Genomic DNA, 144,179 nt, shown 5'->3' on the forward strand with positions numbered 1-144,179 from the left:
GCAAGTTCTTCAGCTGATCAGTCTTTGGTACCCCTTATGTACAGGTTGCTGGTCTTTTAATTGTCTTGATCTTTCTAGGCTTTTGGGGATATGTTTGGGTTGCAGCAAAACAGCTATAAGGTGTCAAACACATGGCATTCCAATAATATGCAGACACTGCCAAAATACAAATGATGAACAGCAAATAGGGCCACTGGAATGCAGCTTTAGGGATATTAGCAATTTAATTTGTTTGCCAAAGTGACATATTATTTGTTAGAAATATTATTTATTTTAAAATTCCAGCCAAATCAAAGCAATAATAAACTTTTCTAGAGAAAGCACAGATAATGACACCTAAGATTAAGACTGCCCTTAAATTTCATTCCAGTTTTTAATTTTCCTAGAACTTGGCCAAACTGAGTAGGATTATCTGCCTCAGGCTGAATTTTTAGGCTGTTTTTAGAAAATTTCTGAGTATTAAGTAAAAAATTTATTGTTTTGATCACTTTGAAGTGCTGACACCTATTTCATTTGGAAGCTTTCAAGCAGAAGTTTGAAATGCATTGAATAAAGGGAAGAGAGAGAGAGAGGAGGTTCCCTTTTGTTGTTTCCCTGAAATGTTATTCCACTGAAGTTGGGGGTTTTTTTGGCTCCATAAAGTGTCTATTGTATATGCTATTTTGACTGCACTTTTTCCAGCCTTCTGACCAACCTATGCATGTACCAGCACCAGTGTCCACACACTGAACATTCACCACCCTGAGAGAGCAGCATTCAGTCAGGACTTTCTCTATAATTGTTTATCCTAGTTGCTGGTGCTATGGGGATGGACCTGGCTGCAGAAACAGGGAGTGAAAGGAAAAATATTCCCTATCCTGTCATTCATGCTCTTACTAACACTGCCCATGCATTTTTGGGTTATTCAAAATACTTCTTATGAACTAGGGAGCAAAACTAACCTGGCTTAGTTTGCCAGCAGCCCCTCATGGTCCTCTAACCCTCACCTACAGATATTTGACAAGACCCTTTCCAAATTGGATGTACGTCTAAACGTGCACTTCCGAAAAGAGCAAACTACCTAAATTAGGACCATCCATCCATGGGTTTACTTGGCAATATGTTTCAACAGTCCATTTCATTTCATGTGGTAGGAAGCTTCTGGAACTCAGACAAAAGAATCCTGAGCTATCTGAAAGGGGCCCAGTTTGGATATGGAGTTATTTTAAAACACTCACGTCATCTTGCAAAAACTTATGAACTTTGCATGGCAGCAGCCACACGTGTTCATATAGTTCAGGCTTCTGGAGTAACATTTGAAATGAACTTGCCTTTTAAGGTTGAGGAAGATGGACCATACGAGCTGAGGCTATTATTCCTAGCTTCAGCCACATTTTAGTCAGGCAAGCGCAAAATTTCTGATCAGGAAATGCTGGGACTGTATTTTCAGGCTTGCCTAAATCAAAACCTGTTCAACTCATTTTGCTTCAGCTTTCCAGACTTTCTCACTGAGACAGAGCATGCAGAACTGAAACCCCAAGGGAACTTTCTCTCAAGTTCTGAGCAATGTAGGAGACAAGCGTGAATGAAAGCCCCATGTCACAGTTAATAAGAAGAAATGTTACAATATACACAATATGGTGTAACACAAATGCAGAGTATAGCAGAGGGGCAAACACACCTCTGCTTAATGGCAATATTCTTTCAGGGGGAAGGTATGGTGGTGTGATTTGTCACCTTCCTTTCACAGACAGGAAAATCATCAGACGGTGGCAAAGAAGAAGTGGGGTCAGGACTTCACTTCTCTGTCCCCAACCATACAGTAAAAGGAGCTAGGACAGCAGATGTAGGGGAGAAGTAAGAAGAAGAGGAAAAAATATCTGCAACAGTCCTACATCACGCTTTTATCAAGCTGCAGGAGGTAAAGGGGAATGCCTAGGTCTTAACCCATCCTGGGGTGTCTGTGGCACCTCTGTATCCTCACTCCCTATGCTGGTCTTTGTGAATTGCACAAGAAAGGCCCATGTATTTATGCCGAAAAAGTTCACATAGAATATGCTCCATTTAGAAATTATTCTAGCCAAAAATACCAGCTGCAGTCCCCTGCAAATATAGAGGCATTCCAGAGGTGAATCTCCTCTTGTTTTGGATTATTTACTATTAGTGTGTCAGTGGTGAGAGCCTGGTCCAGGCTTCTCTTCTGACTGCACAACAGGGAACAAGGGAGCAAGAGGAGTTCTTGCCCCAGGAGCTCAGAGACCATGAATAAGATACAAGCAGGTAGCAAGAGATACTCCAGGAGTGACTGGCAGCTGTTCTAGAGCACCAGCCAGCCCTGAAGGATTTCGGTAGATTTTAGGGTCAGTTGTCATTAGAGCCGTGCATACTCTGCAAAGGCAGTCTGAATGCCTGTTTTTTTTTTTTTTTTTTTGGGGGGGGGGGTTGGTGACGTAAGGGCAGGACATTGAGCCACTGTAGACTCATGGCATGGCTGCATTTTGAGTCCTCCCCACCCACACGCACGTGCATGCACACGCACACACGCTGTCTTGGGTATCCTTTCCCCAACATACCCTGTTAGGAAATCTACTCTGTAGGCCTGCTGGTAGCAATAGCAAAATATCATTCACCAAAGACAGGGGAAGAGGGGGCACAGGCCTCAGGTGAAATCACAAGAGACGATGCCAGCAAGCATGGCAGCGCTGGCAACATGCGGGCTGTTGTGTGTACCATGCCTAAACTACGAAGGCATGATTAACAGCCTCACTCAAAGGACTGACAGCTTCTTTAACTCTTAGCATGCATAGTGCTGGATTACAATGAATACTTGCTGAAATGGGTCATGAGCCACGTGAAGTACAGGATCCCGCCCCTTAGGAGTGAAATGCCCCTCCATCTTGACCGTATATGCTGCTACAGATCTTTTTATTGTTTCTCTCTGATTGGTATTCACAGAGCGAATGAGAGGGGAGTGGTGGGGGCTGGCAGCAGCAGGACCTGGCAGCAGCGAGAGCTCTTTAGAAATCTGAAAGCTAACATCTCCTAAGGCACTTCCCTGGGACAGTATGCTGGATAAAATAACCTACTAGACCTACTAGTATTTCATAGGCCACTGCATTAAATGAGTAACCACCCTTTCTATCTATTATTATGATCAAGTACCACTTTTTGATATATTTTTATCTACATGTTCTAAAGTGCCTTTTAATATAAGACTGACATGGACTAACAGCTTGGTAAATTATCAGAGTAAGCAGACAACAATTGAGAAAATTACCTGTGCCTATTAATTAATATTAATATGCTATTATGGTCATTATATATCACAAGAGAAGAAGAGGTCAAATATGCTGTAGCTTCATTTCACAAAGTCAGTGTTTTAGCTGATGATATTACTGATTAAATTTGAATTCATACTTTTCAAAACATTTGTGCTTTTTTACTTTGTGCTTGATAGCAAATCTCTAAAAATATATTTGGTGATGCATCCTGGTACCAACTGTGCATGGTCTGCAGTAATTTGTTATCCTAGAGAGCAGCTGTCAAGTTAGACAACCTAACTCAGCGTGGCGGGACTTTTAGGAATGATAATGTCATTTCATTAACATGTGACTTAGTGCTTTATTTTTTAAAGGGCACTGCTGACCACACCCAAATACACACACAGGATTATGGATGCTGCATTATCCCCATAGAAATATGTCTGTCATATTTCTGCTAGCAATGACATTTTGTGTCATTCATGGGTGCTGGTACATGGCTCTGTGTAACTGGCACACAGAGTTCCTAATTTTTCTTGATAGTTTCCCCTGTTGCATATAATCACGGGAAGTTTAGGAGTGGCCTTCTTTCCTCCTTTTTCTTTTTTTCTTCTGTAACCAGAATATTGCTATCTCTGATGCCTTAACATTTCTATGTTGTAAGGGAAGACTGGCAGGCACTGGCCTTTACTGGCAGGCACTGGCTATTCTTCCATTATTAGGCATCATTTCTAGGAAAATTTAGTACCAGCCTTGATGGGGAATTTCAGATGATAAAATATGGTAGTCATAAATTATCTCATTAATGTAACAATAGCAGAGACACTGGAAAAGATGATGCAATACATTCTCTTAAGCACTCGTTTCTGTGGCACTAATCTAGTCAGAGAAAATGTCTATAGCTTTTCCTTATAGGTTATGCTTACTTGGGAGAAGTGGTGCCACAGTGGAAAAAGCTGCCATCGTAGAATGCTATTGTAGCATCTTCTTTGCTGGAGCTGGGGATTGGAGAAAGTCCTGGGCTGGAATGGACCTTCAGAAAACCTCTACTTCATTCTCCAGCAATGCAAAAAGGTAAATAACAACTGTCTCCAGGGGACATTTGTCCAGCTCAGTCCTAAAATCTTCCGGCAAAGATCCCCTAGGCTCTGTGGGGCTAACCTCAAAAACCACAGGGATTTTGCATTACACTGAGATGCCAAGGAAACCCACTGCTGGATGGCTCAAAGATAAAAGCCACATAAGGAGAGCAGACCTGAGAGAACATCATAATATACTTGTAGAAAACTCTTTCCATCATACATGGATTATTTTTTTTTCTTAGGCTACAGTAAGTTATAAAGAGCTGACCACTCTCTTAACAAGCAATCAAGGATGTTCAAGGCCTACTGCAAGATGCTCCCGCTTGCTGAACATGCTGCTGCATATTTTTACCTAAAATGATTATGCAAGACTAAAAAAAGAAGTAAAAAAAGGAGGTCTGATGTGACATTACTATTAAAATGGGGAAGGGGAGCAACATGTTCTTCTCCTTGCCTGAGATCACTTCAATTTGTTCACAGGTGTTTTTAAAATCCCATAGCAGCTCAGTCAGGATGAGTGAGATTTTTAGCTGTTTCTGCTGAGATGTACTTTAAAAAGAGAAAGGATGTTTCATGGGATACTTTGGCAGTTCTAAAAAAATTGTATGCACCTCATTGCCAGATTGATGAAGTCTTAGTACCATTAGCAATAGCCATCTCTGAATATCCTCTAAAGGTGCAACTGTTATTACCATTGAAAACTCAGCAAACCTGCTGTAGCAGCATAAAAATTAAACTGATGAGCTGCAACTTAAGTATTTAACAATAAGATATCAAGCACACTATTTAAATATGCTACAAATTAACAATTCATAGCTGTAACGAAAGGAGGCTGCAACAGCAAGAATTAGTAATATTAGTGACAAGCATGCAGTGTGAACGTTGCGGGGGGGGTTGAGAATCAATAATAGGTGGCAGAAGAACTGAAGCAACAAAGATAATTGCTGAAGGGACAAGAGATTTTAGCAGCTCTGAAGCTGACAGGTAGAAAAGCACTGAATATCTGATCCAAAACTATTGAAGCTGATGATACTGTAGTGGCAGCAGCCAGTTTTTGTGTTACAGCCTAATGGTTAAAGTGCTTGTCCAGAAAGAAGATGACTCTTCTCAGCCCAATGCAGCTTTTTTCCTCCTTGTAGTCAGCTACGTAAAAGTTACAGGAAAAAAAGAGAGGAGAAAAAGAGTGTCCAGAAAGTAGAGTTCAGAAACTCACTTTTTGCATAACAACTTAGTGACTAATACATCTCACCAGGAAGTAACAGCCTGGTTCATTTCCCTCCTCGGAGCCACTCAAACACCTTGCTTCTGCCCACCTCGTTTCCCAGCAGCTAGAGCTCTCTTTGGAAGTGAGCAGGCCTAGTCCTCCATCTCTGCTCCTCAGGGCACCCTTGCACTTTACATTATCTCCTCACTGAGAAATAATCCTGAGCAGCTAGGTGAAAAACCGTGCCAGAGAAGCCTGCTGGAGACCAAGCAGTGATCGAGCAGTTTGCTGCCTATCCATCCACTAGCAGGAGGAAAGGCCTTTCGAACATTATTTGCAACAGGAATCTTAATGTGGGAGGAAAAGGAGAATGGCTCAGTATGTAACATAAAAGATGCTTGTAAGCTCTATCCCAAAATGGGAAGCTACAGTCCTGACAGTCCCGAAACCCTAGGAATTACTGAGCTCCACTGAGGTCAATGGCTCTTGATGTTCTCTCCAGGATCCCAAAGGCTCCATTCAAAGATTTAGGTATTTGCTTCCAGCTTGAATGCAGTCCAATACCTCCTTTCTAAATGGGCATTTGCCTGAGCCAGAAAAACAAACAGGAGCAAGAAAAGTGTTTGCCTGTTCAGAAACTTGATCTGATACCTGTTCGTTGGTGATATTATTTTTCATTGCCTTCAGGTAATATTTCCTGTTTTTATCCAGGCAAACCACCATGAGTGAAATCAGAGTCAAGTTGTTCAAGTTTAGCCAGCAAGATATTTTTTGCCATGGTGTTTATTTGTCTATCTCCTAACACCCCAAAACTGATATATACATATGTTTATCATGTTGCTATTATTGCTTCAGCTGACAGGCAGGGGATAAATAGAACTTCTTCACTCTCTCCACACCACGACCAAATAAAAATGGTCCAAGCATATGTGTTTGATGGCTCTGAAGCTCCTTTGTCTGTTTCAGAAAAGCTACAATACTAAACTGAAATGCTAAAAAGTTTGTTACAATATATTTGCAATAAAACTGAGTGAATTACTGCAATACTTGCAGAAAAATACTGTGCCAAGAGTGGCTCATAAACATCACTTTTAAAATGCAAAATATTGATCATGAATCTGTCCTATAAGAATCTAACACTTTTTTTCTTTTTTACTCAGTAAAGCCTTTAAAATATAAGTCTATATCAAAATTATTTGCATATAGGTAATAAATAGTATTAGACTATGAATATCATTAGGTTCCAAGGCAGGCGCAAGGGACAGCTCTTTATCTAGCACAAAGATCCTCTCTGTGTAATGATGAACACAATTCTTGTGTTTTTCTTCAACATCAGTGTATTCACTATAGAAACAAATTGATCTTTACAGACGATACTGCGGACAGTTTATACTGTTGTTTGTGATGGGTTTTGCAGAATTTGCACAGAAATAAAAAAGCCTGTTAACACCCATAAGTACAATTGCCCAAGAGAGAAAAAGGATAGAGAAGAGGAAGACACCATTCAAAATGACGACCATTTCTGTAAAAATTGTTCATTCTCTGTTGTCCATAACAACCGTCAGTCAGTATGAAAGTGAATCGTATTCTTTATTACAAATTTTTTCCTTCATTTTGTGCCCACGTTGGCTTGTTGTGATAAATTGGTGGACTTCTGGCACTTACCTTTCCCCTCTGGGAACTAAAAAAAAAAAAAAAAAAAGATTAATTTAAAAACAAGTTTTAAAAAATTACATCAATATTATAGCGAATAAAAAGAACAGGGAAAATTACATTTCAGTCCCTGCTAGTTTAGATAGTGTGTCCCTAATCTGAAATTGCAGATGGGGAGTTTTCGTGAACTTGTGTCATGCCTGACTTTTTGCTTGACCTTTTGTACCAAGAGGCAGGTGTGTGGGAATATTCAGATCCCTGTGAACATGTTATACTAATGAATACAACCTAGCAAGGGAAAGGGGGGGGGGTGTTATAAGCCCTAAGAAGCTGTTTAGCATTTCCATGCCTCCCATCCGGAGGGTGGGCAATGCTTTTCAGAAAGTGGTTAGCCTGGTACAATGTAGCCTATTGTGATTTTCAATTTACAGTGGAAGTGATTGACTGATGTTGCTAGTTAATGCAGTGAATATGTTTCTATATATGTTTCACCTATGCAGTTTAGGCTGTAATAGAATTGCATCCACTTACAGTGTTAACTGTTAGGCAGAGTATACAGGGCCTGTACGGAAATGTGAATTGGAAACTAAAGTGAGAGAGGCAGAGATAATTTCAGCTGTCACTATCAATATTTACATTTTTATGCATATTTCTCCTATTTTAAATACTAGCTTGGAGCTACATAGGGATAGAACAGGAGCACATTTTGACTCAGATTTCGCTTCCTCAAATACCACATAGATGAACAAACTGATGGACACACAGAGTCCAACCAATGTTGCTCACATCCTGATGTGCATAGAAGGCACATGCTGTCTGCTCTGTAACAAACTTCTGTAATTTGCCCAAAGAGATGTGTGCTATTGTTACTAGATAAAGATATTACCAATATACAAATGACTTCTCCTTCCCTACTTTGCAACTCTCCAGCTCATTTTTGAGAGCGCTCATTGCAGCCTCCCTGTGGGACTGACCTGCTGATGGAGCACAAAGCTGAGCTGGAAATCTTTTGCCAGATGCCAACAAGCAGCCAGGATTTGGACTGATATGTGGCTTGGTAGAAGAATTATATTTGATTTATACTTGCAGAAAAAGATTGTGACATTACCAACATCAAATGCGTGCAGACACATTCACCTGCAAACAGACCCAACTGCTCAGCTAAATGTTCCTGCCTCTGTAGATGAGGTGGGGGTGCAGAGGCAGACCGAGTGGCTGCAATGCACTTCCGGGCTGAAGATCTGCAAGCAAGAGCATCTCCTCTGTTCTTATCACCTTTAATTATCTTTTTTAACCTCAGACACAGAGGAAGACAATATGTGTTTCACAGGCATCCTTAGTTTCTCCTGCAGAGCTGCACTTGCTGTGTTTCTTTTCAGCACACTAAATGATTTTACACATCCTAAAATATGTAGGGAATAGCTCCCTCCCCTGCAAAATAGAAGGCATTGCTGAAAACTACAAAAGACCAATCTGATATCCCTCCCTTAAGTACTAAAGGAAAAATCAGCCTGTTTAATTGAACTGCATTAGTAAATTGCACTTGTTGTTTCCTTTGTACAGTATTTCCTATATTTAGAGCATGTAATTTGTGAATTATAGTCAGACATCTAGGTTTTAACTTCATTTACAGATATAACAAGAGCCTTTAAGAAAACATAATAGAAACAGCTCATTAAGGAAATTCTTCTCCAAGAATAAGCAAATTTTGTATCACATAGACTTCCCTTCTCTGGTTGAAATGTTTATATTTTCTTCCAATGAAAAGAGGATAAAAGAAGTGTCTGTTTCATAATCAGCATGTAAACAGGAGGCATATTAGTGTAAGAATATAAATGCTACAAGAACTGCACATCCTGGGTCAATGCATCTATCACAATAACTTATCTCAAAAAGTATTTCATGACCAATGCTTCAAGAACAGTATAAGAGTAGCATATACAGAGAGGAATCTTACCTGAAAGATCAGGGCTTGATGTTGTAATTTTTGATGAATTCTAACACCTAATGTGTTTGCAAGAAAACATGAAGTAGTTTAACAACAGATTATAGACCCTCTATAAAACGTATGGCCTGTGTTACTTTCTAAGAAGTAAATTAATTAATTAACAGGATTAGCAAAAGCAAGAAAAAGTGTTTTACAGAATATTTTCTGATTGCACCTGCTTAACTGCTGTTTGGAAAAATCCATGCTAATTGGGAACTTTGGGTGCAAAAGCAAGACAAATAATAAATAACAGTAACACAAGCACTGATCAAGATTCTCCTCTCCTACTAGTCCTAAGATTAGAATCATGAGATTATGAGAAACACTATACTGTGTTTCAAATAAATTCAAATAGTATGTAAAATAATATACTTCTTCATTCTTATCCAACAGATTTATAAAGGTATTTTAATCCTCCTCAAAATGTCCCAAGCAGACTCAAACGAGACAACTGAGAGAATTTTCTTTTCAGAGGCTTGACCTACAGGTCTGGCAGTTCTTTTTCTATCTGTCCCTTATATCATATCTCCAAATCCGTTTTTTTTTTTTTTTTTTTAATACTGCTGACCTTGGTCTGCTGCTGATTTTAATAAATATAGCATTAAGAACCCATTTCTTTTCCTGCACGCATTGATTACATTGTAAGTAGCCCACAGCTTAATTCAGATCCTCAGTATGCAGTCTGGGGTTGCCAAGAAAGAGTTTGTAAGGTACTAGCCAAACTATTTACCTAAAACTGTTCTGGTCCAGTTGTAGTCTCAGTCCAGGCTTAGTCCCTCATATCAGATACTTTTCCAGAATTAAGAAATTACATGAGAGGACTACAATCCTGAACACACTTCACTGAAGTCTAGGGAATTTTTGCCATTAACTTCAAATGACACCAGAAAAGACAGGCCAGGAAAGCGAGGTGGTGGAGTTGCTCTTTATGTGAGAGAGCAACTGGAATGTATGGAGCTGTGCCTAGGGGTGGCTGAAGAGCGAGTCGAGAGCTTATGGGTAAGGATCAAAGGGCAGGCTAACATGGGTGACCCTGTTGTGGGTGTTTACTACAGGCCACCTGATCAGGAAGAGGAAGTCGATGAGGCCTTCTACAGACAGCTGGAAGTAGCCTCACGTTCCCAGGCCCTGGTTCTCATGGGGGACTTCAACCACCCTGGTATCTGCTGGAAAGACAACACAGCTAGGTACAAACAGTCCTGGAGATTCCTGCAGAGCATTGGTGACAACTTCTTGACACAGGTGGTGGAGGAGCCAACAAGGAGAGGTGTGCTGCTGGACCTCGTACTAACAAACAAAGAAGGACTGGTGGAAGATGTGAAGGTCGGGGGCTGCCTTGGCTGCAGTGACCATGAGATGGTGGAGTTCAGTATCCTGCGAGGAGGCAGCAGGGCACCAAGTAGGATCGCAACCCTGGACTTCAGGAGAGCAAACTTTGGCCTCTTCAGGGACCTACTTGGAGGAATCCCATGGGTGAGGGCCCTAGAAGGAAGGAGTGTTCAAGAGAGTTGGTTAATATTCAAACATCACTTCCTCCAGGCTCAAGAGCGGTGCATCCCTATGAGTAGGAAGTCAAGCAAAGGAGGCAGGAGACCTGCATGGATGAGCAAGGAGCTCCTGGCAAAACTCAACCAGAAGAAGGAAGTCTACAGAAAGTGGAAAGGGGGACAGGCCACTTGGGAGGAATATAGGAACGTTGTCCGAGTATGCAGGGATGCGACGAGGAAGGCTAAGGCCTGCTTGGAATTAAATCTGGCGAGAGATGTCAAGGACAGCAAGAAGGGCTTCTTCAAATACATCAGCAGTAAGAGGAAGACTAGGGAAAATGTGGGCCCTTTGCTGAACGGGGTGGGTGCCCTGGTGACGAAGGATGCAGAGAAGGCAGAGTTACTGAATGCCGCCTTTGCTTCAGTCCCTACTGTTCAGGCCAGCCCTCAGGAACCCCAGACCCTGGAGGCAAGAGAGAAAGTCTGGAGAAAGGAAGACTTTCCCTTGGTGGAGGAGGAGTGGGTTAGAGATCATTTAAGCAAACTTGACACCCACAAATCCATGGGCCCTGATGGGATGCACCCACGAGTGCTGAGGGAGCTGGCAGATGTTATTGCTAAGCCACTCTCCATCATCTTTGAAAGGTCATGGAGGACAGGAGAGGTGTCTGAAGACTGGAAGAAAGCCAGTGTCACCCCAGTCTTCAAAAAGGGCAAGAAGGAGGACCCAGGGAACTACAGGCCAGTCAGCCTCACCTCCATCCCTGGAAAGGTGATGGAGCAGCTCATCCTGGAGGCCATCTCCAAGCATGTGGAGGACAAGAAGGTGATCAGGAGTAGTCAGCATGGCTTCACCAAGGGGAAATCATGCCTAACCAATCTGATAGCCTTCTATGCTGGAATGACTGGCTGGGTAGATGAGGGGAGAGCAGTGGATGTTGTCTACCTAGACTTCAGCAGGGCTTTCGACACTGTCTCCCATAGCATCCTCGTAGACAAGCTCAGGAAGTGTGGGTTAGATGAGTGGACAGTGAGGTGGATTGAGAATTGGCTGAATGGCAGAGCTCAGAGAGTTGTGATCAGTGGCACAGAGTCTAGTTGGAGGCCTGTAGCTAGCGGTGTCCCCCAGGGGTCAGTCCTGGGTCCAGTCTTGTTCAACTTCTTCATCAATGACCTGGATGAAGGAACAGAGTGCACCCTCAGCAAGTTTGCTGACGATACCAAACTGGGAGGAGTGGCTGATACACCAGAGGGCTGTGCTGCCATTCAGAGAGACCTGGACAGGCTGGAGAGGTGGGTGGAGAGGAACCTCATGAAGTTCAACAAAGGGAAGTGCAGGGTGCTGCACCTGGGGAGGAATAACCCCAGGCACCAGGACAGGTTGGGGGTTGACCTGCTGGAAAGCAGCTCTGTGGAGAAGGACCTGGGAGTGCTGGTGGACACCAAGTTAAGCATGAGGCAGCAATGTGCCCTTGTGGCCAAGAAGGCCAATGGTATCCTGGGGTACATCAGGAAGAGTGTTGCCAGCAGGTCGAGGGAGGTGATTCTCCCCCTCTCCTCAGCCCTGGTAAGGCCACATCTGGAGTGGTGCATCCAGTTCTGGGCTCCCCAGTACAAGAGGGATGTGGCACTACTGGAGCAAGTCCAGCGAAGGGCTACAAAGATGATTAGGGGACTGGAGCATCTCTCTTATGAGGAAAGGCTGAGAGAGCTGGGCCTGTTTAGCCTGGAGAAGAGAAGGCTGAGAGGAGATCTTATCAACGTGTACAAGTATCTGAAGGGAGGGTGTCAAGAGGATGGGACCAGACTCTTTTCAGTGGTGCCGAGCGACAGGACGCGAGGCAACGGGCACAAACTGAAACACAGGAAGTTCCATCTGAACATGAGGAAAAACTTTTTCACTGTGAGGGTGACAGAGCACTGGAACAAGTTGCCCAGAGAGATGGTGGAGTCTCCTTCTCTGGAGATGTTCAAAACCTGCCTGGACACAATCCTGTGCAATGTGCTCTAGGTGACCCTGCTTGAGCAGGGTGGTTGGACTAGATGATTTCCAGAGGTCCCTTCCAACCTCAGCGATTCTGTGATTCTGTGATTAAGATCCTAAACATGCACAGCCCTGGTGTAAATGGACAGGTCCAGCGCCCCCACAGCTGTGGGGCCTGGAAGCCTGCTCGGCCCAGGATCAGAGCGGTTCCAGTCTGGAACCTGGTGGAAGGAGTGAGATATTTGGAATCAAAACTGTATATTAACTTTGGTTAGAAATTAGTATGATACTGTAAGTTTGGCTGGTCCTATATATTTTGCAGATCCACAGCTGTAGAACAGATTATAAATCTCACTACGCAGCACCTGCTGAAGGGTCCATTTTTTTTTATTCCACTACCATGTTTCTATTGATACAGAAAATGTGATTGTAAAGAAGCATCGCTTTACCCTTAAAAATCTAAATGCTAGCTCTCAAAACATCCTCCTCAGAGCTCCATAAATGGAAACTGAATCTGCTTTATTGAAAACAGTTAATAAATGCCAATTTCAGATCCTTGTGGTTAGTTTCCAGCAAGAAACTTCACAGTGTTTACACACATTATTCTCAACATATGCTTAATGCAAATAATGAGCAATTCACTGCTACTAAAAAACTGACATATGCTATTTTATTAAGCAGCTATTAGATCTGTCTGTCAAATGTCAATGTCAGTCATTTTCCAGCATCTGATCTGCAAAATACCAAGGAATACTTATGGCAAAAGCATACTGATAAGCTTCTTGTTCTTGGCCATGACATATGGTGCATGAGAGCAATAAACAGAAAATCTTCACTCTCATAATTGGTAAAACATTTGCATATATGAGGAAGTTAGCAGAAGGAGACTCATTTTTTTTGAAAAACAGTAACAGGATGGTGATGAACTAACACATTTTATCTCAGTTGCCATTTCCTTGAGAACTGGGCAGTAGACGGGACTCGAGACATAAAGCTTTAGGTCTCCATCTATCTCCACTGACACATAACATTCTTTTACTTTTCCTTGCTTTCTGAAGAATCTTCCCAGATGACAAAGATGCAATAGGAATTAAGATCCGAACACGGTCATCACCAGGTTACTATTGCAATAAAAGAAATAAACTTGGCAGAATCAATAACATGCAACTGTTGATACACTTTTCTATCTTTCCTGTTTTCCTCTTTTCTGTTTTCATCCAGCAAATATTTTAAAACACACAATTACTTTTCAGCATCATTGATACTGTGGATTACACATCATATTTTTGGCACCTAAAATGTCAACCACAATAAAGTCATCGTCCTAGTGAGACTGATTATGCTGACTCCATTTCTTTCAGATGACAGACTGTCCCGTAGCTGAGGATACTATGTAACCTCTCTATCTTTCTGTGCTGCATGATATCTGATCTTTCAAAGATACCACTTTAGCAAAAACAAAATAATGAGAACAGTCATTGATACAAACCCATTCTATACTACAAAAACAAGCTTTGCTAAGAAGATTGAATAGGTGGATGGCCATTTGCTTTATTAACTGATGAATAAATACACTATTGGCTTGTAAAAAATAAGACAGTGGCATCTCATTAGGAACATTAATATCTTTTTTTCATTGTAAGGCCTAATGGTAAAGTATAATGGAATCTGCTGGAGATATTGTAAGCAATGTGAGCTAAAGGAATGGTTTGTACAGTCATCACAACTTTACAAGGAGAATTGTAAACACAAAAACTTTTTCAGTTTTACTCCATATGTAATTACAAGAGAATTTCAAGTTAATTGGCTGTAAAAATCTGATAAGATATAGCTCTGTCTCTTTTGTCTGCCAAAAGCTGAGGAAGAGTGTAAGAAACAGCACTGATGAACACTCTCCTCTGATGTGCCTTGTGCTGATAGAGTTAGTGGTTTAGGGACTTCCTGTGCTAGAGATTTCATACTTTAACTAGTCAAGAATAGCTTTTTTCATCCATAATGTATGCACTGTGTAATTCCCCTCCCCTTTCCAGCTAGAAAGGATGTATGACTAGAGGCTGTTTCAATTCCAAAGAACAAAATATTAAGAGTTTCCTAAAACCATAGTGAGATACATCTGGTGCCTCCTGCAGTGTGGTGGTATGGTTGCAGTGAGATAACACTTCCCAGCCTTGGCTAGGGAGCAGTCTTCATTGCTTGTGGCCATCAGAAATGAAAAAGTTAAAAGTGAAAGGAACAGGGCAAGAATGATGTCACCTCTGGTGCATTACCTGAAAAATCATTCCCTGAGACACCACAAAGAATGAGGATTCCATATTGGGAATAAAAGAACTGGTGGGTTTGTATTATTGCAGCATTCAGCCAACAGGTCTTTGTCTTCTATTTGCTTTGTGCATGGCAACATCCAGAAAGTCTCTAAATGGTTAAAGGAAAAGTGAAATGTCTTATAGATCTGCACAGTCTTTACACTAGAAAACATTATGTGCAACATTAAGCTTAAATTGATTTTCAGGGTTTGAGCACTAACCTGGACAGTGGGCCTAATTAGTATCTGTAATTACTCAAATAAAAGTATTGAATACCTGGGTTTTAAAAGTTCCCACCTTGGTTTAGAATTACCTTTTATTATGGAAAATCTTCTTCACATTTAAAAGGTGATCTTGTTGGAGAACTTACACATCCAACAAAACTTTCTTTTGTTATTTAAACAGTAATAGTTTTATCTGAGTACTCAGCTCAGAAACAAATGATCAAAACAGAAGTTGAACCAAGAGAGAAACCTGGCTGCTGATAAACACATCTAATGGGAACCATAAATCTTTATTTATAAAGAGCTTAAATTTGTCAAAGTCCTTTGTTAATAAACTCGGATATCTTTTCCACCACCTTTGCACAAAGCAGGCAGAAAACTGGCCTGAGAGGTACTTGTGGATCATTAGGAAGTGCAAATCTGTTATAGCCTAAATCACACCACCTTTCTCCATCCATTGTAAAGAAGATATTTTGGGAAAAGAAAACTGCTAAAATGAGGCCTTTGAGGGCTGTGCATGTCCACTTTCTGTTCACTCAAGAAAACAGTCTCACAGTAGCTGTCATCTATTCAATGAACATGAGGTCATTTTAGCCCTCAACCAGTCAAATCAAAGAAGTCATCTGTCTCACCATTTCTTGGACTCTTTATCTGTGCTGAGTGTTGTTTGGCCACTACTTATATTTAGAAAAAATGTGCATGGTCATTAAATGTTCACTTCCTTTCAGAGTGAGGAAACAAAATAGTTTTATAACTAAATACATATGATAGACTTCTCACGAGATCCTTCAGCCTCTGAGCACCTTCAGCTCCTATTGACAGCATGTGAAGCACATGAGTGAAAGCATCTGGCAAATGTATGTAAGGAAGAGTATTCAGGGGGTGTGTTTTCAAAATAAGCAATCACAGAGCTTGGCTAAGCTGGTAAAAACAGGTATTTTGCACATGTTCCTTATGTCCTTATGTTTCCTTATTGTGGTGGCATTTACTTTGTGAATGTGAGTCTTATTTAGGGTTGTTGTTTTTTGTTTTTTGTTTTTTGTTTTTTTCTCTCCACAAAGCATTCTGGAATTGTAATGGTAGAACTGTGTGTAATTTCAGCCTCTGTGCTTTGACTGATATTCCTCTAATTTGCAATCACTTAATTAAGGCCTGACATCGCTCAGCTATTCTTTACACTTATAGTGGTTGGCCATCTGGACTTCACTAATAAATAAGCACTTCAATGGCTAAGCCTCTTAATAAACTTTCTGCGAGAGAAGAGGGAAATTAAGACAATTCTTTCATTATGAAAATATGCTGTGCCATCTAATTGTTCAAAAGCAGATGTCACTCAAATTCAATTAAACTGTTTAATGACCTGCATGCTTATTATTAACTTGACTAAAGGTCTGACATGATTAAAATAAATACAAATGGTTGGTAAGAATTTCACTGCTCACATATCTACTTTTTGTTCTTTCCCCAAAATATTCACTTCAATCTGTGTTTTTTTGCAAGACATCACAGATACGCACTTTCTGGTCTGAAATGAGAATTTAAGCAAAATTTGTACAAACATATTTTTCTTATCTTCACTTCTTAATGAGTAGTTATGGCCTCACAGAGAATGTGTCAAAGGATTCAGTTGTTAGGCAATCACTAATGTTGTTGGTTAGAAAGAGAGCAAAGTTCTCCCAGCAGAATCTTTAAGTAATTTATCTTTTTTTTCTTTAGTGACAGATTGGAAGAGATATTAAGGCTGTTTTCCCTCTCTCAACAGTTTCTTACACTGTGCCTTGTTTTAGAATATATGAATGAATTCTACTTCATCTATAAATTCCTCCTGCTTTATTGAGAAAAAAGAGGTGCAGTATGCACTGATTATTGAAATATTATTCAGCACTTCAATTTTTATAATGTGCTTCCTTCTTTCTCATTCACCTCCAACTCCTAGCATTTTTAATTAGATAAATATTACATGGTATTTATTACTTACAAAAAATTCAGAATGAATTAGCTCCATTATAAGCTCAAATCAGGGTTGCAGATTTCATGGCCATATATGCACTGTGAGGTGGCTCACCTCGTCTTTCCCAATAGAAATATAATATTGCATTGATTCGATGTAGGCCATCCTGGCTATGCAGTGCTATAACCTTAAAGAAATTCTATAAATGCAATGCCTTCCACAGCAATGTGCACATGGTAACTATTGCCTTTCTGCATAACTTATCTCACAGTATTCACTTTCCAAGTCCTTTTCTTGACCTTGCCATAGGCAGTAAGGTCAATTACAGCTGGTCAAAGCAAACATCTGTAGGAACGGTCTAGGCATAGCTGGTCCTGCCTGGGGGTAGGAGAAGGACTAGATGGCCTTTTAAAAACTGATTTTCTGCTGGATTCTAAGCAAATATCTTTTCATTTTATGCAAATAAAGTATTTTAAAATTGCTGAAAATTCCCAAATGGTGATTTAAAAGCAAAAAGAAACACTGAAATAACCCCTAAAGCAGATGCCATGGACAGAGGGCTCCCTACTAAGGAATGGGAAGCTAGTCCTTAAGACATGCATCTCAGGTCAAGGCTCTCTCGATTTCCAGACTCCATGATGGGAAGCAGATAACCTGCGAGCCCTGGAGTCCCAGAGCTGTCCACATGGTGATGCAGCCCTAGAGCGATAGACCCTGAAAGTCATGGCTCTTCAGCATCTGGTCCTGCCAGCTAGCTGGCAAGCCTCCAGCTGCACATTGTCTGCATTCCAGCAGAAGGGTTTGAACATGATGTGTTTCTGCAAAATATTTATGTTTAGACTAAATCGGCATTTTCCTTTTTACTAAGTAATTCTTAGCCTGCTCTTGCCATATCACAGCCTACATTTGTGCTGGGTCAGCCCATAGCAACACTTGTTCTCTCCATTTCTCTATCTCCGGGACAGTGTGGGGCTACCTGGAAAGCACTTCTCCACCTTCACTTTCCTAAATGTATCCATGTGTTTTGGAAAATGGCCACAGGTGTTCTTTGAGAAGAGGCTTTGCCACTTGGGTTTTGAGGTCAATACAATTGTTTTTGGAAATGGTCGTAAATAGTTTTGAGTAGAACTCACCTTGTTTGCTCTTTCCCATGTTCAGAGGTCATCCACCTCTGTTAGGAAGTAAGTATATTTATTTCCTGTTAACATACAAAAAAAAAAAAAAAAAAACTTGTATTTTTGCCAACTTTCCAGTTTGGTCTGGTTTAAAATTTGTGACATGTGGAAAATATTTTAATTTACCCTGGAGGAAAATACAGATATTTTAATTCAGAAACATGTGAAACAGCAGAGCCAAACCTGACTCACTGGACAACCAAGTATCAGAGATTTACAAGAAACCTTCCTGAACAACTAGAAAATGGAATAAAATCAAGGGCCACAATTGCAGGACTCCATCATGGCATATAACATTTTCCTTCACCTTCTTACCTCTGTGGCTACCATCAGTGGTTGAAATTCAAAGGAAAAGTGAAGTATAAGGACATGTTTTTATCCTCTTCAAATACTGTTCTCTTTTCTTCAGTCTCCTCTGTTTTCGCTATTTTGTACAATTCATACTTCGGTAAACTTTTCTGAGGTTTGGCTAATACAATCCTACTGGATTATTCTGATGCACAGATGCTTTTTTTAAAAAATTGCTTTTCATTCATCCCGCCTTGTTATTTTCTCCTTATATGGAGTCAAATGCTAACATCTTGGTGAAATCTCAACTTTGCATACTTCAGAGTTCAGTATAATGATGGTCTTTTCCTAGGCCACATCTTATAAAAGATGATGCTCTCTGTACTAAGTACTGTAACTCCGTGCAGAAGAGGAGTTGGTCTTTCACTTAGGTGTTTCATAGGAAGAGGTAAACTTCTCCTGCCAGTGCTCAGAGCTGACTGAAAACCAGGTGAGGTTAGTTTAATTCTGAACTTTGTCCAGTAAGGGTGGAATATTTCACTGTACCAACACATTCATGTGGCTTTTCACCAGCTCTGACTATAGGCTATGAAGTAATGTAAAACACAGGGGGGGGGGTTCAGTCTCAAGAGAAGGTGTGGCATTATCTGAGAATATTCTTTTGAAGACCACCTTGAAATTAACAGACACAATTCTGTACCACAGCTGGGTACAAATACAAAGCTGGAAGTGGATTTGCTGCAAATGAAATAATAGCAGCTTGTGTGGAGAGAGGGCTGCTTTCCCTTGACAGTTAATTTAGTGTCTTTTAGCGTGAACTGAAAATTCACAGTTAAACTCTCTTTTTATCAGGTTTCAATGGGGAAAGTCTCAAAATTCAGAAAAAAGCTAACAAACAGGACATTAAGTAAGAGCTGCCAGCTTCTTACAGCCTCTGGAAGCAAAAAGTAATACCATAGGTTTCACTGATGAATTATTTCAAAACATATTAAAGATTAAACCTCTTTCTCTGCTTATTTTTAGGACAAACCTACACAAATAAATCAAAGTGCCTAAGGAAAAAAAAATCACATTTTCTATTCAGCCCTGAAGGAAAGTGCATAGATCTTCTAGGTGCTATTTTGCCCTTCACTGTGCAGCAAAGGAGAAAAGAGGAAAGGTCAGGAAGAAAGGGGATTTAATTTGGAGAACCTGGAAATCGGAGGATAAGGGTTCCAAAGAGTTTCAGCAATCTCAGCATCTTGGGGTGGGGAGAACACCTGCAGCTCGCCAATGAGAACTAGGATTATATGTGACCTCCTGCACTTTTAGTGGTTAAGAAATTACCCAAGAATTGGGAAACTGAGTTTCAATTCTCTTCTCAACAAAGGCCCATCAAAGCCACAGGATGCATATAGTTTCAGAGACAGTCTCCCTGATTTTCATCAAAGCTAGATCATGGAGATGGGAAGAAAAAGGCAAGAAAGAGCCTGCTATTTTAGCTTGGTTGATAATACACTAGCTTCAAGGAGACCATGAGGGTCCTAATCTCTGCTCTCAGGACTGTTTCTGCTTTTTATGTAGTGGCCATTCAACATACATGCATGCATTGCACTAAACTCTTTATTGAAATTAGCTGTAAAATATTGGTGTTCCTGTCCGCAGGTCAACATCTGAATACAAATATTTTCTCTCAGATTCAGCATCTAGATGTTAAGAGTCTCTAGCATGGCTTTGCTTTTGGCCTGTAAGAGGACTCTCTTTTTGTACTGAATGAATCTCCTCTTCATTGGTAATGATTTTCAGAAGTCTGGTCTTAAGGTATATTGAATATACCTTAAGATGCTGCATATATTAATTCAGTAATTTCAGCATAATTGCTTGTGGACATCTGTCAACACCAGCAGAAACACGTCAGCTGGTTATGATGCCATGAAAGGGCAGCCCAGGATTGATGTAAAAGGCTTCCTGTAGTTTAAATCATTCTTTGATTTTGAAAAGCAGCTGTGTAAAAAATGTAATCTTGAAGCTGGGTATGCACTGGGAGAGGAACCTAAGAGCACAGACCACTTTGTAAGTAGCTTCCAAAGCCATTCCAGGGCATGGAGTTGCTGTGCAATAGCAAAGATAATGCAAGTAGAATATCTTCCTGTCTGTTATCCTCCAAAAGTTACATTTTTATTTCAAAAAAAAAAAAAGTAGAAGAAGAAGTAAATAAGAAAAAAGTTCTAAACTCTGTAGCTGGGAAACAAAACAAAAGCAAACTGAATATAAACCAGAACAGGAATGACCCCTTCAGCCTCCAGGGTGATAACCTGAAACAACAACCCTGTGACATGTATGCTACTCCCAATCATCTTGGCAATGACAATGTAATGAAAACAATTTATGGTCATACTCTTTATGACTTTACTGTTGATCAAATCACACTAAGAGAGGAAATCATGTTGAAAAGGTCTGCATAATCCATTACAAATGGCAAATCTTTCTGGCAGTAAGAGGAAGCAAACTGGAGCTTATTCAAGGAGCTGTGGAGAGACAACCATTACTATTTTTGTTTCCTATAATGACCCCAGCTGGGGACAGTTTCAGAGTTGTCTTAATGACTTAAGACCTAAGATAGTGCTGTTGCCAAAATGGATGGTTGCTCTGTGCTGCTACAGGGTTTCTACACCTTTTCCCTCCTCTCCACCCTTTCCCCAGGGATTAGTTTTCAGCTACATCGGTGAGCTGATCAGGCAGATTATATGGCCCTATGGACCCTACTACTCCTAGAACAAAGGAGGGATTGGGAACTCATGACCAGGGATGAATGCAGAACTGATCTTCTGGGTGGCAGCATAGACTTAGTTGGGCTTAAGCAATTTATGAATTTGCATCTTCAGAAAAAATTGTATCTGTGCAAAGCCTGCTAATGCACAAGAGCTTCATGTTACAGACATAGTTGTCAATCATTTTCAGAATCCTCTAATATCAGTAGTGATGTCTGAGAACAAAGAAGCAAGCTGGATTCACAGAATCCAGAGGAGGTTTGGAGGACCAACCATAAAAAACTAAGTATCAACAAAGCACTATCAGCATGGGATCCTTGAACCCCAGACAGGAAAGTTACTGTTGCACTTCCACAGAATCAGTTCTCAGATTAGAACAGTATTTGTGAATACAGTTAGATAAACTGGACTCAGAGGCTGCTCCACAGAGCTTGGTATCAAGCCAAGTTCCTTTTGCATTCAGGTGCATCAATTCAATCAATTTTCATTGTTACAGATGAGCAATTTTAAACGAATTTTCTGCAGCAGCACTAGACCTATTAAATATATACACACAAACTCCTTTTTCTCAAAAAGGTAAAATGCAATTGATACCTTATCTGTTAAAGGGACAGATCTATTAGAGGAATGCTTTTCCATGTACTTAACCAATGCATAATAAATCAGAGGATTTGAGATATAATAATTACTTTTCTATGTTGGGAAGAATTGAGCTATAGCCTTTTGTTAATTTAATAAGAATTTAGAAATTCTTTTGCATGTACTGGTGTAATAGCCATACTTTCTTTCCTATGATGGTTTTGGTAACTGTGCCACTCTAAGAAGTTTAACATCATTATCATTAAAGCTTTTCTCTGTGTTCATAGGAAATTTTGCTATTAAGGCCAAATATCCAATTAGCAATCAGCTGAAACACTCTGAATTCAACAGTAAATCTTTGCTATCAAGTGCAATAGTGCAATATCAAGTTTAAGGCTTCCATTTATTATCTAGAGGGAGCCCTGGTGAATCACATGAGTTGTGCAACCTCTCTATAGTACAACTCCTTTGAAATCATCATAATTATAGAAGGGATGAATATGGCCTACTGAGTTTAAGGAAGGAACAAGAGGATTCACCTCTGTATTTCCAAAGGAAAATTTTCCAAAGATAAAATGCTAAAGATAAGTGATAAAGATGTGATCACTCATCAGCATTCAAAAATGGGTAAGTAAGTATAGCTAAACCCATCTCAAATTCTAGGTCTTTTACTTGCTTGAAAGTTGACTCCAGCACTGGATACATTGGACAAACTTTCAAAACTTGATTCCTGTCTGACCTGCATATGCACAAAACACGATCAGGAAGTTCTAAAGATTCAGTTCTCAGCTACTTTTCATACCCACATAGCATTATGCACAATACCAAGACCAGTAAATAATCCCAGAACACAAGAGCTCAAGGATCAGCCTCAACTTCTAAGGGAACCAGAAGACTTTGCAGATAGTGAGGTTATGCCATGTCTCTAGTTAGAGAATAGGCTAAGATTTCAGATAAATGTATCCATATTATCATGTGGATGTAAAAGGTGATTACAAATAGCACTTACTTCACTATTCACAATGATCTAAAACAGTGTATTAAAGTTCTTGAAAACAGTAATCTTTTGCCTCAGTTAGCCACAATGCTGACAGTGGCTTGAGTGTTTGCAGAAAGTATTCTTCCAGCAATCTGGATACTGTTTTTTTTCTTATAGACAGTAAGTAGAAATGTACAGTTAATTGAATCCATATATTGCATTAACATTGAAGACTCTCAAGTATATGTACATACCTGTGTTTTTTAAAAAGACCATCAGACTTGTCAGCAATTTATTTTTAGAAGTTGAAATGCTGAGGGTAAATAGATTATTAACTCTAGCATATTATCCATCATCTGAACAGACTTAGCCCACAATAAGACATAAGACTTGGTACAAACTGCTGTGGTACCTGCTCACATACATGATCAAGTACATGTGACATTTGGACATAAAAAATAAGAGTTTGATTCTTCAAGATAGGCACACTAACTCTGACTTGAAAAAGCTAGAATATACTTAACAGTTTTCTTGAACTGGGACCAAAGACTGACTTTGTAAATCTGAAGAAAGTTACATTTTGATGTACTTACACATGGAGTTATAAATCAACGCCTGTTTTTTACTATGTACTTTTTATAGAAACTATAGGACATAGTATATAAATAGTATAGGATATAGTATATAAATATATACCACAGTCTTAAAACAATCTCTACTGATCTATTGCAATTCAGAAATGTTTTTGAAATTAACAGGGATGCATGTATAGTGTATTTTTTAAATGTTTAATGTATTTCATAGGTACAGCTTCCTTCCACTTATTTCTTTTAAATGTATTAAGTGATGAACATTAATCAGACTTATTTTTCTCCAAATACATCAGTTCTCCTGACAATATTTTTTGACACAGAAGACCTAATTTCATGCTTTGTGCATGATGTTCTCTTGCTTTGAGTCTCTTTCTTTAGAAAAAGAAATAATCCACTAGCGTTTCGGAGCTCTGAATGAAAGCTTCTTGCAAAGTCATGGGGCAAGGCCCTTGCCAGCTTCTCAGCAGGCAAGCTGAACAGCTCTCTAAAACGTGTTTTTGAGAACCTACATACTTTCTCAAGTGGGAAATGAGCGATATTTGAAATCTTGACAACAAACCCGTAGCAAAGCTAAGAAAGGAAACTAAATCTCTCATGCTCAGTGGAACTGAAATGGAATGAAGCCCTATCAGGGAAAGAGGTCGTGATGAGCAGGCCCTTAGCTGCTATGCAAGTTTGCTAATTAGACTGTTATCTTGACATTTTTTCTTTCACATCCCCCCATTCACCTGTTTCATTTGTGTTGCATCTGATCATAAACATGCACAAGGTACGACAAGGGCAATCTCCATATCACTGTGTGTGAGGGGCACAACACAACGGATTCCCAGCTCTGACTGTGGACCCTGCTTCAACTGCCTTACAAACAATGTGCATTAGTCAGATGTTTTCTGTCCATGCAAATACTTCAAATCCACTTCCAATAAGACAACATGACTGTTCAGGCTGAGTTCTTGCTCTTTTAAGTAAATTACAATGAAATATGGTTGTTGCTGTGTTTGTCTAAAGGCAATTTTTCTGAGTAGTATCTTCTCTTTCAACTTGTGTCGTAATTTATTTTTTCATTCTTCTTCTGAGTGTGTTTAAATCTCACTTGATCTTCTCATCTAAGTTTGAAATGCAACCACTGTGAATTATAATGCTCCTCTATCACTATGTTGACACTGGTAAAAAAGTCAAATAAAAATCTTACTTTCCAAAGGGGGTTATAGCTAACATACTTTTCATTCAGACCTGCTATTGTTTATTTCAGATATTAATAATATCTTCAGATACTGGTGTTATAATCATACTTACTGGGATTGCACTTACAGTTGTCTCTAGCTATAGAGCCAACTTACAGTCTGCATCCTCAATTTTTGTATAGTTGAAGGAGGAGTTCCCTTTGAAAACATTTTGATACAACCAGAACAATAGGGATAAACAAGAAAAGCTTAAACATCCTCCAGATATACACCAAAGAGATTTCCATTACAGAAAAAAAGGAACAGTCAAGGACACATACTCACATGAAAAGCAGTTATTACACAATATCTACAAATTATAATAGAATCCATGATAAAACAGCGATGCAGATCAAAAGAAAGCTGTGGAGAATTTTCCAACTTCTTCTTTTACACATTTATAAATGAAACAATATTTTCTCCCATTGAGTACATACCCCTTTAGTGCTGCTGTAAGTTTTCAGTAGTATTAGAAGAAGAAATGTGATAATCATTTACTCAATTATTTGAAACCCTTTTCTTCCACTTGCATGTTGCTTACTATTACATGAGTTAATGGATAATAGTGCTACCGCATAAAGTACAGCTGGTTAGAAGTGGCAACAGATTGCCTAATTTCTAAGGGGTTGATTTAGCCTTACAAGCACCGTACAAGACAGATGGGTTACTAGTACAATTAGGCCTTAAGTGTTAAGTCCTTCTCTTGACTAGGGTGTCCAAGGCCTTTATTGACAGCTACCATTTGAGTTGTGCACATCTATCACAGGGAAAAATGTAGCCTTAAGTTCTTAATAATGTGTATTTTCAGATACCTGGAAACAGAAGGGTACTGCACATTTTGGCCCCACAGTATTTCTGCTCCACATTAATTCTGCTCTTAATTTGGGAAATCAAGCCATTTATGGATCATAACCAAATAAATTTGTCTTTACCAAAACCTCACTTCTCATGAAAAGCCTGGCTCTGCTCCATGAGTGAACAGACTACAATTTTTGAATTAACAACTTTTTTACATTATTTATTATACTGCCAATTGTCGTGCTGGTCTTTAACTCAGATCAGAACATCTCAGCCACTGATGGCAAAATTTTGGTATCTTATCACCCTGGGAGCCTGAATTCTACCTGTATTAAACCCTTTTTACACTGTCAGAGATACAGGAGAGAACATATGGCTGAAAAGGAAAACCATGCCCATCAGTCTTGAACACCCTCAGTCAGCTGCTTCCCTATGGACAAATAAATTAGTTTCACTGTGTGTTTACGAGCTCATATGCTCATATGCTTACAGAGTTTTGCCAAGCCAAGGAATAGGCTCTCCGCTCCATTTCCACTGTGGCATCAATGCAGATGTACAAGTTTGGGGATTTGTACAGACACAGATTTAAGCACTCTGTAAGCCAAGGTGAATAAACTTCTTTGTTCCTAGTTTGGTTAAAAAAGCCTTGTGTCTTCAGAGTAGGGAGACGTGACCATCAGGAAATTCACTATGATAAAACCTCACTGTCTAAAATCAAGAAAACTTCATCTTTCATTTTCACCCATCTCTCCAGTCTCCATTGCACAATAGTACCTGCCAGACTGCTATACCAAATTTTCAGGTTGCTTTACAATTGCTGCCAGTACTGTGCTTCTATGCCTTATGCACATCCAAATCCACCACTTCAATCACAAGAAGCTTGAGAAGCTTTGATGCTTTTTTTTTTTTTTTAAGATAAAAAATGATAACTACAGTATCACGTGAGGACAGTGGGGAAGCACATAGTCCTTCAGCCAGAACATGACTGTGGGAGATGGGAAGCACTGATACATTCCCGGCTTTGAGAGAAATTTAAGAGGTATGACTATGTCATGATCTTTATGGGCTTAAGTTTCAGTAGCCTTCAGAGAGAATATTATATATACCTCCCCCCCGCCCCAGGCTGCAATGAAATACTGTGGGATTCTGGGTGGGCCTACTGAAAATATAACTATTATCATTGATCCCATCTGTTATAGCACCTAGTTCCCCACAGTCTTTTAATAAAACTGAACTTAATGACATTCAAACAGTGCCAGGTGGCAATTGTCTTCCTTTACTTCCTACACAAAAATCAGAAATGTAATTTTTTAACCAAGGAAATTGGTTAAAAGTAATTTTTTAGCCAAAGGGAAATGTTTTTTATAACCCCGAAGGCAAGCACAAATTGAAAAGGAGGAATTAAGGGGCTACAGTACCATACGACATTACGCACGCTCTCCCATGCATATTTTGCAACTGTATAGACACTGCTGTTTAAACTGGGACGTGATGCTGCTGCTATTTTGAACTTGCCTGTGTTCTCCTTTTGATCAAGATTTAACTATTGCATTTTTTTTTTTTTTTTAATATTCAACCTTCCTGAATGAATTTCAGGAAAAACAGAGGAGTACTGGTATGTTCTGAGAAAAGCGATGGGAAGACTGCTTGAAGGAGCTGTTAATGAACACTAGTAACATTTCTTATCACCTGAAATGTTCAGGATAGCTACCTAGATCTCAAAGCAATGATAGTCTCCAAGCAATAGAGTTTCTCTGCTTACATTGGTGGTTAGACTTCAATTCCTATAAAACTAGTTGACAGCCTTGCTGAATAATCTAAGGAAGGAAGGTCCAAGGGTTGTTTGGACTGGACTGGGAAGCTAAATATACTGACTGCCGGAAGGAATGCCTAAAGAATGAAACACTTAGAAACACAAGTCAATCTTTGAGTAGCAAAACAGCATTTGGAGTTTGCAATATGACACCTCTTGTGGGCTTTCTGCTCTACTTGAGCAAGCAGTTTCATTACACTTTTTGTCAAAATAACCTTTCATTTATTGGTTTGTTTTAAGTTTCAGGCCAGATTGTCTACCAAAGCTGAATTACCAAATTTTCGAAAGCAGAATATATTGCTTGCATATTTACCTGTGCTTTAGCTTTCCTTGTATCAGTTTTAACTGGAATCGACTTCCAGTTCTGATTTGGTTTGCTGCATGTGCTTTACTGCACGTGCTTTTGACATGAGTATTCAGTACAGTTTTATGTTCTCCTGACACATATTAGCCAATGACCTCAATATTTAAAATGAGGCTATGAGTACCTTTGCTATCACCACTGAGAAATGAGTTTAAACCATAAGAACTCAGTGACCCATCACATCAGATCAGCCACTTTTTTACCCAGATTGACAAGTAGGCCAAAGACATTCATGTTTTTCCAGGTCTGACAGAGAAGCTAAAGGAGCTTTGAAAACTATTGCTATTTTTACAGGCTTGCTGTGAAAAGGTACACTTATAAGGTATCACTGTGCAATACAGTTCTTGACAGAAAAAATGACCTACTGTGAACAGGCCTTGGTACTTGGTGAAGTGCAAGAATATATCTAATTAATGAAGGATATTGTAATTTTGCCAAGATTTTTTCTCACATTCAGTATTTAAAGGAAAAACAAATTGACCTCTCTCAGGTCAGATGGAAATAAATAAATACCAGGAACTGGGTCCAGAGGAATTGTACTAGTTTGCAAACATAACTGTGAACTAATACTCTAGCAAATCCCTTAGGTTCAGACTGGAATAATAATCAAAAAATTAATAAGCATCAAATCATTATATAGATCATGGCAAGCAACAGATTTGCACCAAGATTTCCAAGTTATAATAGCCAATTTTGGCAAGTGCACTGTTAGATATTTAAGGGGCCTTTCTCCTCCCTAACTTTTCCCTTGACGGTTTTATGTGTAACTTCTGACATTTCCTATCCCTTCCAACAAAGCTTTTCAAGAGTTTTTGCTCCTTTTTCTTGCAACAAGGACCTAAGGAGCAGCACACCGCTACTAAATGCATTAGCTGACTTGTAGGGCAAAAGCATTCTTCCCCTTTCTTGATACTACTAAAGCTGGTTGATTTACCCTCTGTTGCCCACCTCAACAAAAAAAAAGCAAATAGCAGAAGAGTAATTTAAAGTTTTCACCTCCCCATAAGATGTAGCTTTTTGAGCAGTGTGACCTTATGCACACCACCATATGTACTAGCGTACCCAGGCACAATGAGAAACTGAAGGGCAGTGTATCAAGACTCTCTTTGAGGTCTCTTTATTTTGAGGGTTTATGTCAAACTCAATCACTGAAACTACTCCATTTTTAATGGGATTTTCCATCTTTAGCATAGCAAATGGTGACAGTATTCTTCAAGATAGAGTAAAAGATTAATGTATAGTTATGCAGGAATAATAGCATTAAATAGTGCTGTCTGGTGCAAGCCCCTTATCCCTCCCCCAATTAAAAAACAGCAAAACCCCTCTAGTAATACACATCCTGCTTGTGACTGATCACATTTGTCATTTGAAACATTGCTTCAGGGGGTCTTTGAGTCACTTAAAGGGTCATTTGTAGACAGAGAAAGAAAGATATAAACTGTAGCTATCCGTTCTATCAGCAGATTTCATTGTTCAGTTTTGCTGCTCTTCTAGCCACAAAACTCAAGCAGCATTTCTAAACTGCCATCATTCAGAGAATTCCTTTCAGTGAAGTAACACCTCCATAATTCAGTTACCTGTTAGTTGAGAAATTAGTTAAATGTGGACTGAACTGCAAAGATGTAGCTTCTACTTCACAAAACTGTATTTTAATCAGCAGCAGTCCACCCACTGTACACACTCAGGAGGAGGTACGGAACAAATTTATGCTCATAACTTTGAATGAAATAGAACAGTTATGAGACCAAAAATTCATTTTTCCCCCAGAGAGTACACATTTCCACTTTAAGCATATTTTGCCTAGTTTACTTGCAAATATTCAAATAAAAAAAAAGTATCTAAATGGAGATGTATTCCTAGAATTTCAATTTGCTGAGTTTATGCAGATAAATGATGAATATCTGAAAAGCATTAACTAGAGCTGTTTCAGAAAGCAAGAAGGAACAATTCAGTATAGCACCCTCTGAAACTGTGTTCTTTCCTTCTCTTATCCATCTTTTGCTGAGTTTCCTTGTTTCCAATTCTTTATACTCATTGTTCATTACACTTCAAATAATGCTTATTTGAAATTTCTTCTTTCTGCAGAAAATATTCTGCAATGCCTCCATTCCATTCTGACCATCTGAAAAACTTAAACATATGCATATGTTTAAATCTTTTATTACTCTATTGCAATGTTTGGCCTTACTCCTTGTTGCACTCTCCCACTTTATGCCAGTTTTAACGTACTAATGCAGTGGCTCTGGCTAAAAAGTGACCTTGCACGAATAAATTCATCATGACCTGTTGTTCTGAGGAGCTGAACATTCACCTCTGATAAACAATAAACTCTTCTTCTTCTGTTGCAAACATCAGTTTATTAGCCTGGGCTCTACTGTCTTTTCTTCAATCCCACTTCCTGCTGCTCAGTAGCCAAAGCAGCAGCATTAAGCAAAGCATTTCAGACTCTGCTCTGTAAATCTCTGGTTCCCACAACAGTAAAAGCTGATGAAAAGGTGCAATCATCCACTGAACAGCAGACCACCTACAAGGAGTGCCTCTTTGGTTCTGCAGTATAGGTTATTTATGTATCCTCTCTCTTTCCACCTGGAATTCAAGAGAGTGTTAGGCATCCAAGAGCTTAAATTCAAGCGACTTCTAAAAGACTTCTAATCTTAAGGGTTTAAACCACTTTAAAACAAGGACTTCAGGAAGCCAATCATACGGACATTTCTGAAAATATGATTCTACATTAATTTTGTTCTCTTTGTTCTCTTGTCTGTTTCTGAACTCTTTAAAAAAAAAAAAAAAGAGAGAAAGTGTTACCATGTCTGTGCACTCTCCCTGTGTAACTGACTATCTTTTTTCTGTGATGGTTTCATGTTTCCTTGCTGTTCATTTATATTTTTATTATTTTCCCAAATAACTCCTCTTTACAAGGAGGCATTCTTTGCCCTTGCCTACGGTGATGCTGCTGTGGGCTTCTCATTCCATGTGTATTTGCCATTTACTCCACATATCTAGTAAGAAACAGATTTTTTTGATGCAGTTGCCCTGCAGGCTGTGATATGTGAGGATGCAGGAAGCAGATGAGGCAAAAGGAAGACATGCCTGGACTTTTTCACTGGTCTGAGTGCACAGAACTCCTTGGAGTTCCATGTATTAAAATCTTATGCCTTGCATTTGCATCCATGTGGACGAATTTTTAATATCTCAAAATTTGGAAGACAGATGATCTTTAATATTGTTAAATACCTCATTTTTCATTATGAATTAAAACCATTTCTATGAATTATATTTGAAAAGAGTTAAGCATGTATGTTTCAATACAACAAACTATTTAAATATCCATTTGAAATATCTTGTTGGATGAAAGCTATTTGTGAAAAGAAAACTCATTATTTGGAAAAAAGTCTTTATTAAACATTTACAATATTCAACAGCAGAAAACTCAAGCGATGTATATGCAATTATAAAATGTCTTCAGAGTGTTATGGCAGGAATCTCAGACATGAGACATGGTGAAACCAATTACATTTACATTGAAGTTCAAAATATATACTTTTATCCATTACTGTATTTCTCAAAGATTTATTTAGAAAAAGGTTTACTATCAATGTCTCTTATCGCAGTTAAAAAAAAAAATCCTTCCAAAGATTCAATACACTATACAAGCAAAAAAAAAAAAAAAAAAAAAAAGAATTGCCTTCCATGTGAACCCTAACTTCTGAAATCATTTGGATGCCTCCAGTGTCTAAAGTTTTAGAATAACCAATCAGTAAGTTATTGTCATTATTCACTGTTTTTCTCTTATGCAGCTACTGAGATTCAGGCAAGCTTTCATAAGCCAATACTGCTCTTTCATAAACTGCTTGTTCCATTTCCCTGCTTTGGAAAGGTAATATCCACTAACCACATTTAATATTGGCTCTCCCCATAAACTGATCAATAAACAACGTAATCTCCAGGTTTATGAGATTTACAACTAGTGCAAATTTTTAGAGATTCAAAAAATTATCTGCAGATATTTAAATGAAATTTTAAACAAGAAATTGTATAATCTACTTTACAACCCTGAAAAATTAAAAATGTCATCTACTATCAAAATAATAATCTACTTACAAGTATTTACATCTTGCTTCTGAACTCCCTTAAAAAACAGCTGTTGTAAATATTAAGTGTTTTTGCTCTGATAGGAGGCATTTGACTTGACAGGAATTTTCTACATTAATTATCATTACAGAAACATGTCTTGAATTTGTGTAAAATACTTCTGAATGCAAAATGAAACCACAGAGTATTACTTTCTACTCTGGTAGTATTTTAAGCCATGGTATTACTATATTAGTTTGCTATCTCCAAATTTAGTAATGTAATCTGATTATGCAAGACAAAACACAGATCTGGGCAGTATAATCTGACAGTAAATTTAGAAAAGTGTATGAGTCTTTGAAAATAGACCCAGTTAATAAGTATGCTAACAATCTTTGGTCCCTTTTAGGGACACTTTAACATTTCTAAAAATGGACAACATCCCTCTCATGTTACTGTTCTCAGCCAGCTTATGTTTACACAAACTAGTGTGAGAGAACAGAAGTTTACTGACGAGCTCCTTCTCCCCATTTCTGCTGAAATCATTTATTTTAACACAGAAATGAACAAAGCAAAAGTATTCCGACTACAGAGTCAGTGTAGAGTAATCTCATCACCAGTTTAGAGTAACCTGGATAACAGCTGGATACTAAACTACTTCCATCAGCCTGAGCCAAGCAGCTTCCAATGAAAAGCTGACCACCTCCACTTGCACTCAGCTCACAAGCCTGCATGTCAGGCAAGTAGTAAACACACTGAAGCGTAATTTCTATTCATTTTAACATACAAAAACTTGAATTATGAAGAACGGAACACTTCATTTTTTTTAATGCAGTCTCTATGATCCAACTGAAATTGGACCAGTACTGTATGACTTATTAGCAAGACATCACTATACAACATCTTCAGCAACTGTAGTGTCAAAAATTTGGTAATAAACTTGATGTTTCATTCCATCTGTGATGTTATAGGACTTGATGAAGCATTCCAGCCATGGCAAGTCATCTATAAACCAAAACCAAGTTATTTTTTAATATTCATTTCTAACTTTTATAGGAGAGAAGCAGAACATGAGCAGGATCTTAGCTAGGTAATCTAAACATACACAACAGTTAACTGGAAGAAAAATGAATTACTCATTTTGAAATTAAAATTCAGAACTAGCATTCCAATTTGTATTTTAAAGGTTCCTGCACCATTTGAAATTGTGTTCAGTGACAATTAACTTCCCAAACAACCCCCAAACTTGGTAGCAGTAGTTGTTTTACAATACAGCATATATAAAGACTTTCTAATAATAAAACTAGTCTCAGTGACATGCTCATGTATTATATATATATTGTGTAAATCCCACAAATCTGCTTGTTCAGGTAAATTCTGTGTTAATTCAATCCTGAGTGTGTTCCCCTAATACTATCTTCAAAAAGATACAGAAAATATTCACCTCAAAGAGTAAAGCTTTTCAATGGCTTTCTGTGTTTCTAAAAGTGTGTGCCCAACACTGAGCTATGAATGGCTAAAATCATTAAAGGGGTTGCAGTGGATCTCATAGTATCCTGTCAATTATCAAATGGAGAAAGTTTGCTCTAATTATTAAACAAAAAAAGTTCTCAGATGTTTCCCCCAGAATCTACAGCTTGGAACGGGAAGTGAAGAAGTATTCTTTGCAGACATACAAATACCAATATTAAAATAAATGGATCCTGCATACACTCATGGAACTGAGCTGACTACAGGAAACCCCACAATCACTCTGTTATAGTGGCTGCTGGGCTTTTGATCTTCAGAGGTGTTAGTGATTTCAGAACATCAAAACCTTTCTTCTTCTTCTTCTTTTTTTTTTTTTAAAGAATCTCCTGACTGATTGTCAAATACGCTCTCCATACAACTTTATCATATTCATACATTCTTCTTTTTCTGCTTCATCCCGTAATGGAACTATCATGCTGTATTTGTGACAGCACATTTATTTCCAGTGTAGTAAAATGTCACAAACAGGGAGACAGAAGTTCAGTGCAAGAACATGGATTCCTCTCACATATTTCCTTATAAGAAGTCCTCTCTGAACACTTTTAACACAGGGACTACGGATGGACAGGTAAGACTGTCCAACCTATTGTGTTCTTTGTTCTGTATAAAGAATGCTTACAAGGCTACAGAAGTGACACTCTGACCTTTCTCATGGAAGTTCTTTGATTTAAGTTGCCTTCACTATTGTTCACTCATTGCAATATTGATAGGAGTCCTACTGTAGCTCATAGCTGCCCACTGATAGATTTGTTTATTTATTTATTTTACCATAAGGCTCAGCAGACCTAAACAATGGTGCCAAAAAGGTATCTCTAAGCAGTATATATGAGAACTCACACTACAGAACTACTAATGATGAACTACCAGTAGTTTTACGACAACAGACTAAGTAAAATATTGGTGCTGGTGTCCCCTTATTGGAGATTTCCTGACATTTCCAATGAAAAAACCTCAGATTTAAATGCTGCTATTCTATCTCTGCTCACTTTTGTCAGAAGGATTATTAATATTGTCTTGGAAGTATGGACTGACAACTGTGTATTTATCGTGTGAAAATTTTATATTAGCTACACTTGCACTACCCCAGGTTCAGTTGTAGTACTTCTGGGAAACTGCATTCTGATAAGCCTCAGAGCACTTAGACGTGGATTAAAATAAAAGGCAAAATAAAAGGCAAAACAAAAGGTAACAATGAAAGAATGGTCCTGTTGGCTTTTCCACCCTTATACCTCTCAGAATCACACCAAAAAAAAAAAAAAAAAAAAAAAGTGTGGGGGGGAATAATTTAGATGACTTCTTTCCAAGTCCAAAGAAGTGCAAGGTCCTGATTAAGCCAAATCCATTTAGAATCAACTGTAAACAAGCAAGGCAGAAAATGAGCTACAATGAAGAACCAAGTCAAATTCCAGCCTTCAGTGAATTCTCCCTGAGCTCCAACTGACTTCAGTGAAAGCTATATGTTGGGAGAATGTAAGGGAGAGGAAGAACTGATAAACAAAGAAAGATCTATTATCTATTTTATGGGCCACTTTTTTAAGGTAGGGTAAAGAAAGATTCTGGTGTGGGTGGGTCACTGACAGCCATGTGCTTTGAGAGAGTACGCTCCTGAAGTCAGAGCTGTGGCAGAGACGTATAGATAACCCTGGAGGTGTGTGGTGTGTGTAGAGCTACTTTCTGCCATAGTAGAAATACTGCAGGAAAACCTTTGCGATTGGATTTGAATGGAAACTTTTTGCCCACTTTCCATGGATATTTCCTGTAGCAAGGGATGCTCTACATCAGCATGTGCATTCAACAGCAGAAACTCAGCCAAAGCATGTGGCATAAGCTGAATTCCCTTTCAGTTTTCACTAATGTGCTGTGACATTCAGTACAGAGGTGTTCTGGTTAACTTCCACATGAATACAAATGACATGTTAATGCCTGCCTAGACATGAATGTATTCACACATCACTGCACGCTATATCAGAATTTACTGAACCATTACTTTTCTTTCTCAAAAGGGACTTTTACAATTACAGAAATGTATGAACACTAATTAATCAGAACTCCCCTCATAGACTGATGCATTTCTTAGTTCTGAGTTTTACCCATGCATAAGTTGAATCCTAAGACTATGCATATGTAATAGCAGATTGAAGGACCCATTTCCTTCCCATCCCTCTTTAAAATAATGATAAGCTAACCTAGTTTTCTTCCTGGAGGACAGAGTGTATTCATGGTCATCTGCATCTTTTGCTGAAGAAAATTATTAGTTAAGATTTCAGAGGCAGGAATTTGGAAAAACTTTTCCTGGAAGAGAACAGAAAAATCTGAGTGTTGGAGGAAGGGTAAGAAATCATTAGCCAGAACCCTGAATGCATATGCTCTTATCATTTAAGGAACCTAAAATTATCCAGATATTTAACACAACAGAATAAATATAAGATTTTTAAAACTATTCAGATACAGAAATAAAACCTGTCTGAATAAATTAAGAGTCTGTATTTCAGTATCCCTGAGTATTCAGGGACTATAGCTAACCAGAAAGCATAGTATGCTACTAAAACACCTACACACATAGGTCTGTATATATAACTGGCAGATATTCCTCATAAACCTCCATAACCAGACAATGTTATGGTGGAAGAGAATTAGTCAGTCCTCCTCAGCAGTCCCTTACTGGAGCGAGCAGAACACTTGAGGAACAAAGTCATTCAATAACAAGGGGGCATTGGAACCTGTCTTCATGCAAGTGCACTCCCTTAGTTTTTCATTTTTTTGATAGTTTTAGAAACTACAGAGAAAAGCTTATACTGTGAGATACATTTCTGAATGGAAGAGTAAATTAAAGGATAGAATAATGAAATGTTATATACACATTTATGTGTATTTTAAACCTATATACAGTAACATGACTGACAAAACTCCAATTTTCTCCAAGTTTGTTAGCTAATTTTGAGTCTCTCAAGTCTAATTGTTTTATTTCCCAAACTGAGCTCAGTCTCTCAATATTACTACATTAAACAGCTAAATTATAGTTTTTGATGGCATTTTCTGCTAATTTTTCTTCTTACTTCTCAAATTCTTCTTCACCCATTTCTAACTATATAACTTTTCAACTTTTCCCTTCAATGACTACATAAAGAAACAAAAGAAAAGAACAGAGTTTTCTTATAAAAGTGTGACTGGAAGCTAGAGTGAAGTTGCACTTCAAAGCACCCCAGTTCCTTCTCAAGCGGTGCTAAAGGACCTGAGCTTAGGCTTGGAAAGTATTGGCTTGTCTTTGAAGTACCACCAGCAGGAATGCTGGCAACTGGCACTTCAATAGAAGTTGCTTTTTCTTTTTCCTGCAGCTCAGCTGTAGCACTGAGTAGTACCTGATAAGAATCTGGGCTACTTTGAAGTATAGATTTCTGGAATTCTGAATCAAGAGATGGCTTAACATCTTTTCCCCCACCACCCTTTTGCGGTTTAGTTTCTCTAAATAAAAGGAAAAGCTACAGCAGAAGAACAAGATGACTAGCTGAAGCAGGGATCATAGTCTTGGACTTCCTTTGCTGCTTATACATTGTAGTTTAAGAAAAAAACACTTATATGTTTTCCATTATTATTGTTACTTAAAGTGTTAAAACTAAAACCAGGAAAAACAGTGCCTTGTTTTCCCAAAGTCGTTTAGTATAACGGTGAAAATATGCATTAAATAGTGTTGGTGCAGGGAAAAAAATTCCACAAAATTGTTACTCTGTCCCATTTTGGAGAAAGTTTTAACTCTGAAGTGTCACTACACTGATTAATTTCCCCTTGGGAAGATGTACTACTCCAAACATATGTTCCGAGATTCTGATATTCCCACCTGTAAATTGCTGGAACAAGAAAACACAACAAATGCACTTATATAATGACAAAGTTGCAACATAATACTAATTTATTTTAGATTATAATTCTCTTTACCACTCTTCTCACCTTGATTGTTTTTTTCTTTTCAAGATGGTCAATACACCAGCTCAAAAGTTAGGCTAATAACTGAAATGTGTGTGTGCATGGTGTGTGTGTAAATAACCCAGCAAAGGACATACCATATTTCTGCATACAAAAATACATTTGAAAGAGCAAAAGAATGAAGCAAAGGAGCAAAGGAGAAAGGAGAAAAGTTATCTTTCTCACTGACATGAACATTTGATATTTTGTATATTTGAAGATACACACACACACATATATATAAATAAGAGTACTTTACATTAACATTACCCTTTATAATCATTTAATCACCCTCAGCTTCCAATGAGATATGACATCATTCATCTTTGTAGTCAGGAAACTAAGAAATTGAGCCAGAGATCAACCTACACGTATAAGGTCAGAAAGAGTAAATCTGTAACCACACACTAAAATCTGTAATGGAATTAGGAAAGAGTGCAAACTCTTTAAGGCTGATGCTAGATGAATATAACTCATCTTTTGCCCTAGACTGGATATGTAGGAAGCAATGATCACCTCCCGTCAGTCAGAAATCCTCTACCCTCAGCATTACAAAATATCTTACAGAAATCATCTTTGTGCATAGATTGCTAATCTAATAAGAAAGTTTTTAAATTAGTGTAAAAGGAAAGAAATAACAACAAATTACGAAGTAGAAACAAATAGTAGTTATCAGTAGTTTACTGATAAACTGGGAGAATGTCCGAAGAGGATTATGCAGCAGATTGCAGACTGTCCTAGGTCTTGGTGCTTTTCAGGATCTTCATTAGTGACGTGTCTGAACGAATAGTGAATAGGCCCACTATGTCTACAGACAAAACAAAGCTTGGGGAACTTCAAGTATACTGGAGAAAAGAATTAGAATTAATGATTTTGACAAACTGGAGAGGTGTTATGACAAAAAAAGAATGTTTTCCACTGGACACATGTATAAGATGCTGCATTTAAGCAAGCCTAATCAACTGCTCAATAAAGAATGAGGAAAAATTTCTTAAAGCCAAGGTTCTGAGAGATGAAGGGGTTGTAACAACTATGCAACAGTAAGCAAAAAAATAAATCAGCACCATACTGAGTTACAAACATGGAAGCATTATCTGGCAATGCCTCAAGCAAGGGTACTGGTTTAGCCCTTCAAGGAAGATGAGGACCATCTTGGGAGAACCCAGAACAACAGTGAGGATGATCAGAGTTTATAAAACACTGTTCATAAAAGAAGATGGAAAGAATTGTGGGTTGTTTAGTCTTAAGTAGAGAAGATTACTAAACAATGTGCAGTGACAGGCAAATCATCTGTTCTTCAGTGTCTCAGACAGTAGGAATGATCTTAAGTTGTTTCAGGAAAGACTGAGGATAGGTTAATTATAAGGGCTGCAAAGTAATGCAATAAACTACCTTTTGAATCAAAGACAAAATATCTGTATAATCCTGCTTAGGATCAGGGTTCTACCCCAATGATCCTATGAAACAAAAAGCATGAATTACTGAATGGATACCTAAAACTAGAAACTATGAGTTAAGAGAGAAGTCATGAGATTTTGAACTAATCCAGAAGTATCCAGTTTCCGAATAAATTCTGAAACACTCCCATCATTCACACAGCATTCAGGCTGCATAATTTAACATAGCTAACAAAAGAGAAATTCAGCCATGGAAAAGCAAAAAAGCCTATAGAAACATGGAATGATCTACAAGTTTCAGTTTTGTCTTTATATTTTGATATGTTATACTCTTGTATTTTATTGAAAAATTCATAAAAATGACATTCTCTACATCTTCACCAATAGATAGCAGTAATAACATTATAACCATTATATCTGCCCCTATAAAAACACTGCAAAGAACACAGAATGAATACTTCTGTAGATATGTTTGCTATTTTAAAAACAAACAAAATCTCAAACCCATATAATCCATATAGTCTCCCTTTATCCAGTTTACTTACATAATCAAAAAGGTATGCATTTAGTGCTCCTGTTCCATCAACTAGTGTAAACTTCATAATAAAAACATACTGGAGTGGCACAATACCTAAAACTGAAAAAAAAAAAAAAATCTGCTTCATATAAGTGAATATGCACAACAAACCATAACTGACTATATCCCTCCTGTAATGGTAACTTACTTTAAACTTTGTAATTAAAAGTATAAATTAATAGACCAAAACTAGAGGATCTAAACATCAAAATGTGGTTCATATTTTGAGTGCACATTGCAATTTGCTCACAAAGACTTTTTTTTTTTTTTTTAAACAGATGAGACTATGAAAACACAGAAAGATTTTTTTTTAAGGGCCTATTTTCATCCTTGTAAAAGAAATACTAATGTTTGCTTAAATCCTACCCTTTTGATAGGAATCTTCTATTCCTGGTATCTTAGCCATAGAAGGTTAAAGGAGACTTGCCCTTAACGCAGTGGTAATAACATAGTATTCCATCTGAAATGTATATTCCGAAGAAAACAGTTTGTTTCATATGATGTAGTAAAATCTACCAGGCAAAGCCTTATCCAGAAAAGGGAGGAGATTTTTGCCGGCTCTGAAAATAATCCAGCATAAATACCTGACTATATTCATTCTGTCACTGGTAGCAATAACTGTCATCCAGCAAACAAAGTTCTTAAAGATACAAAGTTACTGCAACTCCACATCAATCTTTTCTAGGTACATTTATTTGAATTTGCTTGTCATTCTATTCAGCTATTCTGATATACTTGCAGACTATCATTTAGTCTGAAAATATCACTCAAAAGAATAAAATACGTAAGCTAATTTTAATGTCGGAAACCATTGATTAATTTTTTGTTTTGAGGATTAAATGCCAAATGTAGGTACTGCAACACTGTCAGTTATATATTCTGCTACATTTATTAATATAATTGTGTCAGTTTATAAAAGAAAAAAATATTCAAGCAATCCAATGGTTCTCCTAAAGTCATTACCAAACTTAGATACTGCTAGATATTCCAACATGTTATATTAGAACATGAACTGATAAACATGATGGCATTCAGTAATTTTTTCCTTAATATGTAAACTAGTACCAAAGTTTCGAGCTCCATTTTCCCTCCATCAATTGAACATGCTCACTAAATAAAGCAACACAAGGAATGCACAAAGCAAAACTTTGGTATAAGCCCTTTTATTTGAACATCACTTCTTTCAGATTCTTTACAATATGCTTTGTATTGATAAGGCTTACAGAAGATAAAAGTCTAACTAGTACTCATGGTTAAATAAGATTCTCTTTACTTCAAGTTTTAAAAACTGCATCTTCAAAAAGAAAGGCATGGCTCTTGCTTATGGTGCTGCATTCATGTGCACAGTTTAGAAACGACATCTGTATTGATGCAACAAAAGATTCATTACATCTGTGCTATGGTGCTTGTTACTAGTGACACCTACTGAAAAAGAAATTTTTCTACACACAAAATACTTTAAATCATATTATAATTATTTCAAAAGTAATTACGTAATTTTAACCTGCAAAAGGTGAATATATTTTACAGCTTCATACTCAATTATAACCTCAACTTAAAAGCATTCAGTACCAAATTGCAGCCCAGAAATGAAACTATTTTGTAATATACACTTAAGAATCAAGGCACAAAAATATTTTGGGACACAGTCCTGTCAGCTAACCTTGTGCTATTTCAGTCGGTTCCCAGGATGGTCGTTGTTCTGCTGCAAGGGAACTTAGACTCTTGATAGTCTTTGGAGTTGAACACTGCTTGCACCTAGCATTTAAAACAAGATACTGAGACTACTCAAACACTTAAGTGCTTATACTAGTAGTATTCTGCATAGAAAAAAATCATTCAGGTTTCCTTACTCAATGGGAGTAAAAAAAAAGTATCTATACTGCTGTTTAAAAGAACTATTTTTAAGCACACAGAAGTCTTAGACCACAAAAATCCTAATGCTGCTTATGAATCATCACTAAAGAAATAAATCATTTTGGTCTGGAAAAGACTACCTCACAGAATAGAAAGGAAGACAACTGTACATCAGTACATGGCTAAACACATGTATGTCGACACTTTATTTAACAATACACACAACATATCACTTTGTAATAGTGGCAACATATGAAGTTGTAGTATGCACTAAAACACAGCAGCATTAGTAGAGAAATTTGGCTTTATCTACATCCAAACATATTTTAAGCACTAGTTATTAAAACTACCTTTTCTTTTTATCACTGGAGTATTTATGTATGACTATAAACTTTATACAATGTAAGATAGTAAGTAAATGCCTCAAGCAGATAAAAATATCAGAAGAGCTGTTTTCAAAGTTGCTTTCATTTGCCTCAGGAAACAAAATTACAACACCACCATTTTTTCCAAAGTAAGCTTCTGTGCCAGTATATCACAGTTAGAATTTTAAATAGACATTTATTGTCTTTTAGAATTACAAGCAAAGCAGGTCATATAAAAATCAGTAGCCCTAATTGTACTCTCAAGTGATATAAAACCAAAAACAAACATACAAAGCTTGGCTTTAGATTCTGTTGTTTTTTTTTTTAAATTTATTTATACATAAATATAAAACTTCAAGGCAAATCATCATGTCATTTAAGTACCTATTTAGACTATCTGATAGAATACACCAAAGTAATAATAACAAGTTTTAAATAGATCACTAACAAATCCACATTAGAGATTCAAGCTCATTCTTAGAGCAAAAATAACTTTGATTTTAGTTCTACTATACAAAATCTTTTTTTAAACTTTGCTAAATATATGGAACTGGTAAAAAAGTATGCAGAACAAGGTTCTGAAGTCCCAATATACTTTTCAGGTTCCTTCCTAAATTTCCCGTCCTATAAAGAGCTATTCTATTCATGGAATATCATATGGAGCACTGGCTTTTACAATACAGCCATTTAAACAGGGAACCATCTCTGAAGATGAATTGTGAGTAGTTGGGGAAATACATGCGTTATGAAAGTGCAAGGGGAAATACATTGTCCTGGTGAAGATCCACTCCTAGTAGGAATCCCCATATATTGCCTTTATTTCAAAAAGCTGTAGGCAGCCATATCTGGAAAGGTCAAGACAATATATGACAAACAGAAATACTTATCTGTAATTCATTTTCTCAGGAGCTTATGGAAGGCTTTAGGGTTCAAGTAAGATATGCAATATAGTGCTGCACAGAAAAAAATTTTACTGCCTACAGGACTGGAAGCAGTGCAATAAAGTGCTGTGCTTGAACTAATTAGAACTGTGGAGAGGGAGGAATCCATAGCTTGCCTGAAGTAGTTTGGTAACTGCATGCTGCTGTGCCGTACTGGGAAAACATACTGCTGCCAGCTCTCAATGAGCAGGAATTTCTAATATGGTGCATGCACAGGTAGGTCTGGCATCTGTGCTGTGCCGTGCAATCATATTCCACAGCTCTGGAAATTCGGACTTCAGGTTCCCTCCCCCCCTTACCTTAGTGTTTTTTGGTTTTTTTTTTTGTTTTGTTTTTACAGTGACTGGCATCCACAAATAGGTTAGGCATTTTGCAGTGTTGTGGATCTCAATAAATAAATAAAAAGAAAAGATCGTCTTTCTTTCAAAATCTCATCTTTCTTTCAAAACCCAAGTTTTTCTCACCTCTAGGAACGAGGGAGAGAATGACATTTGGATTGATACCCTGAAACCATTTTGTGGGCCTCTATTTAAACATTAACCTGTGTCCAAGACTGGTTTACACTTTACAAGGATGAAATGTTTCAGTTTTAGTCTAAAGAATAAGACCATCTGTACAGAAAATGGAATATCTGGACTAAAAGCAAGAGATTTAGGCTTTTTGTAACCTAAAAAAACCTCATAACCACATTCTGTCATTACAGTATAATGCCCTAACCACAGACCATAGGCAAGGCTGAAACTGGGGTGCTGCATAATTAAGGGTGTAAGACATATAAAAGCAAGTGACCAAGATAAAGCCTAACTGAAGTCCAGCCACGAGGATACTTTGATATGAGGCAGTAGTCTGACATTTCATCCCTGCTCTTACTATTGCTCATCACTGTATGTATTTTGCATTAAAGAATCTTTGGATTAGTTATCCCTTGAGTACTGTTGTTTGAATTATTGAAGGAAATGATCTCTATCCAGTACTGAAACTTCTACAATATAAACAAATACTTTTAACCTACCCATAATATTTTACACTCCCCTGTAAAAGAAATGGAGCTGAAAGATCTAATAATTCAAGATCATCTTCAGTGGATCTCACAGGAATAACACATTTAAATCTTCTTGAAAGCTTCCAGACTTCTTTTAGTGTTCCACCTATTAAAAACAGAAAAATGTTTTCTTAAGCTGTATTCAAGAGTAAATTGAACACATTGCATTTCTTGGCTACCTGAATGGCAATTTCAGGGCCTCCAATAACAAAAATTATGAGACATATTATAGAAAACTGAAAAAACAATCCTTCACTTTGACTCTAACTCAACGACAGAATTAATATAGAATTAAGATGGCCATTTATCATAGCAGATATTTTAATATCTTTCTGATAGTTATCATTGTTATCATGAAGTATATTTAATTAGTATCACTTTAATACCATATTTAATATGATTTTAATAGTTGTTTTCTTTCTTGGAAAAAAAACCCTTGGAAAAAAATTCAAGAAAGAATACAGTGATTTTGTGCAATTGCTCCTAAGGAACTGTTATTCCAACCCTTAAGAGGCATTAAACAATTTTTAACCAACACTTAAGAAAAAGTGACATTATAATTAACACTAAATGCAGGAGTATAAACTTGATCTGAATTTGAGTGCTACTAATTTGGAGCCATGTTTTGGAGCCATGAATACAGCAGAAATATTAAGACTGGAACCATGTGATTTTCCAATTCTAATGACAGGAAAAAGCTCTTTAAAATTTATTATAGATCATGTATCTATAATAAATATAAGTTACCATGTCTTCAACCTCTGTTGTATGGACTGCAGAACTGATTCTATAATCTTTTTGACATTTGACCAATTCAGTGGAAATGTAATAAATTTATTAGTATACAGAGAACAGTTTTTGGTTGGAAATAACAACTTGATAAAAATATATGATTTAATCAGCTCATGAACAACAGATAATAGGAAAAAAAAAAGTGAGGAAACTGTTTTAAAATAAATATTTTCTACGATGACAGCATTGCTTACCACTAGCTATAATTAAGATCTTTCAAAGACTTTATAACAGTATGGCACTGGGCTGTAAAATGTATTATACTTATTCATTACTTGTATTGCAGAAACAACCAGAGAAGAAAATGAAATCAATAAAGCTGCATTATCACTGGTGATGTAAAAACACACTATTGTGAAACCTCCTCAATAAATTTACCTCCTAATGATTAAAAAAATAACAAGAAAACAAACAAACGAAAATGGACAGAGGTTTGAAATGCCTTCTCAAAAGGTCAGAAAACAAAGGTCCTCCAAGGCCAGTGACACTGTTAAAGCCTCTCAAATACATCCGAAATCTCATTTAAGGGATTTAAAAACAAAATTCAAGGTAGCCTTAACTATAGCATTTCTAAGAGACCTCTGGAATTTCAACGTATTCACAAAACAAAGTTGCACCTAGAGAACGTATTCTGGCTCCCAAGAGATCAGTGTAAAACATACAGAATTATCAGTGGTTAACAATGATATGAATCACAGGAATTTCATGTATAAAAAAATGAAGATATGCAATGAGCATTACTCTACTTGTTAACTGTGACATTTCCTTACTCTTCAGTACAAGTCATCTGTAGCAACAGTTATGGCTTCCCCTCATCCCTTCGTGTACGGTCACCTAAAAATTCTGTCCTTTATCCAACTCCTTCCTCAATTTCAGCCCTACAAATGCCAAACATTCCAAAAGAACTTCTTTTTCCAGCATAATGACTATGGGAAAGAATACAGTCTTGGATTGTACAAGAGCAAATTGCTTGTATTTAACAAACAAGAGTAGAATCTAGATCACGTCCACCTAATAATTGCCATAATGCATTGCCCTTTGAGGGTTTTTTATATCTGGAAAAATGCTGGGAAGATTTCTAGGGAGGCTTCGAAATCTCCACTTTCAAGAACTAATCATTGTTTTGGAAAAAAAAAGAGCCAAAACACTGGTTTCTAAATCTCTAAAGCTCTTTCAGTATATGGAAGAATTGCGATTATTCCTTTTCCTTGTGCTCCAACATGGACCACACACATCCACACAAACACATACTTAGTTGTGGGAAGTTAAAATCTGAAAAAAGATTTACTAAGTTATGTTGTTTAATTATTTTAGGAGAAAAGAGTAGACATAGGAGTTCTTTTTCTTTTGTTTTCATAAAAATAAGGTTAGATTGCAATCTAATTTGGAATATGTCAGAAATAAGGCAGCTATCAGAACCAGTCAAATAAAAAATAGCAGAAAACAGAAGGGGTTTTCTCACTGAGCCTCACGCAAAAGACCAACCGACTCACTTTTGCTTATTCACACCAGTGCTTGAGTACCATTGAGGACCTTGTTTTAAACTCAATAAATATACGCAAATAATACCATTTTAATCTCATTCTATTCAAAACATTCCTTATTTGTATTCTTGCTTAAATTGCTTTGTTTAAAGTTCAGTGGCTATTTCTCTTGCCTGAGGCAAATCTGACCAAAAAAAGAAAATAAATGCTGTGAGAAGCTTTATTTATCTGAAACAACACTGACATCCAGAGGCTGACAAAGTTAATTGTAGCCTTGCACTGCCAAAGGCCCTCCAAACCTTTTCTGTGTCAATACTAAAAATATTTTTTAGAACATTCCAACCAGATTCCAAATGAGAACTGAAAATCAATAAGCACAGCTGGAAAACAACATACTCAGATTTGAATTTTAACAGAACCAACAATAGAACCTTAACGTTTTAGGCCATTGTAGACGACCTTCCTCTGTTCACACAACAAAGTTCCAGCTGAGTCTTTCTTTTCTTTGAAGATGCCTTTATGATCAACACTATTTGCACTGAACATAAATCAGAATGGACTCTGTGCCATAGGAAGTGGTATATTTGTAGTTATTTATCTTACCTTCTGTATTTTATTTATCTTACCTTCTATCATAAGCAAAGTTTCTTCAGGCTCTTGAAGCATTTCATCATGCTTTACAAAATGAATAGCTATTTTTCTTTGTTTCTGATCTTGTGTAGTCCACATTACAGAATCATACCAGGATGTATTGCGTAATTCTGGATTTGGGGCAGTAGCTGCAGCATCTTGTAAAATTAAGTCAAAGTCATCTCCATTTGGAACTTCTTTCCTAAAACCATTTCCAAAATGAGTAAGTAAATAATAACAGCTTCTCCTTAGGCAACCTAGCAGTAAAGGTGGCAGAATTCTGGATAAATACTAAAATATAGTCATGAAAATTAAAGCATATACAGAAAAAATAACTTTTCTTTGCTGATCTTTGTTGTATCAGTATATGTATTTAGGGTTGTATACCTCATATGTAGAAGTGCTATGTAAATTAAATCAAGACAATTCAGCTCCATGTTAGTAGACATGCTAAGTAATCTAATCTTACCTGGGAGCAGAGACAGCCTAATAGCTTCATCCACACATATGTAAATCAATGAAAAACAAATCAGTTTCATGGGATTTCAGATGGGCCTTAAAAAGGCCACACAACTGCACACCACTTTATTAGAGTGGAAAGGCTATATAAGCCCATATAGCTTCAAGTTTTATGTTCTAGACTATTTTATTTTGCACATTATGAAAAAAAAAAGATCAGGAGCAGGATAGCTTCACACATGGACTGTAAAGGGAAAACCTGCAACTCTGCATCACACAGTCTCTTTCCTGTCCTGGTAGAGTATGACAACAATGCATTTCCAGTTGTCTCCTCCCCAGAGGAGCAACGCAGGCCATCCAAATTTTATGAATATTATCAGCAGCAGGCAAAGAGCCAGTGGTAGGCACAAAGTGTTTTAGAACACTTTCTCCTATGCAAGACAGCCCTGCAGGATTCAGGTGGGATATGAACTGTGACAAAAAGCAGGATAATGGAAAAAAAAGCCAAAGCTTGGGCTACTTCATAAAACACCGAAATAAAGTAGGTGGCAAGTTTTGGAGTGGACTTAAAGAGGAAATAACAGTTCCTGCAGCTTATTTTGAAAATCTCTCTTTCAGCCCTCAAAACAGCTACTTTTACCAGTGAATAGGATAATTCCTGCCTATGAAATCAAACTCGAATATTCTTCTGCTCGAACTGCAAATTAGCATACAAGAAGTCTTGCTGAAATTGCATTTTCATTTCATGAATGCAATACTGTTCACATGACCTCCTTTCATCTGTGTTCCTGGATTACTACTATACATTCAAAAGCAATGGACCTAACATAATAGGTCATCTTCCCATTAAATTCTTCCGACCTCTAAAATCTGCCTGTAGAATTCCCACACAGCAAGTAGCAGAGGCAAGAACAGAATTAATTTTAAGTTCTTTCTGCCATGACAGAATACATAGTAGGGAAGGACGCCCCCAAATCATGTTTCCTTCCCTGGTCCCTTAATTCACCCAACTCAGGCTGCAGTACAGCTCTACTATATTTCACCAATTCCCTCCACCTGATGAATAAAGTTGAGAAAAAAAGAAGACAAATTTCCAGAAAAGTGCTGCAAATAGTCCCATCATTGCAGCAGGATGGTAGGAGGAGGAGGAAATATGCTAAATGAAGCCTTACAAATCTTAAAGTCTGCCCTAATTCTGTAGCAAAGACAAGGCAGCAAAATGTGAAATAGGAGGAGACTGAAATTAAAAGAAATGAAAAATCTGACAAGGGAAGAATACATAAAAAGACTACAAAAGTCAAGGAAAATTGTGGAGTAGGGATAAAGTTCATAAGAAACATGCTAACTTCTATCGATAGACTCTTTTCACTATACAGAGTTAGCAAATATATTGAAAAAGAAACAAAATTGGCAGAGACAGTTTGTCATTATTTCCTTTTTCATTTGGTAGTAAAGACCATGTACTTGTATTTTGTCAAGATGATGAAGCAGTTTCTCATGCATTAGCATCCGAGGGAACATTATAACATCTGTTACAGAAAAATATTTTTAAAGCAGCAAGCATGACAGTTTGTACCCAAGAGCCTTAAGAGAAAGCTAGTAGAGGCACTTTCTTATCTCAGTGATATTCATATCTAGGAAAATTTGATTATGTGAGAAATTCCCAAAGGCTAGGAGAATGCTAACTTGCCATCATGTAAAAAAGGCAACAGTTCACACCAGTAACTATAAAACTGATAGTCTAACAACAGTCCTAAGCAAAGTCAGGCAAAAAAAAAGTGATAGTCCATATCAAACAAACTTACTTTCATTTTTAGATGAGATTACAAAGTTAATATTTATAAGCTAAAGTCACAACAGATTTTTTTTTTTCTGGTAAGATTATTTGACTGAGCATTATATGATACAATGACAGTACAGATTTACAAGGGAAATATCAAGGATAGAACAGTCAGAATGAACTGAGCTGGTCAGAAAAAAAGACAAAACTACCAAGGTGAACACTATTTCCCTAGTATTTTTGGATCAGGATGAGATGCCTTCCCTGGAAGATACACTTTAGCCAAAGAGATTTTATTCTTTAATGAAGACCATGACTTGGGAGACCATGACACCTCTTTGCATATTTAAAAATGCATGAGAAACATGTACTTAAATATAAAGCTCATTGCCAAATCTGGAAACAAAAAAACCCTAGAGTTTTGAAAGCACTGAAAAGGATACTGAAAGAATAACTCATTTGATGATTTCAAATTTTGCTACCTAATATCAGTGAGCTTCAAACCTTTGCTTGAAATGAAAGGTTAAAATTCAGCTCATTTTACATGAAAAGGATGAAAATACACTGAAAATCGAGACATCTTAAAACATATAGAATAATTTCTAAATTACTTATTGTGTAAAACACTTACAAAGAGTTGCATTTGGAACAGTAAAGTTTAATACACTGATGGAGCTTCTGAGGTTTAAAAGTTCTCAGCTTTGCTCTAATGCGGTACTGTTGAGGAGCAGTGCTGTTCAGAATGGTTTTCAGTCCTGTGTTATTCAAATCCTGATGATCTGTTAGTACTGCAGAACAAAAAGAGCCCACATACTCCTATTAAAATACATAATATTCGGAATATGGGGAACAGACATCACAGGTACACAGTTAAAGCATTTGCCCTAATCCCCTGCTTCCCCCCACTCCTGGAACAATTGGTTCTTAAACCCTACAATTATGGTACGACAACACCCTGATCTCACAATGGGATGAAATTCATTAATATAAATAGTCCCCTTGTTTCCACAGGAAGAATATTTGAGTGTAAGTTTAGAATAGCAGGATGATCAGGAGATCACAGTCAAGGACATGCCATGATCCTATGCTATGATGCTACACTCAGCCAGTAAGCCTTGATACAGACCAAGCACAAAAATAATATAAAGAAACTGCTCTTATAAAACTAGCCCGTTTAGTTTAGCTACAACCTGCATTTGGTAACTCAGCTAGTAGCTGCCATCCGATTTAAGTTGCTATCCAAGTTAGATTTGCAAACAATGGGTAAAATGAAATGGTCACTTAAAATACTTAAACCATTTCTGTCGGTTTTTCTGAAGAGGGCTGCAAGAGCAGGTATTAAATCAGCTAAAAGAAAATCCTGAAGACTATATACAGTTGCAACCTCAATTTCATCAATACAACATGTTACTGCAGCCTTTAAGATAAACCACAACAGGCTGCAGGAACATTGTGTACTTGAGGGTGTAGAAATTTAACATGCAGAAAAAAGACAAGTGAAAGTAGAATATATAAAGATACTTTATACCTTAAAAAAATGGAATAAAAACAATTCAACATTCATAAACTTAGAATCACAGATGCTTGAATAGATCTTACTATTACTTCAACCCTTTGGGTTCATGTCTCAAAAACTTTTCATGTTCTTCAGTAAAAATAAAATTCATCTTGAGATCAATATTTCCTACCTGTTACAGATAATTGCTGACATCTCTGTAAGTGTGACTGAAGATCTAAAAAATCAAGAAGAATTTTCTAATTATTTTCTTTCCTTCTTTATCATGTGGACACACAAAAACGCATATGTATACAACAAGAAGCTAAGCAAAAGACAGTGGAAATCCTAATAATGTATGAAAATAATATAACAAAAGAAAGGAAAGCAAGCAGGAAACTTAAATATGTGATGTTAAAAGCTTACATATTTGAGGAAAAATTACTGCATGTATTAAGTAGCATTGCCATTCAAACTGAACACTTTCTGAAGGTATATTATGGTTGCTGCTTATCTAAACTTTATTCATTCTCATCAAGCAACCTTTCTGGTCAAGAAGGTAAACACATTACTCTAAAAACATACGGACTGCTTGGTCCCTCCTCTGAGCAACTGGATCTACTGCACATACACAGTGCAGTAAATCTGTGCAAAATTATTTTTAAATTTGCAATGAGTTTTGTTCTAGAAATGTTTACTTATGCTTGACTTTTGCAGTATTTTAAAATATACTGTCACACTATCTTACTAATGGCTAAGTATCTTAGGATTTTAAAAGCTACAATCAAGATGGAGTCCATGTACAACTCGGTTTGGAGTTTAATCTCATTTTTAGTTATTTTTATTCTGGGATGAAAACAATATTCAAAGAATAACACTGGATGACAATTTAACATAGATAAAATTGACTATTATAAAATCAAATAATTTATGCATCTCAGTCCAAGTTACTTTTTATTCTTGGAGCCATTTGGAACAGACAGAATGCTGTAAATTGGCTGCTGTTCTTTTCCAATTTTCAGCCCCTGGATTTGCTACCCTTCTTCAAGAAAATTGCTATGTTTCAGGTCACAAAAAAAGACGACTAAACATCATCATAGATGATAACTTGCTATTCTATGTAGTACTCCATTTATATTTGATGTTTGTAGAGGAGAAATTTCAACTTTTCTGGTTGTAATGTTTCTCTGCTGTTCATATTCCCAGAAGTAACATCTGTTTTTTATTCATCAGTTTTGATAGTTCATATCTGTTTTTAAAGTTATTTTATGTAACATCTGGCTAGAATTAATTCAATCCAATGCATGCACAAATATAGCAAAAAATTACTTTTTTCAAATTCTAAGGCTCTAATTGTGCCAAAGGAATCGAATGCTGAAGAACTATTATAAGATGCAGTGTCCAGTTCCTTCTGTGTTTAGGGAAGACTCTTCTTCTTCTCATGGTCATCTCTAATGCTGCTCTAAGTTATCTACTGAGTCTTTCAGTATAACAGTTATCAGTTGCAAGGACCTTCATTTATATGAAATAATATATATCATAGGTTTAAGTTTGCTTTCACAGACTTGCACCCAGCACATACTAGTACAACTTTCCACTCAAAAATGAGTCTGGTGAATTTTTCTGAACCTAATCATTTTTCTTATCCCTAAACATTCTTCTTTGTATTTCATAGACCAGAATATCAGTAAACATGCATCTCAGAAAGAAAATGCCATATATCCCAGTATATATGATTTCTCTGAAGGAAAAGTTTTCTGTTAATTACCAGGACACTTGTTCTTTTCATTAGCAGAAGCTGTGGACATTAACTCTAGGAATAATTAATGCATTATTGATGTAGTTTTTGCTCTCACTGAAAGTTCATAAATTATATCAATTTCTTAAAAGAAGCAAGTACTACATGAGAATTTAATTTAAAAGAAAGCTCGGATCCTTTCTCTTGGTCTTGTATTAGTTCTAATATTTTGTCATTGCAGTACAAGCTGTGAGCTGTCATGATCTCCTAAATTTTTCTATCTCCTAAATGTTTTTCTATGGCATTCCACTCACTACAAAAAGAATTTGATGTGTGAGATAGTAATTTAAAATGTATTTTGTGTGTGAACCCAAGATTTACTGTAAATATCTTCCTTCATATAACTATATATATATACATATATTTAATTAAGAAGTGCTATGGTTTTGAAAAAATCACATTATCTCAAAAACTTAAATTCTACAAAAAGGTAGGGTTTTGACTAATGAGAGATTTATGGAATTACCTTCCAAAATATAAAGCAAATAACACTTACGATATGAACAGAAAGCAGATACTAGAACTACAGTTCTTCAAAGCAGAGGCACTGATCATTTTGTTACTATTCCCATCAGTTACCATAGAAAATTGGTAGTTTTTTCTTGAATAGGTTTTCTTAAGCCAGAATTCTGATTTTATCAATAGCCTTTTTAATGAAGCCTTCATCAGCAATACAAAACAATAAAAAGAAAGCAGCCACTTGAGGACTATTTATTACTGTTATTCCAGTGCCTAAAAGCTTACATCCAAGACTTCCATTATAATACGTTCTACACAAACATAATAGAAAATATGTGCCAAAAAGTTTATCACCTAGAGACACTAATACCTTTAAAGATCCTGTACTGAGCTTCTTAAATATCACCATAGGACAGTTCTTTCAGGCAAAAGAAGGGACTAAGGTTGATACAGCTTTTATCTGGTAAACTGTCTGTGAGATACTACTTTTCCATTGTACTGCACCTTGCAGCTCTGCCAGTGACACATCTTTCCATCTAACAGCTTCAGAAGGGTTCATCAGAAAGCAGCTGTATGGTGTTTTCAGTGCCTGTGTCTGAGGAATCCTCCTTTAGACAGAGGGAGTTCCATCACTCTGCCCTGTGATCTAATATAGTATGATTAAGAACACGGTTAGTGTTTAAAAATTTATTCACTACCTTTTATGAAAATATGTTTCCATCTATACGAAAGGATTCCACTGTGAGACAGGATAGGATGATGTCAGTTTTCTGTCTAATAATCCAAAAGAATTCTCAAATGCTTCATATGGGAGAATGACATTACACATCATCTTTAGAAAAGCAATAAACATAACCTTATCTTGACTATATTTAAATATATGTTAGAAGAAAGAACAAATCAGTTTTCAATTGCTCTTACCTGTAACATTGCTAAAAATGCCATCTAATTCCACTGAAGACATGCTTTCCATATTCTGACTGTCTGCCAGATCCACAGATTCCAAGAATCTAAAAATAAATGGAAGAAAATTTTATAAACCTTGTGAAATCTCTCCCTCCCTCTCCCACCCACCTTGTTTACTAATACACAGGTATAATGTTCAGACATAACAGAATCTCCAGCAGAGACACAAAACTCAATGAAGCCAAAAGTTGCAGGAGTCTATATTAATGATGCAGGTGAGACACTCCTTTCCAAATCACTTCTGTAACTTTAAACCCAATACAGTGCCAAAAGACATCTGTACTGCTGGAAACTAAGAATTTCTGATAAAAGAAAAAAGATTTTGGTCACTAAGCCATTCCTTACACATATAACTCAGTTCAATAAAGCATTTAAATTTTATGCTTCATTTCAAACAAGTTTTAAGTCTCACCAATTTCAAATAAGACATATGCACATACTTAAAACATGCTCAATTCTTTGCTTAACTGTAGCTTTTATCTTTAAAAGATTGTATGTCACTATAAAACAGAATAGTTATGTTAATGCAGCCAGGCCATATTATTAGAGAATTATAAAACAGAAATCTTAATCCCTGCTGTATTTTCCATTTGAAAAATTACCTGTCACTTACCTATCCTCCCAAACATCTATTCTTCACCTTAGTAGTGCTAAACACACATCCTGTTCCAGAGTTTCTGGTTCTCACATACATTTACAGTTCTAAACTGTACAGTTGTAACATTAGCCTCGAGTTTTCTGGGATCATCTAGAAAATATATTTAGAACTTACGCTTTTAGTTCCTTAACATCTGGGTTACTTTCTGGCAAGACTCCTATTCCTCGACCGTAACAGGTGCCACCATGAAGATGGAATTCTACATGCGACACATCTTGGTTGTCAGCACTTGCTTGCTTTGTGTGAATACTGTAAATTCTCAGAAAACTTCCAATCTTAAGTGTGGGGGGAAAAAAAAAGAGTGACTTGATAAAACAATGTTAGCTATTTCCTTGGAAAATCCTAAGCAACCTAAACCTCTCTCCCAGTTTTCACACAATGCCAGAATCACTGAGGTTGAAAGGGACCTCTGGAGAATGCCTAGGTCAACCCCACTACTCAAAGTAGGGACAACTAGGAAAGGTTGCCGAGGGCCATGTCCAGTCAGATTTTGAATATCTCAAGGATGGAGACTTCACAGCCTCTTTGGACAACATGTCTGTTTTGCTTTATCCAATAACATCACTGGTGGCAAAGGCTGCAGTCAGAACCAGGGTAAGTATTCTCACAAAATCTCAAGCAGACTTAAGAAGACAGATCAAGAGAGCCAACAGATTCTTTTCCTGAGGGCACAGTTTGTTTTCTGTACTCACAATACGACCCTCCAGAGACTGCCAGGATGTGATTTGTCCATGCATGATAGCACTAAGCAGTTGATCTCATGCCCGTCATCATACACAGCATATCTGTATTTATGTATACACACAAACACATCTGCTTACACACATTTTTTCCTCTATCATATCTTACACTTACAAAACAAATAAACTATTTTTACAGCACCAGAACAAAAAGCCAACACCTTTTAGAGCTTCAATGATAGAGTTAGGAATAGTGTCAAAATCTGATTCTCTCCTCCAATTTTCTTCCTGTTTTGCTTAGAATTAATTTCTGCTCTCTGAAACAGTTTTGTCAAGTTACACCAAAAAATATAAGTTAACTTACACATGTAGCTACTAAGAAAGAAGTTAGAGTGGTGACCTTTGAACACATTTTTACAACTTCGCTTGTATTTTAAAATACAACTGCACTCACTTCCCTGCCCCCCTCCCTCCATTTTAAAGGTGGATAATCTGGAGATTTAATTTTGTTTTTAATTCCCCTTTGCTGTGGTCTAAAGGCTTTTGAATCCAATTTGCTAGTATCCAAATAAGTTTCATAAAGTACAACCTAAGATCCAGCTGATAGCTGGTGAGCTACACACATTCAATAACGTGGATTAATATTTGTTCTAAGTATTTTTTAAATAACACTACATAAGTAATAAATTATTTTAAATTGACTTCAATTAACATTAATATAACAGCAGCCAGGCTGTTACATCTTATTTCAGCTTCAATTCCCACTTTAGATACACTTAAGAGCCAGTGATGGAGTAACTTTAACCAGTAGAGACCTAAAAAGTGTGCTCAGTAGGCTGGACTGGCCATGTCTTAAGATGACACTTATACACATATGCATTTACGCATAAAAGCAGATTGAGCAGCAGATAAAGATGATCATTTCCCCAGCAATGTGAGCTAAACTTGAAGTACAGTGTGAAGGTTATTTTTTTTTCTTTTTACTTTCACATTTCTTATAAAGCACCAATTCCTGTCTTACTGATAAGAAAATCAGATGGTTTAATTATAGTTAAAAAAAAAAAAACCACATCTTAAAGCCAGCTAAAACATATAAAGCACACTTTTACTTCATTATTTTGATTAGGACAGTTTCAACGAGAGTTAACTGTCATTATTGAAAGACATTTTCATTAATTTAATTAGATTATCTTGTTTTTCCCATCCTCCCCTTCTATATGAAGTAATTTGCTTTTCAGTTATGAAAGTAGATTTTTTTTTCTGTTAACGGAGTCTGCTCATCTGTTCTAAAACCAGTCAAGAATCTTAAGTTCATAGGTTTTCTGTGGGAAGGAAAGTAATGAACATAAAATATATGTGAAACTAAAGAATATACCATTGTATCACTGCTTGCATTAATTGAACCTATACCCGGCAATAAGCTCATAATAACAAGCTTTTGTAGCAAAGACCCGATTATGGTAATAAACACCCTCTGTAGCACTTTTTTCCCCCCACTCTCCATCCCTGAAACAGGCACATTCCTTACAGGTGTATATATAAATAAGGTACTGCATCTCCAGCATCTCCAGTGATATGTAAGAATGGCACTTCAGGACAAATTCCGCAAACTCCTTGGGTCCTCCTTTCCCTTCTATTCCTAAGCTCCAACAGAACCACACAAGCATGCAAGAAGGCCCACTGATACCAAAAGGACAGCTTGCATGTTAAGATTGCAGTTAAGATGCTTATCTGGAAGCCTTTTTTTCTTTCCAAGTGCTAAACTTCATTTGAATATGTTCTTAATAATGTTCTTCCCTCCCTTCTATCCCACCTTGCATAATTGAGACTGTGTTACCAACACTGGGAAAAAGCTGCTCTGTATAACTGAGAACAGAAAAGTGGAAGTGGAGATAACTACAGAAGTAGAATACAATCCATATTGTGAAACAGTTAATAAGACTCTTTAAATAAAAAATTATGACACCATCCCTTAGCTCAGAAACTAAAAGATAAAATAGCTAGAAAAAAAAAATCTTGCAGCAAGAACACAAGAAACCTGAAAGATGCCAATTAAAAAGAGTTGAAAGGCTGCAACCAGGAAAGGTCAATTAAAAAAATTCTCAAAATCTTAAGTGTGAGTAAGTGCAGACCACTCATTTGTAGACTCCTACTTATTTATGTACCATTTATTTACGGTCAACTTAATCGTAGACCATTTAGTTAAATGGAGCTTTATAGGAAGAACTTTGAAAAGCCTCAAGAAGTTGGTACCTGTTCAAGATAAGATGGAACTGCATGGTATTATAGCATTGCATAGGTACTATCTACCACTATCTATCTACTTCATAATAGAGAATAAATTTCAGGAAAATTTTAAAAGTAAAATCATGCTATTTTTAAGATGCTTGAAAGAACTAAAATAATCATAAAAATATGATATTAAAAAGATTCTTAGAGGAAGTTTTCGGAAATCCAAAAAGCGAATGCAGTCACTGCAAATGCTAAAGCGGAATGCAATCTATGGAACTTATGTCATAGAAACTGCTTATATGCTACTGTTCTCCGTTTTGTTTGTTTTAAAATTTTTCCCATCATAAAGAAAAAAGAAGATTAAAGATTTCAGCTAGACATAAATTTGGCTGAGAAATTCAGAGCTGATATGAGAGTCTTGCAGGTGATTTGTATTTTATGGGAGCCAACGAAGGTAACGGATATATAAATTTGGCCTATTAGACTTTCCATTTCACTTGTGCATAAAAATTTCGAGGTACATTTTTTATGTATTTAGATTTTTGATGTTTCTGATCCAGTATAAAATTGCAAAGAACAGTCATACTACAAAAATAATCTAACAACTATGACAAATGCTTTTGGATAAACATTTTTTGCTAAGTTCTTAGCTAAGTTCTGCTTCTCAAATCACCTTAATATATTAGTGCCAAACTACTTTTTTTGACTATTTGTATATGAACAGAAAAGAACCTATTATAATTGAAGAATTTTTGTTTTGCTTTCAAAACAATGCATCACAAAGCTAGAAATTTAAAATTACTAATTATTTGTACAAACATAAAATGTTAAAAGTGGTAGAAGAGAGCTAAGAGCCCAAAAAAATAAAGTATTGTTCTTGTCTTCTAAAACTGTGTGCTGAAATCAAGGAAAATTCAACCGAATTACATGTTTTACTGCAACACTCCAAGACAGACTTTACTCAAGCTTTCCTGATATTTATAAAAATATTGCTTACTCCATGTGTATTTGATCAGATCACTCCCCATTTTTTGCAAATGCTATTAATTTTAGATATTTTAATATTGCTCATAACTATACTAAGGAGATGTAATTAAAATCAGCATTGCAAAATATTGAAAAAGTCAGGCAGATGTATGTCAACAGAGTAACAAATCTGACTTTTCAAGACAGACTGCAATTTCCATAAATTCCTTCGGGAGGCAGCATTGCTTATTAACATCAGTGAGCAAAAATTATGGGTGTTACAGCTAAAAATGTTATAGCATTTTTGATCAGTTTATAGAATGCCTGCAGAAAGTATATATTATATACTTGTCTGAGACAAAATTATGATCTACATTGTAACAAACACTATGATTTTTTGAACTGTCACTGAAGTCTAGGACAAAAGCAACTCTTTAGAGTAATTCTATTTATGAACTACCCATCTACCTCATTTAGGGCAAGTTTATTTAAAATGAAATTAAAATAATAAAAACACATTTCTGGCAATGCTATAAATATATTAGCATCCTATTTTCAGTCGAATTTAAGTATGACTATTTTAAACATAGATATTAAGGCTAAAAAATAAAATTAAAGGAATCACATACAGCTCCCAGGAACCAGCCAAAGCTAAAGCAGTTTTCAGAATAGCAAATTCTCATAATTGCTTCAAAACCAACAGGGTTATGTCAAAATTTGTTTAAGACACTGATAAAATCTTAAAGGTCATATGTCATGGCAGTTAAACTTTCAGGATTGGCCAGAAAGACACTCATGACAACAGTTTTTCTACGAAATCACTTAACCAAATCAATCTATACTAATTTTTCTGGCTTTATAACTGATGATATTCAAAGCAATTTCTTTGTATTATTTTATCATATCAACAGTCAAATTTGAGTAAATTGTGTACAACTTTTTGCAAGGGACAGGAAGGATATACACAGCATTTGGGCGCAGACCCTTGTATCCAAGGAATTAAAAAACAAAAAAAACAGCTTAAATCCATTAAAAGATTTTTGGGTTTTTTTTTGGGGGGGGGAGGGGGGGGTCTTTTCAATGATTGTAGAGACAGAGGTGGGAAAAATACAATAGACAGGTGAAAATAACACTACCTAGGCCTGAAAAATATGAAGATTTTGTAACCATGCAACTCATGTAACAAGCAGGTTGGAAATGCGACTCAGACATCAATAACCAAGCAAGACTTAGTCTAAAGCACTATCAAAAAGCATAGAAAAGACATTGAATAGCACAGGAGGAACACAGGGGAAAACACTCAAATTCTTCATCTAAAGATATATAACATGAGGTAAACACTCTGAAACTAATGACTTGAACTTGTATGCACGCTTAAAAAGTTAATTACTTTCATTGTACTAACTAGAAAATACATTGTAATACAAAATAGACAATGATAATCGTGAGGGGAATTCACAGTGCCACATACTCAACGTATGACTGTCCATGAAGGAAATCTCTAACCTGAGTTCAAATTGTGAATAGCTAGACCTCCACTGTTGATCACTGATACTCATCATAACACTTATTATCTACCAAAATTCCCCCAGGCAGAGAAACCCATGTCACAAACCTATTCTCAAGTTATAAGTTGAGGCCTGAGTGAATCCTGAGAACCTCTGGAAAAGCTAGGTTAAGAAAGAGACTTAAGAATCATGTGCAGGTTGCAGGTTCAGGTTCCTGGAATAACGGGAAAGCCTCATGCACCAAAGGTAGCCAGAAGAAGAGGGATATTCTGAAAAAAGCAGTGAACACCACTGTCTTTCCTTATTTGTAGCTCCATTTATGTCTTTTTGCTCCAGGAAATGATCCATTTCCTGTGGATATAAGATTTCCAAAAATTCTGCATGTATTCTGCTAAAGCAACAAATGCTGAAAAGCCACAGTCTTACCCACTGGGAAAGGGAGGCCAGTAAATATAGGTGACAAATTCTACTTACAGTATCAATTGTAATGTATCTTTAATATTACTGAAGTTCTCTCTATCAAACACTGTAAATATTAGTTGACTGAGGAAACAGGATAAAATGCTCATATCTTCAGTGTTTTCTGTACAGACAGCCCAGAAGAGGAGTTTTTAACAAAATCTTGCAGGAATATTCCTGACACTGTGCTCTCGGATTTGATACAAATTGACTGTAATACACTACCCATTATCTCTAGATTGTGTAATGCTTACTCAGAGATTCCTTGGCTGAGCATGGTCATACAAACACAATTTTAAAAGAAAAGCAAATATTTTGGTTTTCTCAGTCTGCACCTCTTGATACCAAGGGCTGTGTAAAGTAGATAGTTCCTGCACTAAAACATAATTTTAGAGCTGCAACTTTTATTGCAAATGGTACATAACAACACTGGAGAGTGTAACCTAACATTTTATCAGCAATTTACATAGAAAAGCAGTTCTAAAGTACTTTCAAATGCAGAAAAGATGTCTCAAAGAATAATGAATTTTATTGTTTCTGAAACCATAAACTGGCAAAAAACACCTAGTACAGTTTCTACTCACACTCTTCTTATGCCTGCACTCAGGAAGGTATGCTCTGCATATGCTAAACTCCCTCCAGTTTTATGCTTAGGCATAAATGATTCTTTAATCTTTGTATAACAAGACCCTGAACTAAATAAGATGATATATGGATTAATATATCCACAGAGTATTTCAATTACACTTTCTTCCAATAAGACATAATTTCCACTAATACTTAAAAATAAACCTTTTCTTAAAGCCCTCATTTTATGAAGAGTACTCAAAGTTTTAATTAAGTTATCTTTAGATTATTCTGTGAAGCAAAAAATAAAACTAATTGCATAAATTACAACCTGAACTTGATAAATCTTTCTAGAGTTTAGTTGCTAGGGTATCAGAACTTTTTATTCTATAACTCCACTAAAATACAATCCATCCGTTATGGCAAAAACTGAAAAGTGGTGGTCAGAAATAGTCTAACTTAAACTTTCCATTTTGAATGACTGAAATTGCTGCAACTTTGTGCATAGTAGTAGGAGAAAACCAGAGCTTGTGTTGCTCAGAAGGTCAAAACAGGTTTCTCAGCTGTTCCGTTTGGCATTAGAGCTTATGCTATGCAATACAGTATCTAGCAAAGGCACACGTGCATAAAAGAAGAAAGGATAAATAGGAAGGAAAAAAAGGAGAACTGATGAATACACCCCATGTACCACATATTCAATATTAAATCCTGAATATATATGGGAGAGAGTCATAAATGGACTATCATCAAATGCTCAAGAAAATACATTTCATTAACATTCATTAAACAATTTTTCCTTCATTTTCAAAATATATTGCTTCAGTGAAACATCAACATTTATGTACATCAACAGACGAAACTAGTTAGCAAGATAATAATTCTGTGAGAGAAGCTGTAAGTAATGAAACACTTCTGTGAGTACATTTTGTTGTGAATTCTTACACAAATGCCAGCTATTTTATTATCTGGTATTTACTTATGAACATATATTAATATATCAAATTGATTTCATGTCTGCTGATAGCCCCAGACTAACAACTACAAATAAAATATCACTTATCTTTATTTTCTGGTAAAGACAAGATCTTAAAAACCATACTTGTGTATAGAAGGCAAGCCATAAAATGAAAGATACATTTTTTGCTAAATTGCTGTATTCAGAAGCAAGATGGCAGTATTGCTGAAAATCAAATGCTTAATTATGTTGTTCTTTTATCTATGTAAGCATAATCAACATTACTGACCCACTAAATGAGGATATGCACTGTAAAATGCAGAGGTTTGTAGAACAGATCTTTCATTGACTTCAGACTTGCAGGCATTTAATGGGACTATAAGTTTAACACCACTTTATATCATTTAAAAAAATAATTTTTAAGCATAGCATACATTTTCTGAGAACATTATGTTCACAGGATTATGTATGATATTACAAAGTCTGGAAAGAGCTGCTTAATTGGAAAAATTTTTTCATGGTGAGTTTAGGGTAATGAGGTTGTTTCACACACGTTGAAGGAGTTCTACATTCAAATAAAAGGTAGGGGAAAGACAGTAAAAGATAAAAGTAATACTTGAAACTACTTAACAGTAGAACTGAATTGTTACTTTCTCTGAAGTGAGTTCTAAATAGAAAATAGGCCACAGAATAAGAGCTAGAATACTAAACTGTGCATTACCTTAAGTGATTTTGCCAGTTGTACATGGTTATCATAGACTAGAATGTCCACTGTTAAATTTCGCAGCTGCTGAAGGAGACCTTTCTCTCCTTCCAGGTCTCTTGCTTCCACAGGTACCTTCCACGTTGGGTAGGGGCATTTTGTGCCATCCCATACCTGCAATGAAAATAAATCACTTGAATATGCTCAAGAGGCTTTAGGTTGAACATTTAAAATAACATTTTTTACAAATCTGTTGCTTGATTAAAAATTGCTAACAACAAGAAATCTTATCTGGAGTCTCAGTTCTAAGCTCCTTAAACTACTCACATAGATTTTAAGGGAATTTTTTTTTATTCTTTACAGAGTATAAAATAACCTCCACACAGAATTTTATCAAGTGTCAAAAATTAGAATTTGCTAATATTTAAAAAAAAATTAGCCCTAGCAAAACCTCAACTGTTTCTCCAGCAGATAAAACTAAGTAGACTTCATTGCATGCAGAACTTTATATATTTAATATCTGAATCCCTGCTAAGTTTTTATACACTCTAGCTGTGGTATCTGGAGACTGAGTACACAGCATACACTCCATTAACTACTGATGATTTCCTGCTTCAGTCTACCTTGCCAGTTATGTGGACCATAGTACAAAAGCATCAGTATTTCACATATACTTAATAATTAGATTCTACAAAGTGGATGACTAAAGCTAAGTTCCTGATAGATACCTAAGTACTGAAATATCAACAGAATTATTTTTGAGCTACCAAAGTTTTGTGGAAAAGTAAGATTGCCAACAGACAGAAAATAACAGATGCAGTACTTTGCAACCAAAAATCTATTTACGCACATCAAACTCCAAACTTTCAGTGATAACTGCTCTGCAATATATCCTATAAACCATGGTTTCATGAGTTGATGATTCCTGCAGATGTGCTTTTCTCAAAGACAACAATAGAAATAATGGTTTGGAGAACTGGTATCGAAAATAAAAAATATAGAGGCATTTGAGACTAAGATTGAAATGCTGCATTTCATAGGAATTCATGCATATTGGTCCAACAGAAGCTAATTTTCAGACAATTCATGCTACCAAAACATTTTATCCCATGAGTTTGGCACTGCAGAGGAAGAAAAGTTACCAAAGGTTAGTTTTAAAGGGTTTCTACCTCTCCCCATCATCAGGAAAGGCTGAACTGCTGTGGATCAAAGGGCCCACAGAAAAAGATCTAAGCAGCAGCAAAGCCATGTGTAAATACACTGAGAATACTGATGGTTGAAATACTCAACCCAAATCAAAGATAAAAGGGAAAACTGTTCACAGTGAAAACAGCCTATAACATCAAATTAGCATTTCCAAATAAGAGTGTATTCTGAAGAACCTAGATAATGAGGTGGTACATGCTGCCACAGATTTAAAAAAGCCTATTATCTTCTGATTCTGTACCACGAATACTTAAAAACCACCTTTGAATGAGATGCTGCCCATTACCTGAATTATCCAGGCCTTTCCAGAACTAAGATAGAGAAACAGAGATTTATTCCACTGGCTATATGTTATGAAATTATTTATTTGACAGAAAGAAGAACTGTAAGTTTGTCAAGTTCTCATTATTTTCCAGCTAGCTTCATTTGGGACATTTTGATAGTTCTATATTTAAGAGATGGATCTGACAAACTGATTGAAATAATCTGAACACATCTTCAGATCCAAGGATAACTGTTTAGTTTTAAAATGTCCTTTCTTGGAGGAACTGATGGAGTTGGAGCCAGAGCATGTTTTGAAGAGATTTTTAAACCAATAAGCTCCCCTCCCAAGAGAAAAATCCCTTAGAAAAGCAGCTGGTTTTCTTTTGCACTTGCAAAAACATGAGCACAGCTCAAGCTCATTACCTCAAGAGCTTACCAGCTTCCCTTTACTCAAGTTACAGAATAGATGAAAAAACAGGAACTAATGAGCAATTTACTTACAGTCCACAAAGTTCTGAGGGTCTCATTTGACATCCATTTCACAAGAGAGAGTTTAAATTGAAATATTTGTAACAACTGCAGAACATATTATAGGATGATGCTTAAGGTTTCTTTTTTGTGTAGTACAAACATCTTTCTCTGTGAAAAAAAATCTTTGCTACTTTAATGAAGGAATAATACAATGTGTTGCTTCCTAACATGCTATAACAGCATGGCTTAATATAGTAGTACCAAGGAATAATTATATAAAGTCATGAAATGGAAAATAACAGGCTGTTCATCACTCAGGTTTTAACAATCAACTTACAGTACTTAAAAGCAAAAACAGACATTTCAGAATAACGGACTGATACAGCTGGAGCTAAATCCAGGAAAATTACATAGACCCATTTTTATTTAGCTGATGTGAAGGATCGGTCCTGGAAAGTACTTTCCTGTTGTGTGACATTTTGCATTTTGTTCTTTTATTAAGCACGGATCCCTGAAGCACTTATGTATAACTAATTGAGGCTACCTAAAATCCATCATAAAAGATAACATAATCAATCCGCTCATTCATTTGTTTTCTAGAGAGTGCTAGCTGCATTAAGCTACATCCTACAGGCACAGCTAAAAAACCCCACAATAATTGTTGCTGACTAGAAAACAAGGTTAAAATTAAAATTAACAATATTTTTCAGCTTTAAGAAGCCCTGCAATATTTATCTTAAAATGTTTGTGAAACTCTATTGCATAACAATGCCATCTTACAAAACCTCTCTAAAGAAATAAGTTAGATGAATAACTTTACAGAGAACAGGGATTTCTATCTTGGTTCCATAAAAGTAAAATGGTCACAGACCATAAATTCACTTAACCTCTAAATACTCACCTACACAATATAATTAATATTATAAATTAAATTATAATTAAATCAAATAATATGTTGGTTTTGTCAAAACTCTGAATCGTGATGTCTTAAAACATAAGTCTTAACAAATTATTAAAAAATAAATAAAAATCTACCTTTAGAAGAAAAGAAGATCCATCCACTCTTGCTTTCCCTACCAGCTGGCAAGTGAGATCAAAGAACAGCATTGGCTGAACACCAGATAATTTTGCTGTGGGTCCAGAGATGGAAAGATTACTAGCTGCCCAAGCACGTAGTTCTTCTATTGTTTTCTGCTCTTCATCTAAGAAAGTGTACAATTTACTAGAGGTTCGAGGAACTACAGGTGCACCTACAGAGCCATCAAATGTCAAGGATGCAAATCCCCCACTGGTAATTCCCTGCATCTGTCCGTTGTATTCCCTGATCTGTAACAAAATACAAAGAAAAAAAAATGGCTGCACTGCATCAAAATACACATATGTTTCAGTTTTAACACATCCGTAAAGAATGGCCCATTGATCATTTTTGTTCCTGGTACCATGAGGAGAAAGAGTCAAAACAAAACAGAACAAAACCCAAACGAGCAAATTAACATAATCTAGACAAAGTGGATAAGCAGAAAATATAACAATACCAGTAATTCCTGAAGAGGCAGACTAATATATACCTGCAAATACATAGCATCAGTGCACAGCATTTTATTCACCAACCTCAAAGTGTGTAAGTGGAGAATGCATCATTATTGTTTTTACAGATGGGGAAACTGAGGCATCAGCAAAATTAATTTTTAAGGGTCACACAGCAGAGCATTGTAAGAGAAAAGAAATTATGGATTCTTGTTTCTGCATCTCATGATAGACCACGCTTTCTGATATTAAGGAACTGAGGAATAAAATATCAATTCTAGGAGATAATTTTTTTCTATAAAGCAAACAGGGAGCAGTTTTCTTCCCCTGAATTATGAATATAACTTTCATTATTACTTCTATATCGACTGCCTTGCACATGGCAGGTCCCTTGTATCCTGCTGATTTAGCAGTGTACCTGCTACCATGCAAAACAGTGTCCACATTCTGAGGCATTCCTTCAAGGACCAAGTAGTCTCTTATTGCTCCCTACAACACCCACACAATTCGTGATCCAGAAATCTCCAAATTTGATTTAACCAGCTATTTATATGCATTCCTTTTTAATTAAAATTTGCTTACCAAAAAGGAATAAGACTTCTGAATAAGCCATTTATGAGAAAATCTAGTTTAAGATTCCAAGAGGGCTCAGTTATCAAATGGTTAAAAATCCTACTGATTTAAAAGTGCAGAACCCAAAAGATGTAACAAAGAAGTTCTAAATAGCAACATTTGACCAAGACACTGACAACAATTTTGCCCTAAAGTTTATAACACGGATTAAAAAAAAAAAAAAAATACCCCCAGGTATTCTTAGTGAATTCATAAGAAAAGCAGTTCAAGCTTGCTAAAAGGAAGTCCTTTAATCCCTGTTACTTTGGCATAGGTCTTGTCTAGAAGCATAAATGTCTTAAGGATCATCTCTAGGATAAAGTTTCATGTACTTAAACATTCTCCAGACCTGACTAATGGATTACATCAGTTCACGATGTATTTTTTTCTCAACTGTAACATTGTAAGACTTTAGTCTTTTAACCTTTAGATTTAAATTTTGAAAGTACAACAAAAGCCAGTGGAAAAATCAGGAAAGTACACAGTTTTTCATAACCAATTATTTTGAAGTACAAATTACTCACAATCTGGAAAAGAATGTTGCAGTGCAAGAGCAAGACATTATCTGGGATAAATGCATAGCTTTACCTTATTTGCTGTCACTGGCAATATATCCTATGGTTTCTCAAAATAAGTAACGTCCAGAGGAGAGAAAGCCCTCTTTCATTAATTTTATTTATTCACCCGCTATCAAAAGATACTTCAAGCACATTTCTAAGTATCTTGTCTCACATGTCAAAGTATTTAATTCCAATTTACCTATATCTATTCATTAATTTCTTCACTAATTTATTTAATTAAATCATCAAGATACCTTGACTTCTTACTAAAAATTCTGTTCTAGACCTCCAACACAGATATTTATGATGGCTCTTAATTTTCCAAGAAGGCAGCTCAAGAAACTATTTTGTCTCCCTGGGCTTCCACTATTACTTCACCACAGACTATTTTCTCCACTCTCCAAAGCCTTGATGTCATATTTTCAGTATTCTTAAGGTTTTCAGTATTCTTAAGTTTGAACATACTGTACTTATGACATCTCCTAGTACTTTCATTTAATGGATTTGATATCAGCCTGAATGTAGGAAAAGGCAGTTATAAAATAACAAAAGAAATAAAATATGTAAGAAGGTAAACCATAAGTGTCATGATGAAAAAATTAACCAGTGATTCTGAAGCAAAAAGAAGTTTCCTTAGGGTAAGCAGAGAGGCCACTGAGTGGTCTCAAAGGTAAGCAGAATGCAACAACATTCTTTAGCAATCAACAGAACAAATAGAAAAAGTAAATGTAGAATGTGGAATGGTTTTCAAGGAAAAATATTTCCTAGGTGGGAAAGGGACTTCTGTCAGGCCCATAGAACAGAAGATGCTCAAAAGAAATTCTCTTGGCTTGTCTTTTAAAAACAAATCGTTGCTAAAGTGATGAGGAATCACTGGAGTGTGAGACAAACAAAATTCTTGGGCAAATGTTGTTTCATTACAGCACTCTAGATCTCAAATCAAGTTAAGCAGTGATACTATAAACTAGTTATATTTTCACACTTAAATAATTTTCAAATTGAATTAAACTTAGGGAAAAGGGCTAACTTGAGACTTTTGCATAAGATGAGAATTCCCTCCAGTGGTTTTTGTGTAATTGTCAGTGGGCTTTAGTTTATTATTATTATGATGATGATGGAGGGAGGGAAGATGCCACTGGAGAAAAATTCTTTGATATGGGTGGCAACAATACATAATGTTTGCTAAACACAAAATATCTTCGGGGACAAAAAGAGCAGATAGCATGAGTTTTGCTTGCAGTAAGCAGGCAAGTAGGTTCCAAAACAGGCTGTCTGTGGGAGCCTTTGACTAAGCTTTCTTAAACTAAAGAATTGAAGGTGGAACAACACCCCAAACTCAACGGAAAAAACCTCCGTTGCTTTCAGTTGGACAGAACTCTATCCTGAATATACTCACTTGAAAGACACTAATCTTGAAATGCTTTATAAATAGATTTACAGTAACTTAATACACTTGAACTCTATTTTAGTAAAACTAATGTTATTCAGCTCATTCAATGGAAGAGGGAAGTGTGACAGTGAGTAAAGTATAAAACTGGAATAAGAGCATCTCCAAGGTACCTTTCAATCAAAAACGATTGTTAAATTGTAAAGGCAAGTGCAATACAAAGGACTATTACAAAACCACTGGAGTCACAGATCATCTTAGAATATCAGAAATGCTTTGCAAAGACAACATATAATAGAGATTTCTCTGATAAAAAGCTTTTCAGATTGGATCCATTTAACAAATAGAATGCACATACCTAGAAGGCACTAATTAAATAATAAAAGGTCCTGACCACAACAACCAGCGTTGTTTCAAATACATTGTCCAAACTTATATTCCAGTTTGGATATACATTCAGCCCTCACTATAGGATAGCTTTTACCTTAGCAGTGATCAAAACACACACGTGATCCCCATGATTCACGGTTGGCAATAAAACAATAGAAAATCAGCGTTCACATTTTCCTACCCATTCTTCTCTCAACTGCAGAATCCTACTATACATGAGATGCCAGTGAAGAGGAAAGAAAGGGTGCAAGATTGCCTGTGGGCAACACATCTTAAGAATTACAGTTACTGCAGTGAACAAATTACTCCACTCAGTTAAACACTTGTATACAAACATATGCCACTCTATGTGACCCAAATAGGGTTCAGTTGACAAGAGAAGCAAGATCTCATTATCTCAAACAAGTAAACAGTGACGGAAGAGGGATGGAAACTCCACAATCTCTCTAAGTAACCTGTTTCAATAATGCACTACTCTCCTAGTGAAGAACCACCCTTGGAAACACTCCCTTTGCCATACTATGACCCATCATCTCAAGATCTATAAAGCTTCCCAGCATAGATTACAATATGTTTTGACTGTATTGTATGTTCTAAAATATTTATAGAAATCTGGGGAAAAATGCCTGCACATGGGTTATGTTTCAAGTGAAAATCCATATAGAAACATAGACAGGAACCCAGGATATATCCACAAAGACAATACAAAGTATTAAGTGTCACAAACTTGTGATTTGTTCCTGTAAACGATGGTTCTTAACAAGGCTTTCTTCATAGAAGATGAAAAAAATTTTACCTTATGCTAGGTCCTGAGGCAGGGGGGCAAGTCACAAAGGGATGTTTTTCAATCTCTCAAAATGCTCATCACTTTACACAATGCTTTACAGGCAGATCACTGCATTTTAACTTGAAAAGTGGTCTAGAATAGTTGGAACAGACTTGATGGGAAAAAACACACAGGTCTTCTGTTGTCAAGACAAAAATTTAGTTCACTTAACCAGATACTCAGCTTATTTCATGAGGTTCTTCCTGTTTGGCTGCATAGCTATCCAACACACAATGCAATGGCATCTAAGAGTCACTGGTCCATCATAACATGGATCCAGACCTGTCTGAATTGAACTATAGAGCTTCCAAAACTTGGAGGCATCTCATCGTAAATATTGTTTGCCATTTGAGCAGTGAAGGATTATACACAAAGGTTGCTTTCTCCTATTAAATGCTATTGCTTTATCAGTGCTTCTGACAGTTTAAATATGAAACAAAGCAGGAGCAGGTTGAGAAGGTGTCCTGGTAACAAATGATGTTTGTATGCCTCAGACCAACTAAATAAAACCCAACAGGATTTTCCTGAATTTTTTTATGGTATGAATGGCCTCAATAATATAATTCCTAAATGGCCCTTTCTATTAGGTGGAGTTACTCCCTTGTATTATGGACTGCTTGGAGAAAAATCAAAGTCCTGGATCTATGATGTTCTGTCCATCTCGGAGACTGTAGTCACTAAATGCAATATGCCATTTTCCCAGCACCACCTTTAAGAACACTGTAAATATATTGATGAGATCACCTATCATACTGTTCCACCATTGCTCAAACTCTTCTGAATTTTATTAGGAATTGCATGGAGCTAAGAAGAATCTAAAAGTTCAGGAGTATGACAATTGGAGATTTTTCTTACTAGCCCTCTCCAGACTTGGGAGCAACAGAACAACTTTAATCAAACATTTTTCAAAGCTAATCTGAAAAGCTATACCTTTAAAGTCAAAGATTAGCTCAGATTTATCCAGTGAGATGCACTTTGAATGTGAGTAAATAATCTTTCCTATGCAGAAAAGACACAGGGAGAACATATTTTTCAGGAATGTGTGGGTCTACAGGTAAGAAACAGGTATTTCTTTTATTTGCAGAGGAAACTCCATTACTGTGACAAAACTCCTAATTCAAATCTGTGAGCCTTTTGTGAGGCATTGCCTGAAGAAGGCGAAAATTAACCCCTCCTAGGCTAGTGAGAGTTCCATGACGAATGCTAAACATGAACTCATTTCTTTCCCCTCCCCCAACAGGCAGTAGGTGTGAGGAAACCAAAAAACATATACCAAAAAAAGAAAGACAAAAAACAGGAGGACAGCAGCTGTGAAACTATATTTTCAACTAACAACAGAAACTCGGTCATGAGCAAGAGTCAGCTGAGAAAGTGGGAAACATTTGCTTTCCGTTCTGACATTCATGCAGTGCACAAGAGAGGGATGAGATAGGATGGGATGGAAAGGGGGAAAAAAAGAATATGAACACTGAAGACAAATTTCTATCTGAAAAAAACATTGCAAAATGATATACACAACCCATAGTGGAACATGCAAATGAACAAGCACTACAACAACAACAAAAATTATGAAGGCTCCTTGAATTGTTACTGACGTACTAACTTAACTTTTACTGCTCAAAAATGCTAGACAACTGAACCCAAGCCTTAACACCAATCAGTATTCTCAGATTAATTTCAGTTTAAAGGTTTGTTAGTTGTCACAGATGCTGCATTTATGAAAACAGTCTCCTGCCTCCCCAAAATTCCCAAATACTTTTGGAATGTTTTCTTATATTTTGTAAGTGTTTTCTCACACTAAGTATACTAAATCACAGTTTACACAAGTTTGTATAATATGGTATCCTGATTATATTTTCCTCATATTTGAATGTTAATATTGTAATCATAATATACACATAACTTCAGCTGTATGAATAGAGAGGTGGTACTGGAACAGACAACCAGTTTGAAATAAGTCAGTAAATAATCTGTGTCCAAATATAAATTACACCATTTTGAACATGTTTAACAACAAAAATGAATTACGAAAACTAGCTGCAGGCACCCCCTTATAAAACTGATAGTAATATGGAAGCAAAATGAATCTTTATGAAGATATGAAAAATACATCTAGCTATTAAGGCCAAAAATTAAAGCTATCCTCTACTATTCCTGAGAACTGCTGTCCTCAAAACATGATTATCAGAAATTTTTGCACTAATGGAATAGAAAGATGAAAACGAACAGTGCGTTGTACATTTCCTTTAACAGTTCACATGAACATGCTATAACTATTTTTGTCAACATATTATATACAAAAAGCATATATGTTTAAAACAGCTGAAATAATTTCCCTTTTGATAATCATTAAAAAAAGGGGAGGGGAGGCAATGTGATACTGCCTTTGGTATATTCCTCAGAGAAAGTGGCACAGTATATTGGAGAAGATTCTAGTAAAGAAATATATTATTGTATTTTGGAATATTTCCTAAATATTTAAGACTTAATGAACTCATCAACTAAAAGAACTCAGAAGAAAATTTCAGAAAACACATGCAAAGCACTAAGACTTCTAATTATAGTGGAACTCCTATCACTGTCTACAGTTAATGTTTCTTGACTTTTTTTTTTTCTAAAGAATGAATGCTTGTTTTTAATAACTTCATTAAAATTCCAAAGTGAATTGTATGCTTTAAATAATTGTTGAAGGGAAGCAAAAAACAACAGTAATACAAACACTTCCAAGAAAAAATGTTAGCTTCCCTGTGTTAAAAATAATCTTACAATTGTTTAGTAAATAATTTTACTTGCTTTCACTCTTCAGAGAAAGAATTTGAAAACAGGGTCTCCACTGTTGCTGTAGGCAACATGTTCTTTAATATCCTTTACAGTGAAGTCTCACATGTAACTTTGGCCAAGTTTCTAAATTTTGACAACATTTACTCAGAAGACACCAAGAGTCTGGCAGCTCTCCCAAGATTTAATGGAAAGATTTAATCTTTCCTGAGATCCACCTTCTCCCAAGATTTTATATTCACTCCGTATGCTCTATACCTAAGCTGTTATCCTTATCAGTCAGGCAGCTATGGCCAGAGCTGACCAGGAGCAAGAACTGAGCAAACAGATACTTCTTCTCCTGTGTTTCTCAGCAGCTTCCATTTTGCAGCACGTAGCAAGGAAGAGGAAGCAACCAACTTTAATGGGACAAAATTGGAGTAGGCCAGTGGAAATACACTGATAAAAGAAACCCTGTAGCTGAAAACAGAAACGAGAAGGGCATTGTTACTGGAAATAATGGCAAGACTGGCCTAAAGACTGAGGCTAGAAACCTAGTGGGACAAATGCTGTTAAGTATTACTGGGTTGAGGAGAGTGATGCTCAAGGAGAAAGAGACAGGATAGGACTAGTAGGGATAGCAAAATAGAGGATGTGATTGATCCGTTTATGTTTTTATGAAGCAAAGCTTCATATGCTTAATATTTAGATTTCCAAGTATCAATCCTCTGTGAAAAGGCAAACAGCTTTGAAACTCACAAAAAAACCCAACGTATCTTATTCTTGTCAACTGACTCTGGCTATAGAGAGAATAACCACCTATGTCATGGATATAAGACATTTTTGCCCAAAGGAGAAATGCGTTTATATAGTGAATCTAAAGATTTTGAACTACCTGAATATCAATATGACAGCGTGCAAGCAATGTGTTTTTTTTTCTTGCTGTTTTTCTCCTGTTTGTTATTCTAAAGATCTATGAAGTTGCATCCAAACTACAAAGTTAGAACATTAAAATTAAAACAAGTAGCATCCAAAGTTAGTAGGTGCCATAGTTACGTACATGCTTGCACATGTCATCTGTGCAAACACATTTCAGCTCATGGTATATTTATATTATGATATCCTGTTTCATAACCCTATTTTTCCACAGGACATTTTCCTATTCAATGCATGACTCAATATGCACAGTGGTGATAAATCAGAGCTGTGTAATGAAGAAGCTGCTGTCGGTAAGAGTCTTGCCTCATTCATTCCAGCAACTAGAGCCTATGTACTAAAGAAATCAAGTCACAAAAGTAAAAGAGGACAGTAATATCAAGATTACTATGATAGAAAGCCAGAGAATTAAGACGTTGATCTTTGTAATTGCTATGGAAATGTTAAACTGAAGAAGTCACATAAGCAAGTTTGTCATGAGAGGTCACTCGTTTGGTCTTCATCCTCCAAGAACTCAACTTGAATCACATAGGAACTGAGTTGTAGAAGTGCTGAGCACTCAGAGATACATTTGATATCAATAAATACTACCCTTTGAAAGTGTGAAGTGCTCTATGAGGCTGTGTATTCTGGACATAAACAAAAATAAAACACACCCTAGATAGTGATTGTCTAGACAGTAGGCACAAACTGAAACACAGGAAATTCCACTTGAACACAAGAAAACACTTATTGTGAGGGTGGTTGAACATTGGAACAGATTGCCCAGAGAGGCTGTGGAGTCTCCATCCTTGGAGATATTCAAAACCTGACTGGACATGGTCCTGGGCAACCTGCTCTAGCTAACTCTGCTTGATCAGGGGTGTTGGACAAGGTGATCTCCAGAGGTCCCTTCCAACCCCAACTATTCTGTGATTGTATTGGACAATGTAGAGCAGAGAATTCTGAACAAGGTGAACACCTAAATAAGAATATGTTTTACTTCAATCTCACTTTTCTCGAATTCCTCAACAATAAAAATGGAAATCAAATATCAATTCACTACACTGGAAGGGAGGATATAAATTGTTTGTGAATCACTTAGAGATAATAATGAATACTAAGGAAAAGCCAATGAAAAAATTAACAATTCTATCATCATGGCAGGGTTTGAATAATACAAGGGAGGCAGAACAAAAGCCAACACAACAAAAAGGATAAAATAACGCAGATTTAGTCGGTACCAGCAGGATTCCTCTTCCTGCTCTTTAACAGCTTAAGTATTATGCATTAAGTCTAAGGTATTAAGAGTTTCCATAGTGAACCAGAAAAGAGAGCTCCAAGAAAACTCCACTTGAGAAACTTCTTTGCTTTGAAGGTAAGATAGAGCCTAGACAATTAGATCCCAGGCCTAGCTTTTATATGGTTAAACACAGGCAAGATGAATCCCCTCCTAAATGAATACTCCTGTGCACTGGAACAGGGCATGGCTCTTATAATAAAATAAACAAATAAATAAATAAATATAAAAAGAAGCATGGCACCTTGCAGTTAAAAGACTAGCTAAACACATATGCACAGAGAAATTCAGCTTTTGCACACAAAACCCAAATTCCCAGCATCTCCTAAATCCCTGAAAATGAGACTTGCAGTATCTTTTGTGTGTAATACAGAAGATAAAAAGATTTAGTTGCTTGATAAAAAGACTCTCTATGACGACACACTTTTATTATTAAGGGAAAAGATTTCTTTCACTCACACTGTCATCTCTGCAGAGCACTGACTGGTTGAAGGCCCAAATACAGCACTAATTCACTAAGTATTATGATTCATTAGGCATCTTCATAAAAAATCATAAACAAGTATTTCAAGAAATATTAACAGAAATGTAATTAAAACTGGATAATCTTTCAAACCTGTTATCAAGACACTCAAAATTTTCATTTCCTGAAACAAATAGTGAACAAATAACATGATTCTCTACCCTGAGTAATCCCAACAGAATCCATTATATTATTATTATCTCTGAACCATATTGCCAACACCTGTTTTACTACGAAGAGAATTTATTCATTTGCAGCTGAGAGTGTAGCAAGAAACAGTTGTTCTTAGAATGTGTTTGCAAGCAATGTCAACTCCTTGGAAGTCTCTAGAAAGCATTTTTGTCACACAGGATTATGAATATACACTGTGAGGACTATGTATACCCGCCCTCGCTGGTAAAAACAGTTCTCACAGACTATAGCCTTTGTAACTCTCTATTCCTTTGCATTCAGCAAGCTAAGGGAGGATGATGAGGTCTGAAGAAAACAGGAGTGTAAATGATAAATTGTAGATAGTGTACTTAGAATCCTAATTAAAGATTTTTTTTTAATTCAGAGAAAGTGCACGTGAGAAAGGAAACATTAACAGAACCTGTCTGTTGAGAAATTAGACGCAGTAAAACATGATCTTGAAGACTAAGAACTAATTGATAAGGATTTTACAATGATTTCCTCAAAAACATGCCTTGTTCCCAAAATGAGGAAAACAATGAGGTTCCTTACACATGGTGGATCAACAGGCTTTGTTAATAAGCTTACATGAAAGATAAATAGCAGAGCTGAGACGCTATTAGGTTTGTGTAACACAGGACACTTGCATGATTTCCCTGAGAGTTGTCTTTTTGTTTTTAACCTGTTCTTCTCACTTCTCAAAAAGTTCACTATTAACCTACCACAGATGTGCAACTTTTCAATTCTTCTATTTTGATCACTCTCCTTTCTAGAATTGGTGTGTTTTTTTGCAAGAACTGCAGTAAAATACATATATTGTAAAATACATATTTTGATTTCAGAAGAAACAAATACATTTCTGCCTCTACTGAATTTCAGAAACCAGGATATCTGCACAACACTTATCCTACTGAATTCAGAGAGAATCTGAAATGTAGCGTAAGACTTCCCCATTCAAAGTCAAATCAATGAACTTCCAAGACTGGCAACAACTGGTTCTAGTTAGCAACATAAGTTTCAGAGTCTAAATCTAGTCTAATTTTACTGTAATTATATAAAAAAATGCCTGTAAGGAAGCTTTATATTAACCCTGAATTGGTTAGCTAGTTTTTCCTCTCAACTGTAAATATCTATAATATACATAAATAACTGATTCTCAAAACCAAAGACTATTTTGGAATCTTAAGTTCTTTCTTAATAATTTCAGTGGCACTAATCTCCATTACTGGATAAATCTTATCATTTTTTACCCTTAGTGCCAAATTCTTTTCTTTTCTCTCCTACTACAGGCTATCAAAACTGACATGCTCTGTACTATTGATCTTTACCCCTTTCATCAACATTTCATACAGTTCTAAATTTCCCAGAACTGTTTACTTACGTATCAAGTGTTTTTTTAAATGGCCTCTTTCAGGATATATTTTAATTTCTGCTATATTTATTTTAAGTAAACTAAAAAGATAATTACGTATAGTTAACTTGCACATTAATATGTAATATGGTAAAATCATTTCTTTGATACTGTTCTGCACTTCTTTCTGAGTATGGTGCAGCATTCTAAGACTCCCCTTCAGTGTCTCCGTACTGTACACGGTTGCAAACTAGCAGATGAAGTACCAGAGATATCAACACTATTTCCTTTGCAGCCTTTGATACAGGTAAATATTGGGCAAGGCAGGAAGACAAAGAAACAGTTAAGAGCATATTGCACTAACAATCCCAGTTAGGTCATATTTACTTGAGTAACTCTCTGGCTGTTCTAAACTGCTCCATGACAGAAGTTCAAGATCAATTGCTCATTTAATTCTAACAGTTTGAAGAGGAATAAATTATGCATATTTATGTCAGTTAAATTCTATACATCTATAAGTGTTACCAAGTCGTTTTTGTCAACTAGTTTAACAAATGTTCAAACAAAGTGAATGCTGTTCTGAAGCTGTCATAACTATGTCTAACACTTTTCTAAAGAGGGATAACAGATTAGTGATTTTTTTTTTCTTAGTTCTAAATATTTGACAGCTAATTTCCAATTTTGGTCCAAAGCATAACCATAGCTCAGTTTTATCAATCAGTTGCTTTATCCAATGTCTGCATACTTGAATTTCAGTTTATGAAGAATTAAATTATCCCTAGAGTGCTATCTCTTATTGCAAAAAAGCAAGTGCATTAAAAAACTAGTACTTACCTTTATTCTATGAAATCGAACAATATCTCCAATTTTGTAAATTTTTGGAAGGGAATCTAGATTTCCACTAAAAAGAGTGCATGTTAACTTTGCATTTGATGGGTCCACAAGTGTTACAACTGAGCAGTAATCTGGAAAATATAAAAGTGTTTGAATGAGTAACAGGCATTATGGAGTGATTAATATTCTGATACCAAAGTTGGGATGAATGGCCAGATAGCCACATTTTTCTGCTATGATCAGCGTAACCCTTCCAAAAATCAGTTTAGTTACAACAGCCTAACAATAGAAGCATGGCCCTTTGTACAAATCATTATCACAAGTAGCTGAAAGTTAAACGGGTGATTAAGCACAAGCCTGTGAGCGAAGAACACACAAACTTTATTCTTCTGTCTGCGACAGGCACACTATTTTCTCAAGTCTCTATAAGATGGGAAGGATAGGTATACGTCCACTTGTATAATCCTTCTTTGAGATTTTTATCTTCCCTGTCTTCTGAATAGAAAATGAGCTCTACAAGTTCTAAAAGCAAATGAAAGCATAAATTACTTACCTTTCACTTCACCAAAATATACAAGCAAGATATATGCTGCAAGGATGCAGTCATAAAGTAGTACTCTGAAGGTAAAGTAAGAATCTGAAATGGGCCCTTTTAAAGTTAAACTTTGGTAACAGATTTTCACTTTCAACAGTAACCAACAAGATCAAACTCAAAACAAGTACAGAGTTATGACAAAGCAAAATGGCCCAGAATACAGTAGTATCTGCAGATAACATAAGGAAAAAAAAAAAAAAGCTGTATTTTATAATTCAGGTTATAGAAGCATGTGTGTCCATACATCTTACAAACATAAAAGGGAGTGACAGTGCAAAGTGACAGTGTTTCATAGCGTGGGTAGACTGGTCAACCTGCCTAAGAACTTTTCAAATAACCAGTAACATCTTGGCTATGTATTTAAGAACTCTAACACCTGCAAATCTGGTCCTAGTTACTTCTAATCAAGAAGACAGAGTGCTTTTCAGCTGGATATTTATTATGCTGATATTTATTAAAACTTACAGTTAAGGGCTGAATCACAATTTTTTAAACAGAGAAGTAGAGCGATGACATCACAATGTATTATTTCTACCTTGATGTCAACCTTCAACTATACATTTATTTTGGATCATGAATGAAATGGTGCTGCTAACTGTTGTTCATTCTGACTAAAACAAGTACAAATCACAAGATCTGAATTACCTCAAATGCCTAGGCAACTCTCCGATTTCTTAATCTACTTTAACTCACATTTTTACTTTCACAAACCTCATTTAAGAGTACAAATTGTCATTGTAATTCTTAGTTGATTCATATTGCTATCTTGAGTACAAAATGCAGATGTATGGTCTAGAAGCAGGAACTCTACGTAAAGCATCCATTCACTCCTTCTGCTATAATCTTACTGTTGTATGCCCCTGTTAAAACAAAATGTTCTTTGCCAATTTTTATGTTGCATTTTGACAGCGGCCAACAGTAGAATCCCAATGCCCTAAAACAAAAGTAGTTATAACTCTTAGAAACAGGAAAACTCGCATCCATTCTCTTGAGGTACCAAGAATGGGAAAGCTGCTCAAGACAAATTCTCTAGACAAAGTAACGAAGACATGAACATAATGCAGCAATCAATATTAAAGAAGCAAAAGCACCAAACAATATTACCAAAGCAGAAGAATTATGAATTCTGTGCTAACTGGTATTTGAACAAACTACAGAAACTGACTATATAAAACTGAAACATGAAACCATTGATAAGAAGCTTCTTGTTTCCTAGTGGGACCTTTCTCAACTTTTATAATGGTGAAATTAAACACCAGAAGACTTTATAAATGAAGTTCAAAGATTTAACCAATCATTGCCACTTGACTTAAGATCTGCATAAACGATGTTTAGATGTCCATGTTGAAAATACATTCACCTTACAGAAATGTTAATATCAAATATTTCCGCTGGAACAAGGAAGCTACACAATTTTATTTAAACTGACACAGACTGTGACAGCATCATCAACCTATCATCTTTCAAAAGGCAAATATAGCTCTACTAAATTTTGTATGGTAGTATGAAAATAGCCTGTATCAAGTCCTATATTTCGTAAACATATAAACAACTGTGCAAACAATCAGAAAAACATTTCCTAATAAACTTGAAGTATGGGACATTTTTTCAATTCACAAGAAAACCCCAACCAACCAACCAACCAAAAAAGACAACAATGAACTTCCCTTAGCTGTATTGCTGCCAGCCATTTAGTGATAATGACACTAAGCCAGAGTTTGCATTTCTGGGAACTGAACAAAGGTGTTACACTAAACACTAAAACAGAGTTGATAATATCTCCAACACACATTTTATAAAGAGACAGAAACAAATGATTTGTTGCTAAACAACTTTGAGAAAGGGAATATCAATCTACTAAAACTGACAGATTTGCATTATACAAAAAGCTATAGGAAGGCAGTCAATAGGACACAAGCGTCATGTGCAAACTCAAGTTGAACAGATTCCCCAGACATGAGGAAGATAGATCTGTCAGACTGGATTAAAATATATGCTTGTCTGTCCACTGACTTCAAAAGAAATACTCTGCTGCATCTGGCAAATATGCCCTTTAATACTTAAGGTAAAGCTTAAATGTAAAAGTTCAAACTCTATAACAATTTGAGTGAAAAAGTGTTAAAAGATATCTGAAGAAGGCTTACTAATACAAATAAACCTAATTTTCTTACAAATGTAAGAACTGTAGTATTTCCATAAAAAGGGTGTTTTTTTTCTCCTCCCAATTACTTTTAAATAGCCTCAATAATGATATATTCTAATCTATTACACTTAGACATGTCTAAACATCATTCTTCGGCACATCACTGCAAAAGACTCCAGAAAGGTGTCAGATGATCACCCAGTCTGGTGTTCTGTGCTAAGATGGACATGAAATCAGTGGCTGACTGGAAACCGCAAGTATCTACTATTGTAGTAGAAAGAGGGGTGGTTTTATCTCATTGGTTATGGATTCTAACTTAAAAAATAGCAGCACAATATTATGTTCAAAATGAGCCATAAAGAGAAAAAAGAACACATACAGTTCATAGATTTACATTCTCGTGAAGACACAGGATAATGCATTACAATGCATGGACATTACCCAACATAGAAACCTAAAGTGAAATAACAAAAACCCCTCCGCACTAAAATTGTGATTACTGTGTGATGCTGCGATTATATAACCTGGTCAGCTTCATGAGAAGGGGGAAAAAGTCAACACTCCCCCTCCATTTTCTGTGCAATTAGCATAGTCAAAAGACCAATATTCACTATACTCAAAGTAGTATAAAATATTATGTTTGCTATATAATCAGGGAGCACCTCCTACACAATATAGGCTCTCCATTTCACTGATTATAGACTTCTCTTCTTAACTATGACCTCAAAACATCACTTTGACAATAAACCTAATTAAAATAAAGCTCTTCAAGAACAAAGCATACAGACTGATTTTCTATTAAAGGAATTCGTATCCAGCAAGTCCTTTTTGAAGGTGAAAAATGAAAAGTCACCAAGACTTCCTTTTTCAGCTGCAATGTGAAAATTGCTTTCTGTTCTCCAAAGCAGCATTACAGTTCAGTGATTGAATTCACTTTTCTGCACAGATAAAAAGCGCCCAATTCTAAACAGCACTGCTGAATTTATTTAATGCCATAGTGTTACAGGAAGCTATAATAAACGTTATTGCTCAAACATTTTTTCTTTTTACAGTACACTTTTCCTTGAAGAAAAATCCCTCAGTTTTTTAGCTTACCAAGATAAAATTAAAAAAAAAAAATTAAATATTAAATATTAGGGAAAATTTTGCTTTACTAGATAAATCTGCTCCACTGATAACTTCCTTGAGAAAAGGAAATATTACAGTTGGTAATTTTTACTTGCAAAAATTTAGCTTAAAAATATGACAACAGCTGTACAGTTGAACAAATTTACATACCATAAAAGAAAGCTTTTACATTTTTAGTAATATTTTGTCTGGTTCAATATAAATCTTGAAGATTAATAACTCTCCATTAATAATTAAAGGTAATCTTAAACAATTCATCTAATTTCTTCAGCATGATTCAGTGCAAATTGCAATGGAGTTTTATTATAGAGACAAAAACTGCTGGTACTTCCAAGTTAAGTCCTTAATGAAAGAAGCCAAGATACATAAAATATAAACTGCAAAAAATATACAGAAGCCTTTCTTTTACTTGCATATTGTGCAATATTCAGATCAAGAATATTTAAAGTAATGAAGGTAGTACTGTTTTAAAAGTAAAACTAAAATATTGTCAACAGTTTATTAGTAGAATTTTCCTAATCAAATTATTGTTACAGTCGCTCTTAAACAGTATGAATTAAGATCTCCATAGTTTAGGACCTGCCTGCTAAAAAAAAAAAAAAAAAAAAAAAAAAAAAAAAAAAAGATATATATATATACTCTTACAAGTACAAACAGACCACAGTGAAATTAATTTCTTTATTCTCAAATAAGTAAGTTCTATATACCTGTTTCAGAGAAGTGATCAGCTGAAGCAATACCTCAGCACAAACAATGTGAAAATGCACAGACCACACAGAACTCCAAACTGCACCTACGGCTGTAGGATGCCTGTAACACCTCAGAACTGGTATTTATGAAAATAACGAGGAGAGAGAAGCCATGTTTGCTTTAAATGGGAAGCAAGCATATAGTAAAGCAGCTGTCTTATATGCTTCTTACACCCTTTCAAATTAGTCCTTACTGTTCTTTAGAAAGACTACCTTAGTATCAATAAAATTCCAAATCAAGATCGGTAGAAAATTACATTAACTACATTGACAATGTTGATCTCCAACTTCTAGGTCCTGAGTTCAAATAAGTGAAATATGAATGCTTTGTAGTTCTGTTAATGGTAATAGCCACTGAAAGGCTAAAGGCTCCTGAGCTGTGATGACAACTCAAGTTTCACTCTTCAGATTTCAGCTTTTTGTAAATGCCTGAACATTCCCGCTCTTTTATGAAGCGTTATGTCAGTCACTAGCATACTCAAGAAGTCAGCAGCTCTGTACAGACTACAGATATCAGAAAAAAGATACACCTTCACGTAAAAATTTATCTTGCAGTCCTCATGCGAAAAAACAGAAGTGCTGCAAAAGCTGCTGCAGATGAACAGTTACTTATTTTGTAGGAAAGCATTCAGTATTCATCCGTTTAAGAATCAGTATTTTGGTTTTCCTGAGGACTTCAGCAATTCATAACAAATAAAAATACTCTATACGTTTCTCTTCCACTTGATATAGTGTGCTTGTATAAAAATTTTTTAAGGTAGAAAGCATTGATCAAATAAAGATTAAAACACCAAACCCCATTTTGTGCAATTGTATATGACTAACATTCAAGCGAAGAAAACACTATCCTGGATCAAAAACTTCCTCCTCCAAAGAGATAAAAAGATTGCTGGTAATGAAGGACTCATTAGAGATTATCTTCTGTTCCTTATATTACAATAGTTAAATACATATATATATATATATATAGTAGTGAACTATTCTCTTAAAACTACACCAACCATTAATATTGCTTTAATAGTGAGGCCAATCAATACACAAATGTCTTTGTACTAAAACTAAGCAGCTGAACCAACTGACTTATCAAGTATGTTCAACATGATATAGGAAGAAAAATCATACATGTATGTGTGTATATATATTCACACAGAAACATATGTATGTATATATATACATACACAGTGCAGAAGTCCAAACAAAAACTCCAAAGATTCAAACTGAAGATGTTTAATATAGCTTGTTATTTCTAACATGGCAATCCACTTAAGAGATACTCACACTCAGAAACGACCAGAAGTATGAACAGATGCTTTAATAACAATGTTTGTAAATTGCAGATCGGAGTAATGGTCTTGAGATTTCTTTCCATTAGCTATTTACTCATCTGTTTAATTTTTCATTTTTCTTCTAACATTTTTTGAGTTTTATCTTCAATATTAGAAGATAAGAAGCACTGATTATTAAAAAAACAAAACAAAACAAAACAACCAAACACACGCAAAACCCACTGTGAGCAGCAAGGAAAATAATATTACCTAACACTACGTGCCAGAAATTAAATTACTATCATTACCCTTACAGTAGTTTTCTTTCTGTGCTGCAAAAATTAAATACATCCTCAATAATTTGACTTGGGGAAAAAAACTGTAGTTTAAAAAACAAAGTATTGCAGATTTCTCTGAGTCTGTTTCCTCACAGACAGAATATCAGATACCACAATGGTAAGTGATTGGTCTGTTTTGCATTCTAAATTTAATTTACTATTACTTATCAAAGATTATGCACAGGTTACAGTTTAAAATAACGTGTTTTTTTCAGGTTTTAAAATAATTCTGGGCTTAGAACGTTGATGAACTGAGCTCAAGATCAAAAAAAATTCATGAAATTTAGCCCTTCAAAATACTTTTGAGAATCTGACTTATGGTTCTTAAACTTGTTTTGGACATAAAGTGATCCAGTTACAGACGGTTTGGCTTGGAACTGTTCAAAGTTTTTAAAAGTGTACTTTTTGGATATGTTAACTTTTAATAATTTTGATTCTGAAAAATATTTTGCAAAGATAAAATAGTTACTGTCCACATGCATGTGTGGGTAGGCTGAAATGGGATCTTAAATCAACATGTGACATATGAATATACTGCATACATCTGAGAGAACAAACTAGATGGAGGTTTCCCCAGGAAAACTGGACATTACTTTTATGACTTACTATTTACCAGCAGCAAGGATTCTTCCATGCATTATGGAAAATATGGATTAATTTCCGCAAGCAGTAACAGAAAGGGTTAAGGAAGCAGTTGTCACATTGTCACTTCCCAAAAGTTTCATGGTCAATTCATATAATCTCTGTAATTGGACACAATAAAGGCGGAGGCAGGAAGAATCCTTTTTTTTTTTTTTTTTTTTTTTTTTTTTTTTAAATATTTGCTATTTCTATTCCAGCTAAATTCTTGAGATGTTCTTGGTGTTAAGGGAGGGTAGAGAGGTGAGAACCACCTAAAAAAAAAACAAAAAAAACCCTCTTAAATTGTTGGGAAATCTAGAAAATTCAGAACACAATTTTGAACACTTCCAACAGACCTTCCAGCAGACAATTAAGAGGAAATTAATCTTCTTACAGAAATCCATCTGCCTGTTGTGTCAAAAAGGATCCAGAGTATATCTTTGAACAGTTCAAAACAGATTAAATTTTCATGTACATACATTCCAAACCACATGCCCTGAGCTGAAGCATCCTCAATTAAAACAATTTCCTGTGGCATATATAATAAGTTGATGATCATAATGAAAACTCTTTTCATTCATCATTGTTTTATCCTCAGCCTCATGGCAATTAAGATGAAGAGCATTTAATTGCAGATTATAAATATATAAACTGGCAAGACCAAATTAGGTGCCCAGTTCTCACTTGCTTTCAGTGGGAACAGAATGCAAAGCTTCAACCAAAAGCTTTAACACCTGTAAGACTGACTAATATCTCATAGCTAGGGACATATCTACACAGTGAATAAACACCTATACGGATGAAGTACTGTGGCTCCATTGCCCATGCTTCTAGCAGGGACCAGCTTAAAGACATATAATTCTATTAAAACAATATGAGAGAGAAAATGTATTAGTGCGGGCCTGTGCCGGATTTAATGCGACTGCAGAATTTCCTGACAAGAGCCATTTCATGCCCTACCAATTCAGAACAATTCAGAGAAAGCATTGAGCTTTTTGCACCCTTTAAAGTAGATGTAACCTCAGATTGCATGAAAAATATTGAAATATTTAACTGGAATAGTAAGTACTTCTACACCAAAATCCAAATCAATTAAAACTATTTTAAAGTAAGAGAGTTTGATGATCAAGTAGCAAGTGAGTTGCAATTGCAGCAAGTGATAGTAAGAAATGAAGTTTACAAAACACTAGAGCAGAACCTTAAACAAAAAAGTTCACTAAAAGCTTGATGTTGATGAATAAAAAATCCACCAGCACTCCAAGCTACTTGGCAATGTGTGTTAAATATCAGCTACTAGAATTCACTATTTGAAAACGAAAGTCAAAAACTGAGCAGAAGTCCTGACCTGTTCCTCCCATTCGAACAATGCTGGTAGCTGCTACTCTTAGAACTATTGCATTCATTGGCAGTTCCTACCATTAGCAATGACACTGTGTGTAATTTCACTCCTCTCTCCTCCCATGGTTTTCTGCCCAGGAGCAGCCACTCCTTGAAGATATGCAAAGTGATGTTTCTAGGGTCTCAGCAGAACATGAAGGTATTCCAGAAAGGATATGATTACAATTAAACACATATACACATATTGACTTGGAGATGTGATTCCCAGACACATCAGCCATTGTTTCTCATTGTGGTTAACTACCAGTATTTTTGAAGCTTTGTCCCTTGAAAACATGCTATTCCTTGAATCTAACTTACCACTAAATAATACAAAAAAGACTGTATGCAAGCCAGTACATATCCCAACAAATGTTAAGATTAAACTGTACTCTATAAACTCTTATATTTCTTATATTTTTACTTATATTTTATACTTACTTATATTTTATATTATATTTCATTGAAGGAAATGAGAAAAAGAAACAATAGGGCATAATATATAGTGTGTTTCTAATTTTTGAGGGACAGGAAAGAAGAACACAAACTTTTTTGTTTAAACATAAATATTATGCCATGAGATGTATCTACAAAGTGTGTTCATACATAGTGACTTTAATGTAACTAGATTTGTTCTATATGCACTATACTTCATTCATCTACTGGGCCTCCGTAACACAGTCTATTAAAAAAAAATTGAAAAGTTTAATTTATTTCTACCCTTCAACTCTCTCCCTAAATAAACAAAATTGTTACTTTATGATTACTAGGTTATGACACAAAGCAACACTATATTTAATTATGTTGAAAGTTCTCATGATATCATGACAAAGAATCACACTGCATTTTAAGTACTGAGAAACTGTCCTGAAGCTATTTCTTTTTATCTTCAATCTCTCTCTGATGAATTAGTGTAGCTAGCTTAGCAATAAGCCTTTGCTCAGGAAGACTTAGTGTAGCATTTTTGCTACATTAAGGAACCAGCACTGACAAAGACTTAATCTAAGTAATAAGTAAGGGTACAAGTAATAAGAGGTTGCCTTAGGTCTGCACTAGGATTTTCTATCCTCACCTAGCATTATTTACCAGTGAAAAAATTCAAGTATATTAGACTGCTGGAAAGTTTTCTGTACAGCTCCTTCTCCACTCCTTTCTTTCTTCTTTAGACTATAAAGTTACAGGAAAACAAAGCATGAACTTATAAAAAAAAGCACAATAATTGTCAAAAACTAGTTTATACCTTATAAAGAACGCTTACTTTTTAAATGAGCTGGAATACCACACGTACCATACCAACACTTTCAAAACACCCATGCTTTCCAAATGTTGTGGTGGAAGATACAGTTCCACAGGAGAATCGTGCACTCTTGTATAAATCACTATACATGAGTAAAGCTTCACCAGAGAAGGCTGACACATACTTTGCATTGATAACTGAACTAAGCTTTGCTCCTATCAGAATGGATAACATAATTGCTCTGTTCCATAAAGGCAGACCGATGGTCTTGAATTCTTCCAACTACTATGATAGCATAGCAGAACATTTCAACTATTTTTTGCCTTGAATTGCTACATGCAAGAGGTCTAAGAGCTTTACACAGGATCCACAAACCTGGTCGGTATCAAGATTACCTGTGGACTACCACAGGAACCAGTATTTCATGGCAGCCTTTCCTTCAAGTCTTTCTTAAAAGTACACTACCAGATGATGAAAAAGCTTTACCTCCTTGAAAGCCTAGGACTTGCATGGGGCAGTTGCACTTGTTAACAGATTAGGAGGTAGCAGATTCAGGTATGCAGATTCTAATACTCTTGCTCACAGTGAACCTAATTTTGTTTAAGTAGTCCTACTATCCCTGCCAGATATCCATCATTGAGAAAGACTTATTCTAGGAACAAAAGGTGAGTTACACGAAAGAGAGAGGACAACTGTTCCACTAACTTACTTTGTATATTTTTAAGACATTAAATGACATCAGATTGTATTTTTATATTTAAAAATATTGAAATTTTCACTGAAAATCAGTTATTTGCATAAAAGTTCTCCAACATACTTATTTCAGATTCTCTGATTTTAGAGAATGAATATCTAGCCAAATTCGGGGCTATTGAGATTATTCAAGAAATTGGTACACACACAAATTAGACCATAAAAATGAACAGTCATCATAACAGCAAATTTCTTTTTTGTTCAATTAGAAATACCATCAGGAAAAGAAAATCTTTAAAAATTCACACTAAATGTATAATAAGTAGAAAAATACTTTATTTCACCCTAAATCAAATAACAAATACTACTTCATAATCTAATGCAGCAGGGATTGCATCCGCCTTTGTGTTTACCAAGAATTTAGCGAAATGGTGCAGCCTTCCAGCAAAACTAGCACAATCAGTAAGTGTTTACATCATAGGCAAAATTAATGATTCAGTTGCTGAACAGCTGCTCTAAGTAACAAACATGCTGGCATCACATTTATAGCATACCATAACAAGATTTATTGTTAAAATCTCAAGGGAGAATTACACAGCTACAGAATAATCCCTTCCCACAAGGGAAGGTGCAGGATTTCTGGACTTTCAAGTCCTTTTCCCTGTTTTATATTGATGGGATTAGCTTGATAAATACCTTCTTCTTCATCTGCTGTCTCCACTAGCGTGTCTAAACTGAATCAGATGCCCCTTACCTGTCTGTTATTCTGTTCCCTGGATGTTAGCTGAGAACTGTGGTCAAAGGGTCACCAGAATTTTTGTAGTTCTTGTTTTAAACAAAAAATAACAATAGCAGCTCTGTTCAGCAGAAAGAGATTTTAAATCTTCTTTTGGAAAAAATACATACCAGTTCCTTTGCTTACATATGGAGGCTTGAAGAATTTCACAATGCCATACAAATTCACTACAGTTCCATCTTTAAGATGATTCAGAGGCGTATACACATATTTTGGTGCAACAGACTGGAAAGACATGATAAAATTTGTGGAGAGAAAAAAATTTATTCAAAACAAAGCTTCATCTAGAATTCTGTCCACCCATCAACAGCCACCCTCAGATATGTTTTACCTTGTCTTAAAAAATAATAATACACGTTATCTAATTTTTTCCCTCTTGGGTGTCCTGGGTAAGATTCTATTTTATCCACTTTAAACTCTCTAAAGATAGATAGATAGATAGATAGATAGATGTATATAGTTTTCCTTCCTCCCCACAGGCAATGAAGCATCTAAGACCTATTTGATTTCCATTTCTTTCTGTGATTACTTCCTTGCTATAAACTAATCAGTCAATTCAACTAAGGTTGAACATACCTGTCTAGGTGAATAAAAGTCATGATAATAAAGGATGTTGGAAAGTAATTTTTTACTGATTGATTTTAACAACTCCATCCAAAGGGCTTTTAAAAGCTGAAGCAGCACATACATGAAAGATTTCTCAGCAGAGTCATTGCACAGAATCTCACAGCCATTGTACAAGTCTATTAAAATAGCACATTTGGAGCACTAAAGAAGTTAAGGACTACTTTCTACTAAGGACTATTCTTCCCTCAACTTAAGGTTACATGATATGCTGATTAGCTTCTTTAAAAGAACACCAGTTTTCTCAAACTAATTTGAAAAGTCTGTTTTTCAATTACTGTAACAGGAAAAAAAATTTAAAAAACCTCTGTAAAACTGACACAAAGCCAAGCTGTATCTCCAGTACTGAACCTTAAAACTTAGGATAAACTCTCATATGCCAATGTCTATGCCTTTAATATGCTGTTTCCCCTAGATTTTTAATTTAGGCAAGCAAAGTGGTGTTCCAAATAGTAAATGTGAAGACCAGCATGTGAAGACCAGTACAAAAAGTCTGATTTTAAATCAAAGGAAGATACGTACTTTTCCATTTTTTAAAGCACAAGCACACATTTTTCATAAGAATTGAAGTTTCCTTTCCAGCTTATATTTCCTAAAACAAAATGCAGCCTATCTTGAGATCTAGATGGAAACTATACTGCACAAGTAGTACTTTATCATATTTTATTCTATTTTCCTGACATATTATTTGCAAAATTAAGAGCTAAATAAGTGGCTGCTGGGATAAGAGTAGGAAAGGAAAATAAACAGGAAAGAAAAAGATTTCCATATTTTTATTTACAAGCAGTTAAAGTCTCAAGCAGTTTAAAGATATCTAGAAGATAAACTCACCACAGATGCAGTTTCTGAAGCAGCACTTGTGCTCCGTTTAGTATAAATCTGAGGAGGAAAAAAAATAGCAAACTCACTGATTACAAAATCGAAGGCAATACAAATATAACAAGATTTGATGATGCTAAAGCAAATATTACAGAGACTCTTTACTTTTCAATTGTTCTACCTGAAATAGCAAAAAATAAACCAAATACTTTTGCTATTTGAATCAACTTTGACACTACAAAGAGTAAAATTTTTATCCTACAGAAAAGAAAGAATAGCTATTCCCATTATATTCGGGTAACAGCTACCTTGAATAACATAAACATTTTAGAAATTAGAAATGTATTTGGTTGAATGTAAGTCAGGTCAGATTAGTAAAGTCACCATTCAGAAGACTGAGGCCAAAAATTCAATATGATACTAGCAACTTGCTTAAGAAAGAACGTAAACAGTTTTAGGTTTTGTTCATTTCAATGCTTAAAACAGGCCTATTCTCAGTGAGTCTTGTTTAAAAGGTCAAGGTAAATTCACAACAAAATGGCATACATTCTCCTCCAAAAGAGTTCCTACGTCTGGCTACAGTGAGGCTGGCTCTAAGAGCTTATCTTCAGAGCAAGGTCTTTTTCAGAACCAGCAGTGGTGACTCGACCAACATCCCACCCCAACACAGACCCACCCTGGAATGAGAAACTCAAGGCCCAGCTGCCCTCCAGATGCAAGAGCAGATCTCTTTGGCAGGCAGCCTTCCTGCCTGCCTGCCAGACACAGGGGCCCATGGCACAGCCACACACTGGCACGGCAGAGCAGGATCCTGTCAGGGATCTGGTATTGCTCTCCACCCTCAACTTCACTCCTGAAGCCAGATTTCCTTCCACTTATTTGTTTTAAACAGGCTTATAAATAGTTATAATTGAGAAAGTGAAGTACACAAAAGCTTAGAACATTTGTATTAATTTTAAGCAGTCAGTGTCTGTGTCAGTAATTTAAATGCTACAAATTCCATTCTATAGTCAATGGAGAAAGACATGCTGCCAAGACAATCAACACATTCAGGGCACTGCATCTCTTCACTGGCTTTAGATTGTACGTCATGAAGTCCTGCCAATACTCAACTTGGGAAAGCACCTGAAGTCTAGGTAAAATGATTCTTGACCACATTTGCTCAGACTCAGGGTACAGTTGTACTGTATTTGTTTATGACTGCCCCAAACAATTTGTACTGTAACCTATTTTAATTGTCATTAAAATGCATTTCAGCCTTTAATTATTCACAGAGGTAAATTCCAGAAAAATATCTTTCTGAAATAAAAAAAAATATATATTTTCTTTAACTTAAAATTTTTGGTCAGACAGCAATTATACAGACAAAATTTTGAACCTTGACTTTTGCACACAATTTATTTTAGTAAGACTCTTATATGTGATTTTGTGTTTAAGCTTTTATTTCTAAGTTTATTTCAAAATCTGGATGGTTAGACTCACTGTATTCACCATAGTATATTCCACCCGTCATCCCCTTAACTAACTACAGGTTTCCAAATGAAGGAGAAAATCCTAGATCCTTCCATACTCAAACCTCTGTAATTTTTGGTAAGTCCTCTAACTCTTAAAAAAAAAAAAAAAAAAGTACTGTTTACATTTTAAAAAGGGTAGTAAACATTTCTTGAAGGTAAAGACCTGACGGCCACAAATACATGCACTGCTGACATATTACCGGAGACAAATAGAAGTAACAGCAGAACAGGGTAAACACCACTCCCATATCTCAAAGGACAGAAGCATTTAAGATCAGCAGTATTTATATGAGAATAGTACTAAAAGACATATATTTTCTTCAGCAAATATGGGGCATATCTCACTTTTAAAAATTAGGAATCTAGGAATCCATGTATTTTAAAAGGCAAAGAATAATGATATAAGAATTACAAACTCACAGCCCAGAGAAAACTAAAAGTGATAGACTTTAGGCCACTCTTGCACCCTCAGCCTTGCCTGCATTACTGTTGTGTTATGCACAAAATGACTTAAACAACTCTAAAGGGCTGTCTACAGCTATCTAAGGCCAAGTCTCTGCACTCAACATGCAGAAATTTACCTGGGAGGCCAGGGAGATAATCCAGGTCTGGCCCCACCTTCCAGCACTTCATTATTATATGTTTTGATACAAAGCACTTCTCCTCAGATATAGCTAGTCCTCCCTCTCAGTTTGTCATCTACTACAGAACATTTTTCAGTGTGGTCTATTCTCCACAGAGTATTATCAGGAAGGATTTTCACCTTCCTCATCCAGGCCTCTCAGAGTCTTAGGACAACACCCATGCCTACAACAACCACAGCATAGAGATGTTATAGATGTTACTTCTAGCTACACTACTTTGACAAAATGGATGGAGATAGGTATTACAAGATTGTGCATACACACACACACACACCAGGTAGTTTCCTTATGAATATGCTACAGTAATCTTCAATACTTCAAATTCTACTAGATTTTATTGTTTTTCTTCGTAAAGAAAAAGATTAATGATGGTATTCAGAAAAAAATGATAAATAGAAAGCTGGACACTCACGTACATAAATGGCTGATCCAGCTTCTTCAGACACCTCCAGGTCGCAACCATGTCTGCCATCTTCTCTTGCTGTAGGTGATTTCGCCAACTTAAATCCAGCAACTACAAAGGTGTCCTATGGAGACAGGATGGTAAACAGATGACAAACACCATATAATAGATGATAAATATTGTACAGAGTATCATGCGCTCTATTTTAAAAGAGGACGTGATGTTACATTTCACTCTAAAGGCTCAAGACATTCAAGAAGCAAAAAAAGGATATTCTAAACACTGACACAAAGTTTCTCTAGGTAGTTCCCCTACCCATGAAATTCATATTCCCAAACTCTGTGTTGGCACCCAGCATTTTTTTTTTTTTCTTCAGATTCTGCTAAAGTTAACGGACTCTTGATGCTACTGTGACTGGGTGCCTATTTTGACAAGGGTTGGAGGAGAACAGTCACACTAAATAAAGAAAGAGAATAATTACTTTTCAGACATACCAAAGACCAACTCTCTCCTGGGTAAACTTAACTAAGCTAGAGAAAACATCACACATCTAATTAGTACTAAGAAAATATTCCTTTCTCAGGGCTTATTTGTTGCATCATAGCTGCACTTCAAAGATACTCTCCTTGCAGTGGCAGCAAAAGACATAACACACTTCTGTGCTGTCAATCTTGAGATTCTGGCACAGAAATGCAAAAATTATATCAAAGCAAAAATACAATGGCAAATACAAAGTTCTTCAGACACCACAGAATGAAGAAGAGAAAGGATGATTTAAGGAGTAAAAGACTGAAGTCCCTACAGTAGCTCACCCTTTCAGTAGCAACCTTACCAAAAAAAAAAAAAAAAAAAAAAGGGGGGGGGGGAAACATGGACAGACAGAAAATTGAAAATAAATTCAGGAAGTAGAGATGATAAACAAGGTATATGACCAAACAGAAACATAATGCTGGGCACTCTGATACAATGTAAAGCTCCTTTGTAGTTATCTGCTTTGGTACCAGAATGGTTCAGAGTTGTTCCAGTGTGATTCATTTTTGCAAAAGACTTTCACACTCATGCAGACTGCCTGAGAACAAACATATTAGACTCAGAGCCCTCTTTCTGCTTGACCTTGTACCAAAAGCCCTTCCATAAGCTTTTACTGCATGACTTTTGTTCATGTGTTTATCTGATTACAACAAATAAAAGAGTTTTCTGATTAAAGCTGACAGTTTTAGCCAAATATTGCACTACGGCAGCTCTTTTTGCTATTTCAGCAATTTGACAATGCTACTCTAAATGATTTAAGATCCAAAATCTTAATGTTTTGTGCAAGAAAGACTGCTAGCTTAAGTGATGGGGATATATTTAGTTATTAAAGGATTTGCCAAAAAATTGCTATGAAAAACTTAAGTTTGAACAGACAGCTTAATATATGATAAAACTACTTAGGGCATGCTGATTTTCATGTAGTGTCATAAATGGAAACATCATGTATATTTCAGCTGTCTAAAAAGATAATACACAAGTCATCTAAGTGTAAGACATACTTGGAGCTACACAAATAAGTTAAATTGGGTCAAAATGATTGGACAATTTAACATTCCTTGCATGTGAAACACTCTACAAACATACATTAAAGTTGCTCCATTCTTTTCAGATACAGAGAGAAACACACACAAAAACACAAGCTGCAGGAAACTCAGCTGTTTTGCAGAAATCAGGTACAGTACAGGTATTTGCTCTCACTGCTGCTGATGCTATTGATAGTGTTCTTTCAATAGTGGAATCAACCTTAAGCTAAAAAGCCATGCCCTGCTACACATTGCTCCTGTTTCCGCACTTTATTAGATTACTGGTGCACAAGAGATTCTGGAACTTGGCTGCTGAGTCAGGAGCTCTGTATAGCTGACTTAACTTGTCTTGTTCTCATTTGTCAGAAGAGACTTTAGAATTGCACACGCTCAAGTGCTTACACAGGCTGATAATCAATGGATTTTTTTTTTTTTTTTTGAGTAACATTAGATCATTGCCGGCTACTCTCATGTAATATGAAATGTGTAACACGACATTTAAAAAAATGTGTAAATGGAATGTGCAATTCAAATGAGAGGAAAAGCACTAACTTCAAAATCAAGATAGTTTTGTAGGCAAAAAGAATGGGCCTTTTTTTCAGATGTGTCATTAATTCTCTGTCAACTTGGACAGGTCTTGACTTCCAGTTCCTAAACCTGCTAAAAATTTACATAAAGTTTGTACAGTGTTTTGAAATTTAGTGCTATATTAGTTTCAAAAATATAACCTTTCCATTTCACCGTGCTCATGCATGATGTCCTGTAGCTAAGAGTAGTTATTAGATCTCTTATTCTAATTGGCTTGGGAATTAAATTCATTTACATAAATAGGTAGATTTTCATGTAAACAGAACACCATTACATTGCATGCATATACAAACTATAAGATTCAAAGTTTTTTAATATCTAAAGGAAATTCTATTTCTCTTATTCAAAAGAAAAGAGCAATAAAGAAAAGGCAAACTTTACATTTTATGGAAGGTTATTCTGTTAGAGAGCCAGGAGACCCTTACGGGAAGAACAGGGAAAACATGGTCATTCAACACGGTCATTCAAGTGTTTGAACATGGAATAACTATATATTTTTTTTTTCCTCCTTTAGGCTAATTAGATAAGGCTGTTAAAGTACAGTATGGAAAACTACAAAACTGAAGTCTGGAACTGTAGGCAGCAAACAGCACTAAAGCATTGGACCTTGCTGGAGTTATTCTTCTTTAGTGGCCAATACTTTCTGCTTTTAAGAATGAATTTCATGTCATACCTGCTAAATTGCAACCTTGCAAGTTTCAGAACTCATTCCATTCCCTCAGACTCAGATTTTTCCAAAATTAAAATCTCATTTTAGAAATGTGAAAAGTACTGTGAAGATTCAGATCACAGGGTAAAACTGAACGCTGATCCTACTGCACTCTGGCTGTCTGAATTTTAGTGCTTATGCGTTGTGGTTTCCTGTGCAGGTCTCTGGTACTGATTCTTCTGATCTTCTAATTGCTGCTCAGGGCTTTGTTCAAAATTTGTATTTTTATCAGGATATTAAAAATCATGAGTTCTTTAATTTTAAAATGATTCTGGGGCTTGTATTTCTAGGAATACATTTGTTAAAGAACTTCTTTTCCTGGACTCATTGCCAAAATTATGTGGAATTCTGTATAAGGACTGTCATACAGTTTCACAAATCTCCTGTTTTATATAATATCTGAGGGTTTGGGGGGAGGGGGGCAATCTGACCCAAATGCACCCTACTCAATTTGCTGATCTTCAAGGCATATTTCTTTCTTTAGCATGGCGTATGACAAACATTTAAACACAGCTTTGACTTAGAGCAGAATCCACTGAACAATGTCAAATTGAACACTCTCTGACCTCCAGATGTTACCACCCAGTGCAAAGCCCTTCCATATTGTTTCCTCAAGCTCACACAGAAAGGGCTAAAAAGAGCCATGCATCGATTTCAAGGTCAAATTAATACCACAAATTCTGAACGCGTTCTACTAAAAGGATCTAGGTAGTTTTTATTTCTTACGGCTGAATTCTTCTGAAATAATTCTATCTGTGAAATCCCTCATTCAGGATTGCTAATTTTTTTTTTTACTTTTTTTTTTTTTTTTTTTTTGCTTTCACATAACTTGTGCTGGCTGAATGAGATCCTAAATGCAAATGGTGAAAAATGTCCTATAGATTATTTTTTGTTGTTGTCATGCAGACTTTCTATTTAATTGACTAGACACTGTATAGGTATTGTATACTTCCAAAGACCTGTCACCATACTATCTGTCAGAGCAACCACCTTTTGCTAGAAAGTGTTTTAGATTCAATGTTTTCTTTAAAAGCAAAGTCGTATCCCATTCAGTTGGGGACACAAAATCAGTTATCTCCTGATGGAAACCACATGGTAAATGATACCAGAAAAATTCCTGGAGGTACAACGAATTGCATGGTCAAACAAGACTTCTGAAGGATTTTATAGATTTGTTAAAAATACAATAAACATTTTTGAATATTTTAGTTCACAGATTATATAAGTCAAAATAAGGCAAGATAAGAATGACAAAGAAAGAAGATGTGTACGTAGGGTGCTTCTTCTGTTACCGTGTGAAGATTTCGCCCGTGCACACGATCCCGCAATTTTTTTTTTTTTTTAAACACTCAGTCACAACTCTAACTTAAAATAAATTTCTTCAACTATTTGCCAAACATTTATAATACTTTTTAGAGAAGAGAAAACAATGCAAAACTCAGGATTTATCCTTAAGATGATATCCTTAGCAGTATCCTCAGTGTGAATTTATATCATAGATAATAAAGTACTAACATAAGACCATAATGTATTGTATACTTTCTCAACTTTAAGTTGGTATTTGGCTAATACTGGAATGTCACCAAACTTATTGGCAATCTGTACAAAAATATTGAGGTAGTTGTTTTCACCTTTTTTTTTTTTTCTCTCTTTAGTCGCAGCACTCAGTCTCACTGAAACTCTTAGGTTGACTTGCCAATGTGCTTTACCCTGAAGCTATCAAACTAACCTCATATTTCTGATGAATCAAGATGCCAGCACACAGCCAAAAGAGAGAAGAGTGAATGTAGTTTTAAACTTTTTTTAAGACTACAAAAACAGAAAAAGGAAATGTGCAAATCCTTTATCCTTATCTCATATGCACAATCTCTTATGCACACATGTACATTTCCAAAAGCAACAGAATGCCAAATTCAGATGTCTAAACTGCCAGCATAGGCAATGGAGATCTCATTGATATCATCAGAGTCTAGAGAAGAACTCAGCTGACCAGCTCTCTAATCCTTAGGAACTAGATCTGCATTTACTACTGACAGCTTAGACATTAAGTACAACACAAACATTCATGAGCACAAGTATTACATACAGTGTTGTATAAATGCTAAATGTAGGCATTAGTCTCTAAGTAAATCCTCTCCTAAATTTTTGTAAATGCACTAGTCCACCATTTTTGCAATAAAAAGTCATAATTAAAAAAAAAAAAAACTTAGTGTAACTGCCATTTAAATCAATTCAACTATAAAATTTATATTCTCAAATGGCAACAGACGTTTAACTTATAAACATAAATGGACAGCCTCTCAGTCATTCATATTCATCACCTTTTATTTGCTATGTAAACAAAACAGCACTGACAAAAAGAATCACTTTGTTTCAATGTTGTTGTTAAGAAGAATTTGCATAAGCAAACATTTTTTCCTAGTTCATATTGATATATTTAAACTGACTGAACAGATTTTCTAAATTAGGCAACGGTCATACAAAGACAAGATAATAAGTCAATATAGATCTGTAGAAACAATTACTAAACCAGAAGAAAGTGTTTTACCCCATGACGTATAACTTTTGCACAATCCTCTGCCATTTTTCCATATATTAAAATATTGATGCTGTTGATCCTTGAACATGAGTTATTTAAATCTAGAAAAAGAAGCAGAAATTACTCCAATTACCATAATTTCTTCAAAACAAAACAGCAGTGGAAAGGAGTTTCCAAAAAAAATTTCTCTACAGAGTCCAAACATTTCTTATTCAAATAAAACAAACAAACAAAACTGCAAACAGAAAATCCTTTAAAATAGTTAAGCAACTGTTTTGGTGCACTTACTTTAGGTAAATCAAGTAGAATATTCTCCTTAAGATAACCATTTAAAATGTGAACACACACTGCATCACTGTACATTAAATAAAAATGACAAAAATTCCTACTTGGACAATTCAACGTACAATGTTAGCAAGGAAATAATATCCAGTCATGTCTGATTTCTTTTTTTATTATTATTATTATTAACACAGAACATATTGTTGTACTATATAATCTGGAGATAATCCAGGATTTAGATGTGTCAAGTGTGATATTTTCCTGGGACTGGGGGTGGGGGGACTGAAGCAGAAATTAAATGATTTTAAAACAGTTTTCTAGCTGTTATTGTTTCAGAAACTGATTAAGCGTGTATTTTTCTTAGTCCTTCATGCTATCAAAGCTGTACACATAGATAATGCATTTCCAGGACAATATTTTTAAAAGTTCTGCAATAGGAAGTCTACTGAAATACGAAGACCTTGCTTCCAGTAACTTACCTGGTATAAACTTAAAATAATACATTTTTACAGGGAATTGACAGAATATTTACAGACTAACACAGAATATGCTACAGAACACTTAAAATACGTACATTTTACTGAACACTAAAAAAGCACGTACTAGTGATCTAATAGCATGGCATTAAAAAAGTGCTGAGTTCAACGAAAATAATTTTTAATGTAAATGCAATACCTTGAAGAACAACCTTGAAAAAGTCTGTCCCATCTCTGAGTTTTGTTAATGGGTAGGAAAGAACAACTGTTCCCTAAAAAGAAAAAAAAAATGTAAACTAAGTCTACACACCTATGTAAGTTACTGAAACACTGACTACAGCTGAAATGTCCATAAATTAAAAAAAAAAGAAAAAAGAAAAGGTTGACTTAAAGTGATTAGCACAAATTATCATCTGGATTGTAATAATAATAATAAAAAAATCTGTTCAAGACAGATGTGAAGAGCAATATCTCTGCATGAAATATTACCAGCAGATACTATTTTGATGCTACTGACTAGCTAACAAGCTTAGATCACACAACTAAACAGTAGTTACCAAAGTAAGCTTTACCAGGTATGCTAATATACAAAGGCTAAAAGGTGGGACAATCAAAATCTGGAGAAGTCTGCCATATCTTTTAAGAAGTACTGGCAAAGGATTACAACATATATATTAAAACAAAATCAGAATCAAGAGGTAAAAGATGCATATGAAGATAAGTAATAATTTGTGGGGGGAAAAAAAATCTGTATAGCTGGGAGAACAAGCCAGTATTACACAGGCTGGAAACTGCAGTTTGTCTGTGAATTTGTTGATAATACAAATGCTGTAAAAGATACAAATGTTCTATTAGCTATGTTAAAGAATTCTCTTAATAATGAAATTCAATTTTTAGTGAGGCAAAATCACTGGCCTGCAATTCCAGTTATGTTAACATCTCTTTGGAACAAATGTGTTTTGTTAGAAACACGGCATCTCATCAGAAAAGGTTCTTTGTTAACAGTGACAAAAAATGTCAGTCAAATGTAACCCTACAGAGTATGGCAGGTAAAACATTATTAACCTTCTGGGGGGGGGGGGGGGGGGCGGGGAGAGGAAGTTGGTTCAAAAGAGAAAAAAACCGCAAACATTTGAAAACTGAACCCCTAAAACTGTTCAAGAGAATTATACAAGCAGTATAGCACAGAAAATAAAAGTGTTCTGGTACAGATACAGGAGGAACAATGTGTCTATAAACACACAAAACAAACATTAAGAAAATAGGCGGGTAAATCATAGTGGTCTTACAGTACACGTATTCCACAGACAGCTTGACTTAAATGTTAGTAAAGAGAATTAATAAATGGAGACAGCTATCAAGTCACTCTGTAGAATTACCACCTCTTAAACCAAGTTAGGATAAACTACATAGCAGTAAACTGTTATCATAGATGCTTTTAAGAGCAAAATCAGGGCTACAACATGCTGGCTGCAAAGGAATCCAAATAAAAGTCAATATCTATTTTATGATGAATTACTAAAAATCCCACAAATCCTCCTTTTCCAATCCCCAACATATTTCAATTTTATTACACTAAAAAAAAAAAAAAAAAAAAGCCCATGCTGAATGGTATTTAAGATGTACCACATTGCATTATTGTTTCTGAGACATTAGTAATGCTTCATTTAGACCAAAATGAAGGTCAAAATCTATGACCATATGTTTTTAATCAGCTAAATGCCTACTTTTCACAGGGAAGATTGATGAGTTTTGTGGAGAGACTTAAGTATCAAATATTTATTTTAACAATCAGCATCCACAGAATAAAGCTTCAGAAATGTTCTGAAATGTCTACAAATACTTAAACAAAGGTTTTCCACTCATTTTCTAAATTATAGCTTTGTTTAAAATTTCAAGTATTAGTACATAATTGTTCTTGCTGAGATTGTTTCTCTTGAACTGTATTCCTGAGTAAACCAAATATTACACAATTTTCTTGTATGAAAGTCTGTAATAAAGCAAAGTCACCTCAGCAAAACTGTGAACTTTTTTTCCCCTTACTAACGAAATTTCAATCTGCACAAGCATGCTATTTGAAAACAGAATACACTCATGAGCTAGGGACTCTGCTTTCTAACCATTTGTAGTTGTTTATTTTCCCTTCTCCATCCTGCTATTTTCCAACTTTGGGACCATGTTCATCTCTATAATAGTCTGGCTCACCCTGTTTTCCTCTGTATTCCAAACACCTGCTCTCTAGTTCTCTTCCTCATCAGAAAAAAAGCCACCTTGCCTAATCCTTTCTCAATACACCTAAAATACTTGGGCTTCCGTCTCCAGCAAAACCTGCCTTAGCCCTATTTAAACTCGCTCTTCCCCCACAAATCCTGCACTGCTCATTTTAACCACAGACAAACTTCTTTCAAAATCTTCCTCCTTCCATATGCCACTAGACCCACTCCCAGACTGCCTATGTCCCATTCCTCTAGTGAATGTCTCCCTTCTTGCCACAGCCTAATTTCTCCGTCTGGTCCAGCAGCTGATTAGGCAGCTGCTCTGGGACATCACAGCACATTTTCAGGTTTGGTTCAGCTGCCAGAGCAAAGTCTGAAGGACGATGAATTAAAGGCAGGAGGCATCAGCTTCAGCTAGAGCACAATCTAAATGAAGACCCATGCACTTTGCTTATGCCACACTGCCACAAATTTAAATGAAATGTTGTTCTTCAAAGGGATGCCAGAAAGCAAAGAAGTTTCAGAAGATGGGAGGACTGAGAAACATAAGCCAGACAGAAGTTTCCTGGATGCTTTTTGTTGCTTTTTTCCCAGAACATATTTCACAGAATCCTTCCCTCCCTTCTTTCTGCCTCAAAGTAGGACCTGATTCCTATTTTGGGAGCTCTCGAGGGATGATGTGCTGTGCTACCACTAAGATAACCTAACATCAGTGCATTTTAAGGTCTGCTTCAAGCTCAGCCTGCAGAACTGGGTGCATTAGCAGTGAGTGCTTTATCAGCTCTCCAGTTGCCCTGTTTTTATGCCAGGCTGTTTTACAGTCACTTGTTTATGCACATTTGCAGCAGCATGAAGTTCTCTTCACATGAGACAAAAGCCTGACAAAGAAAGTCTATACACCTATAACAGTGCATGAATGCTTTAAATCACAGTCAGACACTAGTTGTTCTGCTTTCCTACTAGAGACACTGATTTTGGCATAAACATTTTCTAATTTAGTATCTGTTTTTGTCTGCTTCAACATTTTCTCTGTGAACAAGAATTCCTGCATTTCAGCCTCAGGAGTGCCTGCAGAATTAGCTCTTAAAAGCAAGAAAGCCTATAAGCTGAACCCAAAGGAAAAGAAACATTGTTTATTAGTTGTATTGGTTATTGATGTTTCCATTTGTCCCTTTACAAGACCTAAAGGAGGCTGAGTCATTCTCTCTCATTTATGTCATCAAACCACTGTCTATTATGCTCTATTGCTGTTTGCTTCCAAAAAGGGCAGTTCTGCTCCTTTCTGCTTTACACAGTTGCACTATTCCTGGCATTTCTCTGACACGACAATGAACCAGTCCAGGGAGCCAGGGCAGCAAATGCTACCCTCTCCCCACTACCATGAATAGCTTTCTGCCAAGTTATTTCTCAGACTGGACTCATCACAGAGTCAGATAAGCACTACCACTGGAACTGGGAATACACAGCTGGGGAAACAGAACTGCTCTTTTTGGCCGCAGCAAGTCATTAGATTTTTAAAAGCTCATATTTTTGAAATGTCTTTCCCATTTTTAAGGACTCAAGCCACCCTAATGATTCCTACAGAATTTGCTTTTTTTTTTTTTTTTTTTTTTTTGTAACAGATAGAAGGTGAGTTGGGATGATGTTGATCTCCTGCCTTGCAAGTGCCAGAGATGATAAACAGAATTTTCAGCAACATTCACAAAAAAGTTTAACAGATGTAAAAACCAACCAACCAAAAAACATTTCAAGAATTGACACTGTATTTTACAGAGTGTACTTGTTTGGGGTATGAAAATAATATTTCTGTACTTCACTAGTACACTATGACTGCACTTGAAAACATATACCTAGGTGTCTACTTCTTACTCCAATCTGAAATACCTTCTGGGTCACTGAAAAAATACTACTATGAATGCACACTTAGTGATGATAAAAACAAAAAAACTAGTTGTATCTTGGTGCATGTAGCTGCTATGGAATCCTCTCTTCATAAAACTGGGTATTGTATTGCTTCATACAAGAAACGAAAACACCTTTAAAAGTCATCCACCCACAGATCTGACCTTTTTTTTTTTTTAAATCAGGATTTTTATTTATTTATTTTTTTAAACAACATATCACTCAACCTCCCCCCAGTTTCCTCAATTTTCAGCACAGTCTTCCGCAAATTAATGTGTTTTTATATGGGTCTGTAGTTTAGAAAGTAAAACAAAGAAAACCTCTTATAAAATTTACGTCTCTAGCAATGTAAAAGTAGGGGGCAAAATTACAGACCAATGATGTCAAAAGCAGAAATCCAGTGAAGTTCCATAGGGCCATCATTTTGCATTGCTTAAACATATGCAACAGATATGCGTACGTACATACACACACAAACACACACACACACACAGAAAGTAAGTCTCCAACTGAATCGGAATATGGAGATGCCTTATAATTATAGCAGAAGAAACTTAAGGTAAACCAAAATTCTCTTGCTAGCAAGTTACCTGAAAGTATTTGTTGGTATAATCACATCCTTCTTGCAAGCACTTTAAATCTTCTTTCTGCAAGTGGCTTGGTAGTGGAGTCTCAGATTCTCCTTTAATGATCTTCAGCAACTGAACAGGCATTGCTGCTTTCTCTAAACAAAAAAGAAAAAGAAAGTCCTGAAATTACCCAGCTTGTTCCAATAAAGAGTTACTAGAAGTTGCAATTTTACTCAAAAGGGGATGTCTATTTCATCACAAAAGAGTTTAACTACTCGAGACTAAAAACTTTCATAGGCTTTGGTCTCATATCTTAGTACCACGAACAGAAAGAAGAGAGAAAGTAACATGCGCTTGGAGATAGACCTCCACTCAAACTACTTTATTTTGCAAACATTCCATCACACTTTAAAAGGCAACAAAATACTACATTATACATGATTAAAAACAATTGATGAAACAAAGAGTAATGTAAGTAGTGTGAATATTATGTACAGAAATGAATATAAAAAAGAAAAACTGAGCAAATACTTTAAATGACAAAGCCAAAGCAGAATTTTGTATGTCCTTCCCAGAAGTTTCTTGCCAAGTGAAATCTTAAAGTACAACTAGAGCTGAATCAGAGTGCAGCATATAAACAATATGGAGAAAAGGAAGCAGAGATGACACATGAAGCAAGTCTCTGACTTCTGAACTGGTCTGTGCACTAGTCAAAGTTTCCTCATCCTTCCTCCAATCCCAACAAAAAAAGAAAAAAGATTTAATATCTGAAAATACCTAAGATACTGCATGTTAACTAACTAAACTTACCACTCATTTCCAAGGAAGACTGTGAAAGCACTAACCAGAAGGCTGTAAAAGAGCCTTAAGATAATGAAAGTTGTTAACAAAGCCAGTCACCCAGCAGAATCCTGGAGCTGAGGACTCCTATCCATACTGCTGCCCACATCACAGATGGGCTGCCTTGACAGATGTTATTTGCCCAATACTGAGTCCAATGTCTGAAGCAGTGACATGTGGCATTAGTTGCACCATCCTCCGCAGATCTCCAGAAACACATGCTGGGGCTCTTTGAGGGCACCTGCTGCATTTGGAATAACAGTTCCTAAAGGAGGAATATAGTCAACATGGCCCTGTATGCCAACCCCCACTTCAAAAGTAAGACTCATCTTACATTCAAGGCTAGTTTGCATCTAGCTTATCATATCAGCCAGTATATATTTTTCCTCATAATAAAGAGCCTACCCTCTAACCATAGGATGGGGTAAACAGTGTTAACATTAAGCTGTTCTCTATAGGACAGTCTGGCTGCATCAAAGAAAAATATCTCCCATATTAACATAAGATGAACATATACTGCTTATACAGAGATTACTTCATATGCTGATCAATATTTTAAAAGAAAAAAGTAATAAAAAAGATAGGCACATACAAATGCTAAACACTGAATGATCTGGGGGGGAAAAAAAAAAAGAGAGACTGTGGTGTCCACTGTTCTAACAGTCAGTGAAATAGGTTCTTGCTGACAACATTGTTATTATCATGAAAAGGCAGGAGAGGAACATGAGTCTGTTATAGTGAAGTTACACAAACAAGAAATGCAAGAAAATGATCTACATATAAGCAGTTATTGCTATATTTTCTCATTACATGGTCAACTCATTCTTTTGGGACCTGAGGGGCTTTTTTTTGCTTTATTTTTTTTTAAGTTTTTTATTTTAATCTACAGAAAAGTAACAGTATTAATCTTCTGGTTTTAGTAATTTTTAATAAACTAAACAAAAAATGCTTTCTAGTTTCTAAAATCCCATCTGACAGGGTTACAGCCATAGTTCTAATTTCAGAAAGAGTTTTAGAAATTTGTATATGACAGCGGGAAAAAAAAATGTTTCTTATACTTTGGGAAGAAACAAAAACTTCATACTTTACTAAGTGAAAACTTAAACTATGTTTTTATTTCAGTTCAGAAGAAGTGCTTTTTCAGTGCTAGAGAGACTGAATCCTTACAAAGTATTCAGTTACAATTAAAGCATGAATGGAAAGCCATGCTAAATGAAAAGACCATTGGATTGAAAGTTGTAAACATAAGTTAATGCATGAAGGTGCAGGCACTTAGTAATATTCTAGAAATACTTCAACAAACAAAGTTCAACAGCAAATCTACCTACAAAATTCTACCTTATTGTCACTCCAAGATAGCTGATTCCACTCATTACATGACTATTTCTCTTATTATGAGTAACTCCTCTTTTTCTCCTTTCCCAGATTGCAAGAAACTGTCTAGCACTTTTATTCTTGTCTGACAGATATTATCAAGAATTCCTTTTCAGTAATGAGAAATCTATAAAATAAAATACTTTCATTCAAGGATCTCTCAGCCAAAACAACTATATTTAAGAGGGCTGGATTTTGCATTTCTCTTATCTTCCAGTTTACATACCTTGACTCAGCTCAACAATGATTCATTAATGAGGAAGGATTTGCTACCAGTTGCTTGTCCAGCTTTTAGTTTGTAATGAACAGGAGCAAATAAAAACTTGGCCATAATATACGTTATTTTTATACCTTTAATCCTTAAAGGGCTAAATAACCTTTCACTAGTGATATCAACTCATTTGTTAACATTTAAGAGCAAAAAAGTGGTAACCAAAACAACCTCTGGTTTCTTAAGCTAGTGTATCTAAGCAACAAAGTATGCATGAAAAAACAAAATACATTCTGGCATATCTGATAAATGTTTCCTCACTTGGGAAAAACATTATTGCCTGACTTGAGGATCTTTTTTTTTTTTTTTTAATTGTAACTTAGACTTTGAAAACTTTCCTTCATCTATTCCAAAATAGCAGCAAGAACTCAGAAGACCCAGTAATAGGAGAATAGCAAGGCCACAGTGCCATGCATCTTACCTGCTTACCTTATATATTCCTCTTATATACAATATAAGCCAGAGCGCAACTCATTTTTCCGTAACTTCCTCCCCAGTGTTAATGAAATAAGGAGGTCTTACAACAGAGAAGATATCCACTACTCAAAATACCTTACAGAATCACACAGAATCACAGAATCACTGAGGTTGGAAGGGACCTCTGGAGATCATCTAGTCCAACCCCCCTGCTCCACCAGGGTCACCTAGAGCACATTGCACAGGATTGCATCCAGGCGGCTTTTGAATATCTCCAGAGAAGGAGACTCCACCACCTCTCGGGGCAACCTGTTCCAGTGCTCTGTCACCCTCACAGTGAAAAAGTTTTTCCTCATGTTAAGATGGAAGTGTCTGTGTTTCAGTTTGTGCCCATTGCCTCGCGTCCTGTCGCTCGGCACCACTGAAAAGAGTCTGGCCCCATCCTCTCGACACCCTCCCTTCAGATACTTATACACATTGATAAGATCTCCTCTCAGCCTTCTCTTCTCCAAGCTAAACAGGCCCAGCTCTCTCAGCCTTTCCTCATAAGAGAGATGCTCCAGTCCCCTAATCATCTTTGTGGCCCTTCGCTGGACTTGCTCCAGTAGTGCCACATCCCTCTTGTACTGGGGAGCCCAGAACTGGACGCAGTACTCCAGATGTGGCCTCACCAGGGCTGAGTAGAGGGGGAGAATCACCTCCCTCGACCTGCTGGCAACACTCTTTCTGATGCAGCCCAGGATACCATTGGCCTTCTTGGCCACAAGGGCACATTGCTGCCTCATACTTAACTTGGTGTCCACCAGCACTCCCAGGTCCTTCTCAGCAGAGCTGCTTTCCAGCAGGTCAACCCCCAACCTGTACTGCTGCATGGGGTTATTCCTCCCCAGGTGCAGGACCCTGCACTTCCCTTTGTTGAATTTCATGAGGTTCCTCTCTGCCCACCTCTCCAGCCTGTCCAAGTCTCTTTGAATGGCAGCACAGCCCTCTGGCGTATCGGCCACTCCTCCCAGTTTTGTATCGTCAGCAAACTTGCTGAGTGTGCACTCTGTGCCTTCATCCAGGTCATTGATGAAGAAGTTGAACAAGACTGGACCCAGTACTGACCCCTGGGGGACACCGCTAGCTACAGGCCTCCAACTAGACTCTGTGCCACTGATCACAACTCTCTGAGCTCTGCCATTCAGCCAGTTCTCAATCCACCTCACTGTCCACTCATCTAACCCACACTTCCTGAGCTTGTCTATGAGGATGCTATGGGAGACAGTGTCAAAAGCCTTGCTGAAGTCAAGGTAGACAACATCCACTGCTCTCCCCTCATCTACCCAGCCAGTCATTCCATCATAGAAGGCTATCAGATTGGTTAGGCATGATTTCCCCTTGGTGAAGCCATGCTGACTACTCCTGATCACCTTCTTTTCCTCCACATGCGTGGAGATGGCTTCCAGGATGAGCTGCTCCATCACCTTTCCAGGGATGGAGGTGAGGCTGACTGGCCTGTAGTTCCCTGGGTCCTCCTTCTTGCCCTTTTTGAAGACTGGGGTGACATTGGCTTTCTTCCAGTCCTCGGGCACCTCTCCTGTTCTCCATGACCTTTCAAAGATGATGGAGAGTGGCTTAGCAATAACATCCGCCATCTCCCTCAGCACTCGTGGGTGCATCCCATCAGGGCCCATGGATTTGTGGGTGTCAAGTTTGCTTAAATGATCTCTAACCCACTCCTCCTCCACCAAGGGAAAGTCTTCCTCTCTCCAGACTTTCTCTCTTGCCTCCAGGGTCTGGGGCTCCTGAGGGCTGGCCTGAGCAGTAAAGACTGAAGCAAAGAAGGCATTCAGTAACTCTGCCTTCTCTGCATCCTTCGTCACCAGGGCACCCACCCCATTCAGCAAAGGGCCCACGTTTTCCCTAGTCTTCCTCTTGCTGCTGATGTATTTGAAGAAGCCCTTCTTGTTGTCCTTGACATCTCTAGCCAGATTTAATTCCAAACGGGCCTTAGCCTTCCTCGTCGCATCCCTGCATACTCTGACAACATTCCTATATTCCTCCCAAGTGGCCTGTCCCCCTTTCCACTTTCTGTAGACTTCCTTCTTCTGGTTGAGTTTTGCCAGGAGCTCCTTGCTCATCCATGCAGGTCTCCTGCCTCCTTTGCTTGACTTCTTACTCATAGGGATGCACCGCTCTTGAGCCTGGAGGAAGTGATGTTTGAATATTAACCAACTCTCTTGAACACTCCTTCCTTCCAGGGTCCTCACCCATGGGATTCCTCCAAGTAGGTCCCTGAAGAGGACAAAGTTTGCTCTCCTGAAGTCCAGGGTTGCGATCCTACTTGGTGCCCTGCTGCCTCCTCGCAGGATCCTGAACTCTACCATCTCATGGTCACTGCAGCCAAGGCAGCCCCCAACCTTCACATCTTCCACCAGTCCTTCTTTGTTTGTTAGTACGAGGTCCAGCAGCACACCTCTCCTTGTTGGCTCCTCCACCACCTGGGTCAAGAAGTTGTCACCAATGCTCTGCAGGAATCTCCAGGACTGTTTGTGCCTAGCTGTGTTGTCTTTCCAGCAGATATCGGGGTGGTTGAAGTCCCCCATGAGAACCAGGGCCTGGGATTGTGAGGCTACTTCCAGCTGTCTGTAGAAGGCCTCATCCACTTCCTCATCCTGATCAGGTGGCCTGTAGTAAACACCCACAACAGTGTCACCTCTATTAGCCTGCCCTTTGATCCTTACCCATAAGCTCTCGACTCGCTCTTCATCCACCCCTAGGCACAGCTCCATACATTCCAGTTGCTCTCTCACATAAAGAGCAACTCCACCACCTCGCTTTCCTGGCCTGTCTTTCCTAAAAAGTACGTAGCCATCCATGACAGCACTCCAGTCATGCGAGCTATCCCACCATGTCTCTGTAATGGCAATGAGATCATGGCCCTGCGACCGCACACACATCTCTAGTTCTTCCTGTTTGTTCCCCAAGCTGCGTGCATTGGTGTACAGGCATTTCAGGGAGGTGATCGAGCATGCAGGTTTCCCAGGAGGGATACAAGAGGGTCCTCCATAGCCACATCCCATGCGCACTTCCCTGGCTGCATTCACCTGTTGGAGGCATCCTGACTTGAGCAGTCTTTTGCCAACTACCCTGTCACTATAACTCTCCCCTTCCCCCATCTTTCCTAGTTTAAAGCCCTCCTTACCAGGTTGGCCAACCTGTTGGCAAAGACCCGCGTGCCCCGCCTCGTGAGGTGGATCCCATCTCTCGCCATCAGTTGTTGATCTTCAAACAGGGTCCCATGGTCGTAGAAACCAAAACCCTGTTGCCAACACCAGCGGCGCAGCCAGTCATTAACCTGGAAAGTCCGTCTCCTCCTCCTCTCATCCATCCCCCTCACTGGCAGGATTGAGGAGAAGATGACCTGGGCTCCCAGACCCTTGACCACCATCCCCAGAGCTCTGAAATCCTGCTTGATGGTCTGCAGTTTGCCCTTGGTGTCATTGGCGCCCACATGGAAGAGCAGCAGTGGGTAATAGTCCGAAGAATGGACGAGCCTAGGCAGTCTTTGCATGACATCTCTCACACGAGCCCCCGGCAGGCCACAAACCTCTCTAGACAAGAGGTCAGGTCGGCAGATAGATGCCTCCGTCCCCTGTAGCAGGGAGTCCCCCACAACAATCACCCGCCGCTTTTTCCGGGTGTTCCGGTAGGGCACAGGGTCTGTTGTCCCGGTTACTTCCCTGGCAGCCATGCCCATCTCCTCCTCATCCTGGAGGGCACTAAACCTGTTCTTCAGCTTCAGGTCTTCAGGAGGAGTAGGAGCCTTTCTCCTCCCACGAGCAGTGACCAGTTTCCAGCCTTCTTCTATGATGTTATGATGTACCATTTCACACGGCACAGAGCCCTCTGGCAACTCCACTGCTGCAGGGGGTTGGGACTCCCGAAGCTGCACAGTCTCCGAGAATACCCTGTCTATCTCTTGCTCTGCTTACATTTTGAACAACAGGCATACTTTACCAAATACCAATAAATAAATTTAAGCAGCTGACTACTAAGAAGAGAGATGGCTCAAAAAGTTTGTTACCTGGGATACATGCAGTAAGAATTTATATAGTGACACATAACTGAACAACAATTAGTTACAGAGCCACAAATTAGCAACCTTCAGCTCAGTAATTATCTATGTGTACAATGTTAACTTGTCCCAATTGCAAAGTAGAGCATGTTAGCTTATACCTTAAAAACAAAACAAAACAAAACAAAAACCCTTCAAGCCTAATTACATAAGCTTTTGAGAATCTTCTACCTCACAAAGAATTTTACTCTCCTAAAAGCAACACAAAAAAACCCACAAACAATGAAAATAAATATCTGGAATAGATAGCAAAGCAGAGAGCTTCAACGCATCATAAAAAGGTAACTCTTATTTTTATTTATTTATTTATTTATTTTTAACAGGGATGCAACTCAAGTATTATCAAATGCCGGTTACCCAATATTAAACAGTTGAATGCTACATTCCTATTAGGGCTCCCAAATCTCTAATTGAAATCTCAGTAGCCTCCTTCACCACTTCCAATGACCAAAGATCTATAAAAGACATAGTAATATCCACAAAAACTCAGCAGTAAAGGCTTTTAACCAAGTTTAGTTTTGGGTTTCAAGGCTGGCTTTTTGGGAGGATGTGAGGGTGGAGAGGAGAATCAAGGCGTGTCAACTTCATATCTGACATATTTTTCAGTCCTGCCACAACTTCCCCACGTACCTTCACCACAATGAGCTGAGAGCTGAATGAAGTTGCAAGGTATTGATTGTCTATAACCTCTAAAATGTTTCCTATAGGATACACAATAGGACACAGATCAATGGTAGGAGCAGGTAGGAGCAAGTATTTAGTAATCAGTGCTCACTTCCAGCACCCAGTTGACTGGGGAATAAAACCTGACATCTTGAGGGTTTGAAAGTTTTAACAAATAGCACTGAAGTTGCATGATTACTGGGCATGTCAAACCTCTCAAGTTGCCAATGTTAAGAGACCTACCACTGTTTGAGTTATTACAGCTATTCCAATAGCTCAGTTAATGGATATCTGTGTTAAAACAGGTATTTTACTACAGACTGAAGTCTTGATGAGAACCACACTGAGTTTCCTGTTATTCTTCTACACAACTTAATTTCTATTACTTATTTCTTGTCTTAATTTATTAAATTAAAATAGGACTAGGACTGCGAAGTCAAGCATAACATTCAGAAATGTTAAAAGCAAAATGCTGTTAAAGCTTGACTTCTCATTTGTACGCTTACTTGGATGAGAGTTTCGACTGAATTTCTCGTTATGCAGTGCACTAGAAAGATGGTAATCTGGAAATAAATTCTCATTAAATCAGGTAACTCAATTTTAATCGGACTACCTAGCTTTTGTTTTCTGGGAGCAATATTTGCAGAACAGCTCAGTGCTAATGCATGTTAATGTCAATGAAAACTGAATCCTGCATAAACCACTATAAAGAAAATAAATACAAAACAAAAATAAAGGCCAAATTAATGTCATAGTAGTGGCCTAGATTAAACGTGCATTTTTTTCATTGATGTCTTTGGAACAGGATCTCATCTTTCAGACTTGTAGGGACGAATTAAGGTTTATTATACATTGCAATATTAAAGTTGAAGAAAAAAAAGAGGAAAAAAAAACACTCAAGAGGAAATTGCTAACTGCATATCTGGACCAGGATTTTGATGGCCTACATTAAATGAGGCTGAAGTCTACACAGTCTAAGTGAAGAGAATAAGAATGTGTAATTTCTACTCATGCCAGTATATGTCTGCTGAATTATTTTCTGTTCATTCTATTATTTCTTTATTATTATATTGATATTATTCATTATTTGCTGTAAGAATTAATAAAACATCCTTTCTGAAGTTACAAGAAGATACTTAAGCATAGGTAAGTCTGACTAATGCTGTCAGCTAAGCACAGTTGAACACATCTACATTTCACAAAATAAAAGGCTGCTTTTTTTGTTTTGTTTTGTTTTTTTTAGAAGAGACATGTGCAAACCAATTAAAAGAAAACAAAGACTAATTAAAAAAAAAAATCAAGCTGCTAGATCTATGGCAAGTCTAAAATCATGGAACGACCAAGCAGTTAGAAACTGACAAGTGGAAATATGTGTTTATTTTTACATTAGGTCAAAACTGACCTAACATTTTGAAAAGATGCAAGTATTCTATTTTTAATCTTAACCTTACTTGAAGGTAAGCAAACCAAGTTTGCACAGAAAATAACCACAATGTGCCATCATACTAAAATAAGATAAGGTAATTGACTAGGTGAGCCTTAAACACTATCTTTTCATTGTATTAACAGAAATTGCACATGCCCTTGTGCTCCACAGTAACACATGCCATGAAATTTAAAAACTGAATTAATGTTTTCTCCTTCAAAGATGACCTTAGGAAAGCAAGAAGGGAATCTAGGGTGAAGAACTCTAAAATGTATCTGAAGTTGCATTTATGTGCAAGTATTTTTCAGTAACACCTGTTTAGAGATATCACATAGCAACTGAGACAGAGCTCTGGTTTAAATTTATCAAAGACCACTGAGAAAGGAGTAAGCATAAGGCATGACTGTTGTTATGCATGCAATTAAGAGGTAGGACACCAGATTTAGGTTTTAATTTCTACTTCAGCTGAAGGAAGAGCAAATGCCATAAATGCCACATGCAAAGTCTCTTACATCTCTGTTTACTGCTCTAACTAGTGAGCTATTAGTCAGTAGTTATATAGAATTCCTTACATTATAAAACACCACTTAACTGAACTTAAGGGTAAATGCCAAAACGATGCAGGTATCTGAATGCTTTCAAACATGAACCAAGACAGCATTGTCATAGCTTACTAGGATTTCAAGCCTCTAGTGCAAAGGCAACTAGAAGTCTTGCAAAACTTTTCAGTTGAAAATACCCACTTCACACTATATTCCAGGGAGGTGGAGCAGCTGATCTATTCCAGCTAGAAACAATTGAGTAAACACCTTCAAAATTAATCAGCAACACTGCTTCAGCCAGCAACATTATAGGAAGCTACACATATTTCCAACACAATCAACTCTTACTTCTGTACCCCAAGATAACTGAGCAACTAAACACACTTCTCTTTTTTTCTCCACAAAGATATTTAACAGCAAGATGCATTTTGTTATGATTTGAAGATCACTGCTAAATCAAAAGAAAGAGAGGAACTTAGGTTTAAAAACTCATCTCTTTGAGATGACTACCCTCAAATTCTACAGTTTTCATTTAAGAAAGGCCATCATTGATTATTTCAGTGGGACAAATGTTCTACACGTGCCTTCGAGGTTACAAAGGAAGGAGTTCTACATAAGCTGATGCAGTAGGTACTGCCCATGCTTGCAATCAGGCAGCTCTTGGGGGACCATAACTATGGGTTTTGCACAAAATCGAAATTCCAGTGCGCAAAGCATTTCCAGATTGCTGTTAAGCCACATATAAAAAAACCCAAAACACTGATTTCAAATTCCCTGCAAACAAAACTCAAAAGATAAGTTCTGAATTGTTCACAATGTTATAGCATGGAAAAGTAGGAATACTATCCTTTTTTCAATCCAACGTTAAAAAAATAACCTATGCACAAAAAAAGTGAAAAAAGATCACTCCAAATAAAAAAAAACTCAACAAAGTATTCTGTTTGCATTCTAATAGAATGTCATCACCATCTTGATTTTCAAGTAAGTTTTGGTGCAAATAACATGATTTCATAAAGTTTTATTTTGTTGTTATTTTTTAAAGAACAGTATTCCCCCATAGAAAATGCCTCTGGCAGGTATTAACAGAAGTTCTGTACTCTAAACTAAACCACCACTAGGTCATTACAGTGTATCTTATCTAAAAAGACAAAACAAGATGCTTTTCCCCCCCCGCACATGAATTATCATGTAAACATAGCCACATTTATAAAACTTCAGTCTACACAAACTAGAAATTACATTCAAACTCCTAAGCTTGAGTCTAGCACAGCTTACAGTAACTTTTAAAAATGTAAATTAAAAAAAAAAAATCACATCATCAAGAAATATTTGGTCAGAAACCAGTATAAGATGTACCTACAAGTAAATGCACCTGACACAAGTGAACACAGTGATTGTATTCTGGATATTATCTGTAAATTTGGTAAGTGGCTTGCATGTTACACTACTTGCCTACTGTATACTTCCACAATTTAGGAAATCCATATAAATAACAGAGTTAGAAATAAGATTTTTTTCAGATCTTAAACTTCTGTAGATAGGAAAAATCAGGTCATGTATCTTTAAATTCTAACCACCAAAGCTCCCAGATTTTGGTTCTCAGCAATTAAAAATCAAAGACATGGGTATCCAGCTCTGAGAGCTGCAAGACCAAATTTTCCAAAAAAGATACAACATTGGCTTCCCAGGCAGACATCTTTAGTGCTCTCCCTGGTGTTTACAGCTTTCATGAATAGCAGCTAAGTGAAAATAACAAGTCTGTCAAGTATCTCTGCTGTTCTCAAAGGGTGACTGCATAAAACTGACAAGAATCATTCCAATTTCATTCTGCTGATCAAGTCTGTAAGTGGCATAAATGGAGCTATTCATAGGGGATGCTGGCATAAAAACAAGGAGCCTGCAAGAAAGGTAGACAGCATCATGGAACACTGCTTGAATAGCAGAAAGAGAGGCTGGGAGCACAACACGCACGGTGGAAGGAAGAGAAGGTCTCTGAAGGCAGGGGGACCTACAACACTTTGGTTTCCAATAGCTGAGAGTGACAAGAACATGGAGAGTCTGACCAAAAAGCTTAATAATTTTAGTAATGAAAGAATTACATGAAAGATTATTCCTTCTGTAAGAACCCCAAAATAACACCCTGGGAGAAGAGAAAGCAATATATACCACTTGCCTAAGCAAGTGAAATATAAGACTGAGGATGGCTATGGGCCCTGAACTTGTCTGCTGCTCTGCCTTAAACTTGATTCTCCATCTACTAATTTTCTAGACTTTTAAGTTTCTAACAGTGGAACAGTCTACTGCAGTCCACTAGAGAACCACAGAAATGTTTGGCAACAGTGCTGTCCTTACTGTCTGGGGAAAATTAACATGTACTCTAAAACCATTAAAGCCATCTTAAACCACAGTTCACCAGAAAACAATTTGCCTATACTGGGAACATTTTAGCAGTGCAAAACTTTTTATTAGCTATGACAGAGGTTTCAATTTGATTTCCTGGTAGAACTGGGGATCACTCCACATACATTCTGAACATGCAAGTTGCTGAATTCTTATAGCCAATGATTAGTTTTAACAGGATTCAAATTAGATCTGCTATACGAGTCATTTTCTTTTTGAGAAGGGAGAATGTCTGGGATTCAATGAAGAGCAACTGAACTTTCATAGATGATGTCAAATCAGAAAGACGACTCAGTTCACTGGCAGTGGAATGATGACCCATAGGTCTCGTATATTTAAGGACAAACAAGGAAGGACCAAGTAATATAAGGAAAAAAGGATATTTAAAGGTAGTCACATTTAAAGTCTTGTTTCCTCCCACCACTTCTCCTCCCCCCATCAAGAGAAACAAGCATTTGTTGGAAAAGAGGACAAGGAGACTATAAAACAAGACTTTTTCCCCTTTGCCTTTTTTCCCTGAATAGGTCCATCATATTTGTCTTCCACGTCTAGTTCTCTGAAATATCATGATTTTGCCATCCCCTTCAGTGACAATTCATCAAAATACATATAAAAAAAAAAATCAAATTGAGCTCCTAATAGTACCATAAATTATAAATAATAAGCTGAAAGGCAAGTTTTACCATTTTTAGTTCATTGTGCAAAAAATTCAGAAGATAAATGAAGTACAGTACAGCTACATTGTAAACAGAGGAAGTTTGAAGCATTCAATTGCCCTTAATTCTGAAAAGAACAAGGCTGAAAAATAAGCATATTAATAACCTCTATCTTGGCACCAGAATTAACTTCAAGGGGAAAGAAGTTATCAGCAGTTGGATTCACTTTTCTAGTATGGCTTATCATAATAGTACCTCAGTCCAGTGCACAGGAAAGCAAACAGTTAACAGCTTTTCATCCACATTACTCTGATCCACTCAATATTCTAGCCTTTCCTGTTCAAACCAAAGATACACAATATTGTGTCCTAACCTTTGCTATCACGACAACTAACGGACAAGAAAAAGCTTTTATGCAGGCAGGAGTATTCTAAATGTGTTTTTTCTGACAATTGACTACTGCAATCTCCGTTCCTCTGAAGGGTGTTACAGAATGTAATTTTTTTTCAAGCAACTAGGAAGAAATTAGCTATGGAGGAGAAAAAAAAAAGAAATCTAAAGAAGTGAGAGATAAGTTGGGAAGATTACTTCTTTCTCGATAATCAGGAAATAATTCAGTGATACATTAATGCCATAAAGGTGATTAATGCCATTTTGGGGCAAGGAGGCTGTAGCAGTCAGACACAGGAGGAGATTCCATATCCATAAAAGCAGGTGCTACTTGCAGAGAAGTACATAAAGCCATTCTCCAAAACAGAGAGAATCTCTGGAGGAAACCTTGCCAAAACATCCCAAAGAATGAAAAAACAGCCATCAGCATATATCAATATGGTCAGTCAATATGGTAGATTTCTGAAGCTCCTATAAACAAATGTATTAGTCAATGCAATATCTGGGGTTATGAAAAAAATAAAACAACTCTCAATTAGATAATGCTTCACTTTAAAAGCACACACAAATGTAGACACACCCATGCACTCATATTAATATAGATTCTGTTCAATTTTCTCATTAAAAAAATGAACATTTACACCACTAAATAAGACAGTAAGCACAAAACTACAATTTAAGCTGATCCCACAAGCAGTGACAAGATTAGTCTTCATCTTAATGAAAGCAATAGGACTATTCATGAAGAACAAAGTATGTAGTTTAAAAATTTTAGAATACAATCCAGTATTGTAACCTGTGATCTCTTTGAGAATCCTAAGGAGGGGAAACACCACATCAATTAACTAAGACAGAAAGAGAAACTAAGACAGCAGTGTGACTCGTTTTGCTCCCTTAAGTACAAGCCTTCAGCTTGCTGCTGATACAGGTCTCCTGGTCCATATCTTTTGACCACAAACCTAAACATCCTAACGCTAATAAGGCTGCTGGTACTTACAGATCCTTTCATAAATATACACTTAGAAGTCTCAAAAAAAAAAGAGAGAGAGAGGCACACACACACAATATCAGACTCCTTTACCTTGGCTTATTAAACTTAGAATTTACTAATTGGAGATGCGGCAGAAGAGGCCGTAACTTCACATAATGTTATCAGATGGGGAAAGCTCTGAATGAACCCTTACACTGCCTCATATCACCACACAATTTCAGTGTGAGAAAGCAGCCACTCACTGCAAAACGAGGTCTGTACCTCAGGAGGACAGTGATGCAGAGCAGATCCTTTCTGGATGTGAATTGCAGTTACTTCAGACAGTCTCTACAGCAATTGCAAGAAGCTGAAATCTTTAAAAGCAAGAGCTTACATATATTAGCTTAGATGTATTAACAATAATACTACTACTACTAATAGTAATAATAATGTCTACTCAGTGCCTGCACAGAGCTCAAACAGCAGTACTACGAGAGAAAGACACTTTCGCCCTCTGAGGCACCGTCTGCCACAGCAGGGGCTCAGTCTCCCCTGCAGACGGTGCGCAGGGCGGCGGCAGGGCAGGGAGAGGGGCGCAGGGGACTCCAGGCTGCACACTGGCTGGCAAGCCCGGGCAGACGCCAGCTGGCCAGCGCGGCAGCGGCCCAGGCTCCAGGCAGAGGCGGCCGGACACCTCCGGGCTGCAAAAGCCTTTCTTCCGCTGCCGGGCCGCCCTCCCTCCCCTCAGCCCTGCCGCCCCTTGCTCCCGCACAGGTCCCACCCCGCTGCGCCGGGACCCGGCCCGCCGGTACCTCTCTCCGGGCGCCGAGGGGAAAAGCCGCCGCGGCGCCGCCGCCACCCCACTTCCGCCCGCACCGCGCGCCCGCGGCCCACAGAGCATGCCCGGAGGGCCTGCGCATGCGCAGTGGCAGGCGCGCCCCTCCGCCGGCGGGCGGTGCGGGCATGCGCAGTGCGTGGGCGGGACGGAGCGGCAAGGGCGCCGGGCTGGGGTGGGCAGCGCTGGGAGCGGCGGGAGCGCGGTTGTCCCTTCGGCGGGGTTGGGCGGGAGGACAGCGCGGGTCTGCGAGCCGCCCCTCGGGCAGCAGCCCCCTTGTCTGGGATGGCCTCCCTGCGGGCCGCGGAGGGAGGCGGAGCGCCAGGGCGGGAGCGCCCGCGAACCGGGTCGCCGCGGCCGCCGCCGGCACTTGCGGAGGTTGCAGGGGCTGGGGGAAAGCGCTGCTGGCTGCTGCGGAGGGTTTTGTCGCTTAGATGTCTTGAGGCAACAGGCCAGGCGCTGAAACAGCCGTTGGCGATTGTCAGAGGGTCTCTCAGGCTTGATGGGGTTTGGTGGAGCACGCTGACGTGCGCCAAAGTCTTGTTTGCGTTGTGCGCCAGGCCAAAATCCTAGCACGCGTGGCACAGCATCGCAGCGGCAAAGCCTCCTCTTCGGGGATTTCGGCTTCCTGACTCCAGTACCTCAGAGACGTGTCTCCTGCCAGCCGGCTCTCCATCTCTCTGCTTTCTCATTTCTGCAGTCCGTGCTATGTGGGATGGACTATGTTTCTCATTGCTATGTTTCTCATTGCTTAGTGATGTTTAACAAGATGTTCCCACGGGAAATCATTTTTCCCTTCCCTACCTTTGAATCTTTTATTTCCCACCCCCATTTTGAAGCTGTATTAGTTAAGTCTCTGAGGTGTTTTAGTTATACTTTGTATTATGACTCAAAAATTGGAACTTAAATACATCTGTGTTCAGGAGTCATCTGGAGAGGGATTCACTGGCATTTGTGCCTCTTTGTCATTGTCATTGTTGACAGCCTATTCTGAAACAGGTTTCTTTAGATTGTCACTGTTCTCAATGAATTTTAATCACATACCTTCCATTGGGCATTAGTATAGTGTGCTTCGTTAGAAGCAAAAATAATATTAAAACCTTGTTATACAAGCATGCTAAAAATAGACCACCATCTTGTTTTGCATTTGCATTGCTTGTTTTCACTCTATGGAAAAGAAAACCACTGTGTTTAATAGTACTGAGTCTTTCCAGATTGCTTATAGTCCTCTGTTTTTGTCAAGTTACCTTGAAAGTAAAAGCCCTTCCTGTTCTCTCTGTATTGCAAATTAGAGTTGACTGGATGAAGAATTTCCATGCAATTTTTTATGTCCCAGTTCAATTATGGAAGGCTAAAAATTCCAGTTTTTTCAGAAACATTTTGGTGCATCCCAGACAAAGTAGATTCTCTATCTGTCTGTTGAGCTGAAGACCATATAATTGGTCTCTTGCAAATAGAGGGGAAGACAGAGTAAGATGGAACTGGTAGCATGCCCAGTAGCCTGGAGGACTAATGATCTGGCCATCTGGAGACATCTGTGAAGTAGAAGGCCAACTATCCTGTCAGAGTAGGTGACAAGATTGGTGTGACTTACAGTTTTTTATAATATCAATTCAAGCCTAGATGAATCTGAGTTTTATATGCGCCATCCTATAAACAATCAATAGAGACAAAGGAAAGCGAAGCTGTATATAAGTAGAATCTTACTAAAAGAAGATAGATTCTGTGTCGCTTGTGTCAACAGAACAGTTGTTGGGTCTGTTGTAAATTTAACCTGAAATCTGATTTTCCTGAATTTTTAAGACACTCTTGTTTTTTTTTAATGATAGTCATCTTCCTCTTCAGTTATTCACATATCTTCAAAAATTATGCAGTTGCTGCCAATAGAATATATGAGAAATCAGATGAACAGTCAATATGAGAAGTTAGATGAACAGTATATTAAATTATATTAAATTAGAAGGTAATTTTTATGTTCTGGTAAGAATGTAGAGTATGTTCTCATGTTAGTAGCAGTAATCATAAAATGTGCTGAAGTTACCAGTATCATAGTAGAAAATAATACCTCTGCAGAGGAAAAAAGAAATCCAGAGTGCAGTTCTTGACATTGGTTTGCTGTGTGGCTTTCAATAAGCCATACCAAAGTTTTCACTAGTAAATGAAACTTCATAAATAAATAGTAATACGGCAGCCTTATCATTTCTTGAACTTGTGCATTGAAAGGTGGGTTTGCTAAAAGAGTCCACAGGTAACTGATGCCTGTGCTTCTAACCAGTTAAGAATTCCTGAAAGTCCCCAATACAATTGAAATGCTGATTCCACTGAAAATAATGAAAAACTCTCCATTCACTTCCGCAAGTCCAGAACTTCACCCTGCGTCTCCAAAATATATATAACAAAAGACATCGAATCAAAGCTTTCAGAAATAGAAGCCTTATATTCATAGGTAGTCATAGGAACTCCTGAAGACTATTGTCTTAATGAGACAAGCAGCTAAATACTGGTTTAGGAAACTAACTTTGAGCTCATAGTTTTTCTAATTTTTGGAGCTAGTTGAAAATATTGGGCAAGATTTTCAAATGTGTTTTGAAAAATATGTTGTTACAGTGACAGTCAAGTCCGTAAGCAATTTTGAAAATTCTAACTGTCCAGCCTTATTTTTTTCAAAACATCTTAGTAGACAATAGCAAGAGACTTGTCCTATAGGAATACAGGCTACTTCCATAATAACAGCTGTCTCTGTATAATGTTTTCAAAGTTCAGCATAAGACATTTCATAGGCCACTGGCACAATGTTAAATGTAAAATATATGGTCAGGAGATTGTAAATGAGATTATAAATAATGCAGCACTCAGAAAAAACAGCCATTTCATATGAGAGCTATTGTAAAAGAGTAAAATATGTCAAACTATTTCCCAATACCTCCACAAGTAAATGCAACCCATTTTTGCTCCTTTAACTCTGCATAACAGCACTTGATTTTTTTAGTAGATTTTTATGGACACAAACCAAATTCATTCAGTTATGAGGCAGAGATCTTTTGCAGTACATCTGAAATAATCTGTTACCTGTTTGACCTGATATGGTAATAGAAATTAAAAATCTAGTTTATAAAAATTACTAAAATGATGACTGTTTGATAATTTCTAGATGTTTTCCAAGAATGCATTTTGACTAATTGTATCTTTCTAAACACAGTTCATGTACAGCAAATCAAAAGGGAATCATATGGCTGTAGTGTGTTTCTCACTACAAAACACAGTACCTAAATGATTTTCCTGCTGTAAAGGACAGTCAGATTCATGAGCTTTTGTTATCACTGCTTGCAAGCCTGAAATGCAGAGGTCAGAATTAAAGTCTTGTGAAATAAGTATATAAGAATTACTAAAATTGCTAAAATAAGTAATTCTTTATATTACATTAGGCTTCTATACTTGGCTGAAACTCACTTATAAAGTAGCTTATGTGGATGTAAAAATAAGTAGAACATACATTCAAGGTGTATTTAATGGTTATGGTAATTTAAGGAGCAGGATTTTTAAAGAAGGATAGCATCTTTTGTTAGACCAAGTGATATAAGTTATGGATTGTATATGTGATATGATAGCTATGGAACACTTTCACAGACCATTGCTAGTATTTCAGTAGCACTCTTACAGAGCAGAATCATGATATGGCCTGGACCTGGCCAGAAGAAGCCAGGTCCCATACCTTATTAATGAAGTAGTGTGTGAAGAAAGACTCATTCTGAGCAGGTGACAATTTTCCCCATTATCTAGGGGATAAGGAAAAAATGGGAGAAGATCCAGGAAAAAGCAAGAGCCTGAATTTAGGCAGGGATATGAAGAAAGTCTCTGCTACTGTGATATGATTCTGCTTGTGGCAATTCCATGGTTTTTTTCCCATTATTAAATCTGCTTCTTTGTTTGAAATGAGGCATTTTTCCTTTCTAAATTTAATGCACTCATTAAGTATGCTTTCTCTGTGGTTGTGTTCTTAACTAATTTATCAATAGCATTTTATTTTCTAATGGTGTAGCCACCCAAAAGCCTTCTGTAGAAATGAACAATACTAGATCTTTTTTATTCTATATTTCAAGTGAAATGCTTCCTAGCTCTAAGAATGTAGAAATGTTGCTCTTTATCTAAAACCTTATCTGTTTGACTAGCTACAGAAGTTTGTGCTTCCTTCATTGATGCTTATAGGCTTATATGGCTAGGAAAGCTACTACAAAAATAAATATAACTTATATAATTTCCCACTAAGTTAATGTGTTAGTATGACGCATATCCTTGGAGTAGAATAATGGAAAAAAAAAAAGAGCAACACTTCAGAGGCAATGTATCTTTTCTTTCACTGCAAACACAGAAATAAAAACAGCTTTAAGAAGTTTCTGTGAGAAAAATGCAGCATTCATATGTACAAGGTAATTAAAATCAAAATGGCATCACTGCAGTGTTTAATCTTTTCAATGCTTGTATTTAATTGCGGAGCATTTTTTTGTATGTCACATTTATTGTGTGTGAATTTTGGTAAGTGCACTTCAGTCATACATAACAGCAGACAAGAACCTACGCAAATATTTTCAAGGAAGTTCCTTGAAAGAGCTTATTAAGGGGTGAAATTGTGTGAGCACAGATAAACAGAACAATTTGTGTAAGAGCTATTTAAGTATTACCAATAACCTAGTAAAATGTTTCTTGCACTATTATTTTCCTTAACTGACCCAATTCCTTTTTTATGATATAGACTAAAACTGGGGACATTTTCCTCATTTTCAATAGAATTGTTTAAAAAACAGTTTATTTGGAAAATTCAAGTTCTTCAGGTTCAAAAGTGATCGTCTAACTATGGTTATTATCACTAGCATCATTGTCCTCACTGTGGAATCTGTAGATAAAATCACAGGCGCAGAATGGTTGAGGTTGGAAGAGACCTCTGGAGATCATCTAGTCCAACCTCCCTGCTCAAGCAGGATCATCTGTTGCACGTTACTCAGGACCCTATCCAGATGGCTTTTGAATATCTCCAAGGATGGAGACTCCACCATCTCTCTGGGCAACCTGTTCCAGTGCTCTGTCACCCTCACAGAAAAGAAGTTTTTCCTCATGTTCAGATGGAACTTCCTGTGTTTCAGTTTGTGCCTGTTGCCTCGCGTCCTGTCACTGGGCACCACTGAAGAGAGTCTGGCCCCATCCTCTCTGCACCTTCCCTTCAGATACTTACACACGTTGAGAAGATCCCCCCTCAGTCTTCTCTTCTCCAGGCTGAACAGTCCCAGCTCTCTCAGCCTTTCCTTATACGAGAGATGCTCCAGTCCCTTTTGGCTTTCAATAAGATAAAAGGAAAACTAAATGAAAACTAAGTAAGCAAAGGAGGGAAAAGAGCTATAGCTCAGGTAGAATCACATTATCACTGATCACTTCTACCTTCTATGAGGTATCCTAAATGTTTTCTAAGATACCCTTAGTTCAGGTTTTAACTCAAGGGGCCTTAAGTAGTTTTGGGTACTCTGAAGTTAAAGCAATTCATTGAGCAGCCAGTGTTCTTAGCCTTTTTAGTTTCAGGGTTCTGTGAAAAACTGAACAGAAATTGTTCCATCATGAATGATGGACTCTCTTACTTTAAAACTTATAACTTTAAAGATGTTTGTCTTTAATCTTCAAATGTGTTTGTTTCCTTTCTTAAGCTAGATGATAAATCTTAAGGCTTCTGTATTACTGAAAAGTAGAAACTCACACTATAGTAATATGGTAAACATATACTTTTTTACATTTGGAAACAGCTTGAACTTTCAAACAGGTATAAAGTACACCTTTTGGTCTTTGCCCATGATTTCGATGAAAAAGTTTCCCTCAGCAACTGAATAAGGAAAAAACAGGAAAGACTTCTGACTTCTGTGATAGCATTTGATAAAACGATTCAGTGATGATTTTACTCATCTTTACTTCCAGATTTTGTTTAACTCAAGAGTGCTTGTGATTTCATCCATTACTGGCCACATTTTGCTGAGTGTGCCTGTGTGGTACTCAGTGTCTAATATTCTTACGGACTTAAGGGGACTTACAACCACCTGGAATTTTGCAGAAATAAGGATTCTTCAACTTTGTTAAGACCTTATTCAGCAGACTGCTGAGATCTTTTGAGAGACCCTGCATGAGCTCAATTTGCATTACAGTATCAGAACAGATATTCAGGACCTCTCAAATGTGTTAAGTGTCTTCAGAATTAAGAGAGTGTGCAGGAAAGCTCTTACAAGCTTGGCAATGGAGTTATTGCCTTGGTCTCCAAAATAGAGCACTCCTAGGAAGCATGGTAATCTGAAGAAATATTCTTAAATAATATTCTATACTGAGGATGTTGATTCCTTGTTGTAGTACAAAAGCATTTCAACAACCTGAAGAAATGGTCTGAAAAAATAAGATGCAATCAACAGGTACAAGTGAAAGATACTGCACTTAGGTGAAAATAGTTGACTGCATAAATACATGTGGGTAAACAAACAGCTAAGTGTCTGTTGTTTGGAGAAAAAAGGAATGAATCACAAGCTGATCATGAGTCAACCATGCCTTTCTGTTCTGAAAATGAACAATAACCTGTAAGATATATAAAGTAACCTTTCCATTCAAGATCTTTGATAAGCTGGAGAACTGTGTTCAGTTTTCATAAAACTTTAAGAAAAATGTAGGTCATTGGAGAGAGTCCAAAAGAAGGTCGGCAAGAATGACAAAAGGCTTAGAAAACATCCAAAGATGGATGGAAAGACCTGGAGTTATTTAGCCTAAAGACAAGAAAGAGTGTGTTGTTTTCATGTGATCTCACATCATAAAGGTAGCTTCAAAGAAGAAATAATTATTTCTGTGTATCCATGGTAGATAGTAGAAGAAGTAATAAGCTTAAATACCCAAATTAATTAGTAAGATTAGACAGTAGGGAAAACTTTCTGACAATAAGAGTGTTGAGGCATGGAATAATTTTCCTGAAATCTGCATTACTGAATGTTTTTTTTTAGATTACATCTAGTTTACCTGGCTGATCTTGCCTCAGAGTGATGGATAGATAAAATGCCTTCTATTTTCCTATGATTCTATAATATTTTATATAATACTTCTACTTACTTTTTTCACTTCTTAAAGCCATATTTTTTTAAGTAGATAGCATTATCCTAAGCTGTTTACACAAACCCAAAGCAATCACTAACCAAGGACAGAAGTCTTTTCATATTTAGACTGTGAATTAAATATTTAGAGTTTGTTACTCTTTGTCTGGCTTAGGAGTTCATTACATTTGACTGAATGTGGTTAATACCTGCTTAAAAGCTGTCATTTAGTTTTATTTCACACCATCTTGCATGATTGTTCATTGTCATGCCACATTAGTTCTTCTTTCCTTTTTCTATATTGACAGTGTTGGTCAATTTTGTGGTTTATGGATTTTAATGTTAGTGGTTTAATGGTCATCTTTTACATATCTCATAAAAAATCTAAAAAGAAATGCTAAATGGTTTCAAAAAATATGTCCTTTAATAATTTGATTAGTAGCAAAAAAAACCCCTTGCAAACAGTGTTTTCTGATATATCATAATTACACACATGTTCAACTAAATTGACTAAAGTTAGGTGCTCAGCTAGGCATCTAATTATTTTGAAAAATTGCAGTTGGATGCTGCATTTGCACAGACTATGGACAAGGGCTTCGGATACTGATTTCTGCATCTTTGTTTTAAGAAAGCAATCAAGCATGAAGAAGCATAGTAGCACACCAAATTTTGGTCTTGCAGCCCTTGCTAACATAAATAATCTTTTCTTTTTTCCTCTTTTTCTTAGAGGAGAATGTCAATAAATTTGCATGGGATTATTAATGTTGATACAATGTATAGCTGTAGAAAGAACATCCAAGATTCTCTCGACATTTTCTAAGAAAATTTCTCCAAGAAGACACATTAGGAAGAGACATATAGATCACATTTGTCACTACCTCCATGAATATGAGGGTTTCTTTGGTAAACAATTTTATACAAATTTTTTGTGTGATTTTATCTGATCACAGGACAACATAACAGATCAAACACTATACGTTCGAGTATGTCTTATCTAATGTGGAACTATCTCTGAAGTAACTAAAACAGTGAGGGTTGCAGGAATTTTAGCTACTCCGTGGCTTAGACAGGTGTATTCTTCAAAACAAGGTTCATTCCTTTTTAAGAGTAGGAACTAAGAGTAGGAACTACTGAGGAGGTCAGCAACATTACCAGAAAGACTTTTATTCATGATACTTCTTCAGACAGAAAAAGAAAAATGAGCTATATCCCATCATCAATCTTTAAAAACTGAATAGAAGCATCAGAAATTTCAAGTTCTATATATTCACATCAACTTTCATCATTCCTCCCTTTCTTCCCAGCCTGGCTCAAGGTTTTTAATTTAAATAAATTATATAGCATATATTTAGTAATGGTATATTAAATAGTATATAAAAAGTTTATAGTTATTAGTCTGACTTATGAGACATTCATCAGACATTGCTATGTATTTAAAGAGAGAATTTATCATTTGTATTGACATCTAGCTCTAGCTCTAAGGCTCTCTCTGGAAGGGCAAATTTTATTATTATTCTTATTTATTATGTGTATTACTGTTGCAAGTAGGAGCTTTATCAGGAGCTAAAACCACATTGTGCCAAAGAGAACAACAGCCACTAACAGTAACAGCATTCAACAAGTGGGAGACAACAGCAGAATACAGGCAGATGAAGAATGACAGGGAGGTAATATGGTCAACCTGATGAGAAGTAGTTTTAACACACCAGCAATTAAGCATTGCCAGGGTCTGCAGTCCAATTTTCCAATGTTATCAGTCCATTTTCCTGTTTGTCTGACAAAAGCCAGTCTCCTCATGTAAGAGGAAGTCAGGAGGGAAAAAAAGCCAGAAGGAATGAAATGTGGTGAAAACAAAAAATGGATAGGATTTAAAAAAAAAAAAAAAAAAAAGGAGCTTAATGGAGAGTATAGGTCATTAACTTCATTGGAGAAATATCCAATAACCATTCTGGAGGATTCAAATATCCTGCAGCTAGTATATTTGGCTAAATGGTATAGGAAATCACGAAATGAGATTGTTTCAAATAAATAAAATGTAATAATCACCTTACAGAATTATTAAACCAGTTACTTTGTAAATGTCTTTAAGCTCTGAAAACACTCCCCATGCCTATTCACTCTGCCATTTAACCCATCTACCAGTCTTCATTGTATTTTCATGAAACTCTTGAGATAAAAATAAAACAAGGAGACAGAGATTCTGTATTCTGTGAGTCAGTGCCTCTGGCCTCTATGGAGAGAGTCTTCTAAACATTTTCATAGGACATTAGTACTGTGATTTGGTACATCTCACAAGTGAGACAATGCAGAGATGACAGTCATGAACATAGGCAAGATAATAGCAAGACATTGATTAATTGGTAATCTGTTTCTTACTCTAAACATAATAATCACTTAAATATAGAATGTCTTCCCACATGATGTCCTTGCAAAACAAAGTATCGCACACTATCCAAAATACTAAAAGTCTTCTTTTCTCATATAAATGTCAGGAATCAGATTGTTTTGTAAATGTTTGTTTTATCAGTACCAACTCAGATAATAACCTGTGGCAGAGTACAGCTTCCATTGATGTCAACCATCTGAGAATTGATTTGGACTCTGTATATAAAGTGGCATTCCAGAAATAGTAGATATTTATGGAAAGCCATGAGCAGTCCTTTTATGAATTGTCTGTCATAGGCATATCCACATGGAAACCCAGAGAAAGGTGATATGAAGAAATAAAAGGGAAAATAAGATAGTCAATGATCAGAACAAGAAAAGAAGAAGGATATGAAAAATATAGGAAAAGATGTGCTCAACTTTTTTTTTTTGCTCTGTCAAGACAACTGAAAATCTATACTATCTTCCTTAGGGCATAAAGTAGGATGATTAAAAATTTCAAGAGAGGGGAGACTAACAATTAGGTCTTAGATTTATTGATTACTTAAGCAGAAGTATCCTCACAGTAGACTTTAATATTTTATAAGGCTCACATAAAAGCCAAAAGATGTCAACATTTGGTGGGTCTTGTGAGGCATCAGAGCTCATCAGGTGGGGCTATGAATCTGACTAACATAATGCTTTTCCTTTAAATCAATATAAAAATTATTATACTCTTTTTAAATATTGCTGAAAATTGTTCACAATTTTCCTTCAGGATTTTAAAGCACAGATCTAATATGGGCAATACAGCTTGCCAAGTGTGAACATACATTCTAACCTCAGTTCTTTCTAAGCAGACCCGGCAAGGATAGGAAGGTGAAATTCATCACCACAATTGTAAACTATTTATTTTCAGGTAGATTTCTAATCATAATGAGCAGTAATTGTGCTTATTCCTTTTCAGAAAGACTAGGAAGCTATAAGCCTTTTTAAGTTTGAATTTGAATTGTGTGGACTTGGACTATAAATTCAAATGTTGACCTCAATTCTGAACTCTGCCATGGCAGAAAGTAGGCTGAAATATTTCCCAGGAAATTTCTTGGAAAAGGGAAGCCACATTAGTATACAGTTTTATTTTTCTTTTTGAGTGATTAATCCCTTTAAATAAAAGTGGCCACTATAAAAGAGGGATCTTTTTCTGCTGTAATGATCCTGAAAAGTCTCCCAGATAGTAGTTCTGAGGTGTGTTGGAGTTAAAAGCAGACTAGGTTATGCTTAGATTTGGACATGGGAAGCAGGCAGATGCTTCTCGTTTGTTAAAAGAGAAATTATTTGTTAAAAATAAAGTGCACGCTTAATCTTTGACATTGACCGAAAGGTGGGTGCCATCTAGAATGTGCAGAGGTGGTGATATGAGCAAGGGGTTCAAAGCAGAGGTATAGATATAAGAGATTTTGTAAAAGAAAGGAACATGCTTAGTTGTGAAAAGAAGAGCTAAAATGGAACAGAATTCCAGTTCCAGCAATTCAAGGACAAAGGAAAAAGCTGATTCTTCTACCTTAAAACACTGTTGCTATTCTTCTTCACTAGTGCTCATTGGATTGGACCTTTGCTCATACTTCTGTGGTTGCCTGTTGCAGCTCAGTAGCTAAGCTCAGTACCTCACACAGCTCAGTAGCTGTGTGGCTGCCAAAGTTTGCATGGAATGTTATGCAGATTGTTGAAAGAGTTATTTATACATAGCAAACAGTGCATGTATCATCATAAATTTGAATTAGTGGTCAAAATACCCCATATTCTCAATACAGACCTAAACAAAACTTACTGGTATTTAGCTGTGTATCCTTGGGGTCCTGATGGACAGCAAGTTGAACATGAGTTAGCAATGTGCCCTTGCGGCGAAGAAGGCCAGGAGCATCCTGGTCTGCCTTAGGAAGAGTGTTGCCAGGAGGTCAAGGGAGCTGATCCTTCCCCTCTGCTCAATACTGGTGCGATCACACCTGGAGTGCTGTGTCCAGTCCTGGGCTCCCCAGTGCAAGAGAGACATGGACAGACTGGAGCAAGCCTAGTGAAGGGTCATGAAGGTGATTAAGGGACTGCAGCGTCTGTCATACAAGGAGAGACTGAGAGAGCTGGTACTGTTTAGCCTAGAGAAGAAAAGGCTCAGGGCAGGAGAGGGGGAGCTGTATCTTATCAATATGTATATATACCTCATGGGAGAATGTAAAGAAGACGGACTCTTCTCAGTAGTACAGTGAGAACATGAGACGCAATGGGCACAAACTGAAATATAAGAAATTCCATTTAAACATAAGAAAAAACTTCTTTGCTGAAAGGGTGGTCAAATACCGGAAAAGTTGCCCAGAGATGCTGTGGAATCTCCATCCCTGGAGATATTCCAAACCTAACTGGTCCTGGACAACCTGCTCTACCTGACTCTGCTTGAGCAGGGGGGTTGGATCAGATGATCTCCACAGGTCCCTTCCAACCTCAAACTCCTGTGATTCTATAGCTACTCAAATAATATGCCAGAAACTTTGTTTTGTGGCAGCTAATTCCCTTTGGTCAGAGAGACTCTCCAGGAAAAAAATCTGGACTTCAAGTCAAAGACATATTGATTTAGATAGGTGGCTTTTAAATGAAAGAGGCAAGCTATTTTAGTGTCAAATTCATTACAGAAGCCTAACCTGTCATCTCTAGACTAAACTGTAGAACAGCCTATCTCTTATTGTTGGCTGTAATGGGAACCTACAGAGCTCAGGCTCATGTGCCTGAAGTTATATGTTGTGAATGTGCATCTTTTAAGAGGTCAGCTTGTAGAATCCCAGCACCTAAAATCAGTCTGACAGGAAGAATGTTTTCTATCAAATGACAACTGGTTCTCAAGAAGTGAAATAGAGAACTGAAATGACACAAGCTTCCTCACGGTTGTCACTATTTCATTCTTGAGTAGCGCTACCCAGTGCTTGTCCAACCAATGTCCTGACAGCTTGTCAGATGTCTCCTTGGAAATAGCTTTCACATGATTTACTTCATCAAACAATCTGTCTTTGCATTCCAGTTCAGGCTTGACAAATTTGTCAGTTTCTCCAATCTTTTCACAGTTCATAAAGTCAACATTTCTGTGCAGCAACCAATTCTGAGAGACCTGCAAGGAAACCCCTAGTGATTTCTTCAAGTGTGACTGATTTAGAGATAGCATAAGTTAGTTTTAAATATAAACAAAAGAAAGGAGTTCATCCAACTCTTAACTTTAAACACCTGGACAAGCAAAAAAACCACTTATTTTGATGCCTGGGTAAAAAATTTGAGTCTTGCATTCTTCAAATATTGTTATCCTTTTGAAGTTGTGTTTGCAAAGAAATTTTCCATTTTAACAATGGTTTTCACTATCATTATTTCCCTAATGGAGAGAGGTACAGCATATTAAACGTTTAAAATACATAGTCTGGTAAAATAAACAAAGGTAGGTTAGATTTTAATAATTTTCTTGCTTCCTATTCACACACGTGATTCATTCTATTCAAAACAATTGATTTTTGTCATGTTGTAACAGATGCCACAAATTAAAAGAAGTAAAATTATCTAAATTACTAGGGGAAAAGAGAATGAAGAGGAAGAATAAAAATGCAAACATAAAAAACCTCTACTATATGGAGTTCTAAGCTAGAATTAAACTTTGTTCATGTTGTTTGACTTCATTAAATGACATAGCCTATTCACAATAGCATTGCATGGTGTAGTGTAGAAAATTTGAGGGATTCCATCTTTTTATCATTTTCCTCATTGATTGAATGTTTTGCCTGGAATTCACTGAGATTAGTTCTGCCTTTTGAAAACTGCATTGGCTTTTTTTGAGCAATAGCAGGCTCTGAACAAAGACAAAGCACATTCATTGCTTAACAGAGCAACATGTATGGTGTTGCTTCAGAGCACAAGAAGTGGTCTTTCAGTGCTGGCCAAAGCAGTAGGATTCTTTCAGTTGTTGGCAGAAGTGTCAGCCAGAGAGTACTTGAATGTGTGGGCAGCGAGGTGTAATTGATATTCACAAAGTCACAAAAGTCCTTGAAGGATTTATGGGACAAATGGGACTAGAAATGTGACTTTCAATCTTGTACGCAATTGCTTCTGCCTCACAGCATGCTTGGCTCTATTGTGGCAGTTCTGTGTCAAAGAGCCCAAGGTAATAACAAAATCCTTTTGTTCTTGGTATGTGCATGCAAACATCACTTGAGCTGGTCTGATTTGTGCTACCACACCTGACATTTTCTCTGTCAGCAGAGAGAACTACCAAATTTGACAAATCCAATCCACTCTTGCTAAAACAACTCTGAAAATCAGTTTGACCGTTTCATCTAGCAAGTCCTTGAGATAAAATCTGCTGCAAAATATGAGGATGGTTTTAACTTTCTTCTAGTCCAAGGCATTTGTTCCAACCTGCAAATTGTGAAGCAGTTTGTTCATATAACCTTCAACAATTTCTTTTGACTTTAGACAGTATTCATTCTGTTAGTCATCCCTAAAACAGCATTTTCTGCTACCAGGAAGGAATGTTAGGAATTCTCCTGCAATACTGTTCCTTAGCTTGAGATCATGATCTGTCCACTCAAAATGCCTTTGAGAAGTTGGGCATAATAGAAGCTGCAAGTAGCTAGGGAAGCTATGTAACTCATGGCAGCTTGAATTTGATCACAGCTGCATAGGAGTAGCCCTGTTTATGTGTCTAGTCCAACTCTGCTTGTTACATACAATTTTTTGCTTGCTTTACACCAAGAGAGTTTCTCTAGGCAGGAGAAATTCCCCATTGCTACATGTTATGGTAGCTTAAACTTACTTTGGAGCCTGTTAATAGATTCTGGTCATCATCTTCATGTAATATTCCATCCTTGTCTGTGTGTTAGGTGCTGTTTTCTTGAATGGTGAAAGGATCATCTGAAGCCACTTGAGAGTGTTATCTGATTATTACACAGTGAGTCAGGGGCTTTCTTGAAGAATGGCTGTAAACTATATGAGAAGGTTTGTGACAAAAGGAATAGTGTGCTTTAGAGATCTTGTGTCTCACTTCAGTGAGACAGTGCTGTGTTCTGTAAGTTGTTCCACTATCATTTTCCCAGAGGATTGTTAGCTGTAAGGTGGGGCAGAAGAGCAATGTGTGAGATCAATGGCAAATAAGTAAAAGTAGTATTAGATTAATCCAATGTAAGGACATGATATAAAATTCAATCAGTGTGAACCTGTCTCTAGAATAGACATAGTGTTTGAGACTATTAGGTATGTAGGAAACCACAGGAGCTGTTGCTACATTATGTGAGTAGGACAGCATTCATTTTTGTGCGTTTATTTTATGTATATTTTATACATATACATATATACATACACACACACACACACACACACACACACACATATATATATAAAACAGAGCTATATTTCATACAATCCTAACACTGGAGATACGCTATTAGCTCTTCATGTGATATTTAGTACAGTTCCTGAGTGCTGGAACACAGCTGTCTATGCCAGTAAGCTTTTAGGATGTATTTGGCGTGATTTCAGCATGTGCCAACTGTAACTCACCCAAACAATTTTTGGGTATGTTTCAGGAGTTAGAACGTTCCAATGACTGTTGCCAATAGACAGTTTGCATACAGCCACCATTATTTTCCAGGATAAGAGCAATTGCGAGCGTAGAAGCAGGCTTTTCTGTGCCAGCAGGTCTCAGGACCCAGGAATGCTCACAGCACATTGAATTTATTAGCATAACTTTTAGTGTCTCATCATTCTTCTCCTCCTTTTTACTTGATCTTCATTAAGCTGCATTTGATCCCTTACAGCCCAGCATTATGAAGTCTGTGTTCAAAAAAAGAAGTTGGGTCTTTCGTACTTAAGAAACTGGCTGAAGAGTAGAATAAAACATAAGGTTTCTTTTACTATTTCAAGTTATCATAAGATACATCTTACATGTGCAAACTTTTCTCTGCAACTGTCAATGTTTAGAAATTTATTTTAATATTTTTGTCCCTCATGAACCAGAGGAGTCCATACACTGAGGTTTTAAAACAAAATTATCACAAGATTTGCTTGTAAATGCAATATACAGCAAAACATTGTGAAATGGAAGAAACACATAAAACTAACTGCAGAGGTAATTAGATAGGTACAGTAATTTATTTATACCATTATTTGAAATTCTGAAGTCTTTGATACATGCATTTAATTTTACTCACATAAGTAGTCCTTGTGAAATCAGTAGAAAAACTCGCAATAGCTGAATATCAGCTATTATTGAATATCTGCTAAGGACAAGCATTATTGATTACAACAGCAACACACGTAGGTAAAAGAACTTTGAAAACATAGATTTTTGAAAACTCTCCTTAGTCAGGTGGAACAGACTTAGTAAAAAATGAATTGAGAATTTATCATGACCACAAAATAAAAAGAGAAGTAAGGGGCAACTCTCTTAAAACGAAGTTGTAAGTTTGACCTCTCTGTTCCAGTGGGTGTTCATATAAGCAAGAAAAGAACTATCTTCTCAGAATTTTACTTCAAGTTCAAAAAAATTAATTTACAGATTCTCATGCTATTAAATTGTGATTTTCCTCAAGGGAAAATGTCAGGATTTTATTAAAGAGCAGAGGTGAGTTATTACACGCCCTTCCACTGGCCTTAATGTTATTTTTTTTCTTTTTCTTTTTTTTCAGTATAATAGATTTCCTGAAGAAAGAGTAATAGGCAGGTGTTCCAAGAGGCATGCATCCAGCTCACAGCACCCAGAGTGACAACTGACCATTTGAAATAGAAGAACCTATCCTTTTTCCTTGGGATGTTTAATCTTTTAGAACTCTTTATAGCTGCATTAAATAATACTCAGACAATAAACTCAGAGCAGTGAGTAGTGATATTGGCCCAAACAGCTTCCCTTGGGTTCATGTGAGCTACTTCAAAGCCAAACTTATGTTTCTGTAATCCTGGTAAGCCAGAAGCCAATTCAACTTCTGTTATAAATAAGAATAGCTTGAGGTTATCCAAACTTTTTCTGCAATTCCACTCCTCCAGCAAATTGTTTTGCTAATACTAAGACTGCTCTAGTGATCTTCTTTCACCATTGGTGGTACTTGTAGCTATGGTAGTGTAAAGATAAATGAAGTACAAGATAAACAGAGAAGTGGCAATAGTTGTATAGTTGAAATAACTGGCACAGATGGCGAAAAGGGCATTCTTTTAAACATATTATTCCATTATCAGGTGACTATTAGCATGACTTTACCACAGGCTGGTGAAAAATTGGGAGAGAGGAAAAAAAGCAGAAATGAAACAGAAAAATCTCACTATGTAGTTTGAACTATTTTGAGTTTTTGGTAGCTGGAGGTTTCCCCTACCACAGTTATTTGCAACATTTTGGTGTTACATGGATATCGAGTGAAGCTGTTAATCCTGATCAGATCATGTATTCAGTTTGTTTAAGAGTGGCTCAGTGATATTTCTGAGACCACTGAAATGATCCATCCCTGCCCCAAGGGATGCAATGCTTTTTACTTATTGATTGTGGCACGTTCTTCCCTGCTCCATTCACTGATTCAGTAATGAATAAGAGCTGATCAATTTTTATTGCATAAATTATTATTGCATATCATAAAATTAGCAATTTCTTTTTTAAATCCGACAGGAACATTTGATTCTGTGACCCTCTTAGGGTTGACAACTGCACATTCTGACTAAAATTTATGCAAAGAAATAGACTGGAATAGCCTTCCTACAAAAGCAGTGATGGCAAAAACACCAGTTAATTAAAACATCAAGCTTAGTCATTTATGAATTGGATTACAGGACAGAGAGCAGGGGACTAGAATCAATGAGGAAGAAGGTCTCTTTCAATCCATACTTCTAGGATTTTATTCATTCTAAATGTAACTAACACTAATGAGTGAAAGAGGCAGGATGGGTGATGCTGTTCCATCAGGAGGGAAATGTGAAATGTATGGTTTGTGTACTTTATACCTTCCCATGAACCAGTTGGCCTCATAATCCAAGCACTATTTTTTATGATACCAGGATCAATACTGAAAATGGAAGAAGTAATAAACAACTTTAATTCTTCCCATAAAGGCAAAACAGTCTGCCAAATAATAAATAGGCTCAACCATTGCTCTGTTTTCTGGAATACTACTTAACCACAAGGACCTATTTAATTATTTTGTTGGCTTTATGAATCTACATACAGTTGTTTACTTTTCCTTCACAGTCAGTTACCCAAGGTAATTCTAACTCTAATGAAACTGGGATGTTTTGCTACAGAAGTAGGAGGACAGATTAGAAGCCCAGTTGGGATTATTTTCCTGTTCTAATCAGTGAAAAATTTTTCTACTGAGACTCCTCAATTCCTTTGTGAAATAGCTGTCAGGGTCCTGAGGGCACAAATAGGCCTTAGTGCCCTGATCAGCCTCTCCTGGGACCTCCATGCTGTCCATGGACCAGGAGCCCCATGGAGCCCCATTCCAGCTCAGGGCTGGGCCCCCAGTCCTTGCCAGAGCTGTAGGTGTACCTGTCTCCAGTCCTGTCCACTGCTTTTCTGAACTGTCGATCAGATTTCACAGATTGACATTGGACCTAGCTTGTTACCTCACCTTTGATTCACCAGACTGTGGATGGGACCTGTTTCTGTCAGCACCCCTGCTCCATTCACCCTGCTCAGATACTGTGGGACTGTGCTCTGCTGGTGAGGGCACTGTCCTGGCTGTGCTGTGGTTAACCTCAGCTCCTAGCTTGCCTTCCCCTGGAGAACAGCCTGCCTCTTGCTGTTCCGCCACAATAGTTCTGATGAGGAATGGGGCTTAGTCTTGGGGACCTTTATCAATTCAGTGGCTGTTCCAATCTGTAAGCCAACTTCAAGAGGTTGCAGGGCCTACAGCCTCCTTGAAGATCTTATATCCCCAAAGCACCTGGATTTCCAGTGCAGTTCAGCCATATCATCAGGTCTGAGGGTTTTGGAACACCTCCCAAATCCCACTTCTGCCATTTCAGTTTAAAATGAAAACCCTGCTGAATTCTGTTTCAATTGTCTATTAGTCCTAAGACTTTTCATTACAAAATTATTTATCCTAATCATCAAATGCCTTAAAAAAAGGCATCTACATCAAGTTAGCACTCACTAATATCAGTGATAAGCTCCCTTTGTTTTCGGTGAGAGCATGGGCTGAGGTTTGTGTGATTTTGAAAATTTTATCTTTACTAGCAGTGATTGAATCCATTACCTTAAATGATCAGCTAGAGGATAATGGTAGCACACAGGGTGCTGAAACACGGTCTTCTGAATAATCTGCCCTGGATCTGAATGAGAAACTAAACTTGGATAAAGATGAATGTATGTGTGTATCTTTAGCCACACTATCTATGTGCAGCAATTTCTATAGCATGAGAAAACAACAAAAAAAAGGAATTCAGCATAGAAGCTAAACATGGAGTCATTCTTCAACAGAGCTAGTTTTAAAACATAAAAACCAAACAGTGCAAAGCTAATGGAAGGAGCAAAGGCAGGTATTTATTGTATTTCTTTATTGAAAGGCAAGAGCAATTATGTAAATTTTACATGTTGTCCTTTTGCTTTGATTCTATTTTTCTTTCTTTCAGGCTTTTCCATTTAAATACTTGGGCATCACTTCCATCTCAGCATCATTCCTGTTTGCTATTAGCTTAAATATCCTCCTCTAAGCTCATAAGCTGAGAAGTTCTAAAGTGAATTAGTGATCCTAGTCAGATTGTGTGGGAGAATGATTAATCATAAATAATAATTATATTTTGAGAGAAGTAGCTCTCCTCAGAATAGGGGCTGGAAATGCTGCATGATACTAATATTGTTCTGCTGTTGCTTTGTTTCTTAATTACCTCTAAAAAATAGGCAAATCTTTCATGCTGTCAGGAAACTCTCTTATCGTAAGTATAATATACTTAGGGGCCCATTTCACACAAAGTGTGAGAATCCAAAATTAGCATTTTAAACTCCATTCTTTAACTATTTTATTATAGTCCCTATTACATCTTAAAATATTGCAGCTCCTGTTTGGAAATGTACTAGTAACACACAGGAAGAAAATATGTAAAAGCTTTCATCCTCTATCTATCTTATGAGGGCTAGCTAAAGCTTTAAATGTTATTTAAACATACATTTTTATGATTTATTTAGATCTCTATTGTTATATTTTAGAACACTACCAACAGCACTGTCAATCCTATTTATAAGAGTAGGTGCCACAGGTTTTGGCTTTGTTCCTGATTTTCATCATTGCTTCTTTCAGTGAGTTTAGCCACCAGCCTAAAATTCTCAGTCCAAATCTTCACACAGATCATGTTAAAAGAAGGCTGAGTTAGATTAGTGGTTTTTTTTTTTTTTTTTTTTTGGAAAGGAATAGAAACTCTGGCTCCGCACCCAATAGTGTTGACTTAAAACATGTCAGAAAAATCAAATCACTCCAGTCCACTTCTTTCTTCTTTGGTTATTGGGAAGGAAAGAATAAATAAAGCAGGTGCACAAGAGTTTCACAGCCTGAGGAGACAGAAAGAATGTTTGAACAAGGAGATTGCCTCAGCCTTTCCCTGACACAATTAAGAAATTTCAGTTTCCTTGTTTCAGTTGTTCTTTAAAGGTCCTTCTCCTCCTGTCTCATCCCAGCCCTATGGGGATGAGGCTAACTAGAAAGATTAGATTGTTTAAACATGTAATGTTGTGTATATGCATAGCTTTTCCTTTAACTATGTCAGAAGTTATTTTCTTTAATGAAAAGAATTACTTAGAAGAGGAGCAAATTTTGATGATGGTGTTCATTTTAAATGTTTTGTTATTATCCAGTTATAATTTCCTGTTTTGGGGTACCTGAGTACAAGAGAAACATCAACAAACTGCTGAGAGTCCAGTGGAGGAACACTAAGGTATTTATGGGTCTGGAACATGTTACGTGGGAGGAACTGCAAAAGTGGGTTTCTTTGGGCTCAGAGGAGGATCTAATTGAAGCCTTCTACCACTGAAGCAGGGTTAGAGCAGATGGGACCAGACTATTCTTGGAGATGAAAAACAATTAGCCATTTCTGAGCAACAAAATCTCTTGGATTCTGGGAAACAGAATCTAGGGTCTAGCAGATATGCCTTATAGCCAATAGGCTTGAAAGGACTGAGGCCATCTAATCCATTTGCTACCATCTTCAATGCAAGATCAGCCTCAGCTAAAGTGTTCTTGACAGGGGCTTGCTTAACCTCTTAAAAACCTCCAGCGATCGAGACTCCCTAGCTTACACCGGCAAGCTCTTCCGGTGCTTTGTCATCTATTGTTATGAAGTGTTTCCTTACTGTCTCTCCTAAATGTGTCTTGCTGCTACTTAAGCCCATTATTCCTATTGACTCTAGAAATGGAGAACAAATTTCTCTCTTCTCTTCTCAACATGTATTCTTCATGTATTCTTCACTATGTATTTAAAGGCTGCAAGCATGTCCCTTCCCGTTTTTTTTTTTTAGGCTAAGCAACCCTAGTCCTTCAGTTCTTTTCTCATGTGGCATGTTTCTAGATAGTATTCCCTTCTCATGTCTCTTCAACTGGTCTGCATCTTTCTTGAAGCACAGTGCTCAAACCAGAGCATCATACTACAACTGAATTCTTACCAAGACAAACAAACTGGAAGGCTTACTTCACATATTTTGCAAGTTATACTTCTGTTTACCTGAAAAGAGGTGCTAGAACTTGACAGTGAAATAGCAGAAACCTTTTTTAAAAGACAGTCATAGCGATGTAATTGAAGAAAATCAGTCACTCAGCATGAAGTAGTGTTCATGTGGTGAAAGTGTGTACTTCTTAAAATAGTTATGTTTTCTCTTTCTTGCTTTCTCATACACATATATGTGCACATACTACTCAGTTCTGTTTCATTTGGAGCTGGAATTCATTGCATTTTCTTTAGATATACCTATAATGTAGACATCCACAGCAGGTATCCCATTGCAGTCAAAGAAGAGAGCAAGCATGATTCATCTGACTTATTTTAAGATACCTACTTTAACATGAGACATACCACAATCTAGAAATCCCAATTTTTCTCTGCTGATTATAAAAGGAGTCTAAATGACTAGCTCACTTATAGATGTTGTAGGAATTTGCACATGGTCAGATGCATTCATCTCCTATGTTTCTGATTATTTCCAGTACAACAGTAACTAACAGTAATACTGGCTCATAAAGGTCAAGGTAATCAATAGCTTCTTTTCCCTAATGGCAATATTTATTTGACTCACAGACCATTTAGTAGTCATGCTTCACTGGTGTTACTAGATACTGTTTAGCAGTTTGAATCGCTTATATACACTAGTATTGTTGCTGCTGTCCCAAGCCTCTTTCTCACATCTACAGTTCAAAAGCTTTTTATGAATACTGATTACTAGTTTCCTATTGACACTGCAATATTTTTCATGTATCCAAAAAGATGTAGGTCAAATTCTGTTTACATCCATGCAATGCATAGCACCATTCAGTCCTAAGATTTCTCCATAAAATGCAAATAACCAGTCCTGAGAAGATGAAACAGTGTTCTGCTTTAAAATAGATACCCTCCTACACGATGTTGAAAATGTCTAGATAATTAGGGAAACATTACTTTGAACTTAGATCAGTTATTTCATGCTCCCTTATTGGACAGAGAGGTATGTTTTGAAATGATAGACAGCTTTTCTGTTTGCACTTCTATCCCTGTCATTGCAATTCCAAAATGAAGAGGTTTTTAATCAATAACTTGCATCACTTCACCCTAAAAATAGTCGTTGCTGGTTTGCCAACTTGCTGCACTTCTCTCTAGCTTTGTCAATATCTTTCCTACCAAGTCAGTTAACAACAACTGCCTCTAAACAGCACAAAGTCAGAGGGGTTAATTTTCTCTCTTGCCTTCAGTAACAACATGTACCTTACCATCTAGAACAACTGAAAGGCATACAAGTTGAACTATAAAGCATGGGCTGTCGATAAAATACTGTCACCTTATACTAGCTACAGTTTGTAAGAGCCTAAATTTCTAAAAAATCACTCTGCATGAAGATTTTTTTTCAAATGTAATATCATTTCTATCTTTTTTAATTTAGTCCTCTTCAGTAACTACTGTATTTCATCATTTAACTCAGAAATTGAATGCCTTAGGGCTTAACTTTATCATGCGCTAATAAAATGAAGAGAAACAGACCTTTAAAAATAATTGCCAAAATAAAGTCTGTCAGCAAGCATTAGACTCAGCTGTGGCACTGGCTTGAAAAGGTTATTTTGCTTTAGAATACATTAAACATTTATTAGCTTCACTTCAGGTAAACATGTAGTTGTTTACATATCTGCAAATTTTTAAGACACTTCTAAATGAATTTAGAAAATAGCATCACGTTCAAAAATGTACACCTTCCTTATCTATGATTTGAAAAATAAATAATCAAAATGTTCCATTAGCAATTGGCCAGGGGTAAAACTTAGGGTATTTGGAGAGCAGGGCTCATTCCTTTATCTATCTTTGACTTTGCTAATAAAATGTGTTACTACTCATTTGATTTGTTTAATCTTCCTTCTTGCCTCAAACACTTCCCCTGCTCCCTGCCCCCCAGCAGTGCAGGTTGGCTCAGGGGAAAAGTGTATGAAAGTAAAATAAATCCTGGTTCTCTTCAGACTTACCAGTAAGAACAGATGGCCTAAAATGATAAGAAATGTTGGTGCTGTGATCAAAATGGACTAGTGAAAATGAAGGTCTCCACAAACTCTCTGTACATAAAATCTTACCAAGACTAAGATTTGAACTGCTTCCATTAGCGCCTAGGGTAGGTTTTTGGTAGAATATGGGGTTAACTGCAACACAGTTGTTAAGAAAGCTTATTGTCCAGGACTATTCACATAATTTATTATCAGCATTTTGAATCTCAGAGTTGCTCAGGTTTGTGAACCCAGGCACCTGTTTACGTACAGTAGCAGTCTAATCTGGGGAGTCCAGTGCCTAGCTCAAGCTGGAGTGCCTGGAACAACCAGTGGGTAGACAGGCTCAGAGCACGCCTAATGCACAACAAAGTGAATGACAGAGAAATGAACACTCAAATGAAATACAAGAAATCTAGGTTCCTGTCTGTGTTCTCAGGATTATTTCTATCTTCTACATAATGTAATGGAATAAATAGTCATAGGATGTGAGACACTATCCATATTTAAAGTTCATTCTGGACCTTGAAACATATTCTTAAATACTACTTCTCAGTGCTTGACTGAGATAGATAGTTTTATCTGTAACATTGCTTCTTTCTATAACGTTATTAACCTAGTGTTTCCTCAACACTTTTATTTCTAGCTGTCTTTAATGATGGATATCTTTCAGAAACTGTGTTTTATTATGCTTGTTTGTATGTCACTTGTAAAATATATGTTTTTACTTGTAAAATATATGTTTTTATGTCCTATGTCAGTAATTCAATTTCTTCTGTTTTGTTCCTTGCAGTAGTGCATAAGCTTTTTGAGCTTTTTACTGACCACACCAAATTTTCCAAATAGATTAAGTTTAATTCTATCAATTAAATGTTCCTTCATAGTGATTTTTTCCTATCAATCTTAATACTTTCTTCCTCTTGCTGTCCTTCTCTTTCCTTTGTCTCTCCTTGATTTTCCTTTTCCATTGTATTAAAACCCGACATGGACACCAGATGATTTTTTTACAACTTTCTTCAGTAAGTTAGTAATTGAAGCTTGTCTTACCCGTCTGCTTTCCCAGTGATTCACATAGAATTCATCATCTGGGAGGATTTTTCTTTAAATGAGTTCTCTCAATGCTAAGACATCCCCAGCTTTTCACATAATTGAACCACCTTTTCATTTGCACTATCCTGTCCTTACTTCTTTAGAAAAAAATTCCTCGCCTGCACTTCCGTAAGTCTCTTCTCCAGATCTGCATAATTCTTCATGAGCCCTTTCAGTGCGATCCTGGCAGTCATTCACTCCAGTGTAAAGGTTAACCAGGATGCCTGTTATAGTTACCTTCCCAGTCTTTCTTTTCAGCCTCTTGTCTACACCTCATATCCTTGGTCATGGCAAGCAGCAAGTAATTTTAGAAACATTACAGTGATGAGCTGATCAATTATTTCTAAATATAAAATTTCATTCACATAGATCTGCTTCTGCCAAGTGTCAGTGTTCTTCCTAACCTTCTCCCATCTAGATTTCTTTCTGTCTACAGATCACCCAGCACTAATTCCTCTTAGTTCTTGTACCTTATCGAGTGATTATTTTGCCTCTTTTTTTTTTTTTTTATTCCTTTTTTTTCCTATAAGTTAGTATTACTGTCATTTAGATTTGACCTAAGTGACCATCAGCTGTGGTCAAATGTAAGAGATTTCATGTATATTCTCAGCTTTCAAACCACAGTCCCCAAACAAATGCCATAAGCTTCCAGCTGGAACAAGTCACCGATACTATCTGCTGGAGGGAAACACAGCAAGGCACAAGCAATCCAGGAGGTTCCTGGAAAGCACTGATGACAACTTCCTGACTCAGGTGATCGAGGAGTCAACAAGGAGAGGTGCTCTGCTGGAACTTGTACTTACAAACAAGGAAGGACTGGTTGGAGATATGAAGGCTGGGGGCAACCTTGGCTGCAGTGACCACAAGATGGTGGAGTTCAGGATTCTGAGAGGAGGGAGCAGGGCAAAGAGCAGGATCACAACCTTGGACTTCAGAAGACCAAACTTTGATCCTCTTCAGAGACCTGATTGGAAGAATCCCATGGAATAGGGCCCTAGAAGGAAGAGGGGTCCAAGAAAGCTAGTTGATATTCAAGAGTCACCTCCTCCAAGCTCAAAGATAAATTCCCACATATAAATAAACATAGTCTGATAAAATCAGAAAAAATTCTTCTCTTCAGATGCTCAGGTCTAAAAACTACAATATTCCAGCAGCTGTGCAAGCTGGTATTCTGGGAAGGTCAGAAGTGACAGATTATTTTAGCTGCAGCTGTAAACACTGCAAAAAGCATGCTTCTATCCTTTAAATTGTAATCTGAATGGTATGAAAATCACCAGCACCTATACCACATTGATACGTATAGAGGATGCAACTTTCTAAAAAATACTGATGCCCGAACATTATAATAAATAAGTAGAGCCTTCTCTGCTAAAGCAGGTTAAAATGGGGGCATTGTTCTAATTACGAGGTGGTTTAGCCATTAAAAAGAATTATAAACTCTATTTAGCCTCCTCTGACCACTATAGAGAAGGACTGCCAGTGGGGTGTCTGTCTATCTATATTTGTTAATGCATAGGTATGTCATATCAATAGAAACAGTGTTAAGACCTCTCGTTCTTCAGCTGGTACAAGTTGACATTACTTTATTCATGTCAATTGTATCCCTTTTAGAAATCTTGTTAATTTAACCTATGGTAGGATTTTGAATCAAACTGTAGGATTTGGGCCTGTTAAAATGATTTAACCTTTGCACACATAATTTTGCCAAATTAATGTTTTTGAAATATGTGTAGAGCAAAACCTATCAGTATAAGCACTCACACCCCGTCACTATAGTGTATCTGCTCCTTACACAAGGAGCAGGAAATAAAAAACAATTGTTGATCTTAGAAGTTTCTTTCTACACAGTGTTGTCTCTATGCTATGTAGTTTGGTCTCTCTGTACTAAGCTGCAAGTCAACAGAAAAATATTTACAGTGTGTGATTTTTCCATGCAAGGGAAGAATATATGAAATGTGATGCATGCCAGTTTTGCACAGTCTAGGATTATACCACTTTCACAAGCCTCAGACAAACTAAATGGAAATTGCATTTGTGTAGCCCAGGGCAGATACAATTTCAAAAGATAGGAAGCACCGCTTCACAGCACTAGACTTGAAAAATACGTGAGCATTCTTTTGGAGACTTCTGGAATG

General features: G+C 36.8%; 1 protein-coding gene across 4 annotated transcripts; it reads right to left on the minus strand.

Annotated features, from left to right (window-relative positions):
• Nucleotides 1-31,053: 31,053 nt before the first annotated feature.
• Nucleotides 31,054-117,832, minus strand: POT1 (protection of telomeres 1). 4 transcript variants are annotated; one of them, XM_067315498.1, is made up of 20 exons: nt 117,766-117,832; nt 102,906-103,039; nt 98,397-98,469; nt 97,449-97,540; nt 92,061-92,171; nt 89,499-89,546; nt 88,154-88,268; nt 77,102-77,232; nt 64,984-65,274; nt 62,026-62,181; nt 54,052-54,212; nt 53,235-53,323; nt 50,250-50,294; nt 49,193-49,349; nt 46,319-46,524; nt 43,387-43,522; nt 40,875-40,969; nt 39,180-39,271; nt 35,464-35,569; nt 31,054-32,752 (listed from the first exon to the last, which is right to left on the minus strand). In XM_067315498.1, the coding sequence occupies exons 2-20, from the start codon at nt 103,026-103,028 to the stop codon at nt 32,640-32,642; spliced, it is 2,340 nt and encodes a 779-aa protein (XP_067171599.1). In that variant the 5' UTR covers nt 103,029-103,039; nt 117,766-117,832; the 3' UTR covers nt 31,054-32,639. The 4 variants fall into 4 exon arrangements, with proteins under 4 accessions (XP_067171599.1, XP_067171614.1, XP_067171607.1 ...); XM_067315513.1 differs by lacking the exon at nt 64,984-65,274; XM_067315506.1 differs by lacking the exon at nt 35,464-35,569.
• Between the last annotated feature and the right edge of the window lie 26,347 nt (nt 117,833-144,179).

The sequence above is a fragment of the Apteryx mantelli genome, chromosome 1 (assembly GCF_036417845.1).
Source record: "Apteryx mantelli isolate bAptMan1 chromosome 1, bAptMan1.hap1, whole genome shotgun sequence".
Lineage (NCBI taxonomy): Eukaryota > Metazoa > Chordata > Aves > Apterygiformes > Apterygidae > Apteryx > Apteryx mantelli.

What these genes read in the sequence shown, in the direction of transcription:
- POT1 (XM_067315498.1), bottom strand. Translation starts at nt 103,028, where the DNA reads ATGCCTGTTCAGTTGCTGAAGATCATTAAAGGAGAATCTGAGACTCCA. An exon ending in CTTCAGAAACTGCATCTGTG is followed by an intron (nt 88,269 to 89,498) that starts GTGAGTTTATCT and finishes ATGTCTTTCCAG; the next exon opens with TCTGTTGCACCAAAATATGT. An exon ending in CATTTTTAGCAATGTTACAG is followed by an intron (nt 50,295 to 53,234) that starts GTAAGAGCAATT and finishes TTGATTTTTTAG; the next exon opens with ATCTTCAGTCACACTTACAG.